Raw genomic sequence first — 142,441 nt, forward strand, 5'->3', positions numbered from 1 at the left:
AGCTGCAGTGGTACACACCTATAATTCCAGTACTTGGAAAGCAGAGACAGGAGGATCACAGGTCCAAGGCCAGCACACAGTAACTTAGCAAGACTTTGTTCCAAAATGAAAACTGTGGGAAGGAGGGCTGGGGTGTAGCAAAACCTCTCCTGGTAAAATGCATAACAGGGCTCAACAATTTTAACCCTAAATAAATGAGTACACACAGGATGTTCATTAGTCCACAGTTATGAAAGAAGGAAAAAAAAGAACATTTTAAAGGTTCATCAACACAGAACTGCTTCAGTAACTATGGAACACTAAATAGCCACTTTTCAGGGTGACCCTTTCACTGACACGGAAAACATTTACATTATAGTAGGTTGCAAAAAAATATTCTTAAAAACACCTTTATAAGTTATATAAACACGTAAACATGTAATTGGGGTTTTTTGGAACTGGGGATTGAACCTAGGGGCTCTACCTCTGAGCTATCCCCCAGCCCTATTTTTTATTCTTTATTTTGAAACAGAGTCTAAGTTGTGAAGGGCCTAAGTAGCTGAAGCTGGATGAGAACCCAGATCCTCCTGTCTCAGCCTCCTAAGTACTGGGATTATAAGCAGGTACCACCACATCCAGCTAATAATTGAATTTTTAAAAGCTTAAAATATAGAGAAATAGAGGAAAGACTGAAATGAAATAGAAAAATGTAGAGAAAAAAGAAGAAAAGTAAATATACCAAAATGTGAAAATGGTTACTTGTAGGTAGTAGGATTTCCGGTAAACTTATTTTCTATGATGAACATGTATTCTTTTATAAGTAAGGAAAACAATAAAAACTGCACCAAAATAAAAATCACTGTCCTAGTCTTAAACCAGTAGTAGAGAGACCAACATCTTGTGTGTGTGTATGTGCGTGTGTGTGCGTGCGTGTGTGTGCATGTGGTATTGTGGTATTAGGGATTGAACCCAGGGGCATTCTACCTCCCAGCTACACTCTCAGCCCTATTTTATTCTTTATTTTGAAACAGGGTCTCACTAAGTTGCACAGGGCCTAAGTGGTTGAAGCTGGCCTTGAGCCTGTGATCCTCCTGTTTCAGCTTCCTGAGTACTGGGATTACAAACCTGCGCCACCTCACCTGGCGAGACCAACATTTTAAGGGACTCAGGAGCAAACTAAGGTGGCAGGTAGGGGCTCAGGAGCCCTGGGCCCTGATTTCAGTCTATTATGCCAACCAAATCTTTTCCCTCTAAAGGGTTAGGCTCTACGAGTGGTTCCCAAACACAGGGTTATCTGTAGGTTTACCCAGGATGCCTATCAGACAGACAGCCAGACAGACAGCCAAATTGCTGGAGCCCTACTCCAGATCTGATGACTCAAAATCTCCAGGGGTTAAGGGTAAAGATACACCTGTACCTTAACAAGTATGCTAGGTGAGTCTGCCTCCTAGATGGGTTTAGGAATCACTGATCTAGAAAACCCAGATATACCCATTATTCTAAAACTCCCCTACTAACATCCTCCCTTTGGCCCGTTCCCAAAAAGTATTGCTCCTCACCCAGCACATCCTGGGGGTTGCTGGGGAACTGCTTGCTGAGCACGGTTTCCAGAGCATAGCTCAGGTCCATACTGTGCCTGGTTATCTCTGCCGGTGTCGCACCTGCCGGGAACATCTGCGTGGGCAGCTCTGAGAAGCGGATCTCTGTCCCGGCTTTGGGCTTCATCTCAGGGAGCCGGGCCAGGCCCTCTTGGTAGCTTTTGCACTCAGTGCCGCAGCGGGGAAGATTCTGCCCCACACGGTCCTTGGTGTGCCTCATAGAGAGGACAGGCAGCACGTCTGAGAAGGCACAGATCTGCCGGCTCTCGGGCTGCAGCTTCTCCACTGTGGCCTCGCTGACGAAGCTGGTGAGTGAGATCCATTTCTTGAGCGTGTCATATGGGTATGGTCCCAGAAACTGGTCCAGCTCTGGAAGATTGGCCCTCATGGCTTCCACTTCGGCCTCTGGGGCGGGGGACAAGTCTACCTCTTCCCGAACCGCATTCCAGCGCAGGACTGTCAGTCCCCGCTGCTGGAGGCTGAGGAAGAACCCTGTGCGAGGGCCAACCTCCCTGGGATTGGCCTTGTCCACAGAGCTGTAGTGAAGGAAATGGATGCCCGGCGGGATCATCTTCACACCCCGGAATTTGGGCCCCACTTCCCAGGAGTTGTAGTCAATACCAAACTCTGTCCCCTTGGGCATATTCAGGATGACCACAGTGGCCCCTTCGAAGAAGAGGTGCTTGGCTAACTCAGGATCCATCTGCATGGTAGCCATGGGGCCAGTGGCGAGCAATCAAAAGGAGAACCCGTCTTCCTTATCTCCAAGAACAGCTGAAAAAGAAAAAAGAGTTCATCAGAACTTGGGGAAGGCTGCTTCCTTTGCTGAGCTGTCTCTATGCACCAAATATTGAATTAGACTCTGGAACAGCTATCTCCTTTAATCCTCATGGCAATCTAGCATCTGTTTTATAGATGAGGAAAAGAGGAGCAGTGAGAAGAGAATTTCTGTGCTTTGAATTAAGGAGCAAGAATACTCACTTTGTAGCTAGAAAGATACCAGGTAAAAACAATATGCTTAAGATCACACAAAGCCCTAATTAAAACCTACATTCTTGGCCAGGTGTGGTGACACATGCCTGAAATTCTAGTACTTGGGAGGCTGAGACAGGAAGCTCACAGATTCGAGGACAGCCTCAGCAAATAGTGAGACTCTCATCAACTTAGCGAGACCTTGTTTCAAAATAAAATAGTAAAATAGGGTTAGGGGTGTACCTCAGAGGTAGAATGCCCCTGAATTCAATCTCCAGCACCACAAAAACAAAACAAAACAAAACTATGTTCTTGGCCCTGCAGGCAATTGGGGCTTGTTTAGGGGGGTGTTTGTTTTGAACCCAGGGGCTTTCTATCACTGGACTACACTTCTAGTTCTTGTTTTAGTTTTTATTTTTGAAACAGGGTCTCACTAAGTTAGCACACAATGGCCCGCACTTCTGATTCTCCTAGCTTAGCCTCCAAAGTACTGAAACTACAGGCCTGCGCCAACATATCCAGCTGGGCTTTTTTTTTTTTTTTTTTTCAGTACTGAGGATGGAACCCAGGGGCATTCTACCTCTGAGCTACACCCAAGCCCTATTTTTTAATTCTCTATTTAGAAACAGACTCTCACTGAGTTGCAAAGGACAGCTGAGGCTGTCTGCAGACCACTATCTTCCAGTGTCAGCCTCCCAAATGCTGGGATTACAAGCGTGCGCCACCGCGCCCGGCTTCCAGCTGGGATATTTTTATTGCCCACTCTTAGGATCTGTTCTCATGAGTCTCTCCCACAACAGAGGATGAGGGTGGTAAAAGCTTGCTTAGTTCATTCTAAACTAAAATTATGTCAAAATCTTCTTAAGCTGTAATTCTGCCTGAAACCTGTCACTGGAGAGAACCAGAAGATTTGGAAGGACGATTAAATCAAGTACGCATCTAATTTCCCATCAGCCTCGACAATTCACAGAAGGTTTGAGGAGTGAAGAGGTTTTTAAATCACAAATCCCCCTTTTAAATTTTTGGTGGTACTAGGATTAAACCCAGGGGCATTCTACCTCCAAATTAACTCCCAGCCCTATTTTATTTTTTGTTTAGAAACAGGGTCTCACATTTCTGAGGCTAGTCTTAAGCCTTTCATCCTCCTGTCTCAGCCTCCCAATTACTGGAATTACAGGCATGTGCCAACACCACACCTGGCTCAGCAGAGTTTTTTCCAGTAAGTAAAGAGAAGAGGAGCCAAGTGTGGTGGCATATGCTTGTAATCCCAGTACTTACAGGTTTGAGGGCAGCCTCAGCTACTTCTTAGTGAAGCCTTCCACAACTTAGTGAGGCTTTGTTTCAAAATAAAGAATAAAAAAATAGGGTTAGCCGGGCGTGGTGGCTCACACTTGTAATCCCTGCGCTTGGGAGGCTGAGACAGGAGGATCGCACAGGTTCAAAGCCAGCCTCAGCTACTTAGTGAGACCCTGTTTCCAAATAAAAAATATAAAACAGGTCTGGGAGTATAGCCCGGAGGTAGAAAGCCTCTGGATTCCACCCCAGTACCACCAAAAAAAAAAAAAAAAAAACAGGGTTAGGGGTGTAGCTCAGAGGTAGAATGCCCCTGGGTTCAATCCCTAGTACCGCAAAACAAAACAAAACAAAACAAAACAAGCCCTGAACTCCAGAGAGTGAAGCAACTTCCCAAATAGCCACAACGAATGGCTTCTCTGGACCATTCATCCAAAATGGATTTAAGTGGGAGGAGGGGCCTAGGATATGTATTTAGGAGAAAACTTAGAACACTTATTTTGCCTACCCTGGAATTTGCCCGAGGACACACTGCTAAAAAAAAAAAAAAAAAAAAAAAAATATCTGTAGGCAGATAGTGCCTCTGTGATTTGTAAGAATGCTTCCAACATGAACTAAACAATCAACTATTTCACCTTCTAGTCCTAAGTCACCTATCTACTCAATTTGCCAAATACCCACTGAATGCCTGCAATATGCTAGGATGTTTGCTGGACCCCAAAATACCCAGGGGAAAGACAATTATTGCACTCCAGACGCTTCTAGTCTAGCCAGAGGGACAAAATTTTACAAACATAAAAACCAACTGCTTGTTTAATTCCATTTGCTCTTGTTTATTTATTTATGTGTGGTACTTGGAACTGAACTCAGAGGCATTACCTCCTAGTTATAGCTCCAGCCTGATTTTGGTTTTTACTTGGAAAGAGGGTCTCGTTAAGTTGCTGAGGCTGGCTTTGAACCTGTGATTCTCTTGTCTCAGCCTCCCAAGTACTGGAATTACAAGTGCATACCACCACATCCAGCTCTTTTTTTTTGAGAGAAAGTCTGGGGATGGAACCCAGAGGCATTTGACCTCCAAGCAACACCCCCTGTCCTAGTTTTATTCTTTAATTTTTAATTAATTAATTAATTTGGGGGTACTGGGGTTCCTGGAAACCCTTCTGCCTCCGGGCTACACTCCCAGACCTATTTTTATATTTTTTAAATTTGGAAACAGGGTCTCTTAAGCCAGCAAGGCTGGTTACGCACCAGCGCGATCCTCCTGTCTCTGCCTCTCAAGCGTGGGGATTACAAGCGTGCGCCACCACACCCGGCTATTCTTTAATTTTTGAAACTGGATCTCACCAATTTGCAGAGGGCCTCACTAAGTAGCTGAGGTTGTCCGCGAACTGCGATCCTCCTGTCTCAGCCTCCTGAATGCTGGGATTACAAGCATGCACCACCATGCCCGGCTTCTAGCTCTCTTTTTATTTTAAACAAATAAAGCAGTGTGGAAAGACCAATTCCTTTTCAAAAAATGTCAGCATAGCCGGGTGTGGTGGTGCACGCTTGTAATCCCAGCTCTTGGGAGGCGGAGATAGAAGGATCGCACAGGTTCGAAGCCAGCCGTGCTGGCTTAAAAGACCCTGTTTCTAAAGATAAAAAAGTATAAAAATAGGTCTGGGAGTGTAGCCCGGAGGTACAAGGGTTTCCAGGAACCCCAGTACCACCAAAAAAAAAAAAAAAAAAAAGTCAGCATATTTATTGTCTTAACCCTCAAACAATAACAAATGTCTCTCATTCTGAATCAACACTTTATTTTTTTCAAATTGTAAGTCACAACCTATAATGGGGAAAGAAATCAATTTAGAAGGTTGTGACCAGCATTACTTTTTTAAAGTGAAAAGGGTAGAATTAAAAAAAATCTCAGAAGACACCACAAGTAGTAAAATCAAGTGTTATACTGAATGTGTTTGGATGCACATAAATGTATTTATACTATAGGTCACAGTCAAAAATATTTGAAGCCAGGCATGGTGGTGTATACCTGTAATCCCAGTACTTAGGAGGCTAAGACAGGAGAATCACAGATTTGAGGCCAGCCAGACTCAACAACTTAAACCCTCAGCAATTTAGTGAGGCCTGTTATTTATTTGTGGTACTGAGGATTGAACCCAGGGGCTTTTTACATCTGAGCTATATCCCCAGCCCTATTTCATTTTTTATTTTGAAACAAGGTCTCACTAAATTGCCAAGAGCCTCATGAGTTGCTGAGGCTAGCTTCAAACCTGCAATCCTCTAGTCTCAGCCTCCTAAGTACTGGGATTATAGCCTGCACTAAGCCCTGCCCTGCTGAAGCCCTGTTTTAATAAAAGTAAACAAGAAATAAAATAGGGCTGGGGGGTGCAGCTTGGAGGTAGAATGCTCCTGAGTTCGTTCCCAGTAGTTCTCCTTCCCCAGAAAAAGTTTAAAAGCTCTTAAGTACTTATATCTTCACCTTCCTAACTGTAATCTGGAACTCATAAAGTATTTAGCATTTGCTAAATGAACAGAAATTCCATTTGCAATAACTGCTCATTGATTAACTATCTTCCCTTGTGGCATCTGTGTACTCCTCCCCCCCCCCACCCCTGTGGTACTAGGGATTGAACCCAGGGGCATTCTACCTCCAAGCTACACCCCAACCATATTTTTTTTTTTTTTTTTTTTTTTTTGCGGGTCTGGGGATGGAACCCAGAGGCATTTGACCTCCGAGCTACACCTCCTGCCCGATTTTTTATTCTTCATTTTGAAACAGGGTCTCACTGAGTTGCAGAGGACCTCACTAAGTAGCTGAGGCTGTCTGTGAACTGCGATCCTCTGGTCTCAGCCTCCCGAATGCTGGGATTACAAGTGTGCGCCACCGCGCCCGGCTCTGTGTACTCCTTCTTGATAACATTTCTTTCATTCTCTTCACTCTATCTCCAGCAACTGGGACACGGTAAAGCACAAAGGACAGGCTGGGACAGGGCTGCTGAATGTGCACATAACCCTTGAGCGCATCAATCTGCTTCACCTACAGCTCTGTGAGTTGCTCACTGTCCTGGAATGCTGGCAGTCACATCTATCCAGTATCTCCACATCTGTCAACTCTCTTCCCTAATTCAAAACATCACCATCCCTCATCCAGAGAGTGCCTGCCCCTCAATCCATTCTCTATTAAACAGCCAGAGTAACCTTTTCAGAATGCCCACCATATTACCAGCATCCACACTTAGCCCAGAGTGGCTTCCCAGGTAGCCCTAGAGAAATCGATATTTATACTATGACCTCCAAAGCCTGCATGGTCTGGCTGGCCCTTGGCAACCCCTCCAACTTTTTTCATATCATGCTCCTTGACAAGTTCTGTTCCAACCCACACTGGCCTCTTTCAGGTCCTCAAATGGGAGAAAACTCTTCCCATCACACTTTGTCAAATCATTTTTCCTGATCCCAGCTCAAAATTCACCTCATTGGTTCGGCTTCCTTCAGGCTGGGGTAAGTCAAGTATCCCATCATAATACTCGATTTACATTTTCATTTTGATCATACGATTGTAATTTTGCATGGTGATTAAGGGCTGTCATTCCAAGAGTCTTGTGTCTTTTTGTAACTCTAGCACACACCAGACGCTTAATAAGCATTTATTTAATAAAAATATCCTTTTTTTTTTTTTTTTTTTTTTTTTTTTACGGTACTGGGGATGGAACCCAGGGGCATTCTACCTCCAAGCTACACCCCAGCCCTATTTTTTATTCTTTATTTTGAATCAGGGTCTCACTGAGTTGCAGGGGGCCTCACTAAGTAGTTGCGGCTGTCCGCGAACCGCGATCCTTCTGTTTCAGACTCCCAAATGCTGGGATTACAAGCATGCGCCACCACGCCCGGCTCATAATATCCATATTGTACACTATAAACAAAGGCTCGTCTCGGGAGAAGACCTTACCTAAGATACGCTGAGTCGGGCAGAATCTGGTCAAGTGCAGGTAAGGTCTCCAGCCCCCGAGCTCTGAAGTTAAGGCGAGAAGTTAGTCCGTGCGCCCCGGGAAGCCTGGAGGCGTTTTCTCAGACAGGCCTTCAGAGGTACCAGCGTCCCACGACCGGCCCCAGACCCAAGAGCGGCAGCCTCGGCCACACGCGCTTAGTTTGCCACGATTCCGAGCCGAGAAAGGGGGCAGCTTGGCCCCACACACAAAACCAGAGTAGGAAAAGGGGTTCGAGCCGCCACACTGACCCGCTCAACTCGCGATCCGGCACCACGGAAACGCACCGGAAGTCCGCCGCTCTTTGGCGTTGGGTGAGCGCTACCGAGAAAGCGATCCCGCGGAACCTTTGGTTGCGCGAGAAACGGTCCGTGCCGTCAGGTTCCGTCCTATCGAACGTTGCTTTTTACAACTGTTAAGATTTTGGGGTTGTTTTGTTTGCTTTGTTTGTTTGCTTGTTTATTTCCTTGCTTGCTTACCGCGGGGGCATTCTACCTCCGAGATACACCCCCAGCTCCACTTTCTTTTTATTTGGAAATAAGGTCTCCCTACGTTGGTGAGTCTCTCTACTCCTCGAGCCTGCTATTCTCCTGACTCAGCCTCTCAAGTACTGGGATTATAGGCGTGTGCCAGCACGCCTGGATAAGTTTTTCGTTTTACCTCCTGAGTTGTGGATAACAACTATCATTAATAGTCCTTTGGTCTCAAGCAGTCATGGTTACTAAAGCACCGTGCATGTTATGGCTATCCAGCACCCAAACAGGTGCTCAGCCAAGTCACTCAGCCCTAAGCAAGAGCCTCAGGAACCCCCACCCCCAGAGAAAACAGTAGCAGCAGCGGAGGAGGAGGAGGAGGAGGAGGAGGAGGAGGAGGAGGAGGAGGAGGAGGAGGAGGAGGGGGAGGAGGAGGAGGCCACTTCAGTTCCTCTGGTTGTGATCACCCAGTGTCTCCCAGGCCTGAGGAAGGGAACCTGCCAGTCTTGCCCTGCACTGCTTCCCTGTAATCCACCACGAAGCCATCTCAGTGCATTATGCATTAATTAATGACAGTATATAATATGTTATTAATAAACAGCCTCTCTTTGTGGGCCTTCCCCTGTGCCAGGTGGTTATCAGTAAGGGACCCACCAAAGAAGCAGGGTCAATGAAAATAGATATTAAGTAATTTATTGCAAGAAATTCACCTATGTGATGTGAGGGCTGGGTGGACAACACCCAAATCTGTAAGGCAAGCCATTGGGATATTGTTTCTAATCTAATGACATTAACCTAATCTAATGTCTAATTTAATGACATTAACCCTGGTAAATAGGAATCTGTATTCCCAATCTGAAAAAGAGAAAGCGGAGGTCCAGAGAAGGGTTACACAGCCAGAAAGTGGCAGAGCGAGGATGCAAACCAGAATCTGACTGGCTCTTTTTGTCCACGTGTGCTTGCTCCTTGGCTCGTCTGTGACATTTCCTCAGTGACAGCTGGACACACCAATCTATCTCAGTCAAAATTCATTTCTTAGAAGAAGGTTGCAGATCAGGTCAGGCCCTGTAGTCATGGTTAATCACCATGAGCTGCTGCAGGATTAACCAGAGGCAGCCTCTGTGATCATGCAGCCTGTACTGTCAGTTCCATTTCCTGCATGAAGAAGCTCAGCTGAGCTCTATGGGCTGGTGTCAGAGCTCCCTGTGCAAGCAGGCTCGCCACCATCTCAGTGACTCCAGGGCACAAGCTGCAGATGATGGCCCAGAATCCCACTTTTAGGTTGCATATCTATACAAACCAGGATTTCTCAGCCTTAGCACTATTGACATTTGGAGCCAGATAGTTCTTTGCTATAGACACCAGGCCTACACAATGTGCTATATTTAGCAGCATCCTAGGGCTCTAACCTCTAGATGTCAGTAGCACTGCTCAGTTGTGACAGCCAAAAATGTCTTCAGACATTGCTACGTGGGGGGAGGGGGATCGTCTTCTTTCCCTCCCCAGTTAAGAAATGCTAATCTAGCTGGGCATGGTGGCATATGCCTATAATCCCAGTACTTGGGAGGCTGAGGCAGGCAGACCACAGGTTTGAAGGTAGTCTCCGCAACTTAGTGAGGCTCTCAGCAATTTTGTAAGGCCCTATTTCCAAGTAAAATAGGGCTCGGGGTGTGTAGCTTGAAGGCAGAATGCCTTTGAGTTGTATCCCCACCACCACAAAAAAAAGGAAGAGAAAAAAAATAAAGAAATGCTGATCCAAATGAACCAGCCCCAATTATTCCTCAAATGCAGAGGCTAGCCCTGTATCTATGTGATACAGAGGCACAGACCCAGGAGGTATAGTACTATTTTCAAACCAGGTCCCATTCCAGAACCTCAGCAGTGACAGATTTTTAAAGGAAACCTACAGGGAAAATTCAGGAAATGACTCATGAGGCTCCGTGCAAGCAGATGCCTTTGACGATGGACAGGGATCTGGAGAAGGGAATTACTTTTTACCACATTGCCTTTTGTATCATTTAACTACCTTTACAAGAAAATAAATAGTATTTAGCACTAGAAATGACAGAAAATGCTCAGGTTACAAGTTTTTAAAAGTATTTAGAATGAGCCGGGCGTGGTGACGCACGCTTGTAATCCCCGCACTTGGGAGGCTGAGACAGGAGGATCGCACAGGTTCGAAGCTAGCCTCGGCTACTGAGTGAGGCTCTCAGCAACTTAGTGAGACTCTGTTTCCAAATAAAATATAAAATAGGTCTGGGAGTATAGCCCTGCGGTAGAAAAGCCCCTGGGTTCCACCCCCAGTACCACCAATAAAGTATTTAGAATGATACATATATCCTGCAACTCTGAAAAATACATATACATGGAAGAAAGAGTCACTTGTCAGATTTGGGGCAGGACAGGAAGGTGGCCTGTGGCGAGTCACTGGATAGAAGAAATGGAAAGTGTGCTGTGTATATGTACCCCAGGCAGTCCAAGGAATGAGTTTAGATTTTACATGGATTACAAGTTTTCACTTTAATGGTTTTACATTTATATTTATGGGGACCTCCTTTCTTTGTCAAGTGACACTAATTTTTCATTTATGGAATAATGTTTCCTTTTTAAATATACTTGTTCCCCCCACCCCATGAGTCAATTTGAAGAAAGTGAGTAACGGGACAGGTGATGGGAGGCTACAGAACACAGACGAAGGCTGTGGGCCAGGCTGAAGTTGCAGGCTGACGTATACATTAACCAGGAGGCTCCCACGGTGGGGCGTGGGGAGACCCCAGCCGAGGTACTCTTCTTTCAGGAAAAGGAGGGACCCTGCTGCTCCTCTACACCTTGCACCCCCCAGCCAGGTCTTGGGGCCCTTGCACTGTTTTGTCTAGAACGGTCTTTTCTATGTTCTCCTCGTGATTAATCCTTCTTTTCATTTGTCTCAAAATCACCTCTTCAGTGAGGCCCTGGCCGACCACCTGTTTGTGTTTTTCTCTGATGCTGAGGACTGATCGAGGGCCGCGCACACGCTAAGCATGCTCCCCACCGCTGAAGCACACGCCGCGCCCTGGCCATCTTGTTTAAAGTGACCTCCTGCCGGGCGTGGTGGCGCACGTTTGTAATCCCCGCGCTTGGGAGGCTGAGACAGGAGGATCGCGCAGGTTCGAAGCCAGCCGCGCACGCTGGCTTAGGAGACCCTGTTTCCAAATAAAAATGTAAAAATAGGTCTGGGAGTGTAGCCCGGAGGTAGAAGGGCTTCCAGGAACCCCAGTACCACACAAAAAATAAATAAAGTGACCTCCTGCCAGGTGTGGTGGCACAAGCCTGTGGATTCCAAGTTCGAGGCCACCCTTACATCAACTTAACGAGACTCTTTCCAAATAAAAAATGAAATAGGGCTGAGGCTGTAGCCAGGAGGTAGAATGCCATTGGGTTCAATCCTTAGCAGCACAAAAATAATTAAAAAATAAGAATAAAAAAATAAAGTGCTCTCCTTCAGTGACGTGCCTTCCCCTCCATGTCAGTCACCCCTAGCTGTCTGGAACTGGTTACCTCTTTTGGTGTCTGTTTCCTCCCAAGCCTGCGAGCTATTGTATGGCAAGGTCTCTGCTTTGTTTGCCATCACAACTGGAGAGCCTAAGCCCAGGCCTGGACCATACTGGGAGCGCCAAACACTTGTCGAATGGAAGTGTTCCACCTTGGGATGGCTCCATTTCAGTTTTAGTTCTTCCCTCAATACCAATTTGTATCGGTGCCAAGATCAGAGAAAAGGAGAGAGGGAGGACAAGGAAATCTGTGGTTCAGCATCAAACACATTTATTTCACTTTTATTGAGTATACAAGAACAGAGAGCACACGCATACAGCACAGAGCACTGAGGTGGGGGGGATGGGGACGAGAGGAGAAGGGGTAAAAAGGAACAGGACAGCATTGCAGTTGGTCGGTAAGGTGCTTTTGAAATTTAAAAAGAAAAAAAGAGGATTTAGAATGACGTTGCTCATGCAATCGCAGACCAGTCTTGGAATGTGCTTGCAGGATTCAAAAACTGAAACAGGTCCTGGCACTTCCTGTACCCTCTAATGGAAAAAAGCCAGAGAAAGCAAGATAAGAGAAAATAAAGATTTGCGTGACAGCGGGGTGGGGGCGACCTGGAGAGCATCTAGTACCTCCTGCTTGTTTTGCAAGTGGAGAAACTGAGGCCCCAAGGGGGAGATGAGACTGCCCTAATGTCAGATGGTGAGTTAGGGGCTGAGCCAGGCTGGCCAACTGGGATTCTGACTGCCCTCCGGGACTTTTCCCACTATGCTACCCGGCCTTCTGGGTGGAGAGGCAGCAGAGAGGATGAGAAGTATAAAACAGAAAGGGGGAAAATAGATTGAAGACAGACAAGACAAACGTCTCTATTCTCTATGGAGAGGAGGCAGGCGGCGCCCTAGAGTTCAGCTTTGCAGACCCCTCCTCTCTGGTGGCCCTGCCTGCCCCGCTGTGGAAGGAAGGTCAGAACGTCCATGGGGCGGGCTCCCCAAGCTCTGGTGGCCACAGCTAAGCCCATTCACTTCATCTCTGCTCCGAAGCCACACACCCAAGGTCTGTAAGCAGGTGCAGAACCCAGGAGAAAATCCTCCCCTTGAGGTGTGCAGGGTATGCTCAGGGTGCCTGGGTCCTGCCAAGACTCAGCCTGAGCCGAGTGTCAGAAAGGATGGAGCCATTTCAGCTCTTGGCCCAAAAGAATGGAAGCTCTCAGGTTGAGAAGGGCAGGAAGACGGTTCTGTGGCTCTTCACCTGCACAGAAAGTGGGCGGATGGCCACTGTGCCGGGGAGGTGACTGGTTCAGCCATCCGAGAGCGTCCCTGCTTCCCACCTACCCACAGCTACTCCAGTTTCTTGCCCTGCTTCAGGTGAGCACCAGCTAAGTTGCTAAGGGGTAGGTCACGGGGGAGCTGAGAAGCGAGCCAAGGGATGCATCTAGGCTGGGTCCAGCGGGGCACACCCCGGAGGACGTCCAGGGGGTGGGGAGAAGAGGGAGATGCTCAGAGGTGGCCAGCCGTGGCTGGGGCATAGGATGACCAAAGGGGCTTTCCAGGTCCCTCCTCTTTCTTTGCGCTTCCTCCTTCAGCCTTAGAACAGTGCCTGGCACAAGTAAGAACTCAATAAATATTTGTTGAATGAATTAATCGACGACTTTCGAAGCAGGACTAGGAGGTGAAATGGGACTGAGAAATTAAAAGTGGGAACATTTCCCTCAGAAAGGGATCTGCCCTGAGCTCAGGGAAGTAGGCTGAGGCAGGTGAGCCTAAGGAAGCCCCCGGGCGCCGAGGGCAATGCCCAGCTCGTCGCAGGCTTCCTCTGAGGACTCCTGTGGCCTCAAGGCAGTTTCTGGGACCTCAAGGGCACAGGTCAGGGCTCAGAAGCTGACTGCTGGGGAGGGTTCCCAAGCCAGGGCCTTACCACCACTCCTCTCCACTGTCCTGGGACAGGTTGAGGCCTTTGGAAACAGTTTGGACTTCTCAGGACCTGTCCTGTGTTCACAGTCTCTTCAGCATGGCTACTTTAGCCCAGAAGAAGAAAATAGAAGGGGAGGAGAAGGCTGTGCTGGCATATTCAGAGAGCCACCATCTTCTCCCTTGGCCAGGGTACCAGCTGCCTTCAGGTACAAAGCACCCACTACAGTGTGGTCAGGGAAGGCAAGACATGGCAGATGATAACAGCAAAACAAAGGAAGCGAGGACTAAAAACCAAGGCAGGCCCCCAGGGAGGTAGGAGGACTGAGCTAGGGGACCTAGCAGCAGAGGCCTGACTCCGGCCCGGGTCTGAGCACAGAGAAGGCCCCGCCTGGCTGCCACTGGGGGAGAAGGCATCTTGGACTAGCAGGTTCGGAACGCTGTGTTGCTTCCTTCTTGCCGAACCCCCACCTCTCCACCAGGGGCCCCCACTCTCCCCACCAATCACCCAATTACAAACACCACACACAGTATATTACTACACTGAACCCATCAGCCCCTACTGGGAGCCAGCCACACCCAGAGTCCAGTCTCCTCAGCTGGGCCAGTTCAGCAAGATCTAGGAACCTTGGGATACATCAATCACAGTCTGATAATTATAATTTTAAAATGTCAGCTTCATACTTACCAGCACTGTTTATTTTAATATTTGTTTCTTGTTATATGTAATATACATAACTTAAAAGCACATCCAGACAAATCTCCTACGAGCTGCACTTTCGTCATAAGAAACCAGAAAACAGTGTCTACTTCCCTTCCCGCGGCTTCATTTTCGGTTCTTGCTTTCTTTCCTCTTCTTTTTCCTGTGTCAGATGAGTCATCTGCAGCGGCCCTCAGCAGGGCCAGGGCACAGAGAGGGCGGGGGCAGGGGAGGGCAGAGGGAGCCGAGGGCCAGACGGAGAGCTGAGGGGGAGGGAGGCGGGAGAAAAGAAGGTGGATTCTGCAGCCCAGTGTCAAGACCTAGAAAGTCATGGTCCAGTGTCCCTCCTCTCCCTTTCCAAGTGGGAGCTTCCTCCCTCCCTCCCTCCCTCCCTCCTTTCCTCCTTTCCTTCCTTCCTTCTTTCCTTTCTTAAAAAATGGTTGACTGTGCGTGTCTTGCTGCTGCGACTTCTCTTGCTTGGCCGCGCGGTCGTTTTCCTTTGCACTTGCGGAAGCAACAGATGCTGGAGAACAGAAGGGGTGCTCACCCGCTAACTGGACTGTGCACATCCAGGGTGGAACGGCACTTCTACAATCATCGTGGTTTGGCTTGCTTTTGTGGTCCGGCAGGGGAGATGGGGAAGCGAGGGATTATGGTTGTCATCATTTTTTTTTTTTTCCTGAAAAATCCCACCAATTACTTGATTTGTCTGCAAAGGAAATGTAGGCTGTTGGAAATGTTTGTTGTTGCTGTCGGCCGACTGCTCCGCCAGCCCCAGCAGCAGTGCAAGGACGCGGTGTTTCCTGTATATATATCTATATCTCTATATATCTATATATATATATATGCTTTTCCCTTCCCAGTCTCTCATCAGTGACAGTACGTTGCAGCTGGGACATCGGTGTTGGTGTCGGAGAATCCAGAATGAAGGCCCCTTCTTGACGGTTCTCTGGCTTGGGTTGGACCAGAGTGCCAGCATCTCTGCACAGAGGTCAGGAGTCCTGGGAGCCGGAGGCCGGGCAGGTGGGGTGCAAAAGGAAGAAGATGAGGGAAATTAGTAACTTTTGTCACCTTGGTTATTTATTTGTTTACTTATTTATTTGGGTGTTGGGGATTGAACCATGCATGTTCTCCCTCCAAGCTATACCCCCAGCTCTATTTTATTTTTTATTCTGAAACAGGGTCTTACTAGGTTGTTGAGGTTGTCCTCAAACCTGTGATCCTCCTGTCTCTGCCTCCCAAGTCCTGGGATTACAGATGTGTACCACCACGCCTGGCTGTCACTCACCTTATTTATTTATTTATTTATTTATTTATTTATTTACGGTACTGGGGATGGAATCCAGGGGCATTCTACCTCTGAGCGACACCCCTAGACCTAATTTTTTACTCTTTTTTTTTTTTTTTTTGGTGGTACTGGGATTCCTGGAAGCCCTTCTACCTCCGGGATACACTCCCACGAGCTACACTCCCAGACCTATTTTTTTTTAACTTTTTTATGTGGAAATAGGGTCTCTTAAGCCAGCAAGGCTGGCTCCGAACCAGCGTGATCCTCCTGTCTCTGCCTCCCAAGCACGGGGATTACAAGCGTGCGCCACCACGCCTGGCTTTACTCTTTATTTTTGAAACAGAGTCTCACTGAGTTGCAAGGGGCCTCACTAAGTAGCTGAGACTGTCCAAGAACCGTGATCCTCCAGTCTCCGCCTCCTGAATGCTAGGATTACAAGCGTGCACCACCATCCCAGGCCTGCCACTCACCTTTAAATACAGACCAAGAAGTTGTTTGAGGTATCCCTTACCATATGCTCACTACTGTGGCCCAGAGAGTGACTTGTCCAAGGCCACACGGCTTGTGCGTGGCAACTGAGAACTGCCCCAACCTGAGCCTGACTCCAGAGTCCACTGTGTTTGCTCATTGTTTCTAGGGAAAGGGTATCTTTTACTTCTGCCTGAAATAGTGTTAAAACAACCTTTAAGCCGGGCGTGGTGGCGCATGCTTGTAATCCCCGCGCTTGGGAGGCAGAGACAGGAGGATCACGCAGGTTCAAAGCCAGCCGCGCGTGCTGGCTTAGGAGGCCCGCTTCCAAATAAAAATGTAAAAAAGAGGTCTGGGAGTGTAGCCCGGAGGTAGAAGGGCTTCCAGGATCCCCAGTACCACCAAAACAACAACAAAAAAACACAAAACAAACAAACAAAAAACAACCTTTAACACTGAGGTCAGCTCACAATCATTCTACGTGTGTGTGTGTGTGTGTGTGTGTGTGTGTGTGTGTGTGTATTCATTACTGAGTTACTGGGGGTTGAACCCAGAGACATTTTATCTCCAAGCTACACCCCAGCTCTATTTTATTTTTATTTTGAAACAGTCTTGCTAAGTTGATGAGAGTCTCACTACTTGTTGAAGCTGTCTTCAAACCTACAATCCTCCTGTCGCAGCCTCCCAAGTGCTGGGATTACAGTGTGCTACCACCACGCCCAGTTTCTTCCTATCTTTCTGTGAAATAGAAACTTCTTCTTATAGTTCTATGAAATATTTAGCCAGGACTACAAATATTCTGTCTTTACTTGGAGTCTAATGGATTCAGTTTCATGCAGCCAATCGACCACATTCCAGCTCCACGATGGTGAGGCAGCCACCTAATGTGTCTGAGTCTCAGTTTCCTCATTTGCTAAATGAATGAGCAGATAACAGTACTATGTCAAGTGCAGAGCCTGGTGCCTGGAGCTGTGCAAACGCTCCAGAAACAACAGCAACTGGCTCTACTATGACGGCCATGGTCATTTGGCTGATAGCTAAACACAGTCTGAGAAGATTAAGTGACCTGCTCGAGGTCACAGAGCTAATAGAGGGCAGGGCTTGAGATTCTAAAGTAGGAGTGTAGAATGACCGAGCTCTTCACTGGGTTCCAAGACGCATCTATCCACTAAGCCTGAGTGTGCCGGAGCACTGGAGGTTGAAAGCAGGGGCATTCAACCTTTGAGCTACACCTCCAACCCTTTATTTTTTGTTTTGAAACAAGTTCTCACTAGGTTGCTTACTAAGGCTGGTCTTAGGCCTGCTATCTTCCTGTCTCAGCCTCCTAGTACTGGGGACTTTTTTTGAAACCCCTTCAGGGAGATTTTTCTGCTTCAGAGAGCTCACCCCAGAATTAGTGGGTGTGACTCTCCTAAGAATCAGGGATGGCTCCTACTTGGCAATAAGTCATGGTAAAAGCATGTGGGTGGAAAAGGCAAAGAAGAAACTTCTGGCTTTCTGGGGCAACATAAACACAGTGACCTTTACAGAATGATCCAGAGGAAAGAGAGATGCATGGTGGTGCGGGGGCAATGGCATCAAAGAAAGAACTGAAGAGGAGGGACTGAGACAGCAGAGGGAGCAGGGAGGCGCTGGGTGGACGCTGCAAAGCGCTGGGGTGGGCCGAGGTGGCGCCAGGGAAGGGAGCTCCAAATAGCCAGAGAACCTGGAAGGCATGGGTGTGCTGGGGAAGGTGAGAGGGACGAGGGAATGGAGAGAAGACATGAAACACAGGGCAGCCGTGCCGGGAAGGGGCACAGCAGAGGAAACCACTGGGTGGGCTTGCTCCGGCTCCTCACTGAGAAAATGAGGAAACTGAGTCCTCAAAGGGAAGAAACTGTGGGCACACCCTGGCCAGTAGCACGGCTACAAAGCCAGGTCCCTGGGTCTCAGTGAGCCACTGTGTACCGGCCTTGAATCTGTGTTCCTCCTCTCTCAGATGTGTATAAAGTGCATAAATTGAAATGTGAATAAGAGCTCGACATCTCGTAACCCACCCAGCTGGAGACACAGTTCTGGCACCCAGGGGTTCCCTGGCAGCTCCTCACTGTAAAGACACAGCCCAGAAGTAACACGATCCTGTCTTTTATCATCACGAGGATCGAAGTTTTTCCTGTTTTTGAACTTCCAATGGAAGTTCAAAAATGGAATGGAATCATACAACACGTACTTTCCGTAACTAGCTTATTTCACTCAGCTCAACACCTGTGAGGTTTTGTTTTAAGATCTGATACAATTCAGTTAAGTTTCCAGAGGGACCAGAGAAATTGCTTCCCATTCTAGGCTGCTAGAAGCCCTGCGTGCACCAACACAATCCCATTCCTACTGACAAGGCATTGATAGCTTACCACAAAACAAGAGAATACAGGGCCCCTAAGAATCTGGCCCTGGGAGGGCTCCGAAGTCAAAGCTTTGCAGTCAAACAATGCAGGTGGGGTGAGGGCTTTTGGTGTCACATCCTCTTAGAAATACCCAGTTAGTTGTGGTAAAGACAGAGTCTTGGGACAGGAACGTGGCACTGGGCTGGTAGGACTTTTTCTGCCTTCCCGTGAGTCATATGTGCCTCCACCTGCCCCCCTCAGCCCCAGTGTCAACCCTCTGCCCCCTTCTCTTACCACTTCTGGGCTCACTCCTCTATGTTTGGGTTAGAAACCCCAAAGAAACCAAGAAAGCAAGGAGAAACCTCTCCCTCTCCCTTTCACCGGAATCTGGGGGAGCAGCCTCTCTCGCCCCATCCAGCTGTGAACCGAGCAGGCGAGGGAAGGGTGAAAATGTGCCAGGGCCCAGCCATGTGGGCTCACAGGTGGGAAGGACCCAAGGATCTTGCTCCTGCCTCCTCCTCCGGTGGCTGCTGCGCCTCAGAGCCATACCTGCGGCTTCTTGTCCCTCTCCTCCGGGGATGGGTCTGTTTCTCTGTATACGACAGCTTTGGTTACCAGCATGTCAGGATGCTGTAGCTTGGCCTCCTTGATGGCCAGTGCCAAGGCCTGGTGGGCGGGAGAGCAAAGCGAGGCACCATAAGATGCTGAGCATGAGACACTGGAGAATACAAGTCCTGAGTGCACAGTTGGGGAAACTGAGGTCCAGGGAGGGGCAGAGTTAAATGGTTAGAGGGAAAGGGTTGCTCTATTTCCCGGCCCGATTTCCCGGCCCCTTCTGGTTCTCATTCGATACCCCTTCCTTGAGAGCTCCTTGTCTAGAAGGGCTAGCAAGAAACGGGTGTTTTCTCTGCCCAGGCAATGCCACTGGTTCCCTACCCCCCATACCTGGTCTTGATCGACGTCTTCATCCCCAGTAATGATGATTCGCTTCTCGATCCTCGTCTCGGAAAACCCTCCCTTCACAGTCTGGAGAGGGGGGAGGAGAAGGGGAAGAGAGGGGGAGGAGGTGAGGCCACTCTTTGGTCTTCTGGGGCAGCAGCAGAGACAGGGGAGCTACCCAAGCACCTCTCAAGGACAGGCGAGAACCAACAGTTCCTTCTCTCCTGGCTTCCTCCACCTCTTCTTTTTCTAGTTTTGCGACTTGAGACTGTAGATACTGCCTGGCGGCCGCCGCTGCCCAACTCCTGAGCTGCCCCATCGGGGTGTTCCAAGCCCAGTGCGGATGCTGCCGCCCTGACGCTGGCCAGCAGTGCCTCAAGGCCCTGGGCTGAGTCTGTACGCGTGTCTCCCGGTTCTGACCTTTCTGGCTGTGCTGATCTTAGGTGTGCAAAGGCCCTGCTCGCCTCGCCAGGCTGCGGGCGCTTCGGGGCCAAGCCTGTGTTTTGTTCGTCCACATCTCCTCCTCCCCAGTGTCTTGCCCACCGACCAGGGCAGCGCTGAATGCAGACTTGTTGGATGGACACATGAATGAAATGTGAATGGCGACGTGGTTCTACCCTAAATGACTTCAAACAGTGCTACAGAGAAGACTGTACAGATGACACTCGTGACCTCCAGGGCCTGGGGCACTTTAAGGGAGGGTGTGGCTGGGAGAAGTCCCAGCTGGAGTCAGGCAGGACCAAGAGGGTCCATCTGCTCTGAGGCATGTGATGTAAAACCTTCCCTTAGAGCTGGCGGAGCAGCTGGCACTGCTCACTGATGCTTTCGTGCAAAGATTCTTTTTGGAAATGTAACAAAAAACTGAGTCCTGCGTGGGAGCAGGCCAGGGCAGGGCAGTAATGTCATCAACTTCTTCAGTGGCTCAGCAGGACCGCAACTCAACCACTTGGGCTCAGCCTGGCTCCTCCAGGCCTTCCTGGGCCCCTCCTGCCTTCCTTCTAGCCATGTGAGTGTGGCTTCTAGCTGGCCTGTCCCCAGCACTCTGTCCTCACAGCCCGCAGGTGATACCCCAGGAACACCTCTCTCCTCTGGCCCTTCTCTCCTCTCCACTCCAACTCCCAGCTGGCCCGGCCCTCACCTGCAGGCCTGAGCTCGTGGCAGGCTCTCTCCTTAACTCTCCTTCCTTTTCCATCTGTTGGCACCTCCTGATGGACCTAGCAGCCTCTCCTTAAGCCTGTTTTCATTGGGTCGCTGGTCAGCTTATGAACCTTTGTAGCTTAATTACCCGGGGACTTGGCTCTCCCGTGGTCAGATCTGTCCTGGTTCCTGTCTGCTGCCCCCAATCCAACCAGCTTCCCAGTTCCATGTGCTAAGTGCTGCCTCCCGTTTCCCACAGAGGCACCTTGCTACACAGCAGCCCCAGACAAGAGGCCAGCGTGAGACTGATGCTCGTGAACCAGTAAGCAAACACCGCAGTTTCTCCTCCATCTTATTTTTCTTTCGTGTGTGTGTGTGTGTGTGTGTGTGTGTGTGTGTGTGTGTGGTACTGGGGATGGAACCCAGGGGCATTCTACCTCTGAGCTACACCCCCAATCCTATTTCTTATTCTTTATTTTGAAACAGGGTCTCACTGAGTTGCGGAGGGCCTCACCTCCTGTAGCTGAGGCTAGCCGTGCATCTGTGATCCTCCTGTCTCAGCCTCCCAAGTACTGGAATTACAAGCACGCACTATCAAGCCTGGCTCTCTCCTCCATCTTTTGCTTTGCTTAGAGCGCCTGCGACTGTCTTCTCCCCCCTCAGGTGTCCTGCCTGGCATCCCAGGACCCTGCTCACACTGCTTCTTCTAGGAAGCTCTTCGCGTTCTCGAGGAGCCTCCTCCTCAGCACCCTCTAAATTCCTCCAGCACTTAAGGTCTATGTACAAGGTGCGCACGCCGTGGTTCCCGGTGACTTTGAAAGAGAGGGTCTCATCCCCCAGTGCGGCTGTCAACACTGAGGACAGGGCCCCGGCCTGGGATGACAGAGTGAGGGCAACGCCCGCAGTCCTCTAGGAACTGGCAGTGCCACGGGCCTCCTGTGTCCACCTTACAGGTTGAGAAGCCGAAGCCAAGCCACAGTAGTGACCTTCCCTCCTGCAGCCGCTGGGCCAGGCGCCTGCTGCTACTCACTTTGGTGACATGGGTGGTGGTGGAGGTGGAGAGGGTTTCCGCAGTGGCGCCGTAGGTGCTGGTGAGAACATCTTTCCCGATGATCTGCAGAATATAACCACCCCCACCCAGGGCATCAGGTCAGGACACCAGGCTCATCAGGGGTGGGCGGGAGAGGGGGCATCCAGGGGCAAGCAGGGGCCCCCTGAAGGTGAGGTTTGGAAACCAAGACCCTCTGAACCATGAAGTACTCAAGAATACTAGAATCCTAGACTCATAAAATTCTCAAACCCCAGAATCTGAGATTCCTAGAGCTTGAGGTTTCTGAGGCTCAGAATCCTAACAACACCTAGACTCTGAGATTCCTAGAATCTTACAAGAATGAACCGAGGGGTCCAAGGTAGAGATGGAGCCTTCCTGGTCCTCCATCCTGTCTCAGCCAGGAGCATGCTCACTCTGGGACGAGAGGCTGAGAAAAACTGACTTAGAGAACCAAAGAGCTGGAAGAGACCTCACAGTGAAAGCCTTGGGGTTGAGGGCGGGGCAGCCAGGCCAGATCCAGGCCCAGAATCCGGGCCTCTGGACCCCGAGGGCACTGCTCTTCCTGGTGGCTAAGGAGGGTGGATGTAGAAGGCTTTACCCCCAGACTGCAGTGCCCTGCTTATGTGACTGGGGAGGGGCGAGGGCGACTGATGAGACTCCAGAGGGCTCCAGGGAGTGCAAGGGCTTCTGAAGATGATGCCGTTTCCTAGCTCTGCACTTAGCAGGGCACCTTCTGGGCCCACGCTGCACTTGCTGCAGGCCACAGGTGGGCCATGCGCAGGCTCTCAGCTCAGTCCCCTAGCCTGAGCTGGCCCTGCCCACTTACCGGAGAAAGAGAACGGATTTCCGTGGCCGCCGTCTGAGGGCCTGGGATCATGGCAGCTGCCCCCTTCCCGGACTTGAGACTGTTTTCCTGGGGAAACAATAGTGCTCAGATGGCCAGGTCTCAGGTGGGCGGCCCCGGACGCCGGAGCGCGTGGCCTCGTGGCCCTCGTGGCCACAGGCTGAGGAGTAACTTAGAAGCAGACCACTGAAGTCTCTCTCACCCATCCCTCCCTCGTTCATTCACACACACACATCTGCATACGTGCTCGCTCCCATTCACTCCTTTAACACACTTGTTCAGTGAACATTTACTGAGTGCCGGTGGTGAGATGCTGTGGTGGGCAAGGCAGCGCACTGCTCTCTGGAAACGCTGCCACAGGAGCGGGGACACTCAGGCTCTTGTCCTGAACCTGCCCTGCTCTAGCCGCGTGCCTCGGGCAGAGCCGCCTCTCCTCACAGGCCTCAGGCATTCACAGAGGCCTCATGGAGCCACCGCGGGGACAGGGCTGTGCAAACCCAAAGCTGTAGATCAACACGAGAGCAGAGGCTGGAAGTTAACATACTTACTGCTTCTGGCGTACTTTGCTACATGCTAGGCGTTATGCACGATCGCACAATAACCGCGGGAAATTGTTTTTAATATTCCTGTTTTGCAGATAAGAAACAGGAGGGTTCGCATCCCCTAGCGAGTGGGTGGTGGAGCAGGAGTTAGCTCCACACCAGGCAGGCCCCAAATCCCATAGGTGCGAGTTCTACACCGCCACTCCGCCCCTCTCTGCCTCGGGACTGGTGCTTGAGCCACTCCTCCTCTCCCAGCTTGGCTCTGACTGAGAGGTCTGCCTGTCATCGCCCCTGGACTCAGCACCCACATCCGGCCGGGCCCCGGCTGTCTCCCACTGTGGCGCTATTTCAAGGCTCATCTTTGCCCAGGGCCCAGGACTGCCCACCCTTCAGCTTCTCTGTGGACTGCATTGGCTCGGTGCCTGCCTGCCTGCCAAGGGACAGGGAAAACAGAAACCCTCCGCCTTCTCCTTGCCTCTCCCACACCTGCCTCTAGCCCGTGGCAGGCACACCATCACAGGGCACCTTCTCAGAGGTGAGGGCAGCCTTCAGACTCACGTTCTCTCCCCGGCTTGGAGGACAGCCACCCGCCCTTCTGGGTGCTGCTGTGACTTGGGCCATTCTGCCACGAAGCCTCTTCTTCCCACTGCTCCCCCTTTCCCAGGGCTCCCCTCTGAAAGCAGAGGCCACTCAATGGGACCCAGATGGTTCAAAACAAAGGTGCCATCTGCTCCTCCTGGCCCCTTGCGTGTCCTCGGCCAGGCCCCTCTCCTGCTGGGCGCGTCCTCTGCCTGGTAAGGCCATCGAGTCGCGCCTCCATCACACTCAGGGCTCTCCTCATGCGCCACCCTCAACCTTCAGGGCTTCCGCTGAGCCCTTTACCTGATGCCCAGCTGTTTCTCAAGCCTGAGACCTTTAAGGCCAATTGTCTCCTAGACTTTATCCCTGGAAGTGCCCACAGGCCCCTCACGCTCATGGGATCTCAAGAGGAACTGGCTGCTTCCTGCACCCTGATGCAAAAAGAGCTCTCTCCTCTCCTGTTCACCCCAGTGGTTCTCACTCCTAACGGGCGTCAACTGGCAGGCTTGTCAAAACCGACCTGGCAGCTGGGCGTGGTGGCGCACGCTTGTAATCCCAGCATTTGGGAGGCTGAGACAGGAGGATCGTGGTTCGTGGACGGCCTCGGCTACTTAGTGAGGCCCTTTGCAACTCAGTGGAACCCTGTTTCAAAATAAAGACTAAAACATCGGGCTGGGGGTATAGCTCGAAGACAGAATGCCCCTGGGTTCCACCTCCAATACTGGGGGGGGGGGGAAGACCCAGAAAAAAAAAAAAAGAGCAGGGTCTGAGAATCTGCCATTCTCATAGATGCTTGGGATCACGCTGAGAGAAGCAGTGTGCCCAGCCCAGCCTTCCTCCTGTTACCTGAACCTTCTACCATGAGCAAATCCTACACTGGCCTGCCTCCAGGCCTCCCCAAGCCCCAGCCCTCCTCTTCGTCCACCTCTTCAGATCGGCCGGGCCCCGCCCCTGCAAACCAGGCCCTGCGATAGCCCTGCTCCCCTGTGTGGCCCTGAGGCCAGACAGTCTCCTCCAGTGCTGGATTCCCAGGACCTGATATGGTGTTTCACACTTCATGGGTGTTCAATATTTATAGGAAGAAATGGGAGAAAAAAGGAGAGGGGAGGGGAGGAGGGAAAGGGGAGGAGGGAGGAAGGAGGGAAGGGATTTTTGCACCAGTCCATGCTCCACACGAGTGGCTAATCTAAAACACAGACACATAATTGATGATGTCATGCTCCTACTTAGAAAACCTGACTCCCCGATGGAGTCTGAACTTCATACACGATGCTGGAGGCCCCTTAGGCTCGGACCCAGCCCTCTGTCCAGCCTCTTCTCTCTGCTCCTCCTGGCCACACGCCCTTCCCCAGGTGCTTGCTGAGTTTCCCCTGCTCTGCCCCTGCCTAGAATGGCTCCTCCCACTAGGTCGCACCTCCAGGGCCTCTCCTGGCAGGGAGCCGTGCTCCTGGTCCTCTAGGCTAGCTGCAGTCCTCTGCCCCATGGGGGCAGGTAAGATTGGGCAGCAGCTCATGGCTACACACTACTCCTGTGCCAGGCATCGCCTTCGGGGCTTTGTGGAGATTACTGTAGTTCATCCTCACATGAACCCATAGGGGAAGTGCCCCTACCCCATTTTATAGAAGTGGAAACTGAGGCTTGGAGAGGTTCAGGTGACTTGCCCGAGGTCATCCAGCCAGGAAGTGAGACAGCTGGGCCCTGTTCACCACTGTGTGCCCCAGACCTACCTCCAGGGCCGCAGTGCATTACAGGAGCTCATGGCCGTGACTGGGCACGGATCCTAGCAGGCAGCGCACTTTCTCCAACTCTAACCCTGTACCAGGCAGGTGGCAGAGACCCATCAATGTTTGGGGAACAAATGAATGGATGGATGGATGGATGAGTAAATGAATGATAGAACTGCCTGCTCACCACAAGGACGAGTCACGTTTAGCCCCACAAGCATCCCCAGGCCCCACGTGAAGGCTGCGGGAAGAGGAGGAACTGTGGCCGGGGACAGTGTACAGGCTGGTAACTAGTTTGGGTTTGTTGATGCTAAAAATCTTTGTTTATTCAAAACCTACCTGCTGAGCAGTCTACATTACTGGAGTTCTCTTCGCATGTGTATGTCAGGGGTTTGGCAAGCAAAAGCATTTAAAACAACTCTCAATAGCTCAAGATATATATTAGGGGGCGCTCCCTTCTGCGGCTGCAGCCCCGCCCCAGCACCAAGCGGCCGATGTTCACAAAGGTTGGGACGTGGAGCAGAGCAGAGCGTGGAGGTTGAAAGTGGGGCTTCTGGTGTGGGAATGCCAGGATTCAACCCGGTACTACCGCTTATTGGTTGTATGACCTTGGGTAAGTCATTTTACCTCTCTGAACTCAAGTTTCCTCATCTTTGAAGGATGTAGAAGAAAAAACATCCACCTCACAGTTTCAGAGTCCACTCAAGAGTTCTCAGCACGTTGCCTGGCACGGTCACCTGTGCTGAATGTTATCTGTTCTACTCATTCCTAAAGATCTGGAGTCTCTTAGGAACCCTCAAAGCAGGCAGGATGGGGGATTATTTCCATTTTACAGATGGGATACCTGAGGCCAAGGACCTTCATTCATGGGTCAGACAGCAAATAGGTAGCAGAACTAAAAGGTCCCTTGAGCAGTGTCCAAAATCCTGCGTCCAGCTCAGGCTCACTGCTGCCATCTACTGCTCACAGCAAGTAAGTAGCCTGAGACAGAAAGCATGAAGCCACCTGGAGGACGGGGAGTACTTCAGGCTCACCTTCAGCCTAGAGGTAAGATTCACAAGCGAATCTGGGGCTGATACCCATGCACACCAAAGATCGACTGGACGGACCATGCTGCCCTGCGTGGCCGAGGTGGTCCAGATGTCTGGGACTCAGGGGATTCCCCCCTCCAACATTATTTAATTGGGAAAGGGGAGGCCTGATGGTAGTCCTGGGGACACTAAGGTACCAGACAGTAAACATTTGCTTATAAGTCTCGAGGCATGCGGGGAGGCAGCTGAGACGCTCTGGAGCAGCGGGCATTGTTTGCTTGTTACTTGGCTGTTTTGCAGGGAGAGGGGCTGGTCAGAGAGGGAGCCTCCTGGGGGCCCCACTTACCATGGTGGTGGATATGGTCTCTGTGGTGATGGAGGGTGTGGTTGCCATGAAGTCCTTCCCCACTGGGGCACTCCCATCAACCTGCAGGCCAGAGGAGCAGTCATTAGAAACGGAGAACTAGCTGCAACATCTGTCACCTGGGTTCCCAGCATTCACAGTGACAAAATGTCAGGCTGTGAGAGTGAGCAGGCACTGGGGTTGGTCCACATGCACCTGCAGGGCCTCCCTCTCAGGCCTCCCTCACAGGCCTCCCTCACAGGCCTCCCTCACAGGCCTCCCTCACAGGCCCCCTCACAGGCCCCCACCACAGGCCTCCCTCACAGGCCTCCATCACAGGCCCCCTCATAGGCCTCCTTCACAGGCCTACATCACAGGCCCCCTCATAGGCCTCCTTCACAGGCCTCCCTCACAGGCCCCCATCACAGGCCTCCCTCACAGGCCTCCCTCACAGGCCTCCATCACAGGCCTCCATCACAGGCCCCCTCACAGGCCTCCCTCATAGGCCTCCTTCACAGGCCCTCTCACAGGCCTCCCTCACAGGCCCTCTCACAGGCCCCCATCACAGGCCTCCCTCACAGGCCTCCATCACAGGCCTAACAAACTTCCATCACAGGCCTCCCTCACAGGCTTCCTCACAGGCCCCCATCACAGGCCTCCCTCACAGGCCTCCCTCACAGGCCCCCACCACAGGCCTCCCTCACAGGCCTCCCTCACAGGCCTCCATCACAGGCCCCCTCACAGGCCTCCCTCACAGGCCTCCCTCACAGGCCTCCCTCACAGGCCTCCATCACAGGCCCCCTCATAGGCCCCCTTCACAGGCCTCCCTCACAGGCCCCCATCACAGGCCTCCCTCACAGGCCCCCACCACAGGCCTCCCTCACAGGCCTCCCTCACAGGCCTCCCTCACAGCCCCCCTCACAGGCCCCCTCACAGGCCCCCTCACAGGCCCCCATCACAGGCCTCCTCACAGCCCCCCTCAAAGGCCCCCTCACAGGCCTCCCTCACAGGCCCCCACCACAGGCCTCCCTCACAGGCCTCCTTCACAGGCCCCCCCTCACAGGCCCCCATCACAGGCCTCCTCACAGCCCCCCCCCCCCCATCACAGGCCTCCTCACAGGTCTCCCTCTTCATTTCAACCATTTTATTTGGCAAAGGAAAAAAGTCTCAATTGGACAAATTCTGTCCAAATTTCAATGCATGTCATCTTTGATCAAGGAATCCACGGGAATTTACTATTTGTGTATGAACTCTGAAAGTTTACCAAAAAAATATGAACAAAGAAGTTAATCACAGCACTACGAAAGACAAAAACCACCACAGGGTCAATTAATGGAAGAGCAAAATAAATTAGGGCTCGATTCCTAAGTGCAACTACAAGTAAACTGGGGCCAGGCCTGGTGGCACACACCAATATTCCCAGTATTTGGGAGGCCAAGACAGGAGGATCACAGGTTCAAGGCCAGTCTTAGCAACTTAGTAAGGCCCTCAGCAACTTGGCAAGATCCTGTTTCAAAACAAATAAATAAACAGGACTGGGGGTGTAGCTTGGAGGCAAAATGCCCCTGAGTTTGGTCCCCAAAAAAGAGCGAGCTGGGTACATATGTCAATGAGAAGTGATCCCCAAAATATATTTTAAGAAAAAAAGGCAAGGTGTAAGAAATAATGATCACTCTTTTGTAAAAATTTTAAGTATATAGAGATATACAGGCACACACCTGTAATCCCAGTACTTGGGAAGCTAAGACTGGAGGATCACAGGTTTGAGGACAGCCTCTGCAATTTAGTGAGTCTCTCAGCAACTTAGTGAGAACCTGTTTCAAAAACAAACTTTGTGGTGGCGCACGCTTGTAATCCCAGCACTTGGGAGGCTGAGACAGGAGGATCACAGTTTGCGGACAGCCTCAGCAACTACTTGGTGAGGTCCTTTGCAACTCAATGAGACCCTGTTTCAAAATAAAGAATAAAAAGTAGGGCTAGGGGGGTAGCTCGGAGGTAGAATGCCTCTGGGTTCAATCCCCAATAACACACACACACACACACACACACACACACACACACACACGCGCCCCTGATTGAGACTGTCCCCAAGCAACCCCTGGGAGAACCCTCTCCAATTCCTTCAAGTACTCTGAATGCCAAGGTCTGAATCCACTAGCCACTGGTCCTGGCAACTCCGGAGGAAGGTAGATCACCCTCACTTAACAGAGAAATTAAGGCTTTACAAAGTGTGCTCTGCCCCACCCCAGAGCTCGGGGAGGGCATTGAGGCTCTAAAGAGCTTAGGATGGAGCTGGGCGTGGTGGCGCAAGCTTGTAATCTCAGGATTCGGGAGGTGGAGAGGAGAGGACCGTGGTTCTCCTGTTGGCAGACAGCCTCAGCTATACTTACCGAGGCCCTTCGCAACTCAGCAAGACTGTTTCAAAAAATAAAGAAGACTAAAAAATAGGGGTAGGGGTGTAGCTCAGAAGTACAATACCCCTGGGTTCCATCTCCAGTACCACGAAAAAAGAGCTTAGAATGGGGGTTCCGGGGAAGCCACGGGGGTGGCGGGAATGTCAGCCAAGGGGCGTGGCTGCAGTAGTGGAGACCAATGTCCAACACCCCAATATCCATGCTCTAACTACAGTGGAAAGTGCAGGCTACCTGGGCGTTGTCCGCAGTGGCGACTCTGCTCTGTAGTGCGGCCTCCGGCTCGATCTTCTTTCTGATGGCCAGGCTGCTAACAGTCATGGTTTCCGCTTTCACGGGCTACAGGGAGACAAAGGGGAACGCTTCATGACTCTCACTCTGCAAGACTCCTGCTCACAGGCACCTGGAGTTCGGGGTAGGCTGTCTCCTGCCCTGTAGCCCCTCTGGAAGGGTACGCAGGTCGGCGCAGAAGAGGCACGGTGTGGTGGCACAGACAAACCCAGGGAGAGCTGGAGCTGCCACCAGCCCGGCAGCCTGCGCCTCGCCCTGTACTACACTCCTGGGAGCGATATGTCTTTCTAGGCCACTGTTAAGGGAATGTTTAGAATTCCATGAGTATTAAATCCCATGCTGGTCCCTATTCTGAGTGTTTTTCTTAAACACAGAGTGCCTGAACCTCAAAGGTCTTTGAGAGCTAAGCCTCCGGCTCCCGCTGCTTCCTCTGAACTGCTCGGAGCAGCAGCCGCACACCTGGAGCAGCAGCCGCACACCTGGAGGGCTCCGGCCCAGCTGGGTGAGGGCTGGAGGGAAGATGCGGAATTCCATTCAGGCTTGGTCAAGTGGTATCATGGCCTCTGGAGATCAGATCCTCTGATTTTTTTTTTTAATGATAAAATAAAATGCTGGGTTTTATATTCAATGTCATGATTCTTAAACCAGAGTCAAAGAAAATAATGGCTGGCCAGACCTGACCTCAGGCCACCAATTTACAATTTTCTCTAGAAGTCTTTAGCAAATTGACCGGTTTCTTCTGAGTCCTGCACCAGGCTGAGTTCGTGGCCCTCCCCCCGCAGTCTTCCTTGTGTGGAGCTGAATGGCGGAGTGGATGCTAGCTTGCCTTCTAGTTGGGAGGACAGGGTGGGTGGGGGTATTACAGATGGCTGTGATCCTGCAATCTAGCCATTCATTCAATTAATCATCTAGGTGCTGAGAATGTGTCGGGCTCAGAGGAGCTGCCACCTGGCAGGAAAGCAGACTGTGAGTCCTGCCCTGGACGATGCTGGAGGGAGGCAATACAGCTTCAGGGGACGGGGTGTGGTGACAGCCACAGTTGTGCCCAGGGCAGCCAGGACAGCCCTGGCTGGGGAACTGACCTCTGAGCTCTGTCCCAGATCATGGTAAGTTTGCAATCTCAGAAAGGGAGACCAACCTTCTACCCAGAGGGTAGAGCGTGGAGTGAGAACCCTGCCATTTTGCTGCCTGGGAGCACAGGGGGGAGGCTAGGCTAGACAAGGTGAGAGGGCAAAGGAATAACACAGAGACGAAGTCCAGAAAGACCCTGTGCGGCTCCGCCGAGGAGAGCCACAAAGCAGAGGCCAGACACAGTCTGTTCCTCCAGGACTGTACATCCTCTTCTTTAGGAGCTCCTACAGCCACCTGAGTCCCTAGGGCCTGATAAGAGACTTAAACCACTGCCCCTTGCCCCAGGAAGTCCAGGCCCTGGGCCCCGGGCTTGGATCAGAAAAAAACATTCATGTTTCAGACCAGGCCACAGGACCCCAGAGAGCCCACAGACAGATGCTCTCTGCAGGTGCCATGCAACACAGGCAGGGAGAGGAGGAGTTGAGGAAGACCAGGCTACCTGCCATCACTTGACCTCAGCAAGCGATGGGGTCACAGGGTTAAAACACCAAGGGACGCGTGTTAGGGGAAAACCGACACAGCAGACATGCGGGCACAGAACCATGCTGGTCTGAAGAGGGGTGTTCATGCAACGGAGGCAGAGCTCAGGCCGCGCCGGCTGCTCTGTCTTCTCCCGCGTGGCCCGGGCCCTCGCAGCATGCAGTGCCTGGGTGGGCCCCAGTCTTGACGAAGCTCCACTGTACCTCAAACTGGGGCATGTCTGGAGTGGAGCAAGCCCCTCGATCCGGGCTGTCCTCGAGGCCCCCAGACTCATCATCCTGCCCCTTGAGATCCCGGGAGAACACCAGGCCCTCGGTTTCAGAGTCGCTCTTATCTCGGTCGAGCTCAGGCAGGCTGCGGGAGAAGTCTTCGAAGGCGCTGCCATGGTAGTCGCCAATAACCGTGAAGTCCACCTCAGCCTCCAGGCTGGACGTGGAGCTGACTGTGATGCTGGAGCACTTTCTCTCTATGGCCAGGTGGTTGTCCTTCAAGAACACAGCGTCCCTCTCCTGGTCCTGGTCCTCATCTCCCGTGTCACTCTCTGGGGCCCGGGGACGTGGCGGCTTGACTTTCTCCTCCGATCCCTCCCTCAGCCCTGCTCGCTATGGCCAGATAAAAATCAGAGGAATGGGATTTGGGGTGGGGAGAGAGAGAGAGAGAGAGAGAGAGAGAGAGATGGAGATGGTGAATGTCAGAAGAAATCCTGTGCCAATGTCCCGAATGGAAGAACAGATCAGGAAATGAAAAAGAGCCCCAGGAAAGGTTCCTAGAAATCATAATATGCTTAAAAAAACAGAATCTCCTGGAGGTATGGATGCTCCTTCACAAGTTCTTACACTGCTGGCAGAAGCAAGTACAAAGCGGACACCCTGCCAGGGAGTCCTGGACAGGGGCCCCCGTCCGAGGCTGGATCCGGGAGCCTATCAGAAGCAGCACTGCGAAGGCAGGGATGGAAGCCCAGACCCCAGGCCCATCCGTGCAGGTGGCGGCAAGAAACAGACTAGGGAGGGAGGCCAGGGATTCAGGGAAACCTGGGAGAGGAGGCACCGCGGCTGGAGCCAAGAGCTTGAGGAACAGAGGAAGCCAGCGTGGCTTGTCAATTCCACTGAATCTCCGTGGGCGGGGGCAGCACGGACCAGAGGGAGGAGTCATGGGGCCAAGCCCTCTGGGCACGGCTTCCTGGGGGCTGGGTGCTGCCCCAGGTCCACCCTGAGCTCCAGGAGGGGCCCTCAGTGTAATTGACAGCAGCAGGCCAAGGAAATGCCGAGGGGACCAGCAACTCTGTCCGCGTACATACCTCTCAACTAGCCTGTCAGGGATTAAACAACACACACACATTTTTGGCTGGTTGGTGTCCTTCTTTTTAACAAGACCAATCTAACACCCACAGAATTTTTTTTTTTAAACACTTGACTTCATGTTCTGGAGATTCAGGGTGCTTAGAGATTCGCTCGCTAAACGGGCCTCCATTTAGCCAGTTTCTGGAAGGTCGAGAGGTATGAGGAATAGGTTCTAGACAAGCCGGAGTCGAGCAGCCACGGTAGGAATCTAAGGAGCGAGGCATTCTGGCCAGGTGGAGATGACCGGGTCATCGGGGCACAGAGGGACTGCAGAGACCTGAGGGACCGAGGGGCTGGCGAGTCTCAGGCGCATCCCCTTCCCAGGGGCATTTGCTGCTAAACCGGCGAAGCGCTTCTCTTCCCTGGCCGCATCTCCGGATTTGTTCTGGATTAGAGAAGACAGTTAGTCTTAAGAAGGCAGAAAGGAACTTGAGAGGGAACTGGCGTGGAGGATGGAAACCTCTGTCAGCTTCCACCAGGCAGGCGGCCAGGGACGGGGAGGAATGAAGAGATCACTGGAGAAGCCAAGCAAGGCAGGTAGGAAGAGCGGGAGGGAGAAGCGAGGCAAAGCGAGGATGTGATTTGCTGGTGGTGGCGGCACCTTCTCCACGGGGATCGTGTGACCTTCCGGGCGCAGGTCACACCAAGAGCTGAGGGTCTCTGCGGCCAGGTTAACATGGGCCGAGCAGGCGATCCCATCCTTCAGCCTGGGCTACTCTCAGGCCCACTTAGGGGAAAGACCTCGTGGGGAATGGAGAAGCAGCGCTGGGTTGCAGTAATGGCGAGGGGCCACTGAGACATGCTTCTACAGAGCTACCAGCATGCGGTCGGCCCCTCGGTGGGGGACGCAGTGGGGGTAGGGCTCACGTGGCCAGTTACTCCAGGAGCCTCCTCCAGCGTGGTTTCGCAGCCTGAATCGGGGGACACGAGCTCTAGTTCGGTGCGTCTTTCCTGGTGGGGTGCAGTAGAAATGCCCTCCACGATGTGTCTGGTGGCCAGAGGCCTCACTGAGGAGTGTGTGACTGTGGGGCTGGTGAGGTCCCCCGGGGGCTGGAGCTGGACGAAGCCTAGGTCTAAAAGCTTATTCTGCTGCTGTTCTACCTGTCCCGGGGAGGCCTCTGAAGACGACTCGTTTGGAAGGGCCTTCGTCTCGCTCTGACTGGCTCGGCGAGCCTCAGCTCCGTGGGTCTCAAATATCCGAATTTTGTTGGCCACTGAGGCCTTGCTAATATCTTCCAGGGAACCCTCTTGTCCCCCAGTCTGGAAAGAGGCCATTTCCTTTTGCTTCTCCCAAGGGAATGCCAACCCTGGGGACATATCCCCCTCAGCTTCTTCGGGGACAGCTCTGGGCTTCCTGCTGGTGACCGGGGGTGCTCTGCGCTCACTTCCGGTGTCAAGGGGCACAATCAGCCGGACTTGGTCCTTGGGCTCCGGGCTCGCTTTAGGACGATGGGTGTGTTTGAGAAATACAGGGAACTGATCTCCAAAGAGATCCTTGAGCTCCGAAGGCTCCTGCGACCCCTGAGGGCCTGGGCTCACAGAAGCTTCCTCCAGAGGCTCAAAGTGAGCAGGGGAGGCTGGCCGCGGGGAGATCACCTCCACGTGAAGAAATGCCGAGGCCTCGAGGTCTCCCGCCTCAGTCTCTCCATTCAGGGTATGAACTGCTTCCCTCTCTTTGGGCAGGAAATTGCCTCTGTCTGGTCTGGCTGGCTTCCTGACATGAGGAGGGATGGTCCGCAGAAGGGCACTGGCCTGGGGGTCAAGGAGCATACCCCCTCCTCTGCTGAGAGCGTGGCCTCTCGATCCTGGGGGACTGCTTTCAGCCTTTCCCATCAAATCTCCACTTGCATGGGCTTCTTCCTTTTTGGCTGTCCAGTCCTCAGCAAGCATCTGTCCTGGAGAAGGTCGTTGCAGGCCATCCTGTGCTCCTTGGTTCCTGGGGTGCCAGGCCCCTTCCTCTGAGGCACTCCACTGCTCTGCAGGCCCCAGCCTAGCCTCGCCCCTGGGCGGGGCACCCAGGTGCTCCTCTGACTCCTCCAGGGGCAGGGGGAGGACTTGGTCTTCCGAGTCTCTTTCTCTGTAGTTTGGGTAGAAGCTCCTCTCTGCGTAGGAGGTATCCGTCTCATCGCTCGAGTCAGCTCTGGCTTCGGTGTGAGCAGGGTCCAGCAGAAACGACTGGAGTCCTCCCTTGTCAGAGTCCGGGGAGAGGACGTCCACCTCTGCTGGCCTGGCCCCTGCAGCCGTGAGCCTTCCGCAAGTCTGGAGTTCCCGTAGCCCCTTCCTCAGCTCTGCCTGACCCTCCAGCCGACCATCTGAGCTGCGGCGGTTCCCAAGGGGTACCTCGCTGGTGCCCACCCTGAGCTCAGAGCCTTCGAGGAGCATGTCTGTGGATGTGCCCCCCAGGCCTCCCCTTCCCCAGGGGCCTTCCTCCCACACCGACTCAAAGTCCTCCGGACTCGCGATCATCCTCCCTCGCTGCCGCGTGCTCGCTCTTCCGGCCCCCACCATTTCTTCTGTGGCCACTTCAACTTTGAACTTGTCCACCAGAATGTCTACCTTGGAGAGTCTGCCATCAGTGAGGATACTGGTAAGGCCTGCCTCACTTTCTTCCTGCTGTATGGCGGCCACTCTTAGGAGACTGAGATCTTCTGGCCTAGTGTACTCTCTTTCTATAAATACCCAATGCTCCGAACCCTGTGTTTCAATTGGAGCAAGAAGAGTTAACATGAAATAGCAGGCATCGAAAGAGCAGGTCACCTCTCCCTCTGAAAGAAGGGACCCATCTACTACCAAAAGGTTCCACACTGAGACCGCACATCCCAAGTCTGTCTGGGAAGAGAAGGATGCCAGGGCCGGTCCCTGTCCTCAGGGCTCTTCTTCACATTAAGGCACCCAATGGATTACTAACCGAGCCTCCTCAACCGCTGCCTCCAACTTGGTAAAATGGGATGGGATCTCACGCCCTCCCCAGGCTAACGACAGAAAAAGGGAGCTCCATGGACGGCCAGGACCCTCCCTCTTCCTCATCTAATAAGACAATTGCCACTTTGGGAGGAATAAAGTACTTACACCACAAGGAATCTTTGAACGTTAGAGCTGAAAGGACTCTTTAGACATTGTTCATTCTAATCTCCTCCTTGTGTTAATGGGGAAACTGAGGCCTCAAGAAGGTCACTGATTTGGCCAAGGCCATATTTGTTGATGGAAGGAACAGGAAAAGAATGCCTGGCTTTTGACGCCTGAGGGCTTTGCTGACCTACCAGAACCTGGGGTCAGCATGCCGACAGTGACCCACTGTCAAGCCAGGGGGAGCACTGAATTGGGCTCCATGAACCGCGGCCTGAAACCTGACCTTCCTACGAGCGCTTCTGGGATGGAAACAGGATGCCAGCCAAGATACCAAGTGGCCAGGTTAGTGCTGATCAAAGCAACAGCTTAAACAGCTTGAACACTGTGGGGTTCAATCCAGAAAAGACAAACACCAAGGCCCATCCTTGGGAAATCCTAACAATATGTTAGAACATACCACAGAAGGAAAAGACATACATACCCAAGCATCACAATGAGGCAAAAGTGTCAAACTGTCTACACAATGGTCCTCTACTCCACCTCCCAGAGCTCTTCAAACAGTGCTTAGGGGGAATGGCTCTGGGAAGCCAGTTCAGCCCCTCACAAGCAAGAAGCAGCCCTCCAACGGCGGGTCTGTGGTCTCCGGGCTGCTCAGCACCACTGCCCCACCTGGTCCCAGGAGCTCAGGGCTATATTTTAGGCCTCGCCCTTTAGAGAAGGAAGAGGTCCAGGATGAAAGACCCTCTAGAACCACGGCAGACAGACAGGCCTAGCACCCGGTCTGACTCCAAGCTCTGTGATCCTTTCCACCCTATCATGACCGCCTCCGAGGTGAGGCGGAGCAAGCCTGCTTTGGCAACAGGAGAGGGAAGAAACTGAGTGGAACTCCTGAGGCTCATGGGTGTTCAGGGGGAGGGAGGTGTTCAACCCCGAGGGCGGCCTGAGGAGGCCACAGAGCAGATCAACGGCTGCCAGATGGCAGGAGGAGGCCCGCAGGCCACTGATTCAGAAGGGCAGACTTTTTTGAGGGTACTGGGGGTTGAACCCAGAAGCAGTCTACCTCCAAGTTATACCCCCAGCCTCACTTTATTTCTTATTTGGAAACAAGGTCACACTAGGTTGCTGAGAACCTCTTTAAGTTGCCAAGGTTGTCCTCAAACCTGTGATCCTCCTGTCTCAGCATTCAAAGTACTGGGATTACCAGCAAGTGCCACCATGCTCAACTAGAAGGGCAGATTTTAAATCAATACAGAGAATACTTCCTAATTGATGACAGAAGGCAGAATGGGCTGCAGTCGGGGGCTGTGAGAGCCCCTCTGTGGAGAAGGCTGATGGACAGCTAGCAGGATGCTGGTGAAAGGTTTGTGTTGGGGGCTCCACCCCTAGCACAGAAGCTTGTCCTTGGTTCTAAAAGCATCTCTGGGCTCTAGGGCAGCACTGTCTCTAACCCTGGGATGCCGTTAATTCCTGTCCCATTTCCCTCAAAATAGAGTGCTGGTAGTTTTAGTTTTATTTTTCCATGGAGGAAAAGTTCTTGGAGGACTGGGGTCTATGTTCTACCACATCTGTGGTTTATTCATGTCTTTCCTATGGTTGTAGCACATTTATACCTACTACAAAAATTTCCTCTGAGAAAAGAGAAAGGTCTCTCCCTCCACACACATGCCAGCAGAGGAGAGGCAGAGACTAGAAGGAAGTTTTCCTACCTGATCAGTACCCTCCAACCCCACAGTCTGAGATCCCAGCAGAGAGGAAGGATGTGGCCCTTGCCTCCAGGGCCTGGATTCCACCTGCAGCATCCATGCAGGGCCACAGTAAGTTCTAAGAACCCGCGCCCTGCGCTGTCTTGGCCCAGAGCAGTGCTCGCTTAGACCACCTGCCTGAGCCATACTGCTACAAGCTACTTCTAGAAGAGAGATGTCCACTTTGTCTTTCTGGAGACTCAACCCAAGCCCCAGAGGAGTTTGGAGAGCTGGCAGCAAGGGATGGACAGAATGCCAGGTCCTGACTAGCCACTGCTAGTACTTATCCAGGCTTCCAAACAGAGACGAGCCATTAGGGATGCTGAAGGCATCTGGGGGCCATGATCCCTAATCCCAAGCTTAGAAGGTCCCTGCCTAACTAGGGAAGAGGATGTCAGGTCTCCTCGAGCTAGAGGCGATTCGGCTGTCCCGTCTTCCCAGGCTGGATGAGGGAGGGGCTGGCCCTTTATGTATCTCTGAGGTGGAGAGACTTGTTGGTCATAGCGGGGACAGCGAGAGCCACCCACAGTTCCCCTCCTCGTGGACGAGTCTATTCCATTTTCCCTCGGCCCAGAAAAAGGTTTTCTAAAAACTCTAGATGGGGGTTTGGGGTGGGCTGAGGCCCCAGGAGGAAAGGGCATGGGAGGGGAGACAGTAACCTCAGGCGATGCTGCGAGGCTTTTCTGAGTGAACACTTCCAAGCCTGCTGCTGTTCCAGGTACCAAGTCCTGCTGAGAGGTGTCCTGGGTCCTCTGGGACTGCAGGGGAGGCCCAGGGCCAGAGGAAAGGGAGAGAGGGAGGAAGGAAAGGAGAAACGAAGAAGGAGGAGAGAGAGAGAGGGAGAGGGGGAGAGAGAGAGGAAGGGAGGGAGGGAGGGAGGGAGGGAGGGAGAGAGAGAGAGAGAGAGAGAGAGAGAGAGAGAGAGAGAGAGAGAGAGAAGAGAAGAGAAGAGACACACATACACAAGTCCATAAAAAGCCCAGCTTTGTAAGCCCCTCGCCCTTAGGATCGTTGATTTGGTGAGGGAGGAGCCACTCTACGGGGTGGGGAGGGGGGACATCCCTTCTAAGCCACTTAAGGGAGGGAGGCCCCGGGCACCTGCCAGGCAGCACCGGCCTACCCCAGTGGGCTGCCTGCTACCATTCTGGTTCCAGGTGTGCCCTGGCACCACTGGCTTAGACTGCGGTTTGGTCTTGCAGTTGGGGTCACAGTTCCCTTTAAAAACCTATCTTTGAGCCGGGCGTGGTGGCGCACGCTTGTAATCCCCGCGCTTGGGAGGCAGAGACAGGAGGATCGCACAGGTTCGAAGCCAGCCGCGTGCGCTGGCTTAGGAGACCCTGTTTCCAAATTTTAAAAAAAATGTAAAAATAGGTCTGGGAGTGTAGCCCGGAGGTAGAAGGGCTTCCAGGAACCCCCGTACCACCAAAATAAATAAATAAATAAATAAATAAATAAATAAATAAATAAATATAAATAAAAACCTATCTTTGAAACTAAAACCTGAGTCTGCTAAATGACAGTAGTTCAAGTTTCTACTGCTCTCTCCAGGGCCTTAGCTGGGGCCCCCAAAGCTCTGAGGAAGCAAGTGGGAGTTCTGGATGATACACCCTTTAGGAACCACACAGAGCCCATATTTGGGCTGGGATTCTGGGCCATCAGACAATGGCCCCATGACCGTCCAGCGTGTCCCAGCTGATAACGTAGTTTCATCTTCACTATTTCAGTTGACCTTGCCAACGACCTTTCTGGGGAGTGGCAGTTTTGGTCCCCTTCAGATGTCTAGGCAATAAAGCTCAGAGAGGTGACTTCACCTACCCAAGGACCCAGCCAAGTCCTTGTCTGTGGCTCCTCCTCATCTCCAAATCTTCAAGGGCCCCTAAATATCAAGGGGCCTATAAATCAGTTCCAAGTGGTCTACCGCTCTACAGCGGGCTCCAGGGACATAATTCTTTCCAGCCGTGGAGACTACACTTTTGGGCTAAGGAGATTGTGGTGGAGCTGACTGACCTTCAAGACTCATCTCTAACAGTTCCAGCTATCCCCAGCAGGTGGGGCACACCCCCAAGCCAGCCTGCTCTTGACAGCTTGATGCTCCTGACTCAGCTCCTCAGTGCTCACCCTTCCTTTCCCAGGCGCAGTCTGACCCTGTGGGTAGGCACTACATCCCACCTCACCTCCAGCCAGGCCAGGGCCTAGCCCACCTTAGGACCAATTAGAGGCCACTGTGGCCAAGTCTTTCTCTAAGGCAGGAGGTGGGATGGAGGAGTGCTTGCTATTTACTGGGTCACTAAACCACCCCCAATTCCCACTCCAGGGTCTTGGTGTTGCCAGGGACTACAGAAGCCCACAGTAGATGCAGGGGTTTGCCCTCTTTCTAGAGCAGCAGCCTTAAAGGCCCCCAAAGCAGCCTTAATTCTGTGAATGGGCAGCCAGGGAATCTCGGTAGCTCTCTCTGAGCTGATGCCCCACTAGGCAAGGCCCTCTGATCTGTAGCAGGCTCGGGCCATGGCTAGTACAGATTCAATCAAATGCTCTGCAAATTGGATCATGGCAGCAGCGGTACAAACACAACTGACTCAGCACCCAGTCTTTACAAGGTCTGGTCTTACTCCAGAGCCGCTGTGATTTAATGGTGAATACAATGACCTGGGACATCAAAGAAGTGGCTCCGGCCCCTCTTCTCTCAGCTCTGATACCGAACAGACCTCCTTCCTGGGTCTCAGTGCCCGTATCTGTAAAGGAAGGACCTTGGACCAAGCGGGTTGCAAGACCCTCCCAACTTTGACCTGAAGTCAACCTTCTGCAGGAAAAAGTTCCAGGACTCTTAGAAAGAAGCTCTAAGTAGCTCACATTGCGCACCAAGGTGCTGCGCCGGCCCCTCCCTGCACCTCAGCTTATTTGAGCCTCACAGTATCCCTAGGACTATCTCTACCTAACAGAGCTTCAGAGAGGTTAAGTAACCAGCCCAGAGCCATCCCGCTAGCACACGGAATTCAATCACAGGCACCGTGACACTAGACCATAACTGGGTTTGAACAGTTGCTTTAGAGAGAAAATACCTACGTGTAAACTGGAGTAAATATTGCCAAGATTTAACAAGTGCTAAAAATAATAGCTGGGAATTATAAATACAGGAATTCGCCAATCCTATCTTTATCTCTTTCAATTGAGAAAACACCCCACACTTTCTATTCTGAGAAGGCAGAGCACCATGTGTCTTCTTCTTCTTCTTCCTTTTTTTTTTTTTTTTTTCCTTCAGTACTGGGCATTGAACCTCGGGTCTTGCACATGCCAGGCAATCACTCTACCACTGAGCTAGTCTTTTTTGTTATTTTGAGACAGCGTCTTACAAAGTTTCCCAGGCTGGCCTTGAACTGTGATCCTCCTGCCTCAGCCTCCCAAGCATCCGGCTTACAAACATGTCCCATCACACCCAGGGATGAGGGGTCCTTTTCCGAAGCCTCAGGAACAGGTCTACTTCGTGTCATGGAACCATTCCTCTTTAGTGGACTCTGAGGCTCCTTCCAGGAGGGACCACACCCCCAGTGTGTTTTCACAATAGGTACAAAAGAGTATGGTTGCTAGATAGTTCTCTCAAAGTTTAGTGTGCAACAGAATTACCAAGGACACTTGTTTAAAATGCAGGTTCTGAAGCCAGGCATGGTGGCGCATGCCTATAATCCCAGTACTTAGGAAGCTGAGACAGGAAGATCACAGGTTAGAGGACAGCGTCAGCAAGCAGGCTCTCATCAACCTAGCGAGACCCTGTTTCAAAAATAAAATTGGGCCAGGCGTGGTGGTGCACACTTGTAATCCCCGCGCTTGGGAGGCAGAGACAAGAGGATCGCGCAGGTTCGAAGCCAGCTACACTGGTTTAAGAGACCCCGTTTCCAAAAATAAAAAGAATAGGTCTGGGAGTATAGTCCAGAGATAAGAGGGCTTCCAGGAACCCCAGTGCCACTAAATAAATAAATAAATAAATAAATAAATAAATAAATAAATAAATAAAATTGGGCTGGGAGTGTAGTTCAAAGATAGAATGCCTCTGGGTTCAATCCCCAGTACCACAAAAATAAAATAAAATAAAATAAAATAAAATGATGGTTCCAGGCCTCTACTGCTGAATGTCTGATTCTGTGTGACCAAGGTGGGGCTCTGGAACCTGCATTTCTAACACACATTCTTTTCTATTATACTTTGGCTGGTGGAAGAGGTGCACACCATGCTACTAGGAGTCTTTGGAGTTTTTATGCTTCGCGGTGGTCTCTGCAACCCGAGCTTCCAAGATCAAGTGCCTTTGTCCCCCTCAGCCTAACCCGTCACCCCACCCTCATCCATTAAGTAGTAGCAGCCCCCTCACTGCCTCTTTTCTCAGGGTCCCCGTTGAGGACTCCAGGGTGGGACCTACCTCGCTGGCCTTCTCGGGAGTGCCCTTGGGGGAAGGGGAGGCGGGGGAGGAGGGCAGCCTGCGCTCCCGCTCCCAGTCTCGGTCCCGGTGGATCAGCTTGCTGTTGGGCTCCTTCAGGGTCCTCTTGAGCTCATTGATGCTGGCCTGGTGCTTCAGCAGGACATCCTCTGGCTTGTCCAAGAACTAGGGATGGGTGGAGAGGGCAGCAGTATTAGGGGAAAACGCTGCCAGGGGGAGATGCAGGGTTCAGAGATGACGACAGCAGTCGCCATCACCACCCTCCACCAGCCATGTGATTGCACCAGCGCCTCCCCCTCACAACAGTGAGGAGCCCGAGTGCCCAGAGCCAAACAGGGCAAGGACCATCAGCCCCAACGGGGGACTGACTGAAGCACGGGCACTTGTGATGACAAACAGGAGGTTGTCAGGCCCCCTTCTCTTCTCTCTGCCTGGCACCCTGGCCTCTGAACACCCAGCTCAAACCACGTCCCTCAGGCCTGGTGCTGTGAGCCCAGAAGACACACTGGCTCACACTGGGCCACTCTGGCTCACTGGCAGGCTTCCCGGGTCCCTCCTGGACCCTGCTTCCTACCTCTGGCTAACTGGTCTACTGTACCTCGTAGGATGTCCAGTCTTGGTCCCTCCAAGCCAAACCCATGCAGCTGCTCAGAGCCTGGGAAGGCCTAGTGAGCAGATATGTCAAAAGCCAGGGCCACCCAGAAACATGGGTGCTGCTCCCTCCCTTGGGAGCAGGAGCCAGGAAAGGACTGTGCAGCCTTCTCTGCTGTGAGCCACTGCCTTCCCCCGCCACCCAGGATCGTTCCAGTGCCTCTGGGTGCTCTTTTACCAAGAGCAGGTGGAGTGAGCTAAGGCCAGATAGACAGGATGCTGAGGGGTGTTCCAGTAGACCAGAGGACAGGAAGATGAGGGGCTCCCGACACTGGGCTCAAGAATGGAGCCAGGTATAGCCGGAGTCATGGGCAGTCCCCATTAGACCACCAAGTCCGAGCTCCTGCCAATGCGGTATGACAGAGAAATCTGCCCAGGTCCAGCGAGAAGCCACCACAGTGACCTTCTGAGCCGTTATCTGCCTGCTCCTGGGGCAGAGCAGTGGGCTGGCAGCCCAAGTTCCTTATCTGAAGTCTGTTTGAAGACCCACAGTAAGTGTATTAAGGGCAGGAAAGGGACAGTCTCAGCTTATTAGTCTTATCAGGTGGTTCTAAGAGAACAGTCTGGAAGATGAGCTCATTTCAGACAAAGCTAGAATCTTCTCCAAGGCTCATCTCTGGCATCCAAGGACCCACTAAGCTTCCTAAGGAAGCACACTGATCCCACTGAGCTTCCCTCCAGACACCTGCCTATACCTCCAGCCTCCCTCCTCCCTCCTCCCTCCTCCCTCCTCAGCTGAGCTGCCCACAGGGCAGTGTCTACTTAAGAAGTCAGACCTGATAGAGTTTGCACAGCGGGTGACCTTGGGCTGCAAGTCTGTGGGTCCCAACCTAAGATGATTCCAAACTGGCCTGCTGGCTCTGGGCATGTCTGTTCCCAGAGGCTACAGGGAAGTGGGAACCTTGGGCCCTTGAGAGTCAAGGGCCTTGGGTGAAGCTAGTCTGAACGCCTTGTTGGGCAGATGGGAGACTCGGGCCTGAGGGAACTTTCCTAAGACCCCTCACAGTGGCAGAACTGAGTTAGAACCCAGACCTCAGACTCTGAGGCGAGGCCACCTGAGCTACGCCAGCCGCTGGCCCTTTCCCCTGGTGGCCCGCCCCTGCACTTAAGGTTCTAATGAAGACTTGGAGACAGAAGAAACGCAACAAACAAAAAAAGGAAGAGAAAAGGAAAGGAGGGATGTGATGGAGCTGGTGCAGTAGTATCCTGCTGGAACGGAGGAGAAAGCCTGAGCAGACGCAGAAGTGCTCCACGGACTCCTCCCTCCCAGCTCCCCCCAACATCTGGTTGCCAAGAGATACAAAAAGCAGCTTTGGTAGACAACACAGATGAGATGGAGGCGTGACCAAACAGTGCTGTGGGGATGATGAGTCTAAGGAGGGAGTGGAGAAGGGCCGATGGGTGCAGGGGGCTGCTGGCAGGTGACACGCACACCTGATCCCAGGTGGTGCGGAGAGACAGGCGATGGAGCCGGAGAGGCTGGCAGGGCGGAGGAGTGAGGCAGGGATGGCGGCTGGGGCGGAGTGTGGGCTTCATGGGGGCAGAGAGCGAGGGTGATGGGGAGGCGATGACAGAGGACGGTGGGACTGACGGGAGGAAGCCGAAGCGAGATGGAGCGGGAAGAGGCGCCAGGGTAGACTGGGGTGGTGACAAACGAGCCAGAGATCTGAATGGCTGGCGAGGAGGGACGGGTTCCATGCAGTACCTCCTGCTTGTGCCTCGGCGTGGTTTCCTGCTCCGGCTAGCGGGACGTGGCAGGAGGGAAAGGAACCAGCAGTCAGTAGAGAAACAGCTTGGAGAAACTGCGACCGGCCTGGTCCAGCGGGAGGCCCAGGGCACTCACACCGGCCAGGGAAGCGGCTGGCCACAGTAGGGCGGCGAGGCAGCTTCTGGTGGGAAGCAGGGTGCTGCTGGCCCAGAAGGCAAGGAAGGGCCAAAGGACTGGCTGAGCCGCGGCCAGCAGGCGGGGCTGGTGTGTCTGGGGCCTCGTGATTCTTGCTGTAGTGGGTGTGCGTTCGGGGCCTGTGCTCACACAGCAGAGCTGCATGATGGGAAAAGGCTGCTCAGCAACTCCACCGAGAGGAGGCCGTGCCTGGCCTGTGTGCCTGTTTATGTGAATGTGCTGCCTGGGCATCCGTGTGCAAACCTAAGGGTGAGGGGCGTACATGTCTGAGAGCGAATGTACACGAGGCTGAGCTCGTGCACTCCCACACAGGTGTGTACGCATGTGGGCGTGTGTGCACGAACTGAGTGTGGGTGGGGCAGTAGGAAGGAGACACACCTGTGCGAACCCCATGAGGCTGGTGGTGGTGACACCTGACCTTGCTCAGGGGAGGCAAGGGGCAATGCAGGGACAGAGGAGAGTTAAAAGAGCAGATGAGGAGTGCGTGGAGGAGATCTGAGTGCCCCAGGGCAGAGCACGCCCCCAGGGAAGCTGTGCAAAGGGAGGGGAGAGCACAGGGCAGACGGCATGGGCACCTGCCCCCCAGGCTGCCAGTCCAGGCAAGGCCCTTTCCACACTGTACCCACAGCAAGGGTGCCCTGGCTGGGGACACATCTAGACCTTGGATCAGTTTCCTGGTCCCCAGGACAGAGGGCGCAGAAAAGCCAGGCTCCTACCTTCAGCTCCTTGATCTTGGTGGGGGTCCTGACCTCTCCTTCCTCGGCCTCTGAGCGCCGTCCCCCCGACTCTGCATCTTCCTCATGTTTGTCACCGTCAGGCCCTGCATCGTGGTTCTCACTGACTGAGGCTGGGCGGGAGAACTCCGCTAAAGTGGGCAGAGATGGCCGGGCAACCAGGTAAGACGTCTCCTCATGCGTGGACAGGAAGCCAGCCACCTGCTGCTCAACCCGCCTTCGGGGCAACTTCCACACCTCCACCCCATCGCCACCAGGTCACACAGCGGGCGAGTCACAGAGCTGCCCTGTCCAAGGCCCCTCCCACTTTCCTACAGCACTGGAGCCTGACTTCAGCCTGACTTCAAATCTCAAATCCACCTCTTCTTGGTTGTGTGACCCGGAGGGAGTTACACAATCTCTCTGGGTTTGGATTTCCATCCTCCTACTTCAGAGAGCTGGGGTCAGAAACAAACAGTCTAATGTGTGCGGGCATTTAGGAGAGCGGCTACCCCAGAGCGGGCCTCCCGCTGATGCTGGCCCATTGTGGCCGTCTTTCTCACGGTCATTGTCGCAGATCATTAGGCTCAGGCTTGCGTTGCCAGGCTCAAAGTTTATCATTAGGTGGCAATACACAGACATTGTGAGACTAGCTTTTACTGGTGAAAGCGAAAGTCCTAAAGATCACAAATGATTCGCCTTCTTCGTAAATTAGTGAGAATTCAAGGGAAGCCACGTAGTAGTATCTCTCTCACTCACTGGCATTCTAAGACACTTCTCTGAGTAGGAATGGGATGGGATCATAGGTTTCCTACCAGGCACTGGGTAGGACCTTATTATACCCATGGATTGAGTCTTGGTGAAAAAGATCTGGAAAACACTGAATTAAAATAGCCAGAGCTATTAAAATAGCTGAGATGACTATCTTTGGAGTTGGCCTAGATTAAAAGGACAGAGTAACTATCCTTCTTATTCATATATATACGCTTTGCAAAGTGCTGTTTTTTGCACACTACTTCATTTGGTTTGCACAATACTCTGCATTGATGACTAGCATGGGATTACTATCTCCATTTTACAAAGGACAAATGAAACCCTCAGGTGGGGGGAAGGTACCAATCGTGGCCTTTCAGTGGGTCAGGACAAGAACCTAGACTTCCTGGCTTTTTGTCCAGACTTCTGTTCTTCTCTGATGAGAGTCACCAGCTCTGGGATAACTTCTGCTGCTCCCCCACCAAATCTAGGCTTCCTTTAACCCCTGGCATATCAATGGAAACTGTGGGGGATGACACGGATCCTCCTTTCTTTTGCATAAATCACAGCACACCACTCTCCTGGCAGGATGCCAGTCTATGCACTGCTGAGCTTCTTGGGCAGGGGGCCCAGAAAACCATCTGGCGGAACCTGAAATGCCACAAGGTCATGACTCAGAGAATTCATGGGAAGTCCCAAGAGCAGCAGTGTCACAAAGCTGCCCAGGCCCCGTGGTGCTGTTGGGCTGCCATGCCTGGTGCCAGTGAACCTGTGAATGACAATCACAGCTCTTCCTGCAGAGCCTGACGTGTCCACGCCCCTACTCCCTTCTGAAGTCCATTCTTCACCTGCCTCCAATTTGGGCCATACCTCCATCAAGGCTGCGAGACATGGTGTACCGTTTGCTGGAAGAACGCTCAAAGAAGGGCGCGGGCCGGTCAATAAGGGCGCTGGCCTGGCGGGTCTGTGCCTGGGTCCTCCCACTATACCGGAACTTGGAGCCCATTACCAGGAAGCCCTTCGGTGGGGGCTCAGGGGACACCAGCCTGCAATGGAGGGACAGAGGTGAGGAAAGAGGGTGAGTCCTGCATCACCAGGCTAAAGGTTGGACCACAGCAGGCCTTTTACTCCACTGCCTCACAACTATGACACCTCACAGTAGCTTAGGAAAGGGAAGACTTGGTGGAAGGGGATGCTTTCCTGTAGTCCCCACTAACGCCTCCTCCTGCTCCCCCCACATGGCCCCTGGTTGCCTTGGGCCAGGGTCAGCTCACCGGAAGAACGTGTGATGCTCGATGCAGACCTTCCACAGTCTCTTGGCTGACCGGTGGTTTGGGAGCTTAAAGCCAATTGTGCTCTCGAACTGCTCATACTGGAAAACCAAGAAGGGCAGGTGAGCGGCAGAGCCTGGGCCACTCTCACCACCAGTCCAGCCTTTCTGAACCTCTTCTCAGGCATGTGTGACTTTTGGCCTGTTCATCTGTCTTATCAAAATGTGGATTGAGTCCTTCCTTTAGGACAAGTCCAGTGCTAAACATCACAGACTAAGACAGACTAACATGGAGACTAAGACAGAAGATGTTAGGGGTGTAAGTCTCAGATGATGAAAAGTAAACAAGGAAGAGGACCAGAGGGAGGAAGGGAAAAGGGAAGAGCAAGGGAAGGACTGGGGAATGAAACTGACAAACCGTATGTGCAGATGCAAATATGTGACAGTAACTCCCGCTATCGTGTATGATCATAACGCACCAATTGAAAAAAGAAAAAGATGAAAATGAGGTATTTGCAGTTACTGATAAAGGGCTATGAGGGGAATGAGGGGAGAGGTGCTCTGTGAGGGCACAGCTGGGCAGGCTGCAGGCAGACTGTCCTCCAGCCAGCTTTGAGCTGAGGTCTGAAAGATAGGGCTGGGCTACAGCTTAGATCTTATACCTCCTAAAGGTCCATGTGTTAAAGGTTTAGTCCCCAGCATGGCGCTCTTAGAAAGTAGCAGAAAATTTTAAGAAATGAGGCCTCATGGGAGGTTGTAGGTTACTGGGGCATGCCCTTGAAGGAGATTGCGGACAGTGATGTCTTCCTGTTTTTCTTCATATCTGGGTCACAAGGTTAACAATTTGCTCCCTCAGCGGCCCCTGCCATGACACGCTGCTGCCTTGACACGGGCCCGAAGCAGTACAGCTAATCAGACATGGGTAGTGGTTAGATACAGAATGTCCCTGGAAGAACTCAGGTGTTATGTTCAGAGTTGATATAACTGTGTCATGGAGGCTGTGATCTCATCAGTGGATAAATCCGCTGTAATGGCAACCTAGACAGGTGGGTGTGGCTGGGATAGGTCCCGGTGTGAGGCCCTGGGGACTGTGCATGTGTCTTTGAATTCCCTTGCTGACTCTCTTGCTCCTGGCCTCCATGATGAAAGAGCAAAGGACTTGCTCTCTTCCCTTCTCTGCCTCCTGCTGCCATGGCTCTGAGCGCCACATGGACTACATCTCTAAAATCTCCAGATCTGTGAGCAAATACATCTTTCTTCCCCTAAGTTATGTGGTCAGTTGCTACTGGATTACAGCAGTAAGAATGCTGACTGAAATACACGGACCCAAACTTCCAAACCCATGAGCCAAAACAAACCTTTCCTTTTCATTGGTTGATTAGCTCACGTATTTTGTTACCATAACAGAAAGCAAACACAGGAAGGAAGCAGCCATGTGAGAAGAGGGAGAAGAGACCTGCAGGTAGAGGGAACATCACATGCAAAGGGTAGGAAGAGACTTGACTTTACAAGGGCTGAAAAGGCCAGAGGGGCTAAGGCTTCATTCATGGGTGTGGGGTGCAGTGGCAAGAAAGAGGTGGGAGAGGAAACCAGCCATGGGAGTTGTACCTTCCATTGCCTTAGAACTAAAGAGAGTTCCTGAAAGGTTCAGGCAAGGAGTGTGCGGCTGGCAGGATCCAATTCAAGGGATTTTTTTTTTTTTTTTTTTTTTTTTTTTTTGCAGTACTGAGGATGGAACCCAGGGGCATTCTACCTCCAAGCTACATTCCCAGCCCTATTTTTTATTCTTTATTTCGAAACAGGGTCTCACTGAGTTGCAAAGGGCCTCACTAAGTAGCTGAGGCTGGCTTTGAACCTGTGCGATCCTCCTGTCTCAGCCTCCCAAATGCTGGGATTACAAGCGTGCACCACCACGCCCGGCTTTCAAGGGATTTTTTTTTTTTTTTTTTTTTTTTTTTTTGGTGGTACTGGGGGTGGAACCCAGAGGCTTTCTACCTCTGGACTATACTCTCAGACCTATTTTGTATTTTATTTGGAAACAGGGTCTCACTAAGTTGCTGAGAGCCTCACTAAGTAGCTGAGGCCGGCTTCGAACCTGTGCAATCCTCCTGTCTCAGCCTCCCAAGTGCGGGGATTACAAGTGTGCACCACCACGCCTGGCTCTACGGATTTTTAAGATCTTGTTAGCAGCCATGAGGAAAATGGCCTGGAACACCAATACAGACAAGGAGACCAGTGAGAAGGACCATGCAGAGTCCTAGGTGAGAGACAGCATCCATTGGCAGCTGATGCAGTTGAGAAGGAGGAGTGGCGGGTGGGTCACAGTTACTCTGGCCAAAGAAACAAATGTCTTCTGATGGGTGAAGGAAAGGGGTGTGGACACGTGTGTGTGTGTGTGTGTGTGTGTGTGTGTGTGTGAGACACTTGTGTGTACCTCCATATGTGTACCTGATGAGGTACTGCATGTGGGCAAACATTTGTACATAAACACATACGCATCTGTGTGTATAACACAAACACATGTGGTTGTCTTACTTATGCTCTTGTGTGTGTTTTCTGGCCCACACCCAAGGTATGAGGTCTAGGTAGGAAGCCACAGAAGAGGACCTCTCTGTCTTCCATGAACCCCAGCACCCTATCTATGTATCCTGGATGGGAAAAACCAGGCCAGCTGCTCAGGTACGCTGCACTCGGTCAGTCCCAGTGAGGAGCACGGGCTCCTTGGGCAGGCTCACCTCCCCTGGCCGGATCTTGATATAGAAGTTACTCCTCTTGTAGGAGATCTTGAGAATCTTGGGCCAGGCAAAGCGGTTGATTCTCAACCGGTCCCGGTAGATGAGCAGGCCATTGGCACAGACGCCTAACATGATATCGATGCCTTCAGAGTCCTGCATGAGAATGGGAGGCCTGGTCCACACCTGGGCCAGCTTGCCGCTCGCTCCCAACCCTCCCAGAGCTCTGCTTGTGATGAATTCCCAGGAGCAGGGCAACAGCCACTATCCAGAGTCCCCGCAACCACCCTCCACATAGTCTCCCAGCCAGTCACTCATTCGTCTAGCCAGGGGCTGGCCATTCACCTGTCCTGTCATCCCCTCTAGCCATCAATCATTCATTCAGCATTCACATACATACTGAATGCCAGCCAGGTGCAATGTAAGAGGGATACGAACATAAACCACCTCTTTCACTCATATGCTCCCAACTGAGTAGTGACACAAACAGGGTTATAAGAAAATGTAGTACAATGAGAAAATTATAAAGTTTAGGGGAAGTAAAAGGTCATGAACTTTGAGGAAGGAGAGATAAAAGATTCCAAACTAGAGATGACATGGGGTCTGGGGCATTGAGCCCTCTGGAGGGGTGACAGTTCCCAGGAGACACCAGTGATGTGAGGGACACTGGGGCCCAAGGGTACCTTGGCATGGTGCAGGTCGACTCCATACATGGAAAGCTTCTTGGCATTCTCAAGGAAATGGATCTCTGCTTCTCCTGGAGTCATGCCCCTGCGGGAAAAAGTCATCACGGGCTGCGGAAAGGCCCGGGCCAGGTCCTACTGGCCGAAGGTGGCCGCCGCAGGAACCCAGGCTTCTAGGATCACGGGGAAGGGGGCTGAGTCTCATCTGAGTCTTTCCCCTCTGCTCAGGGCAGGGTGGTGAGCCCCAGCCCCACTTCAGTCCAGCCAAACCCATCTTCTATACAACTCAGGTCCAGTCTTGGTTCCTTCAGAAAGCAGACATAGCCCGGGTCAGAAGTTGGGATTTTTGCCTTATTTGCCACTGAGTTAACCATGAGCTACAATCTTGCACCTCTATGACTTTGCTGAAGACATCATTCATTATAATCACCAAGGGCTCCTAAATTATTACCTACATAAGATAGCTCTCAGAGTTTTCTATCACAAGTCACTTTATCTCCTCCCAAGGAACAAGTACACATTCTCCTTTCTGAAAAGAAGAGTTACATAATTAATCGAGATTCTTCTTTGCTTGGCTGTCAGGAGACTCAGATTACATTTTATACTTAGTTATGGCAACATTTATCAAATGCATGTGCTGGTTACTGACCCAAGCACTTTATATGTATTAACTCACTGCATCTGCATGCAGTCTATACGGCAGGTGCCACTGTTGTTTCCATCTTACAGACAAGGAAGCTGCCCAGAGAGACTGAATAACTTGCTCAAGGACACATTGCGAGTAGGCAACAGAGTCATTAACTCCAGCTCCAGAGTGTGTGCTCCTAACCACGCCATGGCATCTGTCTCTTTGTCCTCCAACTCTCCGGTTCCTCTGCCCTGTCGACCTCTGAGCCGCTGGATGTGAGATGTCAATGTTAAGTCCCAACAACCGTGGTGACAGCCATAGATTTCTCCGGCCTACATGGATCTGAATGTCCTTCTCTGAACTATTACGGCTCTTGCAAATCCCCAAGGCACCTTGCTGTCTAGGACAGGGATGGATGACAGAGAGATGGCAGGCTGGCCCCCTATTCCTGTGCTCGAGTGGCCACAGCTAAGGAGTCATATTCCACTCAACACAACACCAGCCGTCAGTACTAACCAAGGGGGCTGGTGTGTGGTCCCTGGGAAGTAGCATTTGCTCTCCGTGGTCTAACATTCATCACAGCCCAGCAGGCTCTTCCCGTACTTCATCCTCTCCACATCTGGCCCTCGCCCTCCTCTGCAGATGTAACCCTCCTGTTCTTTCCACCCTCCACAGTGGTGAGATAAGATCACCATGGCCCTTCCCACAGGCCCTTCCACATTGGGTTTCCATAACAACCTTGAACTTGGAACCCAAGCACTTCTAGACTAATAGGACCTGGATTCATTTAGAACCAGGAGTCGCCCAGGGTGTGGTATCCCCTGCAAAGTAGGCATTTGGAAATGACATGGGGGCATTTAGGTTGTTACAATAACTGAGGGGTCTTAATAACCCAGAGGCACTTAATGCCTGGAACCCGAGGGAGCCTTAACATCCTGCACAATGAAATCTCCTACCCGAACACTGATAGCTAAGAAACACTGACTGACAAAGCCCATGCATTTACAGGTGGAAAATGGGACTTACGGAGGTTAAATAACCAGCCTGCAATCATGTTTCTGGTTAATTATCTCCAAACTCCCAGAGCAAGGTGGTTTCTATGCACAAACTACTCAAACCCCCAGTTCAGAGAGCAGCCCTAATGGCCAACATGCAGTGTGTCTCTCACACGGGCACGTGGCCCTCCCAACACGCCTACAGGGTAGGTTTACTCGCTCCACACTGAACAGACGGGCATGCCGCGGCACAGGAGGGCAGAATGATGCCAAGATCCCTTGGTTAGAAAGCTGGAGCCAGATGGCGGACCCAAGCAGGCTGGCTTCCGAGTCTACACTTTTGAACTTTATGCCAAGATCTAGACATCAGGACATTTACCCAGAGGCACACAGTAGTTAACATGTCCTCAATAATAATCCTAAAAGTTATTACTATCTTCAGGTGACAGTTAAACTGATTCTCAGAGGCTAAAGCCAGGGAATTATCACACCCATAGAGGAGCCTAAGAAGCTGAGGCCCCAAGACATCACTCAAGGTCACATAGCTAGTCATCGTCATTCTAGCGGGATAGCGATGATCTGCTCCTCAGGCCAGGCCAGAGCCAATGGGCACAGGTACAGTAGAGCATCCAGGGGCCTGGGACCCTCGGGCCTGCAGCCAGCGGGTCCTCTCACCTGTATGTCTTGTGCAGCTCCATGATCCTCTCCTCCAGCTCCCGGGTCTGGTTAGGGGCGAAGCGCAGCTCACTGACATAGTTGCTCACGTGCTCCTCGGCATCATAGTCACCCAGCTCTGCCTGCACGGCGTAGGAGCCCAGCAAAGCGTGCGTGACAAAGGAGCAGGGCAGCCGGCCCGTGATGATGTCCGCCCGCAGCTGGAGGCACAGGTAGTACCTGGAGGAGAGAGGGCGTGAAGGGGGCCTGCACCTTCAGTCCCCAGCAGACAGACTCGGCTCAGTGGAGAAGGATGCCCCTAGACACTGGCGCAAAATGGCTTGGTAACTGAGTATGTCCTATGACTTTCAAACCACCTTCAGCATTTTAGCTCATTTCTAAATTTGAGGGATCATTTTTCTCTAATTTTTTTTCCCCTGTGGTGCTGAGGGTTGAACCCAGGGGCATTCTGCCTCTGAGCTACACCCCAGCCCTATTTATTTTATATTTGGAAACAGGGTTTCACTAAATTACAGAATGCCTAAGTTACTGAGGCTAGCTGGAAATCTGTGATCCTCCTGTTTCAGCCTCCCAAGTACTAGGATTACAGGTGTGTGCCACCACGTCCAACTCATTTTTCTACAATGAAGGCATTTGTAATTTTGATTATTTTTGGTGGTACTGGGGTTCCTGGAAGCCTTTCTCCCTCCAGGCTACACTCCCAGACCTTTTTTTATTTGTTTGGAAACAGGGTCTCTTAAGCCAGTGAGGCTGACTACGAACCTGCGTGATCCTCCTGTCTCCGCCTCCCAAGCGCGGGGATTACAAGCGTGCGCCACCACACCCGGCGTATTTTTGATTAATTTTTAAGCTCAACAGGACTACTTTGTTGATTTGGCCTTTAAAAAATGTCACATGGTTGGGTGCAGTGGTGCACGCCTATAATTTTAGCAACTCAGAGACTGAAGCAGGAGGATTACAAGTTTGAGGTCAACCTGGGCAATTTAGTAAGAACCTGTCTCAAACAAAAAAATAGCTGAGATTGGAAGTGGTGGCCCACACTTGTAATCCCAGCATTCGGGAGGCTGAGACAGGAGGATCGCAGGTTCGCAGCCAGCCTCAGCTACTTAGTGAGGCCCTCTGCAACTTAGTGAGACCCTGTTTCAAAGTAAATTATAAAAAATAGAGGCTGGGTGTGGTGGTGCACACTTGTAACCCCAGCATTCAGGAGGTGTAGACTGGGGGATCACGTTCACAGATATCCGCAGCTATTTAGGGAAGCACTTTGCAACTCAGTGAGACTCTGTTTCAAAAATTTTTTTTTAAAAAGGACTAAAAAATAGGGCTGGGGATATAGCTCAGAGGTGCAATGCCCCTGGGTTCCATCTCCATTACTGGAAAAAAAAAAAAGAATAAAAATAGGGCTGGGGGTGTAACTCAGAGGTAGAGTGCCCTGAGTTCAACCCCTAGTACTGCAAAAAAGAAAAAAATAAAAAGAGAGAAAGAAAAGAAAAAATAGCTGAGCATGGTGGTGCACACCTGTAATCCCAGTACTGAGGAGGCTGAAACAGGACAGTTTCGGGTTCAAAGCCAGTCTCAACAAATTAGTGAGGCTCTCAGCAACTTAACAAAACCTCATCTCCAAATAAAAAATAAAATAGGGATGAGGCTATAGCTTGGAGGTATAGCTTGGGTTCAATTCCCAGCACCAAAGAAATAAAAAAATAATAATATAAAAAGGGCTGGGGATATAACTCAATGGTAGAGAAACCTTGGGTTCAATCCTCTCTCTCTCTCTCTCTTTCTCTCTCTCTCTCTCTACACACACACACACACACACACACACACACACACACACACACACACTACTATGTAGTATTTTTTGTGTTTGTGGTACTGGGGATTGAACCCAGGGGCATTCTACCCTCGAGCTACACCCCATCCCTATTTTTTATTCTTTATTTTGAAACAGGGTTTCGCTAAGTTGCAGACAGCTAAGTAGCTGAAGCTGGCCACGAACCTGCAATCCTCCTGCCTCAGCCCCCCAAGTACTGAGATTATAAGGCATGTGCCACCACGCCCGACTACCAGGTAGTTTTAATCATACAATTAATACATTCTTATATGGAAAAATGTAAACTTTAGAAGTGACTCCTGAATCTTCTCTTCATGACCTTTTTAGCTCCCAATGCCCTCCCAAGGTCACCTCGTTACTCATGTGGTCCTCTAGACATTTCTCCTCCGTGGACACAGAAATGGGTATGGTTTGGATCGATGGGCGTTTTGAAGGAGTAATGGTATCGATGGTGTATCTGACTCTGTATCTTGCTCACCAGGCCCAAAGCTGTCTTGAGCTGCCCCCTGTGAACATGTGACTCGTTCATTTCAAGCTCTGCACCGAGCTCCCCAGCCCAGATGGGCCAACTTGCCGGTGCTTTCCCAAACTTTTTATTTTGCCCCCTGCTCTGAGTGAATTGTCTAAAATACAAATTGGTTTAAAGAAACATTTCCAACCACCAGGCCATAATTTTTTTATAACTTGTATGCACACTTGGATGGCTTTACAATATTTAGAACCATTTAGCCGAGCATGGTGGCGCACGCTTGTAATCCCCGCGCTTGGGAGGCACAGACAGGAGGATCGCACAGGTTCGTAGTCAGCCTCGCTGGCTTAAGAGACCCTGTTTTAAAATAAATAAAAAATATAAAATAGGTCTGGGAGGGTAGCCCGGAGGTAGAAGGGCTTCCAGGAACCCCACTACCACCAAAAAAAAAAAAAAAAAAAAAAAAAAAAACCCATTTAAAAACATTTTATCATTGCTTTTCAGTTATTGTATATATATATTTTAAAAAGTTCCAGTTCGTTTTCAGCCACATTTGCTCTGTATTTTACCTTATTTTTCAATTGTGTATTTATTTAAGTGGCTTCTGCTTAGTACAATTTTTAGTGCTCTGTGATATTTCACAGTCAGAACTGCAGCCTTGGCAAAAAGTCCCCGCAGCCTCAGCATGTGCCGGGCCAAGGCGGAGGCTCGGGACCAGCAGCACCTCCAGCATCAAGGCGTCAAGTACTGGCGGGCCTGGGGCATTTTGTTCAAAAGTCTAAAAATTCAGAAACCATGCCAAACGCTCAGACCAATCTTTCATCAAAATCAATTTGTCATTTTGACCAGTGTATTTTGGGCCTAACTATTTTTGACTTGATCAGCTGCTCCTGCCACCCGCCTTCCTGGGGCCATCTGTGCTGGGCAGGGCTGACTTCCCTCCTGGTGTCCCTGGAAGCTGAGGCCTGGAGTCTGGCACCAAGAGCAGAGGCACAGGTGGGCAAGCCCGAGGGGTGAGGGCTGATCTAAAGCTCCAGAGTTCAGAGCCCGCTGCTGCCACCTAGGCCCCAAGCTGAACCCAGGGCCTGCCGTGGAACTAAGGAGGCCAAGGCCTGCATCTGACTTCTTCCAGCAACATCTGGTTTTATCTCCCAAGGTCAGAGTCAGCATCCAGACTTTCTATTGCTTGACAAACAGGCAGAAAGCAGGCATTAAGAAGCAACCCAGCCCGGAGTGGTGGTGCACACCTGAGACAGGAGGATCGCACATTCATGGCCGGCCTCAGCAACTCAGTGAGGAGGTCCTCTGCAACTTAGTGAGATCGGTTTAAAAAAAAAAAAAAAGTGGCTGAGGGTATAGCTCAGAGGTAGAACAACCCTGAGTTCTATCTCCAGCACCATAAAAATAAAAAAGAAGGGGCATCATGAGAGAAAAGGAGGCTTGGCGGACTTTCCTCTCTCGCAGAAAAATTGTAAGCCTCATGGTATTGTTGAGGCAGAGGGTCCACCTTGTTGAGAGCCCACCCGCCACAGGGGTGACACAGCCCCATGAGACCCCAAAGTGAGGCCATCTCTTTGGATAGGGCTTAGATAAAAAGCGGGGCCTCTCCCTGCTCTGGTTTCCTGAGGCAGGAGAAGCCCACGGAAGCCCCCAACCTGAAGGATGCTTCACACTCCCTTCTTTGTGTGTGTGGTACTGGGGATAGAACTCAGGGGCATTCTACCCTGAGCTGCACCCCCAGCCCTATTTTATTCTTTTATTTGGAAACAGGGTCTCACTAAGTTGCTGAGGGTGGCCTTGAACACAGGATCCGCCTGTCTCGTCCTCTCAATTACTGGGATTACAAGTGTGTGCCACCACACCCAGCTCTTGCACTCCCTTCTAATCTTCAAGCTACCTCTGCACTGACCCTGAGGCACAACAAGAAAGCACACATGATCCAGGTCTCCCTAGCAGCCCGCTGGCCTCCGTGGTAGTCACACACCTGAGAATCCCATGCCTGACCTGTACACAGAGCGACACGCAGGCTCCAGCTCTCATGTGCAAAGCACGCACTCTACTCCCACCTTCTCCCCGTACTGCAAACCCGTGTCCACCAGCACCTCGGTCCTCATGTGTGTTGGGTTTGTTCCACCCAGAGATGACCCACACCATGTTTTTTAAAAGTTGGCATTAAGCCGGCCGTGATGGCGCACGCTTGTAATCCCAGTACTTGGGAGGCTGAGACAGGAGGATCGCAGGTTTGTGACCAGCCTCAGCAACTTTGTGAAGCCCTCTGCAACTCAGTGAGGCCCTGTTTTAAAAAAAATTAAAAATAGGGTAAGGGTTATAGCTCAGAGGTAGAATGCTCCTGGGTTCAAACCCCAGCAACACACACACACACACACACACACACACACACACACACACATTTACATTGGTTTCCAACATTTAAAACCTGTAGTTTTCACTCTCAAATCTCTAGCTTTGGTTCAAAAAATTGGGCCCAATTCCCATAGAATAGTTCAATAGCTGAATAGCAACTATTTTTTTTATTTGTTTGTGGTCCTGCAATTGAACCCAGGGGCATTCTGCCTCTGAGCTACACATCTAGCCTTATTTTACTTTTTATTTTGAAACAGGGTCTCACTAATTTGTGGAGGGACTTACTAAGTTGCTGAGGCTAGCTACAAACCTGCGACCCTCCTGCCTCAGCCTTCCAAGCACTAGGATTAATAGCTGCTGAGCCAGCAGACCCAGCTTAGCAACTCTTTTCGATGGTGTCTGACCTCCTCAATTCACAGCAGGCCCCAAAGACCCGTGACATCTCCTCCTCTGAGATCAGGGGTAGCTGCCGCTGCCCCTGCACTTGCACCCCTACTAATTTTCTTCCTCCCTCTTTTTAAATTTTGAGATGCGTATCACTAAGTCGCAGAGGCTGGCTTCCCGCTTGTGATCTTCGCGCCTTAGTCTCCTGAGCAGCTGGGATGCGGTGTGTACCTGGGATGTGGGTGTGTACCTGGGATGCGGTGTGTACCTGGGATGCGGGTGTGCGCCTGGCATGCGGGTGTGCGCCTGGCATGCGGTGTGTGCCTGGCATGCGGGTGTGCACCTGGGATGCGGTGTGCACCTGGGATGCGGATGTGTACCTGGGATGCGGGTGTGTACCTGGGATGCAGGGTGTACCTGGGATGCGGTGTGTACCTGGGATGCGGGTGTGCACCTGGCATGCGGGTGTGCACCTGGGATGCGGGTGTGTACCTGGGATGAGGGTGTGCACCTGGGATGCGGTGTGTACCTGGGATGTGGGTGTGTACCAGGGATGAGGGTGTGTACCTGGGATGCGGTATGTACCTGGGATGTGGGTGTGTACCTGGGATGTGGTGTGTACCTGGGATGTGGGTGTGTACCTGGGATGAGGGTGTGCATCTGGGATGAGGGTGTGCATCTGGGATCCAGGTGTGCACCAGGGATGCGGTATGTACCTGGGATGCGGGTGTGCACCTGGGATGCGTGTTGCACCACCACACCTGGTTTGTGTCCTGTTTCTCACACTGCTTCCTTCACCAATGGCCTGGCCTCCGCGGGCGTCTCCATTTGCAAGCACCATCCTAGCCAGCCCCGTATCTCCCAGGCCAGGTACCACCCCTCCTTCCACAGAGCACACGCGGTCTCGCCCCACGCCCCTCACCTTGTGATGTCTTCTGTCAGCTGGGCCGGGTCAGGAGGGTAGAACTTGACTGTGAAGGCAAAATTCCAGGGGCTGCCTGAGAGGAGAGGACGGAGAGAGCTGGGTGAGGCTCCTCACTCTGGGGCTGAGACGCGCCCGCCTCTGGGCACTTGTTCAAAGCCTCCTCCCATCTCTAGTCTCAGGATGCTCTAATTTGGGAACCTGGAGCGTTATTCGCAATTGACGGAGAGAAAAGGTGAGGCCCAGGTTAAGGGACTTGTGACTAGCAGTTGGCGGGAAGGTAGAAAGAAAGAGAAGGAATGCTGTGCGCCGGGCACACACTGAACTGTTTTATGAGCACTGCTTCACTAGCCCTCTCCGTGACCTCCTGACTCACTTCTCTAATTAGCCCCTTTTCACAGATGAGGACACTGAGGCCCAGGTGTTGAGGAGGCCAGCTTGGCACACAGGGATGGGAATGTAATCTTTACAATCACCCAGAGGCAGAGAGAGAGAGAGAGAGAGAGAGAGAGAGATTAGAAGATGAAACCCAGGGACCTTCTACCTCCAAGTCAGAACCCCAGGCCTTTTTTTTATTTTGGGGTTTTTGTGTTTGTTTTTGTGGTATTGGAGATGAAACCCAATAGCCTACTACCACTTGGCTACATCCCTAGCCCTATTTTTTATTTTTTATTAGAAAACAGGGTCTGAAGTCAGGCGTGATGGCACACACTTGTAATCCCAGCATTTGGGAGGCTGGGACTGAAATAAAGAATAAAAAATAGGGCAGGGGGTGTAGCTCAAGGGTCAAATGCCCCTGGTTTCCATCCCTAGACCCAGAAAATAAAATAATATAAAATAAAATAAAATAGGGTCTGAGCTGGGCGTGGTGGTGCACGCTTGTAATCCCAGCATTCGGGAGGCTGAGACCAAAGGATCACGGTTCGCAGACAGCCTCAGCTACTTAGTGAGGCCCTCCGCAACTTAGACCCTGTTTCAAAATAAAGAATAAAAAAGAGGACGGGAGTATAGATTGTAGGTAGAATGCCCCTGGGTTTCATCCCCAGACCTGAAAGAAAAAAAAAAGAAAGAAAAGAAAGAAAGTAAGAAAGAAAAAAAAAAAGACAGGGTCTCACTAAGTTGCTGAGAGCCTAAATTGATGAGGATTCTCCTATCTCAGCCTCCCAAGTACTGGGATTATAGGCGTGTGCCTCCACACATAGCTATTAAAAAAAAAAAAAAGCAGAGTCTGGGTTGCTGAGACTGGCCCCAAACCTGCGATCTTCCTCTCACACCTTCCCAAGTATTGGGATTATAGGCATGTGCCTCCACGCCTGGTAATTTTATTAATTAATTAATTTATTTATTTATATTTGAAACAGAGTGTAAGTTACTGAGAGCCTAAGTTGCTGAGACTGGCCCAAAACCCACGGTCCTCCTGTCTCAGCCTCGCAAATTCTGGGATTACAGGCTTGTGCCACCACACCTGGCTGAGTTTCCTTGTTATAGATGAAGATTCAAGAGTGTAAGCCACTCTCCTGGTGGGTGGCAATAACAGATGTCCACGCTCTGGACATCTAAGGCCACAATCCAAGCTCCTGACCACAAGGACTCCTTGGAAAAAGCAGCCTGTAGAGGACACAGTCCCCATCTCAGGAACTATAGAAGCAGTTAATAACATAACACCACCACCCAGCACGGGCCAGGAGTGCTGTGTGCAGGCACCGCTGTAGGGCGCCCGTACATCACTTCTTCTTGAGTTATTTAACTGTTCTGTGCCTCAGTTGTCTTACTTTTTTTTGTTTTTTTTTTTTTTGTACTGGGAATTGAACCCAGGAGTATCTACCTCTGAGCTATACTCTCAGCCCTTTTTAAAATGTATTTATTTATTTTGTTTTGAAACGGGGTCTTGCTAGGTTGCTGAGAATTTCATTCTGTTAGCAACCCTCCTATCTCAGCCTCTCGTGTACTGGGATTACAGATGTGCACCACCATGCCCGGCTTTCACCTTGCCTGTAAGTGGTAACAGAGCTAGGCTTCAAATCCAGGCACGTGGCCCGTATCTGTGCAGCTGCCTCGGGGCACCTCCTCTGTGCTGGGCTGTCATGCACTTGTCATTTCCCTGCCACACCCTCCTCAAGGACTAATTTATTTGCCAGGAGAGGCCGGGGCCAGAGGACCTGCCACAGGTACCCAGTTGATGGTACTGAGGCATGGGAGGAGATGTACCCAACTGTGAAACCCAGGACACGCAGCCACCTCCAGAAAGCTGAGAGATTGTCACAGACAACAGAAAGAAGATAAACAGTTGCTCCCCTGCAGCTCAAGGGACAAGACTAGGGTGAGTGGCTGGGAGCATGGGGGCGGGGCAGGCTGGGGCTGTCTTGGAGGAGGCTGGCCTACTCCCCAAGGGGATGGCTCGAGGCACCACAGGAGCGAGGTCTGTGCCTGGGCGGCGCTGGCAGGGGCTGTGGACATGCTCTGGGAGAGATGCAAGGCCTGCTGGTGTGACCCGGCACATCTTTTCCAAGCTTCTGGTCCTTACTGAACACCGCACACTTGGCTGCCTGTGTGTGTCCCGATTCCTTCAGGCATGAGGGCCAGGCCTCCCAGTGGGCTGGGGCTGCTAGTGGACAGCCTGGCGCCCCGGCCGAGGCCCGTCACCCCTGGAGGAGCACGTTCTGCCCGTGTGTCTGCCTCTTTGTCTCCAACTGACGGGAACCTACAGGAAGAATTCCTCAAGCCCCCTTCCTGGACCCAGCTGCCTGCTGTCATGGCAACAGGCTTGTCTCTAGCTTTCCAGCCAGGGGACCAGGGAGTCCAGGAGAGACCAACCACAGCCAGGGGAGGGGCGCCAGGTGGAGGCATCTCTGCATCCTGGCCCCAGGCCCTACAATCGCAGGATCCTTGCTGAGGCCACCAACCTCCTCCTTCTGCCATTTGAAAGTTGCCCCATGCCTCCCAACACGCCTTTTCTCTTTGGGCCAGAAAGGACAGGCTGTCAGCCTGCTCATCTGCCTTCACTCCAGGCCTGAATAAAGCCCAGGGAAGGACGGAAAGCCAGGCTTGAGACACTCAGCCAATCCCGGCTCTGTGACCTTGCAGAAGTAAGTGCCTCTCTCTGGGCCTCTAAGGGAAGGGGGTTGGCTACTGGATTCTGCACTGGCCCTGGCAGGAGGGTGGCCACTGTGTGCCCTTGTCCTGGGCGGCTCTGTAGGTGCCTCCTAGGGCTGAAGTCCCGAGTGCATTGCGATCCTCTGCCCGCTTGCTGTTGACTGTGCAGTCACTCCTCTTCTCTGGGCCTCAGACTCATCATTTATGAAACAGTGTGATCGCCCCAGCCTGCCTTCCACCGGAGCAAAGGCACCCGCAGATCCAGAAGCTCCTTTTAAAGTCAGAGGGAGCCAAGCACCCGGGCCACCCGCCCTCCCACCACATCCCCAACCACAGCAAACCACTCACTCCGGATCTGCTTCTTGATTTCCTTGGAGGGGTCCAGCCAGTTCTGAAAGAGAAGACAGAGCTGCGTAGAGGGGAGATGGAGGAGGGCGCCCGATGGGGCTGGGAGAGAGGGAGCTCCTCGAGCTGCCAGTGGGGAATGCCCTCCCTGGCTGAGCTGTCTGGGCCCCTTTCCTTGGGACTGGGGGAGGAAGGGAACGAGGCCTGGATTCCCCAGGGTTCCTCCAAGCAACTCACACAGCCATGCTGCGCCTCTCCCTTTTTTGGTGAAGAAAGGACAGTGGGTAGAGGTGGAGACAGAACTGACTGCAAAGGCTGATCCTTGGGGACATGCAAGCAGAAGATGCCTACTGAAGACCTGCTAGGACTGGACGCCCAAGGGGAGAGGCCCACTGCACAGGGCCCAGCCCAGTACCTTCTGACTGTCAGCATCGCAGAAGGTCAGGCCAAAGTAGTCCTTCTCCAGGAGGTTGAGGTGCTCGCAGACCAGGTCGAACAGCACCTGGCCCCGGCCGTGCTTCTGAAGGGAAAAGCAGAGGGGCCATGAGGCTGGCGAGCACCTTCGGGCAGGGTTGGGAGCTGCCCTGGACTCTACTAGGACAACTAGAAAGCCCCCAAGAGCTTTCCTGCAGCTGCACGGGACCTTGGCGCCACCACCGCCTGGCTGCTAAGTCCCGTGGGATCCTGGGGTGACAGTGCCCAGCTCCCCCAAGCCTCCTTCCAAGCCCTGCTGGGGCCTCTCTCCACCACGGACTTGAGAAGAATGGAAGTGGGGTTGTGGGAGTGACTGATTCTCCTTCCTATACAGCAGTCGAGAAGAATAAATAACCAAAGTCCTAAGCTTTGGTGGGAAAAAGAGAAGAGCCCCTTAAAAATGAGAGGCCTGGGCATGGGAAAAGAGGAGGGCCTGGGACGTGGGTCAGACTTGCACCAAGTCGCCACGATCAGGGCAGCCCGGCCTCTCCAGCTAGTGCGGGCACGAACTCAGCCTCCACTGGAAGGACCACAGCCAGAGCCCCTCGCCCCCCACTCCCATGCATCAGGGCTAGGACCACACTGACCACTGTCTGGCCCAAGGATTCAGCGTGATGAAGCCCGGGACCAGAGAGGTGCCCCAAACCCACAGGTGTGGGGGTGAACACCAGTCACGGGATCCAGGGCAGGGCATGTGAGGCAGTCACCACCACCCAGAGAGGCAGGGACTCCGGAGAGAGAATGAGGTCTCTGCAGGGTCTGGCTAGGTCCCCCAGGGACTGGGACTGGGCCTGGCAAGGTCATTCCTGAGCCTGGAAGAGTCCATCTGAGCGAGTGGGCCTGGGCTGAGCCGAATGCTCCCTGCGCTTCTGGGGCAGGCCGAAGCAGCACCTGGGGCCGCCGGCCAGGAGAGGAGGGGTAGGGGGCTCTCTACTCGGCCAGGAACAGGGAAGGTGTTCACCCTGAAATACTTCAGAAGAAATACACACAAAGGCAAAAGAGCACCAAAGCTGCAGAGAAGAGGGTTCAGAAGAAAGCCGCGCCCTTTAAAGGGAGGCGGCACCCATGGATCTCATGGTAAGATCGTCCTGTTCCCAACTATCCGGTGCTTATGGAGCTGAGCCCCTAAGGAAGAGGGGTGAGTGAGAGCTCAGAACAGGGGTAAGGCCGGGCCTGTACAGGATGGCAGGATGGGAGCCATGAAATGTGGGGCCAGAGGGCTGGAGAGAAGGCATGCCACTGCTGTGGGGCAGAGCCACGCCACGGGCCTTCTACACGGACAAGAGCATCCTTCCAACGGGCCGCCTCCCTACACCTGGGCAACACATTTACCACGGAACCCTCAGGTAACTAGTCTGTCCTAGGGACTAGGGCTAATTCCCCAAACAGGGGCATTCATGAGGAAGGAAGGGCCTCTCTCTCTACCCACTTACAAAAAAAAAGAAAAAGCCTGATGTGGTGGTGCGCATTTGTAATCCTAGTACTTGGGAGGCCAACATAGGAGGATCACAGGTTCAAGGCCAGACTCAGCAACTTAGTGAGACCCTATTTCAAAATAAAATAAAATAAAAGGCCAGGGGTGTAGCTCGGAGGCACAATATAGCTCAGAAGTAGAATACTCCTGGGTTCAATCCCCAGTACCACCATTAAAAAAAAAAATTCTATTTTAAATGTTGGTCTCTCAGGAGGAATGCAGGTTTGCGGCCAGCCTCAGCTACTTTCACCCTCTGCATCTTAGTGAGACCCTGTTTCATAATAAAGAATGAGAAGTAGGGTCAGGGTGCAGCTCAGAGGTAGACTGCCCCGGGTTCCATCCCAAGTACCAAGAAGAAAAAAAGAGTTGGTCTCTGCTGAGTGAGCCAGAAGAGCCCAGCTTCTAGGCCGACTGGGCCGCAGATCAGCCCTTAGCTGGTGTGATCCTGGCCAAGGTACAGCCACCCTGAGGAGCCCTTCCTGGTGCCAGCCTTGTGCCGTGTCTAATTTTGTTCACAATTGTAACAGCCCTTTCTGGGCACTGGCGACACCATCTGTACAAAGGAGGGCCGGGCCAGATCATCTCTCTGGACACCGCCACCGCTCCAGGCCGCCTCTGGCCGGGCCAGCTGAGCACACACTGGCGCAGAGGCCAGCCGGCCAGGGACGGGCAGGCCGGCCAGGACGCCGCGTTCCCTACCTCCACCTCACACTCGTACTCAGAGGCATCGAGCAGAGTGACCCGGCAGATGGCACTCTTGTACTTCTTGGCAATCTTCTGGGGCGACTTCTGGGCCTTGCTGGGCGTGGTGCGCTCTGACAGGCCGTCGGCCTCACAGTGGTCCTTCTCCTCCATGTCTAGATTCTGGGGACCCAACCAAAGGAAGAGTTTGGTCAGTCAGTGAGCTTGAAACCACAGCCTTCCGCACAACTGAGAAGCAACTAAGGGGTACCTGGGGCAGAAACAGACCCCAGGATAAGAGAGTCACTTCCCTCTGAAGTCCACAGGGGACCGGGGGCCATGGCTGATGTTTACAAAAAAGAGAGCTCAAGTTTCCATGTGCAAGGAGGGTCTGCGTCTTCCCCGCAGGCCGCTGCTGACATGGGCGCCATTTGCAGGCAGCAGCATTCCACAAAGCTGGGCTGGTGGCAGAGCTGCCCTGGCTTCCAGAAGAAAGCATGAGTTATGAGGGCATCCCTCTGGCCTCCTCCTTTCCACCTGTCACTCAGCCCAGCACGAGGCGGGAGCTGTGGGCAGAGGGAAGGGCCAGAGCCCTGTCCTGGCCCCTCGGGGACCCTGGCCCTCTCTGGGCCTACTGTGAACGAAGGGAGGTGTGACGTGGCGGCCTGGATGATTCTGAAGTCCCTCTAGCTTTGGCGTGATAAATTTAGCTCCAGGGTCACACTGGACCTGCCAAGCTAGAAGGAAAAGGCTCAAAGGTAGAAGATAAAGTAGAAAGAACCCACTTTTTGACATCAGATCCAAGTGTGACATCTGCCTGTCACTCTACGGCAGCGTGGCTTTGGGTAACTCACTTCACCCCGCTGAGCCGCAACTTCTCCAAGTGTAAACGAGGAAATGAGCTGCTACTCTCTGAGGTTTGGGAGAATTCAATACAAATCCACCACAGTGCCCCCAGCAGCGCTGAGCACGACACAGGTCACAAACAAATCTTAGTTTCCTTCTCTCTTCTGTGATGAGAAGATGCTGGGGCCCTAAGAATGGCCCCGAGGACCAAGGCAACGGGGCACTCACCGGTTCAGCGGGCCGAGCGTCCTGCAGCGGAGGCTGCTTCTCATTGGAGTTGGCCTCCGCGTGGCCGTGGCCCGTGGGGGTCACAGGGGTGGTCACAGCGGCGGCCTCAGGCTGCTGCGGGGCCTCCTCCTGAGCCTTCTTCACCTCAGAGTCAGGGCCCGTCTCTGTTGTCATGGTGACCAGCACGCCTGCATTGGCATGGAGGAGAACATGTGACGGGAGGGGACAGGAACCGCACGCAGAGAGACAGATGGAGACAAATGGACGGCGCGCGGAGCAGGGGGAGGGGAGACGTGACAGTGGGGTCAGTGGCAGCAGCTCGAGGTCGTAGGCCCGCTCCCACTCGGAGTCCACGGGCTGTCAGGGGTCCCAGTCTCCTGGGCCAAACCTGAAATCTGAGCCCTTTCTAGGGCTAATGAGGGTCTCTCCAGGGAGTCCCACTCTGCCAGGAGCACCTCGGGCAGTCAGTGGCCAGCCCGAGGGAGGAACCTGCCAAATGCTGGCAGCTGGTGCCACGGTCCCTGGCACACAGTAGCCCCTCAGTAAATGCTAGACGTGCTCATCTCAAGCAAGAGGGCCCTGGGATCCAGGCTGTGGGGACTGAATTTAGAAAAGCCTCTTCGGGCCCAAACTGCAAGCATTCCTATGCACACCCCCAGCCTCACAGAGACCGTGAGGATGGGTCCACAGGGATAACAGGCAGGTACCTGTAGGAGAGAAAAGGAAGGGAGGGAGGGAGGGAGGGAGGGAGGGAGGGAGGGAGGGAGGGAAAGCACTGTCCTGCCTGGATAAAAGACAGGAATGGGGCACAGGCCTCAGCTGGCCACACATGTGGTCGCCACGTCATCTCCCTGGGACTCATCTGCAAAGTGAGGGACTTGGGATAATGATCTGTGCACAGGCTATTCTTAACACCTTTCCCTTGCAGCACTAAATGAGGAGATTACAAAGATAATCAAGGACCCACCACCTAGAAATTCTGTTGGAATTAGCCAAATGAAGAGAGAAAGAGGGAAAAATACGACATGGCCCCATTTACACATATATGTATTAGCAGTACTGAGATGGAACCCAGGAGGAGTCTATCTCCGAGCTACACCCCCAGTCCTATTTTTTATTCTTTATTTTGAAACAGGGTCTCACTGAATTGCAAAGGGCCTCACTAAGTAGCTAAGGCTGTTCGCAAACTGAGATCCTCCTGTCTCAGCCTCCCAAATGCTGGGATTACAAGTGTGCACCACCACACCTGGCTTTATATATGTATTTTTAAAAATCCAGCTGGGCATAGTGGCACACACCTGTAATCCCACTACTTGGGAGGCTGAGACAGGAGGATTACAGGTTTGAGACCAGCCTTGGCAATTTAGTGAGACTTTCAGTAACCTAGAAAAATCCTATTTCAAAATAAAAATAATAATAATAAAAGGGCTGGGGGTGTAGCTCAGAGGTAGAATGCCCCTGGGTTCACTCCCCAGTATCACAAAATAAAATAACTACAACAACATATTATTGTGTTTTACACACTTAGTAAAAGACCTGCAAAAACACTCAGCATGCTGTTGAAGCGGGTTCAGTGGGAGAGTGAGAGCAGTCCATGGGAGTGAGTGGGCTGGGAGAGGCTGCTCCATTCTCCACTTCATATACTTTGGAGCTGCTTTTATCTTTAAATAGATGGATGAATAGATAGACCAGCAAACAAGTATTAACCCATAAGTTTTGTTGTAAGGGCAAAAGCACCCATTCTTGACCATAATCTGGATATTTGTGTGTCATAATCTGGATGTGTGTGTGTGTGTGTGTGTGTGTGTGTGTGTGTGTGTGTGTAAGAGAGAGACAGACAGACAGACAGACAGACAGACAGACAGACACATACACACACACTAGGGATTGAGCTCAGGGACATTCTACCTCTGAGCTACCCCCCACCATCCTATATTGTTTTATTTTATTTTGAAACAGGGTCTCGCTATGTTGAAGAGAACTGAGGCTGATGACTACTTGCTGAGGCTGTCTTCGAACCTGCAAGCCTCCTGTCTCAGCCTCCCAAATACAAGGATTACAAGCGTGTGCCGTCACATCTAGCATAATCAGTGAATCATAAAAGAAAAAGTTTGAAGCTAAAACCAGGGAAACAGAGAAATGGGCAGGACCTCACCCCTGAGTCTAGACCCTTCCTCTAAAACCATCATATTACTGTACTCAAGAAAGATCCAGATTAGACCTGGCAGACTCCACCCCCCATGCACCAGGGGAGGCCTCTGATGACCAGACAGACACTGGACTCACCCTGAGCTGCCCACACACTCCAGGAGCCTTGCCCCACACTTTGTTTTTTTCCTTGTGGTGCTGGGGATTGAACCCGGGTCCTCGCACATGCTAGGCAATTGCTCTACCGCTGAGCCACATTCCTGGCCCATCTTTTTTATTTGTGTTTCTCTCTACATTCCAGTGTGCACTTGCCTCGCCCACAGCAAAGGGCACTGGACAGAAAGTCTGAGACCTCGAGGGCTCCGCTCAGCCACACAAGAGCTGCAGCGCCCCAGAGTCATAGGATCCTCAGCCCCAAGGGAGCAGGTCATCAGCAAAAGCAAAACACAGCTGTGCTGTTGCTGGTGCGCTGTTAAGAAACCCGATGAGGAGGAAGGGAAGGCCTTGGTCCACTGCCTCAGCCACCCAGAGAGGCCTTCCCCAGGCCTCAGGCCGGGCCTTAGGGGTGCAACTTCAAACCACGGTTACATACAAGGCTCTGTCAGGCACCAAGAGCTGCTCTGGGGGAGCTCGCAATCTAGGAAGGGCCCCGCGGAGACCTGTCTGCTGTGATCTTTCCTGGGCCTGTGCTCGAGGATACTGTTCATTGCCTTAGCTAAGGCCTGGGGACAGGAACTCTCAAAACAAATGCCTACTTAATTTGACTCTAAAAATAAAAAGGATCCACGGAGCTGGGGTATGGTGGCACACACCTGTAATTCCAGTACTTGGGAGGCTGAGTCATGAGGATGACAAGTTCGAGGCCAGCCTCAGCAACTTGGCAAGGCCTTTAGCAACTTAGTAAGATCCTGTTTCCAAATAAAAAAGTAAAATAGGGCTGGGGGTGTAGCTCGGAGGTAGAATGCCCCCGGGTTCCACGCCCAGTACCTCCCCACACACACACAAAAGGAGCCACAGAATAACGTGTATGTTTTCTGCTGTGAGACGCAGAATCCACAGGACCTTCGTGCCAGACAGGCAGAGCACATCCATCCTCCCCCTGCTGGCCTCGGTCTAGCTTCAGCTCAGACTCTCCCGCCCCCCCCCCAACCCCAGCTTGAGTCTTCTTGAAAATAGTCAAGGAAACACATCTTAAAATACCCAGGTCTTCCCTGTGAGGGTCTCCAGTGCAGCCTGCTGGCAGCCAGCGCCGCAGATAAGAGGAGCCGGACGCCGGTTGAGACAATTAACTCTAGTCTTCTTTTACAGGGAAGACCCAGAGCGAGGGGCTTGAGTGACACTCGTTTGCTCAGACAGGGCTCCTCTGATTCCTCCGCCCGCTCTCCTTCTACCCAGACACTGACTCCCCAGACACTAACTCTGGGCCATTTTCTCTCTGCACCTGGCTGCCTCAAGCAAACCTCACAGAATCTCCCAGAAGAAGGCGGTGCTTGGACCCAGGCCGATCCAAGAGGTGCGGGAGGCCCGCCAAAGCCCCGGGCCAGGGCGCGTGGAGGGGAGATGGCACGGCCTCTCGGATAAGGAGAGAAAAGAGGATGCGGAGAATCATGGAGAACGCTTGAGTGACAAAGCACAGGCCACGGCGGTTTGTACAGATGGGCCTGTTTTAATTAATACACACACGGATCCAGATGGTGCCCAATTGATGATGATTCAACTTACATTTTCCAACTTTATGATGTGTGCATACACCCATTCTGTTTTTAACTTTCGGTATAGTATTCAATAATCACATGAGACATGCAACACTTTATTATAATAAGTAGGCTTTCTGTTGGATGATTTTGTCCAAACGTAGAGTAACGGTTCTGAGTCCATTTAAGGCTGAGTTAGGCTAAGCGATGGTGTTCAGTGGGTTAGGTGATTATCTTTGTATGTTTCTGGTACTGCAGGGCATCATACCTTCAAGCTTCAACCCCTTTTAATATTTTGTTATTTTGAAACAAGGTCTCACTAGGTTGCTAAGGAACTTGCTAAATGGCTGAGGCTAGACTCGAACCTGTGATCCTCCTGCCTCATCCTCCTGAGTTGCTCGGATGAGAGGCGTGCGCCACTGTATCCAGCTTAAATACATGTGTGTGTAGAACTGGAGACTGAACCCAGGAGCATTCTACCTCTGAGCTATGCCTCCAGCCCTATTTTATTCTTTATTTTGAAACAGGGTCTCACTAAGTTGCTGAGAGCCTCACTAAGTAGCTGAGGCTGGCTTCGAACCTGCACGATCCTCCTGTCTCAGCCTCCCAAGTGCGGGGATTACAAGCGTGCGCCACCACGCCTGTCTTTGAGGCTGGCTTTCAACCTGCGATCCTCCTGTTTCAGCCTTCCAAGAATTGGGATTACAAGTGTGTGGCCACCACACCCAGCTTTAAGTGAAAAAAAAAATTGTGTGTGTGTTGTACTGGGGATTGAACCCAGGAGCATTCTACCTCTGAGCTACATCCCCAGCCCTATATTTTATTCTCTATTTGGAAACAAGGTTTCACTAAATCGTGGAGGCCCTCACTAAGTAGCTGAGGCTGGCCATGAACCTGTGATGGATCCTCCTGTCTCAATCTCTGAAATTACAAGGGTGCGCCATCACGCCCTGGTTTTAGATGTCTTTTTTTTTTTAATTTTTTGCAGTACTAGGGATGGAGCCCCCAGCCCTGTTTTTTATTCTTTATTTTGAAACAGGGTCTCACTGAGTTCCAAAGGGCCTCACTAAGTAGCTAAGGCTGGCTGCAAACTGCAATCCTCCTGTCTCAGCCTCCCAAGTACTGGGATTACAAGCATGAGCCACCACACTTGGCTTATTTAAATGCATTTTAAAATATTTATTTGTTTGTCTGTTTGTTTGTTTGTTTGTTTTGGTGGTACTGGGGTTCCTGAAAACCCTTCTACCTCTGGGCTACACTCTCAGACCTACTTTTTATATTTTTATTTGGAAACAGGGTCTCTTAAGTCAGCGCGGCTGGCTTCGAACCTGCACGATCCTCCTGTCTCTGCCTCCCAAGCGCGGGGATTACAAGCGTGAGCCCACCACGCCCAGCTTTAAATGCATTTTTGAGTCACAATATTTTCATGAACTTGTTGGGATATAACCTCATGGAAAGTCAAGAGTATCTATGCAGAAAGTGTAAAAATGTATTAGCTATGATTATTTCTGGGTAGCTTAAACATAGATTGCTATTCTTTCTATTCAACCACAGTTATTGATTTTTCAACTATACTTGGAGATTCCATATATTTTGTTTTGTTTTGGATACTAGAGATTGAACCCAGGAACATTCTACTTCTGAGCCATAATCCTAATTCCTTTTTTTAATTTTGCGGGTCTAGGGATGAAACCCAGGAGCATTAGACCTCCACGCTACACCCCTTGCCCTATTTTTTTATTCTTTATTTTGAAACAGGGTCTCACTGAGTTACAAAGGGCCTCACTAAGTAGCTGAGGCTGTCCGCAAACCGCGATCCTCCGGTCTCAGCCTCCCAAATGTTGGGATTACAAGTGTGCGCCAGCACACCTGGCTCATAATCCTAATTCTTTAAAACAATTTTTTTTTTTGGAAACAGGGTCTCATTAAGTTGCTGAGGTACTAAATTGCTGGGGCTGGCTTCAAGCCTAAGATACCCCTGCCTCATCCCCCCCAAGTGCTGGGATTGCAGGCATGTGCTGCTGTGGTCAGCAACATGTATTTTCTTTTCTTTTTTTTTTTTTCTTTTCATTTTTGTGGTACTAGGGATTGAACCCAGGGGAATTCTACCTCTGAGTTACACCCCCAACTCTATTTTTTATTCTTTATTTTGAAATAGGGTCTCACTAAGTAGCTGAGGCTGGCCATGAACCTGTGATCGATCCTCCTGTCTCAGCCTCCCAAGTATTGGGATTACACGCATGCGCCGCTGCACCCAGCTTACTTTTTTTTCTTTTGATATGGGGTCTCACTATGTTGCTCAGGCTGGCTCTGATCACTTGGGCTCAAGCAATCCTCCTGCCTCACCTAGGACAAGTATAGCTGGAACTACAGGCACACACCACCACACCTGCCTCCTTAAATGATTATTTTAAAAATCAGAAGTTAAAAAATTAATTTTGTGTGTGTATAGTATTGGGGATTGAACACAGGGTGTTCTACCTCTAAGCCATACCCCACCCTATTTTGTTATTTTTTAAATTTTGGAACAGGGTCTTACTAAGTTGTTGAGGGTCTCACTAAACTGCTAAGGCTGGCCTTGACCCTGTGACCCTCCTGTCTCATTCTCCCCAGTACTGAGATTACAGGTGTGTGCCACCATGCCCGGCTCGAGAAAATAAACTTTTCTGATGAACATGAATGCTAAGGATAAGAAGGAAGTAAATGAAGTTTGTTTAAACTTTATTTTTGTTTATTAATTAAAAAGAAAACCGCCATTATTATTTTAAAACCCATGATGAAATATTTGACAAGTCCAAGGACAACAGCATGGTTCTCTCACTGGGCCACAGAGAAGGAGCCAAGAACCCAGCCTTGGCTTCTGGCACAGCCGGCCACGTGGGCACGATTCGCCCAGGCCCGGGTCAGCCCAGGCTGATGGGACCCGCTGGGAGGCTGGGCCAGGCTGTGAGGGGACCCTGGGGAAGCAGAGCGCGCTCCAGGAGGATGACAATGTCCAGGAGATGGCTGGATGTGGGTTAGAAATGCCCGTGTGTGTTTCAGCCTCTCACAAGACCCGGGACCTGATGGTCCAGAATGGGGCCTGCAGTTCCCAAAGAATCGGGCTCCCAAGCTAGGAGGCGGCAGTGGCGTTGGGGTGTTCAGGCAGGAGGACATGTGGGCCGAGTCACCACGTGGCAAGGGCCCGGAGACGGCACGGGGCAGGGAACCGGAGGAGACCTTGACATCCTGACATGTGGAGGAGCCTATAAACGGGAGCTCAAGATGGCCTGGCAGGAGGGAGGTGGGATGGGAGGGAAGAGCCACGTGGAGAGCGCAGCCTTTGTGAGTCAAAGCCGCCAGAGGAGGCTGGGACTCCCACCACTGCGCAGCTCCGTGGGCCAGGCCCAGGTCTGAGGCTTACAGTCATTCGTGGACCTCACAGAGCACAGCGGGGCACAGAGCCCTGATGCTCAGTGGTCAGGAACGCAGGCTTCGGAGCCAGGCACAGGGAGACCCAGAGTCCAGTTCCAACACTTGCTTACACTGTGGCCTTGGGCAAGCTAAGTGACTTCACTTCTCTGAGCTTCAACTGCTTTGTCTATAAAACAACTATACAGCTCCCTCCAGGTAGTGATGGAAAGCCAGGGAAATAACACAGAGCACTTAGCATGGTGTGCACCCAATAAAACAATACTGAGCGGTGGTCTATAACTACGAGCAGGAATGGGAAGCCGCAGAGGCCCGTCCAGGATGGAGGTGGAGGCAGAGGCCGGCGGATCCAGACTGATGACAACGGCATACCAGCAGCTGAGTGTTTGGGATTAGAAAACAGAAAGGTCAGCCAGGAAAACGAATGCTGACGCGTGCCCACGCCAGCCCGTCTGTGCAGAGGGGCCCAGTGCGGTCGGGGAAGCTTGCCTGGTCTGGGCTCGGGCTGCGAGCATCTGAGGCTCTGGAACACTGCAGCCACTAGGGCACTAGGCAGCCTCCGCCCGCCGTGGCTCTCCATCCGGGTGGCCTGCAGGAAGAGGGCGTCCCAGCCCAGCGGAGGCAGCGTCTACTCAGCCTGGCAATTGTACCACCTCTTAAAAAGGAATCACCTCAGCCGGGCGTGGTGGCGCACGCTTGTAATCCCCGCGCTTGGGAGGCAGAGACAGGAGGATTGCGCAGGTTCAAAGCCAGCTGTGTGCGCTTGGCTTAGGAGACCCTGTTTCTAAATAAAAATGTAAAAATAGGTCTGGGAGTGTAGCCCAGAGGTAGAAGGGCTTCCAGGAACCCCAGTACCACCAAAACTTAATTAATTAATTAATTAATTAATTAAAAAGGAATCGCCTGGCAGTTGGTTAGCCTTCTCCGCAGGGTTAACACGAGTAAGCATCACTGAGTTCAGTAACACAGATCTGTTCTTCCCTGTCTCCCGACTACTGCCCACGTCCAGCCAATTCGCTGACACCAGTATGGCTGCCCTAGCCTGCTCTGTGGTCTTCTTGTGGTCCCTCAGGCTTATTCTCTATTGAGCAGTCATAAGGATCTTTACAAAATTCCGGTTGGACACCCTCTTTAAAACCTCCAATGGTAGCCAGGCATGGAGGCATATGACTTTAACCCCTATACTTGGGAGGCTGAGATAGGAGGGTCGCGGGTTAAAGGCCAGCCACTGCAACTTAGTGAGACCTTGCTTCAAAACAAAAAATAAAATGGACTGGGGGTATAACTCAGAGGTAAAAAGCCTCTAGGTTCAATCTCTAGTAGCACTAAGTAAATAAATAAAATGGTAACATGGAAGGCTGAGACACAAGGATTGCAGGTTTGAAACTAGCCTCAGTAACTTAGTGAGACTCTATTTCCAATTAAAAAATAAAATAGGAGCCGGGCGTGGTGGCGCACGCTTGTAATCCCCGCGCTTGGGAGGCAGAAACAGGAGGATCGCGCAGGTTCGAAGCCAGCCCTGCGCGCTGGCTTAGGAGACCCTGTTTCCAAATAAAAATGTAAAAATAGGTCTGGGAGTGTAGCCCGGAGGTACAAGGGCTTCCAGGAACCCCAGTACCACCAAAAAAAAATAAAAATAAAAAAAATAAAATAGGAGCTAGGTGTGGTGGTGCACACTTGTGATCCCAGTAATTAGGAAGCTGAGACAGGAGGATCACAGGTTCACAGCCAACTACTCAGTGAGGCCTTCTGCAACTTAGAGAGCCTGTTTCAAAATAAAGAATAAAAAACCAAGCTGGAGGAGTAGCTCAGAGGCCAAATGCCCCTGGGTTCCATCCCAGTACTGAAAATAAAAAAAATAAGACTGGGGGTGTAGCTCAGAGATAGAATACCTCTGGGTTCAATCTCCAGCACCAAAACAAAAACAAAAAAAAAAAAAAAAAAAAGGAGAAGAGAAGAGAAGGGGGGAGAGAGAGAAAAAGAAGAAAGCCTCCAATGGTTTTCCACCAAAACAAAACAATTACTTGTCAAGCTACAGGCCTCTAGGCAGGGCCCTTGCCCATCTTTCCAGCATCAGCGCTGACCACTGGTAGTCACCGCCTGTCCCTTGACCACACCAGCATCACTGTGAGCCAGTCACCCTGGCTTTCTGTCTGTTCTTTAACGGTACCAGGCTTGGTCTGACTGGGGCTTGCCCTGTGATGCCCCTCTGCATGAACAGTGCACTCACCCTCTCAGCACAACAGCTCTGACTCCAGCTCACTTCAAGTGGGTGTGCCCCGACCACCCTGTTTTGTTTTGTTTTTGTACTTACAGCATGCTAAGTTAAGTTGTTGCTTTGGTTTTGTCTTTGTTTTGCCATTTTAAAGTTTTACAGTTTTGAGGTACGTATATGGTGCTAGGGATGGAAACCAGGGGCATTCTACCTCCAGACTACACCCCAGCCCTATTTTATTGTTTATTTGGAAGCAGGGTCTCACCAAGTTGCTGTGGCTTCCAACCTGCAATCCTCCTGTCTCAGCCTCCCAAGTATGAGGATTGCAGGTATGTGTCACCACAGCTGGCTTTCAGGGGTATCAATGACACTCGTGATATTGTTTAACAATCACTACTATCCATTTCAAAAAAAAATTTTTTTTTTGGCAGTACTGGGGATTGAACCCAGGGGGCATTCTACCTCTGAGCTACACCCCTAGCCCTATTTTTTATTCTTGAAACAGGGTCTCACTGAGTTGTGGAGGGCCTCACTAAGTAGCTACGGCTGGCCATGAACCTGTGTTCCTCCTGTCTTGGCCTCCCAAGTACTGGAATTACAAGCATGAGCTACCACCCCTGGCTTCATTTTCAAAAATTTTCATCACCCCAAGCTGAAATTTTGTATGCATTAAGCAAGTGTGCTGAGTTTGTTTTCATGGTGATTGCCACAAACAGAATTTATATTTATTGACTGATTCGCTTATCCATTTCCCTTCCTGCTCTAGAATATAAACTCCATAAAGATTTCTGTTTCATCTCCCCTTAGCCCCAGGGCTTTGGGAAGTCCCTGATAAATAAAAACAAATGAAGGCCGAGCGTGGCCGAGCGTGAGACAGGAGGATCGCGCAGGTTCAAAGCCAGCCTCGCTGGCTTAAGAGACCCTGTTTCCAAATTTAAAAATATAAAAATAGGTCTGGAAGTGTAACCCAGAGGTAGAAGGGTTTCCAGGAACCCCAATACCACCAAATAAGTAAATAAATAAAGGTAGCATTCAGCTGGGATGGTGGCACACGCCTGCAGTTTCAGCTACTGGGAGGCTGAGACAAGAGGATCGCTTGAGTCCGGGAATCTGAGACCAGCCTGGGCCACATAGTGAGATCTCATCTCAAAACAAAAAAAAAAAATTACTAGTCCACAAAGTTAACATTTATAGAGTTTGCTACTTTCCAGGCCTTGATCTAAGTATTTTACATAAATTAACTCCTTTAATCTTCACAGTAGCCTATAATAAGTTCTCTGATTATCTCCATTGTACAGAAGAAGGATCTGAAGCATAGGAGCTAAGTGGCCTTCCCAGGATCACGCAGCTCATACTGACAGTGCTGCCCTTCCCGGCTGTGTCGAGCAGGCCGCACTCACTTTGGGGGCCTTTGAGGACCCCGCCAGCCAGCCTGCCAGCCTAGTGATTTCTTGGACTTTATACATCTGATTATGCCATCCAAACTCCTGATATCATCCTCCTTATTTTACTGATAAGAAGACACAGGCTCAAAGAAACAAACACACCTTCCCAAGGTCCTAAGGCTGTGCCAGGCTCTCCAACTCCAGTCCTTCCCACTGGGCCTCCGGGGGCTCAGTGAGTGCCGGTTCCCCCCAGGAGTGGAGCTGGCCAAGGAAGGACTTCCTGACACTGAAAGGCCAGCACTCTGGGAAGAGCTGAACTCAGGGCCACTGCTTCCTGTTTCCACACCACCCCTTTCTGCTCGCATGCCTGGGCCAGGCGCTTCCTCTTTCTGAGTATGTTTCCAAATTTGTCAAAGAAAGAGGGGAGCCCGTCCTCCACGTCAGAGTAATGCCATGGAGAGCTAGGGGATAGGACACAGAACAGGCGGGCCCGGTGGCGCACGCCTATACTCCCAGTACCCGGGAGGCTGAGACGGGGGATCACAGGTTCACAGGCAGCCTCTGCAGCTTAGTGAGACCCTGTTTCAAAACAAAAAAATAAATAGAGCTGAGGGCTTTGCACACACACACACACAGCAGCAGGGCGGCCCGAGGGCACGCACACACCACGTGCGTCCGTGGTCATGAGCACGCCCTATACAGAGAGGCCGTCTCTTCTACATCTTTGACCCTCATGACACCAAAGGCTTTAGCCCAGATTTCATTGGGAATTCTGAAGCAGGTGCAGAAAAGGAGGAAGAGAGAGAAGAGGAAGAGAGAGAGAAGTGGGCAAAGTACAGGAGGCATCAAACCCCTAAAAAATGCTGACAGAAGAAACTCTGGTTTCAATGTTTCCCCTAAGTACAGTTACCAAGACAACTTTCTCTATTGCCCAGCCCCCGCAACAGTCCCTCCCTCCCATCCGTGTGCTGCTTGAAGAAGCGGGAGGCCGGCCCACTGGACGCCTCGGGACGCCTGCCCGCTGCTCCTGGCAGAGGGCAGAAGGAGAGGTGTCTGGGCACATCTTCCTCAGCGCCCCTCGCTGAGCCCCTCTGTGACAGCGCCTCGCCCCAGCCGTCAGGGCGCCTGGCTAACACTGTCCCCTCCACAGCACCTGAGCGCCTGCGTGCGTGTAAGGATGCATTCAGGCCGGGGGCTGAGAGCGCTGTGTGTGAGAGACCCTGGGGGGTGCCTTAATACCCCTGGGGGCTCCCTCAAACCCGCTCACACGCGTCTCCTCCACTGAAGCATCTGAGTCGGACTCGGACGCCAGAGTCTGCCGACCGCCCCCTGCCACTAAGTGAGTGAACCGGGAGGGCGCCTGGAAGAGCGGCGTGGTCTACGTGGCTTGAGATGACAAGGGGGAGGCCTTCAGCCTCTCCACCTTCCTATGCGTCAGGTTTCCGTTAGGAAAACTATGAGGATAACTTTACATACCTCACAGGCTTCTGTGAAAATGGAATCGAATCGTGTCCATAAAACACTTAACAAACACACTTTGGCTAGAGAGCGTTCAAGAGAAATCAGATATTCTCATCCCATTGCAAAGTCCAAAGACTAACAGGCAGTTGCATTTTCTCAGAAAAGGAAATACAGAATTACTTCTTATTCTGCTTTTTTTTTTTTTTTGTCATCTTCCTCCTTTTCCTTTTCCAATTTTTTTCTTTTTCTTTTTTTTGTACTGGGGGTTTAACCCAAGGGTGTTCTACCTATGAGCTACATCCCCAGCCCTTTTTATTTTTATATTGATTTATTTATTTTGGTGATGGGAATTGAACCCAGGAGCATTTTACTTCTGGGCTACACCCCCAGCCCTATTTTATTTTTTATTTAAAACAAAGTCTTGCTAGGTTGCTGAGAGTCTTGCTACGCTGCTGAGGCTGCTCTTGAACCTGCGATCCTCCTGTCTCAGCCTCCCAACTACTGGGATTACAGGTGTGTGCCACCACATTCAGCTCTTTTCCCATTTTTTTCTACTATGAATATGTTTTAAGATTCATAGAAAAAAATAATTTAAAGAAAAAAACTAAGCATTCCTATTAAGGCTTATTCTTCTCTCAATAGCTGTAGTTATTACTTCCCTCAGAAGTTTCCCCAGTATAAATTTTTTCCCCCCCTTTGGTACTGGGTATTGAACCCAGGGACATTCTACCTTCAAGCAATATCCCCAGCCCTTTTTATTTATTTATTTTGGTGGTACTAAGGGTAGGAACCCAGAGGCTTTCTACCTCTGGGCTATACTCCCAGAACCAATTTTATATTTTTATTTGGAAACAGGGTCTCACTAAGTTGCTGAGAGCCTCACTAAGTAGCTGAGGCTGGCTTTGAACCTGTGTGATCTTCCTGTCTCAGCCTCCCAAGCACGGGGATTACAAGTGTGCGCCACCACGCCCGGCTAAATTTTTTTCCTTTTGAAACAGGGTCTTGCTAAGTTGCCGAGGCCCCTGCAATCCCCCGTCTTAGCCTCCTAAATACTGGGATTACAGGCACATGACCCTGAGCCTGGCTAGAACACGCTCTTCCTCAAATGGCCCAGGAGGGTGCAGGCTGAGCCTCCTCCCATTCAGGCCCAAAGTATCTAAGAGGGAGCTGAGCCCGCAGTCACCCTTATGATGGGCGATCGGGTCTGGACGGGCACTAGAAAGATAGCAATTTGTCAGAGGCCGGTGGAACCTCTGGCACCGCATTAAATAAGATCAAGCAATGCGAAAAGGCCGCCGCCAGTCAGCACTGGCTTCCTGCCCAAAAGTTTCACATGCTACAGCGGAGCCACAGACTGAGGTGCGGTTGTGGGCCGGGGACCACGTGACAGCTCAGATCTGCAGAGTAACAACATCAGAGAGAGGAGAACTGCCCTCCGCCCGGCCCATGCTGACAACAGAGCGGGCGAGCAGCAGCTCCCTTTGGCTGGGCATGCCCTGAGAGCCCGCAGCGTGGGGACTGCCTTGGGGTTTTATCTAGTTTGAACAGCGCAAGGGCCACAGGGGGTAGGGAGTGCTTATTCCCCAGGCCAGTTTTGCTGGTCAAGGTCACGCAGCCAGTCAGCTTGAGGATGGCCAGGACAGGGACCCAAGTCTGCTGGCTCCTAGCCCCGTGCTCCTCCCCTCGATCCTGCTACAACCCACAACCTCCAACTTGCTGTACGCCATGTAACCAAAGCTACCGTTGCTCTGGATGTAGAAATCGTAACAGCAGCATCAATCCCTCCCACACGCGGGTGCTTTACAATCCAAGGGATCCTTTCTAATCATCATTTTACTTAGACCTCACCAGTCGGCAGTTAGGGGAACAGGCTTTGAAGCCAGAGCTAGAATCCTGACCCCACAGGCTCAGTGACCTTGGGCAGGCTGCGTCCCCTCTCTGAGAACCAGTGTGGTCAGGTAAAATGAGAATAATACCTTCAAAGGCACATCACGAGAATGAATGAGAGCGCACACAAAGCCCGCTCTGGCACGCCACTTGCCATATAGCAGGTACTCAGCAGGTGGCAGCGATGGCTCTGATGGTAAGACACCGCTGCCCAACAGACTGGCAGACAGGTCCAGAAGAGCAAAGAACTTGTCCAAGGACACTCAGGGCAGGAGCGGCAGCAAGACGCGGGAGGCGGCTTAGCGCATCCTAAGAGAATTTGAAGTTGTCTTTTTTTTCTTTTTGCGGTAATAAGGCTTGAACCCAGGGGCATTCTACCTCCAGGCTACATCTCCGGCCCTATTTTTTAATTTTGAAATAGGGTCTAAGTTTCAGAGGGCTTCACTAAGTAGCAGAGGCTACTTAGTGGATTTTCAGGCGCAAACCTGAAAACCTACTGTCTCAGCCTCTCAAGTACTGGGATTACAAGCACGCGCCACCATGCCTGGTGAGAATCTGAAATTTTCACAGGCGAGCACCATGCAGAGGAAGAAGAGGAATGGGTCTCCCTGGGACATCCCTTGAGGGTGACTGGGACAGGGTCTCCTCCAAGCAGGCCAGCCTCTGCTGGGACAGGAGGCGAGGAGGGGGCAGGAGGAGGGAGGAGCAAATCTTCAAGGGCAACTGTCTCACAGTTTCTGACTTTGTCTCTCACTTGATTTTCATTAGTTGTTTAAATGCTATGATAGTTCACTGTGGGTATTATTTATTGATTGATACTGCAGGTTGAACCCAGAGGCATTCTGCCTCTGAACCACACTCCCAACCCTTTTTAATTTTTTTTTTTTTTTTACTTTGAAACAGGGTCTCACTAAGTTGCTGAGGATGGCCTTGAACCTGTGATCCTCCCGACTCAGTCTCCAAAGTACTGGGATTATAGGCATGTGCCACTAAGTCTGGTTTATCGTTATTTAGAATAGACTAAAATTGGGAGCAACTTTAAATGTTCATCCACAGGAGACTGGCCCAGTTAGGATTTTTCCATTAAAAATTAATTATAGCTGGGTGCAGTGGCGAATGCCTGTTATTTCAATTATTCAGAAGGCTGAGGCAGAAGGATCACAAGTTGGAGCAACTTAGCGAGACCCTGTCTCAAAATAAAATAAAAGCAGCTGGGGATGCGGCGGCGCGGTAGAGTACTTGCCTGATCACGCACCGGGGCCTGTGCTGTAGCTCCAGTACCACTGGGAAAAATTACAAACCTACTATGATTTGGGATGTTTGTCTGCTTTTGTTTTGTTTCATTGGCAGTGCTAGGGATGGAACCCAGGTAGTCTTTATGAAACCCTAAAAGTAGGTACATGGACTATCCATGTTACGGATGGGGAAACTGAGGCTTGAAGAGACTGACTTGCCAAAAGCCTCATGGACAGAAACAAGACTCAAACCCTGGTCCGTGTGCATCCTGAGTCTTCGCTGGGGCCTCTCCATTCTGTTCCCCTCACTGATACAGATGGCCCCAACTTGGGATGGCTCAACTTTCGATTGACTTTTTGATGATGCAAAAATGGCTTATACCTTCTTCAGTAGAAACCACACGGAGGGCTGGCCACAGGCCAGGGGGCGTGTCTGAGGACGCAGGGCAGCAACAGCGCGCACCGAGCCGCCTCTTGATCCCGAGGTGGGCGAGCCGTGAGCGACAGCGCGCCTGTGGTGTTGCTAGGCGAGGCTGCTCGGCAGGTTAGCATTTGCGACTTTAGGATATTTTCAAATATTGATGGTTATCAGGACACAGCTCCACTGTAAGTGGAGAAACCTCTGTACTGAGTAGTGAGTGAGAAGAATGTGTCAAGGCAGGCTGGCAGGAATATGGCAGCAGCCGGGAGTGGTGTCGCACGCTTGTCATCCCAGCGCTTGGGAGGCTGAGACCAGAGGACCGTGCAGGTTCAAAGCCAGCCTCAGCTACTTAGTGAGGCTCTCAGCAACTTAATGAGACCCTGTTTCAAAATAAATAAAATATAAAAATACGTTGGGGGTGTAACCCGGAGGTAGAGGCCCCTTAGTTCTATCCACAAGACCACACACACACAAAAAAAAGAATATGGCAGGAATTAGGTCTTATAACTTGTATGAATTTTGTGTGTGGAGGGGGGTACTGGGGATTGAACCCAGGGCATTCTACCTCTGAGCCACACCCTCAGGCCTGTTTTATTTTTTTTATTTTGAAACAGGGTCTCACTAAGTTGTGGAGGCCCTCGCTAAGTTGCTGAGGCTGGCTTTGAACCTCCTGTCTCAGCCTCCCAAATACTGGGATTACAGGTGTGCGCCACCATGCCTGGCTCATTTATATGATCTTGAACAAGCCACTTCCCTTCTGCTTGGTTCACTCAATCATGCTTACGTGGGGACAAGCATGTGCAGATCACTGAGCAACACACGTGTGTCAGCACACTGAATAAAACGCGAAGCCCGCCCTCGGGAGACGGGAGGCTAGCCTCAACCCCCCCACAGGCAAGAAGGCTCTGGCCCCACCCCGCCCCTTACCCGGCAATCACAGCGAGACAAAGGAAGAAGAGTGCTCTGCCCGCGCTCCCTGTTCTGAGGATCCCCGCGTCTCTTCACCACCGCGTATTATTTTATCCCGTGGATGTTCCCAAACGTTCTCAATCATCTTCCTATTGTCGGACATTTAGTCCCAATTTGCTGCTATTATGGAAAAGCTCTGATGGGAATTTATCCAAAGGAAATTCAAAAGAAAAAAAAAACCCAGATGTTCCATGAAGACCACTAACCTTCCGAATGACTGAAGAGAGGCCAAGCCTCACACTCAATTCCCGACCCCATGGCCCTCTCCGCTCCCACCTGCCCCCCCCCCCGCATCCGGGCAGGCCAGTGCCACTAGAGGGGCATCTCAGTGCAGCTCCACCTTCCCCCTGCCCAGCCCTCGGGTTCCCAGGATGAGGCTTCTCTAGGTCCCAGCTCATCCCCTCCTGGGGGTCATATGGTCACCAAAGGGACCTTTACAAAACACTTCTGTCATGTTCCTCTGCAGACCCGAATCCTGCAAAGGTCCCCGGAGCCTACAGGCTCACATTAAGCCGAAACACCTCAGCTTGACATTTAAGAGAGACGGAAGGGGGAGAGGAGTAATGTTTGCAGAGCTCTTGACTTGCCAGCACTGTGCGAGGGGCTTTATGTAACAGCCACAATGCACCCTGTGATAGGTGTGCTCACCCGTACCCTACAGATGAGGAAACTGAGGCTGAGGGCAGCTAAGGGACGTGCCCGAGGCCACAGGACTGGTGCCCGGCGGGGCTGTGAGCAGAGCTGAATGCGGTGGGTCCCAGCGCTTGCCTGCTCCTCCCGCGCTTTCTGCCCCACACACCACACCGCCAGCTCTCCTTTAAAGGCACCCCTATTTCCTTCCCGGCTGGCGTGGGCCACGGAGCACCCTTTCCCCTGCAACTATCGAAATCCGACGTGGCCACTAGTGTCCATCCCAAAGGCCCCAACTTCCTGAAGGTCCCCTGAGCACCAGACAGGAATCCACACTGAGCAGACGCGATAGCGTGTCCCTTAAACTCCGCCCTGTTGTGTCCATGTCCCCCCTCCCCCCAGCTAGACTGTGAGGCCTTTGAGCAGTGGGCTGCATCTAATTAGGTAACTGTTTCATACTGATCCAACCTGAGTCTGACCTTTGAGAGGACACAGCTGCCCGGCATGGCCGCCAGGAAGGCGGCTCTGACCCACCTGCCTCCCCCACCATCTAGCGCGTGACCTTGAGCGGCTGTCCTTCCTCCCTCAGCCTCAGCTCCTTCCACCCATGAAATGGGAAGACGAGCACCTCACGGGGTTTCGTGAGGACTATGTAAGTTGTACACGTACGCCCTTAAAATAGTGCCTGCCGCATAGTAAGTGCTCAATAAATGGGAGCTGTCACTATTCTTATCCGCAGCCTCCACCCACAGGAAAGCGGCGCCGTGCCCCGTCCGCCCAGGCGCAAGTCCCTGCCCACAGGGCCTCCTCGCCACCGTCCTGGCCGGGGCCCGGCATTGCCACCCATGAGGTTTCTGCTCTTTGGAGCCCTTCCAAATGTGGCAGGGGCAAGTGGTAAGGTCAATGCGTCTGCCCTGGCAGCCAATGGCAGCAGGTGGCCTGAAGCCTCCCCCTTCTAGGGGATCCCGGCCAGGAAGCAGAAGGCCCAGACAGACCCCTCTCCGTCCCTACCCCTTAGGACATCAGTAATATTCATAGAGCCATCCCTGCCTCACCGGACCTAACATACAGAGCTTTCTACCTGGCCCACCAGTCAACCGCCCAGCCCCGCTAGACACCAGGATGGTATTCCCTGACAACTGCAAAGGGAAGGGCTCTACCCAGCTGTGCAACTTCAGGCAATTAGCATAACCTCTCTAAGCCTGAGTTTCTCATCTGTAAAAGGTAGCTAAGAATAGTACCTATCCGACCAGATTGCTGTGAGAGACTGCTCATCACAGCCCATAGCATGCGTGAATGCCATCATTCTGGTTGTGCAATTGTTGGGATAACTCCAGGTAGAGATTATTATCCCTTTTAATAAATGGGACAGAGAAGCCCAGAAAGGCCCACAGGGATGTCCAGACTGGAGCTAACAGAGGTGCTTGCCTTCTCAGACGACCTGGTCAAGATATCCTCTCGGCTGCCCCTGGAGGCCCATACCCAGCACGACCCTGGGTACCCAGCGTCCTCCCAGTCCAGAGGACCAAGAGGTTCCAGAGCCACGAGCTGCTCCTCCTCGCAGCGCTGGCCCATCCCCTGGGAGGCCGAGGTAAGGCCAGTCCTAAGGGGTGGCCTCAGGACACCACACGGGACAGCCGCAGCCACAGGAGGCAGGCTGTGAGCTAGAGACCTGCGTGCGTTCATACCAGCTCTCCCCTCAGCCGCTGTGTGACCTTGGACAAGTCACTCTTCCTCTCTGAGTCTCCACTCACCTCCCAGTATCTACCCAGTGAGGACGACTGGACCCAGTGCTATGCTCCTGTGGGGTTCTTTAGAAGGAATCCTTCATGATTTCCCAGAGCTGAGTCCAGGGGACACATGGCCCAAGAAGGGTTTTTAATAGGAACAGTTCCATCCCGCCTGCCCCAGTGATCCCCTCCAGGACTGCTTTGAGTGCCCCTGGTATTCCAGGGACTGTGCACAGTACCCACAAGTGCTGTGCATAGGTTTCTGGGTAGGCATGACCTCAAGCTGGTCAGCAGAGGCCAGCTCCATCCCTGTACAGGGCTGGCAGAGCCTGGCTGGGCCAGAGCGGCTCAGACAGGAGGCTGGCACAGGCTGCCTCTGCTGCAGGCTCCATCTGGAGGCACGGGCAGACAGCGGGCACACGGTACCTCCATTCTCCACAGCCTTGCCTAGGATACAAGCTCCCGAGGGCACCGTCTCGGTGCCCAGCTCTCAACCTGGCCCAACTGCCACTGATTCTGGAAGACTCCCAATGCTAGGGGGAGGGAGAAACTAGCCCCCACAAGCCCAGAGAGGTACTAAGCCCGGCCCCTTACCCACCCACCTTGGGGTGCAGAGGAGGTGACATGTGGGTCTATAAGTGACGGTAGAAAGTCATGGCAGTGCCCTCTCCCCTCAGCAAGTCTCAGGGCTCTGGGGGGAGCGAAAGCCACACAGCACGGAGCTGAGGGAGGCCAGCGTCCCCGGGACTCCTTCCTAGTCCTGTCCAGCCCTTCAGAGTCCCCTGGACCCCTCTGACCCATAGAGCTCTGCCAGTCAGCAGCCTCAGCACCCAATAAATACCCAGATGTCAGTCGTCACATGCACCCATGCCTGTCCCCAGACCCTCCAGATACACCGGGGACACAGAGGTCTTCTCCCAACCAGGACGAAGGAAGCACAGTCTGTGCTTCCTAGGGAAGGAGGCACAGTCTGTCACCACGGGGCAGGCTGAGAGCGGCTCCCAGCATCCGACCTCCAGCCACGACAGCCAGCCTGACTGCAGCATCTCAGCCCGGACCAGAAAGCCAGCGAGCCCTGGGCCTCGGGGGAGGCGCAGGAGTGGCTTCCAGAACAGAGTAGGCCGGCCGTGGGAGCCCAGCACCCGGCAACCGCGCACCCGCCAGTGGGCCTCGGCCAGCCCACCTCTCTGGGGGCCTCGGGGAGGCTGCAGGGGGTAAGGACGGCCAGAACCTCCCCGGCACTGGCCGGGGGGCCAACAGCCCGCAAACTCAGTTCCGGGTCTCCCGCACCCCTCCGCCCGGCGGGGGGCTGGGCCTGACGTGGCGCGCCGCCCGGACCCCGGCCCGCGCCCCGTGCCTACCTGGGCCTGGGGGTCCGCATCTCGGGCGGCGGGCGAGCGGCCCCTCGGCTCCGGGGCCCGCAGGCGCGGGGCGGGGCGGGCTCTGCGGAGCAGCCTGCTCGCGGCACCCCCGCCCGCTGATGGATGCCGACTGCAGCGGCGGCGGCGGCGTGCGCCGGGGGCTGGGCAGCGAGCCCACAGCCCCGGGCCCGGCGCCCGACGCGCGGCCCGCCCCGCCGGCCTCCGCGCCCAGCCCAGGGGCGGCCCTGCCTCCCCCGCCGCCCTGCGCGCCGCCGCCAGCTCCTCCGGCGCCCGCCACCGCGGCGGGGCTGCCGGGCTGCCGACCTGGGCGGGGGGCGCGGAGGGGGCGTCCGCCTGACTCAGCCGGGGTGACTCAGCCCAGCCCACCCGCCGCTGCCCTCACCTCCCCGCCAGGGCGCGGGCCTGCAGCGGCCCTGGGACCCTCGGCGTGCGTGCGTGCGCGTGTGTGCGCGCGTGTGTGTGTGTGTGTGTGTGTGCGCGGGGGGGGGGGTGCCTTAGTCCACACGTGCCCTGGCAACAGTGACCCTAAGTGTTAAGTCAGCACTGGGCCCTAACGGCGCAGGGCCTGTGTACAGCCGTGTCTGCCCTGCTGTGCAGGTCCCCGGGGTGCGCGCAGGCTCCAGGAAGGGGTGGCCGAGTGGCCAAGAGGCTGAGGCAGAGGTCATGGCTCAGAAGCAAGCTGCTCCCTGCAGCAGCACTGTTACAACTCAAACCGGCTGGACGGTGCCGCCCCCTCGGTCCACCGCGCGGCCTCCAATCCCAGAGGGCTCTGGGGGCAGAGAGCCTGTCCAGCCAGCTCTGCCTCGGCGCCCGCACCCTCCGCAAGTGGCTTCCGTGCTCTGGGCTTCAGTTTGCAAACAAGGAAAGAAAGGGCTGCATGTGCCCGTTTGTGGGGAAGGCCTGGGGGAGCGGGGGTCAACCCACAATAGGAGCCCCAAAGATTTCTGGCCACGGGTCCACACTGGCAGCCCCGTGAACCCTAACCAACCTGGGGCACACACATATCTTCTTTTGTTCTTCCAATCATTCCAAAGTACCTACTATGTGTCGGCCACTGTTCTGGGACACCGCACTGCGAATTACAGAGGTCCACAGCTGGGAAGCCACCAGATGTGAGCTGAGCCATCTGGTGCCACACGCTGCTCACCAGCGGGGTGTCCATCTCTGCTCGGCTTGTCCCACACGCCAAGGACAGGTCACTTCCTCCCCCCCATGGTGGCTGCTCCGAGAGGTTGTGCCTCTCCGTGCACTCCTTAGAGAGCCCAGGGGAGCAACTGAGTCCCTCGGCCCCACCCCCAACAAATACCCCACTATTTCCTTCCTTCCTTCCTTCCTTCCTTCCTTCCTTCCTTCCTTCCTTTTTCTAAGGGCCTTCTCCCCTCAAAGATAAGCACAACAAAGTCCTTCACCAGATGCCCCAAGCCATGACTTCCACTCCGGCTGGGCAAGGCCAAGGAAGGCAGCTCTTCCCCGCGAGAGGACGCTCCCTCCAGACAGGAGGGAGGCCCAGCAGTCAGCCCAGGCCAGGCGGATCTCCTTTTCCTCTGGGGTCTCCAAATTCAGCCCCCCAGGGAGCCCCACACAGCCCCTCGGGAGGGGGGCTGTGTGAGTTCAGGCCACATGTGTCCATTGAAATGAAGGGAAGAGCCGGGCGTGGTGGCGCACGCTTGTAATCCCTGCGCTTGGGAGGCGGAGACAGGAGGATCACGCAGGTTCGAAGCCTGCCTTGCTGGCTTAAGAGACCCTGTTTCCAAATAAAAACATTAAAAAAAAAAATAGGTAAATGTAGCCGGGAGGTAGAAGGGCTTCCAGGAACCCCAATACAAAAAAAAAAAAAAAAAAAAAATCTAGGAGTTATACCAGTCGAACTTCCTGAGCTGTCGCTTCCAAGTTCTGCTCAGCCTCCTCCTGCCCCAGCCTCGGGCTCTGGGCCCTGTGTGCAGGAGGCTCTGGGCTGTACAGCCAAGGCTCCCCCACCCTCCTACTCAGTGGCCTGACCCTCCCCCCTTCCCCAGGCAAGGGCCCCTCTCCTCCCCGGGGGCAGGCCCATTCCCACTCTCCTCAGACACTCAGAGGCTCTCACTTTCCCAGGAGAACCTACACTACACTCCAGGACCAGGCAGGATGTTCCCAGACTCGCTTCTGGATGTATACCCAGAGGGCCCCATTCACTTCCTGTCAGTGGGACCACACCAAATATTGGGCTTCTTCCACGATTATTATTATTTCTATTTCTGTTATCGCTATTATTTTCTTTCTATTATTAGCACTTCCCAGCTTGCAAAGCACTCTCATTTGTGATCCTCACAGCAGCATTAGTCCCACACCCCAGTTTACAGGGAGACTGAGGCGCAGCGGTGAGCGCCTTGGCCAAGATCACACGGGCCCAGCAGCGTGCGCTCTCTGAACCAGACGCTTCCCACTTTACCTGACAACAACACTTCCCCGAGAAATGATGCACGGGGTGGGGTGGGAGTGGGGTCCGGGACTCTCTGAAGAACACTTGATCCCTACAGGTCTCAGCTGAAATCACTACTCCAGCCAGATGTGCAATTCCAGTGATGTAGGAGGCTGAGACAGGATAATCACAGGTTCGAGGCCAGCCAGGACAACTTAGCAAGATCATGTCAAAATAAAAAGGCCGTAGTTTGGCCAGAGGGCACCTCTGGGTTCCATCCCCAGTGCCGAAAAAAGAAAAAGGAATCACTACCCCCAGATACCTGCTGTCCTTCCCTAGGCAGGGCAACTGGGGCACGGGGACAGGACTCAACCCAAGATGGTAGCCCATGAAAAGCCTCCATGGGAAAATGCCAGGGCTCCAGGTGCAGGGAGAGGAGCCACGCCTAAGAAGGGCGCTTCAGTTCTTAGGTGTGAATTCTGCGTCCGGCCTGTGTTACTTGGGCAAGTTATTGGCCTCTCTGAGCCCCTTTTCTCACCTACAGATTGGAAGAAACGCTGTGGCGATGGGAGGTCAGCAAGTGCTGACAGACAAGAAAGGGCAGGACCCCTGGCCCTTCTGTGCTCTTGCCTAGGAGGTAGGAGGAATTCTTTCCTCTTAAATTTTAACCTGATGAGAGACCTCGTAGGTGCAAAAGTCCAGAAAATGAGAAAACAATTCTCTCCAGTGGCTGGGAGGTAACATGCAGGACCCCCCGAGGTCACTGGGGGGCTCAACCCTTCAGGCAGGGTGGTCTCCGTGACCTTTCAAGGGCAGAAACTGAGGGCTGCCAAGGTCACCGGAGAAGAGTCAGCAGTCTCAGCTCTGGGGGTCTTGGCTGGGGGCTGTAAGAGGTGCTCCCAGCACAAGGACTCAAGCACTCAGGCTTGCATTCAGCAAGCACTGACCTCATGGAGCTGAGCCCTGGGCACAGGGGAAGTAGGCACTGGAGACTTCTCTTGCATTCACAGTCAACCCAGTGGGGAGAATGGCAATAACCCAGAGGGTATTGTAACATTGATCTTGTCCTCTGAGCACCTCCTCTGTGCCTGGTAGGAGACACACATCCATTCGTTTAATCCTGAAAACAATTCTCTGGCACTGAAATTGCTAATCCCTTATGCAGCTGAAGTAACTGAGACTCAGAGAGGTTAAGGACTTGCTGGTGTTCCCCCAGCTCGCGGTGTGGGCCCGGGGTGTGACTGTCAGGGTAGCCTGGGGCCACACCCTGACTCCAACTTTACAAACTTTTCCCTGCCTTTATGGCTGTGCTAGTCAATTGTGGTGGCTAAGAACGTGGCTTGTGCAGACTGCAATATGCTAAAAATGTAAAATATACACTGGATATAAATGATTTAGTGCCAAAATGAAAAAGAATGTAATAGCTGGGCATGGTGGCACACACTTTTAATTTCAGTTCTTGGGAGGCTGAGATGGGAGGATTCCAGGTTCGCAGCCAACCTCAGCTACTTAGAGAGTCATTCTGCAACTTAAAGAGACCCTGTTTCAAAATAAAAAATAAAAAAATAGGGCTGGGGGTGTAGCTCAGAGGTAGAACACCCCTGGGTTATTGAACATATTGAATTAAATATATCATTTAGAATAACTTCATCTGTTTCATTTTGCATGTGGGGTGTGTGTGTGTGTGTGTGTGTGTGTGTGTGTGTGTGTGTGTAAGTGGGCTGAGAGGATGGTACTGGGGATTGAACCAGAAGTGTTCTATCACTGAGCTTTTCTTTCCTTCTTCCTTTCTCTCTTTCTCTCTTTCTTTCTTTCTTTCTTTCTTTCTTTCTTTCTTTCTTTCTTTCTTTCTTTCTTTCTTCTTCAGTACTGGGGATGGAACCCAGAGGCATTCGACCTCCGAGCCACATCCCCAGCCCTAGTTTTTAGTCTTTTTATGTTTGAAACAGAGTCTCGCTGAGTTGCGAAGGGCCTCGTTAAGTAGCTAAGGCTGTCCACGATCTCCGCCTCCCAAATGCTGGGATTACAAGCGTGCGCCACCAGGCCTGGCCTTATTTTTATTTTCTGACACAAGGTCTTAACTAAGTTACAGGATTGCAGGCCTCTAACCTGCAATCCTCCTATCCAGCCTCCCTAGTTCTCCCAAGGCGATGCTCCACCACGCCAAGCTTCACTTTGCTTTTGAGATGGGATCTTGCTGTTACCCAGGCTGGTCTGGAATTCCTGGTATTAAGGGAACTTCCCACCTCAGCTTCCTAAGTGCTGGGGTTTTAGGCATGGGCCGCCACACCTAGTGGCTACTAGAAATTTTAAATTGCATGTGTGCCTCACATTATATTTCTTTGGGTCCGCACAGATTTAGATACTCTGAGGTCCTTACCCAACCATGGGCATCAGAAAAGACGGGGTGGGGGGGACCCCTAAGCCAAGCTGGGTTAAAGAAGAGGTCTTGGGGGAAAGGGTATTCCAGGGCAAGAGAGCTGTGGGGCATTGGCTCCATCTCCAGAGGGCAGCAGAGCCTGGGTGGGCTGAGAGCTGGGCCAGAGGGCGGAAGCTTCCAGAGCCAAGTCCACAGGCCTGGGAAGTCCTGCCTGGCAAAGCTCTCCTCGCTGACTGCTGGCACTGTCTGGAAGGCACTGCAGGGTGGCTGTATCTGGTGGAGGGAACAGGCAGGGTGGGCAGGAGGCAGCGCCCACCTAGCAGGGACCTTCCCCCTCGGCTCCTGGAGCCCCCCGAGGGCTGCACCTCCTCCAGAACCTTCCAGCCTAGATGTGGGAACCCCACATCCTGCCTGCAGTCCTCTTCTGGTGTGGAAGGTAACAACGCCCCCAAGCGCACCACCCCAGAGCACAGAGCGCCTTCCATGCCTACTGTAGATGGGCGGGGCGGAGGCGGGAACATCCACAGTACAGGAGCTCCCGCCTGGAGCCAGCCTCAGTTCCCCTCCGTACAATGGGGATAATATTAGCACCGCCTCTTAGCGTTGCTAGGAGATGACAAGAGAGCCCACAGAGGTGCTGCAAAGCCTGGCGCTTCCTTCTCCACCCCAGGAGAGCCCCCAGGTGCCCCCTCCCATCCTCAAGGTCACCTCCCCTGGGAAACCCAAGCACATCCAGCTCCGCACCCCCACCTCCGTCGTGCTCTGCCCAGCCTGTCTCTCCTCTGCGTGCTCTACTCTCAGCTCATCCTCCTGCCTCCTGAATCTGAGGCTCAGTTGTCAGGAGGCTCTGACTCTAACAAGACTGCCATTCTCAGAGGCCGCCGCATTCCTCAGTCCCCGCAGCAGGGCGCCTCCCGCAGCCCACTCCAGCGGCGTGGACAGTCCACTGACCTCTGGCCCAAGGCCGTGCTGGTCTCCACGGGCAGACCACCACAGGGCACGTCTCTGCTTTCCAGCAGAAGAGCCTGGCAGCTGCCTGCTCCCCCTAGATTGACAATTCTGACACTCTGGCCTGGCTCTCAAGATACCTGCCAGCCTGGTCTCAGGCTCCTGGGGGCTCTCACACCCCACTAGAGCACCTGGGCTGCTCGACTCCTCCCCTCGCTGTCACAGAAGCTCTTTCCCAGAGGGCTCCCTTCCCAGGCTTACTCTTCCCGGGGCACCCTCCAGGAAGCCTTCCCCATGCCTGGTTAGTGTGACAACCCCTCTGGCTAGAAATAACCTGTTGGCCCCTCCCCTCCCCCAGCACTCTGCCCTCCAGCCCTGGCTGTAGTACACTCCCTAAGGGGCCTTAACCTCGCACTGCCCTATCAACTTCAGGGAAAGGGCTACCTGCATCCTTGACCCTCGAGGGCCCAGCTCACAATATGTGCACAGTGTGTGTCCTCCGCCACCTTCACTCCCACAGCTAGAGGCCAGGGAGCCAGTGGGCAGCCGGAGTCCCAGCATGAATCCTGCCATTCAGACAGATTTCACCTTGATACCTTTCCTAAAGGGGTTCTTGAACCTCCAGCTGCCCTGGGGAATCGGCCGTCCCCCTAGGAGATCTGGGAACCATATTCCCGGGGCCTGAACAGGAAAACTCTGGCCACGTTCCCACTGGGCAAAGACATCCACCCGACCTGCCGTGGGGAGCCCGAGGTGTCAGCTCGGATTCTTTGCAGTCAGAAAAGATCTCGGAGAGCATCGCACAGAGACTGGGAGCAAGAGGAGCCGTGTGTGTGGCTGTGGTCCTGGGTACCAGAAGGGGCTGCAGCCTCGCCGTCAATCAGCAACACTGCAGAGCACTACGGTCCTCACGTGCTGGCACTGTGCACTGTGCCTCGCAATCTGTCTACATTTCCCGTGTTCCATCTCCTATTTCCTTGTAAGACAGAAATCATAGACCCACCTTGATCTCACAGGGAGGGAATCTGAAGTCACTAGCCTGAAGTCGCACTGCTCATAGGCAGGGGACCCAGGATTCAGCCTGAGGCATAGAGGCTCACTAGCCTGTGTGTGTCCCTCACTAACCCCACACACGTTCCACTTAACACAATTTCTTGTGGAGACACTGCCATGTTTTAGTTCTTGTCGGGAGATAGGTACACAAGTATATGTAAACTGATGACCTATGCATTTTTCTGCATTTATGGTATAACTTCAATTTTAAAAGTTTATTTTTAAAAATGTTTTTGTCAGCCAGGCACAGTGGTACCCATCTGTGCTCCTAGTACTTGGATGGCTGAGGCAGGAGGATGGCAAGTTTAAGGCCAGCTTCAGCGACTTAGTGAGACCCTGTTTCGAAATAAGAAAAAGAGCTGGAAGGTGTAGCTTGAAGTACAATGCCCCTAGGCTCAATCCCCAGTACCACACACACAAAAAAAGAAAAGAAAAAGAAAAAGAAAAGAAAAAGAAAAAAAATCAAAGATTTTGTCCCAGAAATGAATATACGCTAGAGATTTTCTGAGTGTAAAATATTCATCATTAGAGTCTGAAGCAAGCTAGGTGTTTCTTATTTTCAACCATCGTTGCTTTTCAAACAGGGACTAATCCGAAGCCCTCCTAACCCTCAAGCTGGGCTCAGACAAATTCTGCTGCTGCCGGTGGCTGTCACTCAGATCACGAACATGTGCTTGCATCCACGTTCCTGGGCCAGGTGCCACCAGCCAACACTCTACTCCAGAAGCTGGCGCTGTTCTGCAGTCTTTGCAACCTTCTCCTCATCCATCCATCTGCAGGGACCAGACGGCCAAACCAGCCGCTGCACCACCGGTTAATCCCCAACTTCGTGAGGAAGCCAGGCAGCGATGTCTGAACGTTCCCATCTCTTCGCACCAGGCCAGGCTGGGCAGAGAAGCTGACTGTGTGTAAACACAGCCTTCTGCTTAGGCAGCTCCTGTGGACGCCCCCAGCCAATGGGGCCCTCTGTGGCTTTTCTCTTCCTGCCCAAAATAACCATTGGCTTCAGTGGTTCTCTGGGCATGGATGAGACTGTCGCGGAGCCTGTGAGCAGCTTGGGGACAGGATATTCATATTATCATCTCTGCATCCTCAGTGCACGAGTCACAGGTCTGTGGTATAAATCAAGCTCCTCTGTGTGGTGCCTGGGGTCACCCACGATAGAAAGCAGAAACTTGCTGTAGGAAACACAGTCTCGTCTTCCAAAAGCCACAGTTCAGTAAAAGAAATGAAATACTGCCGGGCGTGGTGGCGCACGCTTGTCATCCCAGCATTTGGGAGGCCGAGACCGGAGGATCAAGGTTCCCAGACAGCCTCAGCTACCTAGTGAGGCCCTTTGCAACTCAGTGAGACCCTGTTTCAAAAATAAAGAATAGAAAATAGGGCTGGGGGTAGAGCTTTAAGGTAGAATGCCCCTGGGTTCCAACCCCAGTACTGCAAAAAATAAATAAGTAAATAAAAATAAAATATTGAGACCAGCCAACTTACAACATAAGACAGGGAACACTAACAGTTTCAAGGAAAAGATGGAATGTCTGGAGGATGGGGATGAGATTAGAGGGAGGTCTGTTAAAAGCTTTCAAGGAAGAGGAGGCATTTGGATGGAGCACGCAGGGCGGGGCGGAAACACAATCTAGGCTGAGAAGTTGCATGAAACAAGTCCCAGTGGTTGGAAGGGCCAGGGGAGGGTCAGGAGGCTGCGAACCGCACCTGCTACACTGAGAGTTGAGGCCGGAGCTGGGAAAGGCGGACGGGTCCAAGGAGAGCCTCGAATGCCATACCAATCACTTCTGTGCTGTGACACTCAACCAATTAGCCACACGTGACTATTTAAAGTTTAAAGAAACAGAAGCTGGCTGTGGTGACACATGTCAGTAACCCTAGAACTTGGGCGGCTGAGACAGGAGGATCGCAGGTTTGAGGCAAGCCTCAAGAATTTAGTGAGGCCCTCAGCAACTTAGTGAAACCCTGTTTCCAAGTTAAAAAAAAAAAAAAAAAAAAAAGAGGGCTGAGGGTGCAGTTTGGAGGTAGACTGCTTCTGGCCACAAACCCTAGCACCACATACACATGCACAAAATGGAATAAAATGTAAAATTCCTAGCTACAAAAAAAAATAAAAAAAAATTGTAGTCACATGTGGTTAGTGATTGGCATATTGGACCGTGCAAATTTAGAACATTCCATTGTTACACATAGTTCTCCTGGTCGGCAGTGGAAGATGATGGCAGAGAGTCCAGAGGACTTGGGGCAGAGGCATGGCACGATGAGAGCTGGGCTTGAGGAAGACCGAGTGGTCCCCGGTTAACCGTAGGTGGCGGGAGAAAAGGAAGATTCCAGAACCAGAGTGAGACATTACAACGATCCAGGTGAGATTAAAAAAAAAAAAAAACTTCTTTTCCTTCCGCTCATCTCTGATTATTGGTAAGCAAAGGAATAATTCTCAAAGTATAATCCCTGGCCCAGCAACATCACCTGGGAGCCCTCTTTTTTTTTGGGGGGGGGGATTTACTGGGAATTGAGCCCAGGGACAGTCTACTACTGAGCTACTCCCCAGTTCTTTCTAGAATTTTATTTTTATTTTAGGAGTATTGAGGGGCTGAACCCAAGGGTGTTCTACTACTAAGCTACACCTCAATCTTTTATTTCTTATTTTGAAACAGGATATTATTAAGTTACTGTATGCTGGCCTCAAACCTGCAATCCACTTTTCTCAGCCTCCCAAGTATGGAATTACCTGGGAACTCTGTAGTGTCCAGATCCTCAGGCTGCGCCTAGAGACCTAGTGAGCCAGGACCTGGGGGGCCGGCACAGCGACCGGAGCTTCCGCAGGGCCGTGTTCCAATGCGCGCCCAGGTTTGGGATCTACAGTGCAGAGGCTCGGAGTCCACAACTGACTGTCCTCAGGAGTCAGAGTCCTGGCTTCATAGTCAGGCTCAGCCACCTCCTAGATATGTCTACTCTCCTCGTGCTTTAGGGCTAAGTCACAAGTCATAGAAGAGTGCTGGACTTGGAGTAAATGTCCAACGAATGTCACCTATCACTTTTAGTCCTCCTTTCATCTCAACTCCCTTAATTCCTTCCACATCCAACGGGGCAGCATCCAGCTGTTAGCCATGATCTCTGCCTGCTCATCATATGGCTCTCCCACTGCGTTTATTCTTCTCCGGAAGTTCCTCTCCCAGAAGGCAGAGGGCCTTCCTACGTGAAGGGAAGAAAGTCACAGCACCCAAAGAGGTGGATTTAACCGTCGTGAACTGAGCTTTCTCTAAGGGAGCGCATCTCTGCGATGCCCACCAGTGTCCTCTGCGAGTCCACCAGGGAATGGGAAGGTCGGAAGACCATGCTCAGCGGCCACTGCACAGACCCCCGACCCTGACCCGTCCAGCCCTAACCAGCCACGAGGGCATGGCAAAGGGCGCTGTGCTCTGAGGAAGATGCCGTCTGGGTGTCAGGGCTGGGCATCAAGAAACCTAGACTGCAGGGAGGCCATGGGGGAGCAGGCTTATAATCCCAGTACTTGGGAGGCTGAGATAGAAGGATTGCAGGTTGGAGGACAGCCTCAGCAAGTGCTGAGACTCTTGTCAACCTACAAGACCCTGCTTCATATTGAAACAAACAAACAAACATAGGGCTGGGGTGTAGCTCAGAGGTCGAATGCCCCTGGGTTCAGTCCAAGAAGAAGAGGGAGGAGAAGGAGAAGAAGAAACCTAGATTGTGGCCATGGTCTCAGATCTTGGGCAGTCGTTTTCCTCTGGATTTGGTTTTCTCACCTATACCATGAGCAGGTTGGACTAACATAGTTTTTAAGCTTCCATGGATCACAATTTCTTTTGAAAATGTAATGCAAACTGCAGAACTTCTCCCAGGAAAAGTACACTGTGGGCATGTACACAGACACACATTATGTGCACGTACACACACACTTCCCACCCTTATTATAATTAATTATAATTATAATTCAGACATCAAGAAACTTCATGAGACCCTCCCATAGACCACCTTCTGGGTCTAAGGACACTTGATTAAGAAACTTGAACTAGGAGCTAGGCATGGTGGCACATGTCTGTAATCCCAGTACTTGGGAGGCTGAGACAAGAAGATTGTAAATTCAAGGCAAGCCTCAGCAATTCTGTGAGACCCTCAATGATTTATTGAGACCCTATTGCAAGATAAAAAGATAAAATAAAAAGGGCTGGGGCTTCAGCTTAGAGGTAGAATGCCCCTGAGTTCAACCTCTGGAACCAGAAAAGAAAAGATGACACGACAAGAAACTTTGGATTGGGTCTATAATCATCCATGATAACCCGGGCGTGGTGGCGCACGCTTGTGATCCCAGCATTCGGGAGGCTGAGACCGGAGGATCGCAGTCCGCCGACAGCCTCAGCTCCTTAGTGAGGCCCTCCGCAACTTAGCGAGACCCTGTTTCAAAATAAAGAAAAAATAGGGGGTATAGCTCGGGGATCGAATGCCCCTGGGTTCCATCCCCAGACCCACACACACAAAAATCTATGGTAAGAAGTCAGCTGTATTTTATATGTTGTGTCTAATTTAAAGGAACCCTACATTAAAGACTGCACCCAAAGTAACGAGCCTTGAGATGGGCTTTAGTGGACACAACTGTTGACCGGCCGGTTGCCATGCTTCTCTCCAGGCCAGTCCCGTGTCATATTGCCGGGCGCCCTCCTGCTCCCCAGGCCCCCACCCGGCTCAGCAGCGAGTGAGCACGTGGACCTGAGACACCCCGCCCCCACCGGTGTCTGCTGCCTCCTAGGAGTAGACAGATTGTCCCCGGCTAGGAGAGAACAGAGGGGGGGAGCCTGGTCTGCCTCTGGTGCCCCCACCCCAAATGAATAAAGGAAGCCAATGAATAAAGAGGTGCCCCGTGCTACCCACCCTCTACACACACACACACACATCCTCCCTTCAGTAACCACAGCCAGAGGACGGTCCCTCCAGGCACCTGGCGGTACAGCCCCTGGGAACAGACACGAGTTATTTTTAGGGGCCTAGTGACGGCACAGGAGTGAGAGCCGATCGCGGCCAGAGCCCCCACGGCCCCACCCATGCCGATGAGTCCCTGCCCACCCGTGAATGGGCCGTCTGTCAGCGTGGCCAGGAAGGACCGCCAACCTCCAGGATGAACGTCTTGGATCGGGGACCACACTGATGGCACCAGGCTGAGCCCAGGGCCACACTGGCTGCCCTGACCGGTCCAGGCGGGCCCCTCAACGCGCCCCCCCAGGCATCCAGGGGTGCTTTAGAGAGGCTGTTGATGCTCTTCCCCCTCTGTGCACCCCAACACCTTTGCAGTCTGTTTATTAAGGAATGATCACCCAGGATATTGAACAGACTGGTACACTGGCAACACAGCTATCAACTACTTTCATCTTCCTGAGGGCACGTTGAAAAGTACAAGACAGCAGGTTCGAAGTCAGCCTCAGCAACTTAGTGAGGCCCTCCTCAATTTAGCGAGACCCTGCTACAAACTAAAAAGTAAAATAGGGATGGAGGTGTAGCTCAGAGCTAGAATGTCCCTGGGTTCAATCCCCAGTACAGAGGAAGAGAGAGAGAAAGGAGAGAGGGAGGGAAGGAGGGAGGAAAGAAAGAAGAAAAATACTTGACCTGAGAGAGACCTCTAGCAAGACCCTGTTTCAAAATAATAAACAAAATAGCGCTAGATGTATAACTCGGGGCTAGAATGCCTCTGTGTGCAATCTCCAGTACCAATACATAAATACAAAAGAAAAGAAAAGAAAGCCGGGCATGGTGGCACACACTTGTAATCCCAGCATTTGGGAGGCTGAGACGGGAAGATCGTGGCTCGAGGACAGCCTCAGCTACTTAATGAGGCCCTTTGTCACTCAGTGAGACCCTGTTTCAAAATAAAGAATAAAAATAGGACTGGGGGTATAGCTTGGAGGTAGAATGCCCCTCAGTTCTATACCCAGTACTGCCAAAAAAAAAAAAGAAAAAAGAAAAAAGAAAAGGAAGAAGAAAAGGAAAAAGAAAAAAAGAAAAAGAAAAGACAGGAGACAGAAAATAGTAGTACGAAACATATCCAATTTCTATTAAGTATGCATAAGAAAAAGCAAACTGAAAGAAGACATTTTTAAATTGTTACCATAGATTGTTTTATGATAGTGGAATTATTTTTTCATGCTTGTTTGAGTTTTGCTTTGTTGCTTATTTTCCAGTGTATGTGCGTGAACATATATTATTAATATAAGAATAACAAGAAAGGCCCTTTCCTGCTTCTCACTCAAGCTTTCGGCCTGAACCAGCAGAAACCCTTCCTGAAGCTGCGCTAGGCTAGGGGCTCCTGCCTTTCCACCATGGCGGCCCCCGTGGACCCCCTCGGCTCCGTCTCTGGCTTTGAGCTTTGCTGCCCTTCTTAGTGATCCCTGGAAGTTTCACTAATTGGGGACGCATCCGGCAGATCCCACAGTCCTCTGACACAGGCCCCCACAGCGGAAGCCACTCCAGGGCTCCCTGTCTCTGAGTCTACCCCAGAGAGTGTCCAATTCCCTCATTTTACAGTAAGGGAAAAATTACTATAATAAAGATCAGAGTGTAGTGGTCCCTCACATTTACACTTTCCTTTTCATTTATTTATTTTTTTATTTTGTGGTACTAGGGATTGAATGAATCCAAGGGTATTCTATCCTTGAGATACACCCCAATCCTTTCTTTACAAAAAAAAATTTTGTTGTTTTGAAACGATCTCACTACTTGCCGAGGCTGGCTGCAAGCCTGCAACCCTCCTGTCTCAGCCTCCCAAGTACTGGGATTACAGGCGTGTGCCACCATGCCCGGCTTGATCTTTCTTTTTATAGAGCACTTTCTTATACACAGTTCGCCTAGCCCTTACAATGGCTCTGACCCAATCTAAGATGAAGAACTGAAGCCCAGTAAGTTTAGGAGCAAACACTTGCTGAAGGTCACTGTGAGCCACAATTCAAATGCAGGTCTGATTCCAACATATAAGGAGTTAAATGGGAGAGATGAACAGGTTATCCTGAGCACACTGGTCTCTGCGGGGGCCACAAGCTCCAGGGCCCCTCCCTGCCCCTTCCTCTCTTCCCAGCCCCAGTGGCTCCCAGTGGCAGCACCCCCACCCTGCCCGAGCCCCACAAAAGCCCATCTGGGGCCACGTGCCCTGCATCTCCACACCAGCCCATCACTCCTCCCAGTCTGGCAATGGGTCCTGCTGCCTCCTTGGGTCTCCTAGCAACGAGCCATCCTGCAGCGCCACTCTCTCCGCCTCTGGGCTCTTTCAGCTCTGGCCTATCTCACCAAGAGAGGGGACAGCTGGCCGGCTCCTCTCAAGGAGGTGATGGCACCCACATGTGGGAGGAGGGCAGGCAAGAAGATGGGGTCAACCTGCATGGCCTCCACTTGGGGCTACTGGCTTCTGCTGCACTGACAATTTATTGAGCTTCTGGATATCTGCTGACTGAGACAAAGAAAGAAAAAAGCCAAAATCTGGGGCATGAATTATAATAGATTCCAATTTATTTTTCTATTTTTTAAATATATGGATTCTTCCCACCAGAATACCTAAAATTTAGCCAGGTGCAGGCTTGTAATCCCAGTAACTTGGGAGGCTGAGACAGGAGGATCACAGGCTCAAAACCAACCTCCGCAACTTAGTGAGGCACTTAGAAACTTAGCGAGACCCTGTTTCAAAATAAAAAATAATAGAGCCGAGCGTGGTGGCGCACGCTTGTAATCCCCACGCTTGGGAGGTGGATACAGGAGGATCGCACAGGTTCAAAGCCAGCCTTAGCTGGCTTAAGAGATCCTGTTTCCAAATAAAATATAAAATAGGTCTGGGAGTGTAGCCCGGAGGTAGAAGGCCCCTGGGTTCCATCCCCAGTACCACCAAAAAAATAATAATAAATAATAATAATAATAATAATAATAATAGGTCTGGGGATGTAGCCCAGAGGTAGGACGCCCCCGGGTTCCATCCCTCATGCCCCATATACAAAAAAGAGAAAATACCAACTGTTCAAAATAACTATAAAAACATCAACAGCAAAGATTGTGTTGATTCTTGCTCACAACCACCCCTGAGAAGTAGACACTATTATCCCCATTTTACAGATAATAAAACTAACACCCAACTTGCCTAAAGACACTTAGCTAATAAAGGCTTTAACAAGTGTGTCCAACCCCAACATGTATGCTTGGACCAGTGCATCTCTAAGAAACCATCTGGTTCGGTTTCTTCCTGCACACGTGGGGAAACTGAGAGCCCGAGAGGGGAGGGACGCGCAGCCAGCGTGTGTTGATCTGCTGAGCAGCTACCGGGTGTGAAGCACTGAGGCGGGCTGTGAGTGAGGAAGAGTCGGGTCTTTCACATCGCTGAATTCATTATATGGTCTTTTCTACCTTTCTACATATTTGACATGTTCATAATAAACAGATATAAAAAAAGAAGACAGAAAGGTGGCTGGTGAGCATGCAAATTTTAAGTATGACTTGAATTAATAAAACCACCCATATTTGGGGATTTTTTTTCTGATAGTTTTGTTTTTGCAGTACTAGGGATTGAACCCAGGACCTCATAAATGCTAGGCTATACCAATGAGCTACACACCCCCAACTCCCCCCTTTTTTTTTGGTCGTATTAGGGGTGGAACCAGGGTATTCTACCTCCGAGCTGCACCCCCAGCCCTATTTTTTATTCTTTATTTTGAAACAGGGTCTCACTGAGTTGCAAAGAGCCTAAGTAGCTGAGACTGTCCGTGAACCACGATCCTCCGGTCTCAGCCTCCCAAACGCTGGGATTACAAGCGTGCGCCACCGCGCCCGGCTCCCCCATCCCTTATTACTGTTTGAGACAGGGTCTCACTGAGTTACCAAGGCTGTCCTCAAATGTGCAACCCTCCCGCCTCAGCCTCCAGAGTTTCTTGTATTACAGGAACGCACCACCATGCCTGGCAGCTTTGACAAGTGTGTGTGTGAGTGTGTGAGCGTGTGTGTGCGCGTGTGTGTGCGTGTGTGTGTGTGTGTTACTAGAGATAGAACCCAGGGGTGTTCTACCTCTAAACTACACCCCTAACCCTTTTTTATATTTTGTTTTGAAATGTATCTCACTAAGATACCACACACTGGCCTTGAACCTGCAATTCTCTGATCTCAGCCTCACAAAAGCTGGGATTGTAGACATGCACCACCATGCCTGGCTCACTTTGGTTAGGAAAAGGCAAGTGTTCTGGAACCTACTTGGTAGCCTCTTTCTCCATCTTGAGAGACAGACAGACAGATAGACAGACACAGAGAAAAGAGAGAGAGGAAGGGAGGGAGAAAGGGAGGGAAAGTGTGTGTGTGTGTGTGTGTGTGTGTGTGTGTGTGTGTGTGTGTGTGTGTGTGTGTTTTACTGGGGATTGAACCCAGGGCCATTCTACCTCCAAGCTATACCCCTAGCCCTTTTTATTTTTTGTTTTGAAACAGGGTCGTGCTAGGTTCTCAAGAGTCTTGCTAAACTGCTGAGATTAGCCTGGAACCTGCGATTCTCCTGTCTCAGCATCCCGAGTACTAAAATTATAGGCATGTGCCACCATGCCTGGCTCTACAGAATGTTCTCTAGAAAATTCTGTCGTTGCCAGGAAATCAGTGAGTTAGGGGAACTTGCCTCCTGGGTCCCCCAGTCTGGCGGGGTGCTCCGCCCTCCCACACTGCCTCCTTGGCGGGTGCAGTGTCTCTGCCCCCAAGGAGGTGATCCTCTGGGGCTGGGTCTCAGAGGATCCACATGAGGCAGGATGAGACTCCATCGGCCACTGGGCGAGAGGCAGCTACAGATACAGAGGACTCTGATTGGAGCACAAATCAGGCCTCCCTCTGCAGGTGTCCAGCTCACTACAACTTCCTGGCACTCAGAGGGCCTTTATAGTTACCAGAGGGCAGGATCACAGACAAGCAGGAGGGATGTGGAGATGTGAGCCAGGGCGAGAAACACAGACAGAAAACTGTAGGGACGGGTGGAGACAGAGGCCACTGGGAGGCAGCACCTCACGCCAGTTAAAAGCGGGCCCTTGGCAGCAGGGCTGCGCTCCCCCTGCTCCAGGGCTTCCTGGCTGACACTGAGCAAATAACCACCTTCTCCGAACCTTCATTTTCTCTCCTGCTAATTGGGCCTAGTTCTACCTACCACATACAGTGGCTCCAGGGACAGAATGGGGCCATATATACCATGTGCTTAACCTACTTCCCAGCACTTGATGAGCACACAATAAATAGTGGCTTTTAAAAAATGCTAATCATGAGCCGGGCGTGGTGGCGCACACTTGTAATCCCCGTGCTTGGGAGGCTGAGACAGGAGGATCGCACGGGTTCGAAGCCAGTCTCAGCTACTTAGTGAGGCTCTCAGCAATTTAGTGAGACCCTGTTTCCAAATAAAATATTTTTAAAATAGGTCTGGGAGTGTAGCCTGGAGGTAGAATGCCACTGGGTTCCACCCCCAGTATCACACACACACAAAAAAAGTATAAAATAGGTCCGGGAGTATAGCCCAGAGGTAGAAAAGCCCCTGGGTTCCACCCCCAGTACCACAAAAAAAAGTCTATTGATAGCAAAATGTAGTACACACACACACACACACACACACACACACACACACACACTGGAATATCATTCAGCCTTAGAAAGAAATGAGATTCGGATACATGCGACAACAGGAACAAACCTTGAGAACCCATCCACAAAAAAGACAAATGCTGTATGATTCCACGTATACAGGTATCCAGCCATATTCACAGACACAGAAGGTAGCCTGGAGCTGGTCATGGTATGGGGGAGGGGGAAGGAGGAGTTGTTGTTTAGTGGATATAGTTTCAGTTTTCCAAGACAAAAAACTCTGGAGATGGGTGGTAGTGATAGTTGCACAATGAGAACAGACTTTAATACTGCTGAACTGTACACTTAAAAATCAGCAAGCAGCAGGGCGTGGTGGCACGTGCTATGATCCCAGTACTTGGGAGACTGAGAGAGGAGGGTCATAGGTTCTAAGCTAGCCTCAGCAACTTAGCAAGATCCTGTTTCAAAATTTAAGATAGCCAGCCAGACGTAGTGGCGCACACTTGTAATCCCAGCATTCGAGAGGCTGAAACAGGAGGATTGCGGTTTGCAGACAGCCTCAGCTACTTAGTGAGGCCCTTTTCAACTCAGTGAGATCTTGTTTCAAAATAAAGAATAAAAACACAGGGCTTGGAGTATAGATCAGAGGTAGAATGCCACTGGGTTCCATCCCCAGTACCACACACACACAAAAAAAAAAAAAAAAATTTAGGAAAGCCAGACATGGTGGCACATACTTGGGAGGCTGAGACAGGAGGATCACAGGTTCTTGACCAGCCTCAGCTATTTAGTGAGGCCCTCCGCATCTTAGTGACAGCCTGTTTCAAAATAAAGAATAAAAAATAGGGCTAGGGTCATAGCTCAGAGGTAAAATGCCCCTAGGTTCAATCCCCAGTACCACAATAAATAAAGAAAGAAAATAAATAAATAATCCTGGTGTGGTGGCACACGCTTGTAATCCCAGCATTTGTGAGGCTAAAACAGGAGGATCGTGGTTTGCGGACAGCCTCAGCTACTTAGTAAAGCCCTTTGCAACTCAGTGAGACCCTTTTTCAAAATAAAGAATAAATAATAGGGCTGGGAGTGTAGCTCAGAGGTAAAATGCTCCCGGGTTCCATCCCCAGACCCGCAAAAAAAAAAAAAAAAAAAAAAAAAAACTTCATATTTAAAGTGCTAAACAGAAAAATGAACAAGAGAATAAAAGAAAACAGATAAAGCCAGAGAAATAGAATTGAATAAGAGTATGTTGACAAGGTGATCCAAGGGGCCTGGGTTACAGCCCTAGCTCCATCACTCCCTGGAGTCAGCTTATCAGTTGCCACTACTGTTTTTTTGTTGTGTTTTGTTTTATTTTTTGTGATACTGGGGGTAGAACCCAGGGGCTTTCTACCTCTGGGCTATACTCCCAGACATATTTTATACTTTATTTGGAAACAGCGTCTCACTAAGTTGCTGACAGCCTCACTCAGTAGCTGAGGCTGGCTTCGAACCTGTGCGATCCTCCTGTCTCATCCTCCCAAGTGATGGGATTACAAGTGTGCGCCACCACGCCCGGCTGCTACTACTGTTTTCTCTTCTATAAGGCCTGCCTCTGCTAGTTATTGAGTATAGAATGAGAAAAATATAAATAAATGAGATTGCTATAAAGTATATACCAATAAGTGATATCTAGTATTATTACTGGTATCTTTTCTCTGTGTGTGGGAATGGGGACTGAACCAATGGGCATTCTACCTCCAAACTATACCCCCAGCCCCCCCACACACACCTTTTTTTTTTAGGTACTGGGGATGGAACCCAGGGAATTCTACCTCCAAGCTACACCCCAGTCCTATTTTTTTATTATTATTTATTTTGAAAGAAGATCTCACTGAGTTGCAAAGGGCCCAAGCAGCTGAGGCTGTCCTCCAACCACAATTCTCCTGTCTCAGCCTCTCAAATGCTGGGATTATAAGCACCCACCACCGTGCCCGGCTCCCCCAGTCCCCTTTTAATTTTTATTTGGAAATGGGTCTCACTAAGTTGCTAAGGCTGGATTCAATACTGCAGTCCTCCTGTCTCAGACTCCCAAGTACTAAGATTACAGGTATACGCCACCATGCCCAGGTGTGTGTGTGTGTGTGTGTGTGTGTGTGTGTGTGTGTGTGTATAGCGTGTATATATAGAGAGAACTGGGCATGGTGGCGCACGCTTGTAATCCCTGCACTTGGGAGGTGGAGACAGGAGGATCGTGCAGGTTTGAAGCTAGCCTTGCTGGCTTAAGAGACCCTGTTTCCAAATAAAAAAGTATAAAAATAGGTCTGGGAGTGTAGCCCGGAGGTAGAAGGGTTTCCAGGAACCCCAGTATCACCAAAAAAATATATATATATATGCATATGTATATATATCTGTATGTATATATATATATATATATATATTTAGACATAGACACATGCATGCATGCATACATACATACAGTATGTATGTGTTACTGGAGATTGAACCTAGGGGCATTTTACCTCTAAAATGGGAGCTATGCCCCCAGCCCTATTTTATTTTTTGTTTTGAAACAGGGTTTAAGTTGTAGAGGTCCTTAGTAAGTAGCTGAGGCTACCCGCAAACCTGCGATCTTCCTGTCTCTGCCTCTCAACTACTGGGATTACAGGCGTCCGCCACCACACCTAACTTACTATTATCGTTAACACTGTGTCTGTTGTATGTTGCTGTGCACACGCGTACTAAGCACACTACCACTGAGCCCACAGGCTGTGCTCTTAGCGGGTCGCAAGAAGGAACGTGGGTCTCAAAGCCTTAGCGCCCTCAGTTGCCCCCATGGAGTCGTGGCGAGTTACAGGTGGCAAGGACCCCATTTTACAGGCCACATTCGCTGCAGGGATGCGTTCCCGGGCTTGGAGCAGGCGGTAAGAACTGTGGGAGCACTTTTTGACCCCTGAAAGAACAGGCCTCTTGACCCTGCTGACATGAGCGGGAACACGAGCTCTATGCTCCAGGAAGGCGTTGTGCATAGATTTGAGGGGAGCCAAGAGGCTCCTCCAGGCCCCAAACACCAAAACGCGGCCGGTCTCAGCCAGAATTGGGCCCGTGGCCGGCCAGGCCTGAAGCAAGCCAGAGCTCGGTGTGTCCGACCCCGTCAGCTGCAGCAGCCAGAGTGGCGCTGTGGGCACCGCTCGGGGCCCTCTCACCAGCTACATAATAAAGTAATTACGGGATTAGGGATTAAATTAGTCACTTGTGTAATTATTTTCCTTAGAACAAGAGCAGAGAGGGCCTTTTTAAAGAGTGGCTCCTTGGCCCTCCGAGAGTATTCACGCAGTCACAGATGAGTGTATGTTCGTGCACGTGTGCGCACACGCGCGCACACAGCAGCGATGGTGCCAGGGAGCAAGCTCAGGGCTTCGAGCTGCGGTGCCTCACCTTGGGTCCCCGCATACCCGTCCTGACCCCGAAGGCCAGGGTGACATTCCCCAAAGCCTGCCTCCCGGAACACTTTTGCCACGGCCTCAGAGGAGCACTGTGTCCTCTCGGGACGCTCGTCCTGGAGAACCTAGTAGAACAATCTCTTTTGTTCCTCCCAGGCAAAGCACGTTAAACATGGGTCCTGAGCCCTCCCTCCAGCTTGGCAGTTGGTGGTGGATTCCAGCAGGCCCTGGGCTGCGCTGACCCAGAGGTCCCCCTGGTATTGGCTGCCATGGTACCAGAAGAATGCCCCCTCAAAGATGTCCTCATCCTGGCATTTGCGAATGTTACCTTGATGGCAAAAGGGACTTTCCACATGTGAGCAGATGACGGATTTTGAGCTGAAGAGCTCATCTTGGATTACGCAGGTAGTGCAGCTGTGTACAGGAGGGAGGGCGGCCTTCGTAGAGAGCCACGAGCCAGGCCCGGGGGGGGATCATGAGGCCAGAGAAGGGAAGGTGCGGGTTCTTTCCTGCCAGCCTTGATTTTTGCCCCAGAAAAGTAGACTTTTAGATTTCTGAAATTCCAGAACTCTAAGATAATATTTTGGGGTTTGTTTTGTTTTGTTTGTGGCACTGGGGATCCTGGAAACCCTTCTACCTCCGGGCTATACTCCCAGACCTATTTTATATTTTTATTTGGAAACATGGTCTCTTAAACCAGCAAGGCAGGCTTCGAACCTGCGCGATCTTCCTGTCTCCGCCTCCCAAGCGCAGGGATTCCAAGTGTGAGCCACCGCGCCCGGCGTAATATTTTGGGGTTTTTTGTTTTTTGTTTTTTTCGGATCTGGGGACGGAACCCAGGGGCATTCGACCCCTGAGCTACACTCCCTGCCTAATTTTTTTTTTTTTTTTTTTTTGAAATGGGGTCTCACTGAGTTGCAGAGAGCCTCACTAAGTAGCTGAGGCTGTCCACGAATCGCGATCCTCCGGTCTCAGCCTCCCAAATGCTGGGATTACAAGCGTGCGCCACCACGCCCGGCTAGTATTTTGGTTTTTTTGAGCCACTAAGTATGTGGTCACTTGTTAGGGCAGCCTCCTAAGGAGGGATCCCTGGAGCCACTTCCCCTCCAGGTTGAGGCCCTCAGTGAAACTCTCCTACAACAACCAGCTGGGGAGACTCACTAGGGCCAATGGCCCGTCAGTGCACCTCTGCGAAATGGCCTGGGGGCCCAAGCACCTAACCCACAGAGCCAGGAGAAGGCTCTGGAGGAGAGAGGGCGACCCAACTGTATAACCCCACTCGTGGCCTCGGCCCCGCCAACATATCCTTCAGCCTAGCACATCCACCACACAGCCAAGCCGGGGAGCCCAGTGTCAGGGAAAGAAGCCCCTGAGAGTCGGGAGGCCTAGCTCTGACTGGGGGTCACACCCTGCCTGTCCTCTGTCATCGTGGCTCCAGTGTCTATGGAGGGCTTGGGTCAAAGGCCAGGTCAAGGCCTACATGGATAGAGAGCCACAGAAAGACCCTTGAGGCGACGCAGCGTGGGTAAGGGGCCTGGTGTGAACCAGGGCGGCCCCACATCCCCCCCCTTGCCTCCCCTAGAGTGAACGAGGGCCCACAGAGCAGGGTGGGGAACCGCCCCCGCCCCACTCACAAAGACCCAGCTCTTAAGAGGCTGTGGGAAGTCAGAGCAGTTCCTGCCCATCCTGCCGGTGCTGGGGTTTAAGTGCCCCAGTGGTCTGGCAGGTTTACCGAGTACCTCCTGTACGGTATTCACAGCCGCTGACCCAAATTCCCTCCCTGGGCGCCGCCCTGAGAGACCAAGAGCTCAAAGAGGCGTTGATGCGCCGTCCACTGCAGCAACTTCAAAAGCAAACACCTGGAGACACCGTGAAAGTCCGTAGGCAGGAAATGGCGTGAGTCCACCTGGGATGCTCCGCGGAGACCCAGCAGGCGGCTCCCCAGACATCCGTGAGTGGGACGCGGCCGGCGGCTGTGCACCAAGGGCAGAGCAAGCCGGAAGGCGAGGCACCAAACTCCGGATACTCGGGAGTCGCTGTTTTATTCTTACTTTATTTTTTTGTCGTTGTGTATGTTTCTGGGAACTGAACCCAGGAGCATTCTACCTCTGAGTTACACCTCAGCCCCCTCCCCATCTTTTTGAAACAGGGTCTCTCTGAGTTGCTGAAGGTCTTGCTAAGTTGCCCAGGCTGGCCTCAAACCTGTGATCCTCCTGTCTCAGCCTCCCAAGTATTAGGATTACAGGCATGGGCCACCTTACCAAGCTAGGGATAATGGAATCATTTTTTTCTCCTCCTGTTCTCCAAAATCTGTGTCTTATGTTATTACTTTTGTAATGAAAGAAAAGTATTAAAAAACAACAATAGCAGCTGCAGAGGGGCCCTGCGGGACTCACGCTGAGCAGTGAAGGAGAGAGGAAGAGGTGCGGGAGAGCGGAGAGAGAGGTACGGGAGAAGCCAGGGACAGCCGAAAGGCTGCAGGTTCTGCAGGCCAAGCAAAGGGCCTGGTGTGGCCGGAGCCTGGTGCGCCTTGCCTGCCCCACCACCCCTGCTCTCCGTGCAAACCAGGCTCCAAGAAGAATCCAATGCTTGACCTTCCCCACCAGGGAATCTGACAGAGCACCCCACCACGACCATTGTCCCCAGGAGTGGCATCTACAAGGTAAACCAGGCCCAGGAGAATCAGGAAGTGCCAAGCCCAGCCCAGCCCAGGCAAATGAGCGGGCCTCCTGTGGCCTGCATGGGGCTCTGCTGGTCATGATTGGTGTTTCCGTGGGGACCCACCTACGCCCTCTAATGCGCACACAGTCGTACACACATCCAAGTGGTGCCCACTCACTTCCTGGCCCACCCGCCGCCTGTGGAGACATGTCCCTTAGCTTCTGGATCTCTGGGATGTCAGCTGCAAGCCCGGCAGCCGCTCCCTGACACTCACCCAGCCCGCCCCGGCCCGCCTTCTCCCTCTCCTGAGAACCTGCTCCCTTTCCTCCTACTCCTGCCCACCGCATCCCAGCCCACAGGCAGACCCGCCCAGGAGGTGAGGACCCCAGCAGGCCCAGTCGGCCCTCAGTGTCCCTCTGCTTCCCACCACGCCTGTGCTGGACAGGGGCCAAGCGTGGGCTGCGGCAGGGCCCAGAGGTGGAGGGAGGCTGGTCACAGGGCTCAGCACTGCGCCCAGCACTGAAGGCCAATGACCCAAGAAGCCGCCTCTGACCCGCAATCAAATGAGTCGTAAGAAGGGGAGCTGAGTCACTCCCGGGTTCCCCGTCACCACCCATTCTAGGAACCGATGCTGCTGCGCCCTGCGCTGCGCCCACAGCCCAGATGCACAACGGGTGGGTCGCGTCCTCCAGGTCAGCCCCGGGCAATGAGCTCGGCTGCCGAGCGAGGCCAGCACCAATTAGGCTGCCCCTTTACTGGCAATGAGCTCAGTGTCATTACTTTGCTCCATTTTCAGCGCATCTGAAAAATCCTCATCGGAGGCCCCTGGAGAATCTTAAAAGTGTTATTCAAACATTAGCGCTGACACAGGCCTCCCCCACTCCGGCATCATCTGCCCAAGGCAACGCTTTTCTCTCCCTGCTTTTTGGCACTGACGGGAATGAGCAGAATCTAAGGACAGGCGTGTGGCACCAGGGTCCCGCCCGCCCGAGGAGCCGAGGACCTCTCCTCCGCGCCGACTCGCCCCACGTCCTTGAATTTTACAGGAGACACACCAGGGGAGGGGACTTGGGCCTCCTGTGCGGGAGGCCTGTCATCTTGTCACTCTTGGTGACAGCCCCACGAGGTGGCATTATTATTCCTATTATAGATGTGGAAACTGCAGTTGAGTTACCCTCAAGGTCACCTAGCCAACAAGGGGCCGAGTTAGGCCAGGACCCGGCCCTCAGAGCTCCAGGCCTCCTGCTTGCCGCCCGCCAGAAACGGAGCCCCTCACTCGCTGCTCCTCCCCTCACTCGCTGCTCCTTGCTGCTTACCCTGAGCAGCGTCCAGGTGGAGGAAGGAGGACACGAGGGGCTGCGGCACTTGAGGCTTCCTAGGCTGTGGCCTGCCTAGGAGAGACGGCAAAACAGTGCTAAGGGCTGGCTGTAGCTCCTGTTCTCACCTGCTCCTTAGAAGGGAACCCACAAGACAGATTATGGTCAGAGTCTGGCTACGGAAGGTCAAAGGGGAGAGGATCGGCCTCCGCAGTCAGGGAAGTCAGATTAGAAAACTAGAGCTTAGCCTGGTGATTCGATTTGTTTATTTGTTTGTTTGTTTGTTTAGTGCTGGGGACTGAAGTCAGGAATAGTCTACCTCCAAGTACACCCCCCAGACCTATTTTATTTTTTATTTGGAAACAGGTTCTCACCAAGTTGCCAAGACTGCTTTGAACCTGAGAACCTCCTGTCTCAGCCTCCCAAGTACTGGGATTACAGGTGCATGCCGCCACGCCTTGCTCAATGATCTCATTTTTACAGAAAGGGAAACTGAGGCCCAGGAAGGAGAAAGGACCTGCCCGTGGCCAGGAGTGGGTCTACGGCTGTGTCAGGATTAGAATGCAGGTCTCCCAGCTCTCAGATTAGCTTTCCTGGGCCCAGAAGAGCGCAGGGCTGGAGAGGTGCTGTCTGAGATAAATGTGTGAGCGCATAAACAAGGGATTGGCCGTGGGGCACAGGCACCCACGCCGCCGTGCTTCCATGGGGACCCCAGCCTCACTCTGCTCTCACCCATGGGAGGTGTAGGCAGAGGGAGGCCCTTCATTCACCAAAGCTCAAGCTCTGCCGAGCCAATCAGGGCCCCGGGAAGGAGGCAGAAACTTTGGTTCCCTTGGCAACTCAGACAAAGGCATCTTCTCAGCACCGCCAGCAGCTGGATAGAAATGCAGACTCGATTCCACCCACCAGACAGGGCTGGCCGCTCCTCTTCTCAGAAGGACGGGATACACCGGTCCTTTTGGCTGTAGCTCCCAATCTCTATCAGGCCTCTGGCCCATCTCAGATGTGGAGGGGGGGGGGGGCTTGAGTTGGAGCCCAGGTCAGTGGTGGGACCTTCTCCAGTCACCTGGGGCCACTGCCACCAGCTTGTGCCTAGAGATGGGCCAGAGGATGGTGCAGATGTTCGTCAGTGCGTCACCCCAGGCCCCCTGCCGATGCGTGCCAGCTAGAAGTGAGGCAGCCAGGCTGAGGCCTGGCTCCGGCATCCAAGCACACCTGCATCTGAGCAAGTTCTCTCCCCTTCTCCTGGGGCCACCACAACCTCAGGTTCCCAGACCATACTCATCAAACAAATAACGGGAGAGGGAATGGCAGGAGCCTTATACCACTTTTTAAAAGTTGCCTAAGCCATCTATGGTGGCTCATATCTGTAATCCCAGTACTTGGGAGGCTGAGACAGGAAGGTCACAAGTTTGAGGCCAGCCTCCGAAACTTAGTGAGACCCTGTCCTAAAATAACAAATAATAAAGGGCCGAGGGTGTAGCTGGAGGCAGAATGTCTCAAAACAACAACAACAACAACAAGAATGTTGCCTAGCCCTGTCCAGAGACTTGCAACACAAAGCACTCCACTGGCTGGACAGCCTCTTTTTCCACACTTAGAAGAAAATGGGGGGAAGAACGGATGGACTCTGAAAAACAGTTTTCAAATAGAGTCCTTGGCTTTGTACTTACAGGCCAAGCTGTCACTGCTCCCCTCCCAAGTCTCTTGGGAGGTTTGCAGTGTCCCTGTAGAGGGACAGGGCCAAGACGAGGAGTCAATCACTCAGAGATTTGGGGGGAATTTTTCACACCACAAGTCAGAACAAAAAGAAACATTTCTCAGGAAACTCCTCATTCCTAGAAAGGCCAAACTGTTGACATCAAAATGCACAAGCAGAGCTGGGCGTGGTGGCTCAGGCTTGTAATCCCAGTACTTGGGAGGCTGAGGCAGGAGGATCGCAGGTTCACAGCCAGCCTCAGCTACTTAGTGAGGCCCTCCACAACTCGCTACTTAGTGAGGCCCTGTTTCAAAATAAAGAATAAAAATAGGGCTGGGGGTGTAGCTCAGAGGTAGAATGCCCCAGCACCACAAAAAATAAAATAAAATAAAATAAAGGAAGGAAGGAAGGAGAAGAGGAAGGAAGGAAGGAGAGGAGGAAGGAAGGAGAGGAGGAAGGAAGGAGATGCACAAGCTGGTCCTTCTATCAGCTCTAAAACCCCTTGGGCCACCCTGAGCCCCGCAGCCCCCAGGCCGGGTCCCTTTCCTCCCATCTCTCACTCTCTGACCTGGCTCTTCTCCACTTTCTGAGTTTAGCCGGCCGCTTCTCACGGGCCACGCCATCAGCCACAGGCCTGGCCTTGCCCCCCAAGCCATCCTGCCACTGCTGGAGACCGGGTCGCATCCTTCCCGACCCGTCTCAGCTCCTAGCGCGGTGCACGCGTGCTGCAGGACCTGGCCTGGCCTGCCACTCCACTGTCCCTCCTGCCACACCCCCAGGCCCAGCAACCCGGGGCCACGCCAGAGCACCCTCCGCGGGAGCCTCCGCACTTCCTTCCTTGGTCTTTACCTAGAACGCTCTTCCTGCATTGCCATTGCTCCGTAAGAGACCACAGCTTCAGCCTGCCTTTGCTCAGTATTGAGGCCGTGTGGCTTCCCTGCTAAGCCCTGCCCGCACACTCTCCCTAACCCTCATCAAGAGCCTGTGAGGAGCCGGGGGTGGTGGCCCAGGGCTGTGATCCCAACACTTGGAAGCCGAGACAGGAGGATCGCAGGTTCATGGCCAGCCTCTGCAATACAGTGAGGCCCTCTGCAACCTTCATGAGATTCTGTTTCAAAATAAAAAAAATTTAAAGAGCAGGGCGTGGTGATGCACGCTTGTAATCCCAGTACTTGGGAGGCTGAGGCAGGAGGATCGCAGGTTCACAGCCAGCCTCAACTAGTTGATGAGGTCCTCTGCAACTTAGTGAGGCCGTTTCAAAATAAAGGGGTACAGCTCAGAGGTTGAATGCCCCTGGGTTCCATCCCCAGTACCAAAAAATAAAAAATAAAAAATAAAAATAAAGTAGGGTTGAGGGTATAGTTCAGAGGTAGAATGCCCCTGGGCTCAATCCCCAGTACCACAAAAAATAAAATAAATAAATAAATAATATAGTAGGGCTGGGAGCATAGCTCAGGGGTAAAATGTCCCTAGGTTCAATCCCCAGTATCCCCCCCCACCCCACACACACACACAAAGACCTGGTGAAGCGGCAGGATAGCAGCCTGCCCACAGATGAAGAAAGAATAAAAAACACGAACAAAGCTGGTCGATGTCACATGGTTGATAAGCAAATGCAAATCCAAGCATCAGAGTCTTAGGTCACCCCACCCTCTGCCCCCAGGAGGAGTACGGGGCCATATGGAATCAGAAAGCATGGCGGCTCCCAAGTGAGCCCTCGCCTGGGCCAGGGGACAGCCTGCCTCGGAGGCATCCTCGCAGGGTGCCCGGCCCTCCTCTCTGGGTTCATCCCCGCCGGCACTCACCAGTCCAGCAGGTCCCTCTGCGCATTCTAAGTGGCTGAGCCCACAGCTTGGAAGTAGAGCTTAATGGCCCAGCGAAGATTTCTAGCCTGTCCTTCAGAAAGTCTAAGCACTTTAGAGCCTCGGGGACATCCAGGGGCCGCACCAATTCTTCATTTCAGCCTTAATTGCCCCCCACAGCCCATCCCTCCATGGAGTGCGAGGCGAGTAAGCGGGTCCCTGCTCACCACGGCTTCATTCCCCTAACAGCTGCCGTTACTGAGCTCACTCAGAGCCGTGGCCCCGCCAGACGCCCACCCGGGACTCTCCCCTCCTCACAGCTCATCCACTCACTCACCCACCAGACACTCCGTGCGCACCTACTGTGTGTCCTGCAACGTGGGATCAAGAAGGAACATAGCCATTTTTTTTGGGGGGGGGTCTGGGGATGGAACCCAGGGGCCTTCCACCTCCGAGCTACACCCCCCTGCCCCACTAAGTTGCAGAGGGCCTCACTAAGTAGCTGAGGCTGTCCGCAAACCATGATCTCCGGCCTCAGCCTCCCGAATGCTGGGATTACAAGCGCGCGCCACCACGCCCAGCGTTTGAACATGGAATTTTTTTTTACCAAAAAGAAAAAAGAATACAAGATAACACACTGTGATGAACACTGGGAGGGAATCAAGAGGTGGAGGCTGAAAGCAGTGTGGGAAGCCCGGCGTGGTGGTGCAGTACTTGGGAGACTGAGACGGGAGGAATGCAGATTCAAGGCCAGCCTCCGCAATTTAACAAGACCTTGTTTCCAAATAAAAAATAAAATCAGTTCATGGAGGGGAGTGGTCTCACAGGTAGAATGTCCACTAGTTCATCCCCAGTACCACCAAGGAAAGAAAGAGAGGGAAGGAAGGAAGGAAGGGAGGGAGGAGAGAGAGAGACAGAGAGGGGGGAGGGAGGAAACTGTGTGGACGGGGCAGGGTGTCTAATTAAACTTAAAGGACAGGAAAGAGCCAGTGTAGCTGGGTGTGGTGGCACCTGCTTATCGTTCCAGTACTGGGAAGGCTGAGACAGAAGGGTCACAGATTCAAGGCCAGTCTTAGCAGCTTAGCAAGGCCCCAGAAACTTAGTGAGACCTTGTTTTAAAGGGGAGAGCCTGAGGGTAAAGCTTGGAGGTAGAATGCCTCCGAGTTCCAGTACCCCCCACACACATACCCAAAGAACCAATGCTGTTAAGTACCAGAGAAAGAATCCCAAGCAGGGGAACAGCACATGTCAAGGTCCTGAGGTGGGAAAGAACTTGTTAACTGAACCAGAGCCTAGAGAGAGCCGGCTAGAGGGGCAGCAGGGCCCAGTTTACTCACAGCCCTAGAAATGATGGCGACAAGCTTAGATTTTTTTCTGAGGACAAAAAGACACCAAGTGACATGGTTAGATTTGTGTTTGATAAAGATGGCTCTGGCTGCCACCTGGGGAGGAGATTTGATAACACAGATCAGGTATGTAATGTCTGCAAAGCACCCAGCTGAGTGCTGGCACCTAGCAGGTGCTCAGTAAACCCTCGTCCCCATGTCTTTGTCCTCTATGCCCTCCCCTCATCCCAGGCTGGAAATGTCCTCTTTGACTCATACATTGTCAGATCTTAAATTTTCTTTTTTCTTTCTTTTCTTTTCTTTCTGTGTGTGTATGGGGGATATTGGGGACTTAACCCGAGGGCACTCTACCCTTGCATTACATCCCCAGACTCATTTATTTATTTTGAAACACTTTCAGTAAGTTACCAAGGGCTGGCCTTGAACCTGCGATTCTCCTGTCTCAGTCTTCCAAGTACTGGGATTACAGGCGTGCACCACCATGTAGCCCAGGAGTAGAGCACTTGCCTAGCATGTGCAAGGCCCGAGTTCAATCCTCAGCAACACACACACACACACACACACACACACACACACACTTTAAGAACTTGGGTTTTCGGAGGACATGCGCTCTGTATCATCTCTGTCAGACAGAGAAGCTGGTCTCTGCTGTCCAACAGAAGATGCCTTTCCCTGTGTCACATGGAGGGCTGCAGCAGTGGTGGAATTTTCCTGCTTCCCCTGAACTGGACCCTGGATTGGTCCCAGTACCCGGGAGGGAGGCTGAGAAGGTCAGGAAGAGGAGGAGGCCGCAAGGGGCTGCTTCCCACTGTCTACCCTGCCCCCACCACGGAGATGCTCAGAAAACCTGGCTCTCAGTGAATTAGGAGCTTGGGATAGTGGGGCAGCGTATGGACCTAGAGAAATCCCCTCCAGGTTGCTCCAGGTCCTGCTCGAGTCTGATAAGGGCAGCCACGCCACGGGAAGAAGACGTTTCCCAAGCACACTGGATACTCACTGGAGTGTCAGTGGATGCTCTCAGCAACCCCAGCAAACAAGTGAGGGGTGTGGCCCTCATTTTCCCCATCTAGAACCTGAGGCCATCGACATTCCATGACCTGTCTAGGAACGGAGAGAAAATGGCAGAGTTCTAATTAAAATAATAGGGTGTGAGCCAGCCACGGTGATGCATGCTTGTAATCCCAGTACCGGGAGGCCGAGACAAGAGGATCACAGGTTTGCAGCCAACCTCAGCAACTTAGCAAGACCCTGTTTCAAGATAAAAATAAGATAGTGCTGGGGGTGGAGCTCAGAAGTAGAGCATCCCTGGGTTCAATCCTCAGTGTCACAAAATAAATTAAAAAAATAAATAATAGACTATGGCTGAGGATAATTAAGCACAAAGCCCCGCCGTACAGATGAAGTTTCTGCGATCCGCGAAGGGAGCGGGCCGTGACCAGCGGCGGGCATGGCTTCTGCTTCCCAGCCCCCGGCGGCCCCCTCCGCAGGGTGGAGAAGGCACTGAGGCGAGGCTGGGGCTGGGGACGGCCGAGGGCAGGACGCTCTGCCTCCTCAGGCCGCCCTGGCAGGGCTCACAGGTGGCCAAACCTGCCTGACCAGTCCCCGTGCCAGGGCCCAGCCCAACACCCAGAGCAGCAGGGTGTGGTTAAGGCGGTGACTCCAAGAGCCGGGGCAGGGGCACAGAGGCCAGCTGGCACTGCCTGAGGCAGGATGGAGCGCACAGCTGAGCCACGGCGAGCGGGGCACAGCAGGCCTCACCAGGCCTCTGTCCCTGTTGGTGCGCAAGGGCCTTTCCTCCACTCCCCCCCTTGGACAAAACCTGTCAGCTACTGGTGTCACTTAGGCAAAGGATCCATAATAAAATAGGCCTGGGGGTGCAGCTCAGAAGTAGAATGTCCCTGAATTCCATCCCCAGTAGCACACACACACAAAAAAAGGATATTCTTCTCTGCTGACCTCAGCACTAGGATGAAGTCCCCAATCCTCCCCTCTGCCCTGGGCTTCGTCCACCTGAGCAGACCAGGCCCAGAAACTGCACAGGACGCGCTTGGGAGGGGTCAGGAGCTCAGGGACCCAGGCCCAGCTCAGAGACCTGGGGAAGCCTGCCCTCCTTGGGCCTGTTTCCCGCAGCAGCCTGGGGCAACACTGTAGTTTCAAGGGGCCTTGAAGGTCTGCTCTCACCATCTCCTTCCCCCAGCACCAGCCAGAGGGAGCATAAAAGGTCGCCCCACCTGTGTAGGGGCGGGTGCTGGGCGGGCCTGGCACTGTGTCATGGCTGTCTCGCTGGAAACCGTTCCCTTGGCTCTAGTGCCAGCTGGAGACGCCAGAATATGGGGCTGGGGGGGGGGGGCTGATGAACCCATCTGACGTCTTCCTAGTGCTCAGGCCTCAGCTGAGAAGCTACCTCCAAGGCCTGCGGGACCCAGGAGCCAATGTCTAGACAGGGAAGTTTCTTGACGTCAGCCCAGGCTCCTGCCAACCTGTGACACACGGACAGGCAAGTGCCCACAAATGTCAGACACTGGCTCGGATCTCAGCTAATCCCCTCCTTTGGCAGAGGAGGGAAAGGAGGGCCAGAGAGGTACAGAGATCAATGTAAGGTCACAAAGCAAGGCCAAGGCAGAGGCAGGACCCAGCCACGCCTGAGCCCCAACCCAGGGCTCCCAGCACATGCTACCTCCCCAGCGGAGGCACTTTTTCTAATTTCAAAATCCTGCATCCCACCGAGGAGCCGCAGCCGCCCTCCTCAGCGTGCACTCCCACCACGCGGTTCTGATGGGATGTTCCCTCGGTCCCTCAGGGCTACTACAACAAACCAACCGTATGCTCAGTGGCTCATAAGCAACAGGAGTTTGTTCCTCACATTTCTGCAGGCTGGAAAGCCCAGGAGCACGCAGCCGGCAGACTCAGTGCCTGGTGGGAGTGCGCTTTCTGGCTCACAGAGCGCTTTCTAGTGTGTCCTCACCTGAGAGACGGGAGCGGGCTGGCTTCCTGGGGTTTCTTTTCTAAGGCCACTCATGCCATTCAGGAAGGAGACTATGAACTCATCGCTTCCCAAGGCCCCACCTCCTAAGGCCGTCAGGGGGGCGAGGGCTTCTACACAGGATCCAGGGGAAACAAGCTGAGCACATGTTCAGCTGCCCCGCTGGTCCCAGCACGCATGCCCAGTATGTGGTTGACACTCCAGGCTAAATTGTGGACTGAATGGAGGCTCGGGAGAGGAATAACTGGAGATGGAATCCTTCTCCAGGCCCAAGCACTTGGGGTAGAGGGTGAGAGAGTGGGAAACTGATAAGGACGTTTCTTTGTCTGCTTGTTTTTGCAGTTCTGGGAATGGAACCCAGGGGACTTCCTACCTCTGGGCTATACTCCCAGACCTATTTTATACTTTATTTGGAAACAGGGTCTCACTAAGTTGCTGAGAGTCTCACTAAGTAGCTGAGGCTGGCTTCGAACCTGCGTGATCCTCCTGTCTCAGCCTCCCAAGTGCGGGGATGACAAGCGTGCGCCACCATGCCCGGCCAGAAGCAAGGACATTTGAACCCGACTGTCTGGGGCTGTCTGGGTATCAAACAGGCAGGAACACTGCTGGCCCAGAGCTTCAGAAATCCTGCTCCCATAGGAGCCGGGCGTGGTGGCGCACGCTTGTAATCCCCGCGCTTGGGAGGCTGAGACAGGAGGATCACGCAGGTTCGAAGCCAGCCTCAGCTTAGTGAGGCTCTCAGCAACTCACGGAGACCCTGTTTCCAAATAAAATAAAATAGGTCTGGGAGTATAGCCCAGAGGTAGAAAGCCTCTAGGTTCCACCCCAGTACCACCAAAAGAAAAAAGAAAAAAAAAAGAAATCCTGGGCCCAAAGGTGAGGGTTGGGTTGCCCCCAACTGTACTCTACATACAGACCTCAAGGCCGACATGGTTTCTGTGATTTTCAAGGCCATGGAGCCTCTGAAATTCAGAGTAGGAATCAGGGTAACATCATCCCCAGTTTCCTGTCATAGCTGCCAGACCACAGGACGACCCTCAGCCCTCGGGCTAGGAGTTGAGCTCCCAGAGCAGGAAGACCTGAGCTGGAATTGTGGACGAGCCTCTTGGCACCCTTAAGGCTCATGGCCACGTGTGTAAAGTGGAGGTGGAGCTGCCTCCCTGCTTCCCGTAAGGAGTGTGGTGAGGGCACACGCATGTGGGTGAGAACGTGCTTTGTAAGCTGCAAAGTGCCAAACAGATGTAAGAGATTACTAACAACAGTGGTATTGCTATCACTGCCTAGCTGGCCCCCGCGGCCTCCTGATATCTACATGCCAATCATCACCATCCTGTTCCCAACACAGTATTATTATGCACCAACTCTGTGTGAGGCACTGCACACAGTTGGCGCATAATAATGTTGTCTGCATTCTCTTATCTGGGCTCCCTAACCTCTAAAGTAAGTACCATTATCGTCTCCATTTTACAGATAATAAAGCCAAGGCGCAAGCATCGCACCTGAGTCCGCAGCAGCGTGGGTGACAGAATCAGCCTGCCTGTCTCAGCTGGATGGAGCTTGGCTCTTTGCAGCTGTACTACTCTGCCCGGCAAGCAGCATGTTACCTTGTTGAAGCGACTCCCCACTTGCCAAAGCCTGACCTGCCCTGAGGCAGCGTGGCCACCTCACCGGCTCTTGCGGAGTGACCATCGAGGTGGACAGGACCGGCTGGTTTCGTTGCTCCTACTTCAAGAATGAGAAAACTGAGCCCCCAGGAAAACTCAACTCACGCATCACAGGAAAGGAGGAATACCAAGGACTGTAGAGAACAGATCCAGAAGGGGAAGCTGAGGCAGAGAGGGACCTGCCCGGGCCATCCATGCACCTTCCCTATGGCCTTCTCCATGCCTGGTTCTTGGAACCCTGCGAAGCCTCATAAACTGCTACCCAGCTTATGAGGCTAAGCCCACTCCATGGCGGGCTTCCCCCTGGCATCCGGGACTGGCTTCAGCCGGCAACTGAAGACTTTTCTAGGCTGTCTTAGTCTCCCCATGTGCCAAGTGAGACATCCAACCTTGGACAAGTTCTACAGGCCAACATCACTTCCGAGAGAGAGCCCAGGAGGCCAGCCTGGGTGCCCCCACTCCTCACCACCTCCAGCGCCCAACAGACCTAGGGATGGAGTCGCCGACACTGGACTTCCAGGGCAAGACCACCTGGGGTTCTGTCCTGAGCCACTTCTCAAGCCCCTCTATCGCTGGCCAGGAGTTTATTCCATGTCCCAGTTCCAAGGCACCCTGGGCTAAGCATGCTAGGAGCCTCCGGGATAGGAACCATCACTGCGTCTGTCAACAGAGGAGAACTCAAGGCTGGGTCGGGATGGGGCGGATCCTGCACAGCTGGTGAGTGGCAGGGACCTGAGCCAACCCTCTGTATCCTTGGCTTCCCCCTGGTGCCTGCAGAATCACACTCTGCTCCAACACAGGGTCCACCTCCAATCTGTCTCCTCGAAGCAGCCTGCTCTGACTCCCTCCCCCAGGACCAGCCTGCCTCTCTCTTCTCTGATCAGGAGAAGGTTTGAGTTTTTGCTCCTTGGTAATACTTCAGTCTGTACGACTCTCTGTCAGCTGCTTGGGGGAATCTTTGTGGCCCGGCTGGACCGGGTGTTGTTTCCCGTTGGTTAAGGGCCCAGCAGAGCCTCTAGTTTTGAATCCATCTCCACCAGTGTTTAGGCAAATTAGCAGATCATTGTGTGTACCATTTCCTCATCTGCCAAGTGCAGACAGGGTGAGGATTAAATGAAATTGAAACAGACGTAAATCACAACCACACATGGCATAGAGTAGGGGCTTAATAAATGGTCATCAGTTTTAATGATTATTAGCTCTTAATAATGTTACTGGCAGCTTTTATCTGTGGTGAGCCTGAGGCCAGGACAGCACTGTCAGGGGCTGACTCAGAGCGAGGAGGGCCTCTTGGGGAGGCAGGACAGCCCAGGTAACCAGCTGTAACCAGCGTTGAGGGTACAGAAGAGGAGGTCAGGGGGGAGGGCGGGGCTGAAGAATGGCTGAGATGGGCTTGCCCTGATTGATCGACTGATCGCAGGCCACGGGCAAGATCTCATAGTTCCTCCCCTGCTTAAAACCCACGGTTCACTTCCTGCACCCCCACCCCTGCCTCAAGACAAGTTCTCACTTTGTTGCCAGGCTGGGCCCAAGCAGTCCTCCCATGTCAGCCTCCTGAAAACCCCAGGTAGGGCTGCGTGTGCACAGGAACCCAAGGGATGGAACTACAGCCAAACCAGCTTCAAAGACCTTCTATTTTATTCTTTATTTGTATTTATTTATTTGTGTGTGTGTGTGTGTGTGTGTGTGTGTGTGTGTGTGTGTGTGTGTGTTAGTAGAGATTGAAACCAGGGGCATTCAATGAGTTCTACACCCAACCCTATTTTATTTTTTATTTTGAAAAAGTTGTGGAGAACCTCACTAAGCAGCTGAGGCTGGCTGCGAACCTGTGATCCTGCTGTCTCAGCTCCCCAAGGACTACTAGGATTGCAGGCATGCGCCACCATGCCTGGCTCAAAGACCTTATGAATCAAAGCTGGCCCACTGACACTCTTCCCTGCCTACTTTGCCCATTCTTTTTTTCTTCTTCCTGAAGATTGAACCCATGGACACTCTACCACCAAGTTACAGCCCTAAGACCCTTTTATTTTTTTGTCTTTGAAACAGTATCTCACTAGGTTCCTGAGGGTCTTGCTAAGTTGCTGGAGTTGGCCTCGAGCCTGCAATCCTTTTATCTCAGCCTCCCAAGTACTGGGATTGCAGGACAGGCCACCACATCAGCTCACGTGCCCATCCTTCTGGCCATGTTTCAGATCCTCCCAGGCCTGGTCAGGGGATCTGTGGACACCCACAGATCCTAAGTGAACCTCCCAGCACCAATCACACGGTCATGTCAATTTTGGTTCTTGGTCTGAGTCTTTAGAGTACTGAAGGACAGAGAGAGCTGGTCGAGTATGGATAATTGGCCCCCCTCGGCCTCCACCAGGTAGCCCGAGTGTAGGAGAGTGCTCAGACAAGGCTGACTTAGTGAACCAAGGGTTGGATGATATGGCATAAAACCTATCCTGACCCCATAAAACTCGAATTCAGTTGCCCTGGATGAGCCATTTAATGTATCCAGACCTCTATTTATCTGTCAAATGGGGACCATTATTCTTGCCATACCCCGTTAAGGCTGCTGTGAGGATCACACACATGTGCTTTTCTTGCGGGGGGAGTGAATCCAGAGGCATCCTACCTTCAAGCTACACACACTCCCATCCCTGTTTTATTTTTTTATTTGGAAACAGAGTCCCTCTAGGTTGCTGAGAGCTGGCTTCAAACCTGCGATCCTCCTGTCTCAGCTTCTCAAGTACTGGGAAGACAGGTGTGTGCAGCAGGCCAGGTTCCAGATGTGCTTTATATAATATAATACTTATTTATGCATTTATTCAACAAATATCTGTTAAGCATCTACTATGTGTGGGATATGCTCTAATATGATTCCAGTTTGGGTTTTTGTTTTATTTTCTTTTTGTGGTACTGGGGATTGAATCTAGGAGCATTCTACCTCCAAGGTACACCTTCCAGCACAATTTTTTATTTTTTTATTTTTTGTGGTACTAGGAATCGAACCCAGGGGCACTCTGCCTCCGAGATACACCCCCAGCCCTATTTTTTTTTATTTTGAAACAGGGTCTCACTATGTTGTAGAGGGCCTCATTAAGTAGCTCAGGCTGGCCACGAACCTGTGATCTTCCTGTCTCAGCTTCCCAAGCACTGGGATTTAGAAGTGTGCGCCACCACACCTGGCTCCAATTTTATCTTCAAAGCAGGGTCTTTCTTGCTAGGTTGCTGAAAGTCTCACTTTGCTGAGGCTGTCCTTTAGCGATCCTCCTGTCTCAGCCTCCCAAGTACTAGGATTATAAGCGTGTACCACCACATCTGGCTTCCAGATTGTTAGTTTTCTTGCTTGTTTTTATGTTGAGATGTCATTCATGCCATAAAATTCACCACTGTACTATTCAGTGGGCATCAATGTCGGCCCCGGGCAATAGGGAGAAAGGTCAGGATCCCTGGACACTCGGTGGTTTCTATTTTCTCACTCTGTTCTCCCACGTGTTAGCTGTGCCACCTCAGAGAATGCACCTAAGTCTGCAAAATGGGTTAATTACACCTTGTCTACCTTTCCTCTGAGGATAATGGGGAAATCAGAAAGAAATGAACTGCAAAAACCTTCCTAGGCCAGGCATGATGATGCACACGTGTGATTCCAATAGTAAATCTGAGACCAGCTTGAGAAATGTAGTGATACTCTGTCTAAAAAAAAAAAAAAAAAAAAAAATTCTCAGCTGGGCGTGGTGGCGCACGCTTGTAATCCCAGCTCTGGAGGCTGAGACCAGAGGATCACGGTTCGTGGACAGCCTCAGCTACTTAGTGAGGCCCTTTACAACTTAGTGAGACCCTATTTCAAAATTAAGAATAAAAAATAGGGCAGGGGGTCTAGCCTGGAGGTTGAATGCCCCTGGGTTCCATCCCCAGATCTGCAAAGAAAAAAAAAATCTAACTGGGGCTGGGGTGGGCAAGGATACACACTTGCATGTGTGAGACTCTGAATTAAATCCCCAGTCACACTGTGTGTGTGTGTGTGTGTGTGTGTGTGTGTGTGTGTGTGTTACTAGGGATTTAACCCAGGGACATTTTTTATTTTTGAAACAGGATCTCACCAAGTTGCAGAGGGAGGGCCTAAGTAGCTGAGATTGGCTGCGAACCTTTGATCCTCCTGTCTCAGCTTCTCAAGTACTGGTATTACAAGTGTGTGCCACCATGCCCCGCAAGAGACCCTGTCTTAAAATAAAAATATAATAGGGCTGGAGGCACCAGTACTTGGGAGGCTGAGACAGGAGGATCGCAGGTTCGAAGCCAGTCTCAGCAGCTTATTGAGGCTCTCAGCAACTTAGTGAGACCCTGTTTCCAAATAAAATATAAAATAGATCTAGAGGTGTAGCACAGAGATAGAAGGCCCCTGGGTTCCATCCCCAGTACCACAAAAAAATAAAATAAAATAAACAGGATCTCACTGAGTTGTGGATGGTCTCACTAAGTTGCCGAGGCTGGCCGCAAACCTGCGATCCTCTTATCTCAGCCTCCCAGGTACTACGATTACAAGCGTGCGCCACCACGCCTGGCTGTAAGGGACTTGGAGTGAGCCAGGTGTGAGGGCCATAGGGCTGAAGAGCTCCAGTGAGAGGATTCCTTCCTCTGCCACTTTTTCCTGCATGGAAATGCTAGAAACCCTCCAAGAGAAATCACGGAAGTCCAAGGATCCCAAGGATCCCAGGGCCGAGGAGGCGCAGAGGACTGCTGATAGCCAAGGCTTATCTGGGCAACACTCCTGAGACCTGGCCGCACGCTGGGCAGGCGGCCTGCTGCTGCGTGGGGGTGAGCCCGGGAGCAGTCGGGAGAGCTGGACTCCGAGGAGGGAGTGTGGGCCAGGGCACGGAATGCAAGGTTTCCTCTGGGAGACAGTGACACAGCCACCTTCCACGTGACAACTGTACTTGTGTCATATCCCTCAACTAAACCTCAGCTTCCACATCTATAAAATGGGGTGATAAAGCCCCTGTGCATCCAGCTCAGTAAATATGACTGCCATTCTTCCATCTTTTGAAAGGAAGCAGGCTCCCAGGCCTAACAGCATATTCTCCCGCCCCTGATTTTCCACCTGGGTTGTGTGGAGAAAAACCCAAAGGCACTTCGGGGACGGAGCCCTGTCTCTAGGGGCATTATCCACCTTCCTGCACGGTGATGAGTTGGGGAAGGGCCCCCACAGATGAGAAGGCCTGGGGAGCCCTGTCTCCACTGAGGTTGCTGCTGGGACTCTGCACTGCGTGGAGGAAGGATGGACCCTTGGGGAGAGGACCAAAGGGAAGCAATTTTCCCTCCACCCCCAGGAGGGAGGAGGGAATGATGCTTGTGATGCCCTGGCCCTGGCCCTGGCCCAGCATCCAGCTGGGGCCTGCCCGCCTCACATCTGAGCAGGGAAGGAAGCGACTGAACGCCTGACATCAGCTGGAGAAGATCGACCCGCCACACCTTCGAGTGGACCGGTCTGGAAAGAAGAGCCCCTGGGAAAGCCCCTCTGCATCACACTTTCAAATCCCAGCCTCCTCCACTCTCCGACCTCGCTCCTCTGAACGCCCCCTGCGCTCTGCCCGACCCTCTCCAGGGCACTTCCACTCTGGCTGCATCGCCGGCACACCTGCACTTACACCCCCGGGGGCACAGGTGAAGAGTTTCTGGCACGGGCTCTGCAGCCAGGCAGCTGTGAACTTAAACACCAGCTTTATAGTTTCTTAGCTGCATGACCCTGGGTCAGGCGTTTGCTCTCTGAGCCTCAGTTTCCTCTGGAAAATGAGACTGATAATAGTATCTCCTCTGTGGAATAGTTGTTTGCAATTAAAAGAGATCATGTAAGCCGGGCATGGTGACGCTGGTGCGCGCACCTGTAATCCCAGTGCTTGCGAGGCTGAGACAGGAGGATCGCAGGTTTGAAGATAGCCTCAGCAAGTAGTGAGACTCTCATCAACCTAGCAAGACCCTGTTCCAAAATAAAAATAAAGCCGGGCGTGGTGGCGCACGCTTGTAATCCCCGCGCTTGGGAGGCAGAGACAGGAGGATTGCGCAGGTTCGAAGCCAGCCGCGCGCGCTGGCTTAGGAGACCCTGTTTCCAAATAAAAATGTAAAAATAGGTCTGGGAGTGTAGCCCGGAGGTAGAAGGGCTTCCAGGAACCCCAGTACCACCAATAAATAAATAAATAAATAAATAAATAAATAAACAAATAAAAATAAATAAAAATAAAAATAAAAAACAGTCTGGGAGTGTAGCTCAGAGGTAGAATGTCCCTGAGTTCAATCTTCAGTGCCACGAAAAATAAAAAATAAAAGAGATAACGTAGCTAGGTGTGGTTCCCAAATACTGTAATCCCAGTACTTGGAGGCTGAGACAAGAGGATGGAGGCCAACCACAGCAACTTAGCGAGACCCTTAGCAATTTAGTGAGACCCTGTTTCAAAATAAAAAATAAAGCTGGGCGTGGTGGCGCACACTTGTCATCCCAGTAATTGGGAGGCTGAGACAGGAAGATCACGCAGGTTCGAAGCCAGCCTCAGCTACTTAGTGAAGCTCTCAGCAACTTAGTGAGACCCTATTTCCAAATAAAATATAAAATAGGTCTGGGAGTATAGCCTGGAGGTAGAAAGCCCCTGGGTTCCATCCCAGTACCATTAAATAAATCAATTTATTTAAATTTACTTGTTTTAATTAATTAATTAATTAAAAATAAAATAATAAATAAAAATGACTAGGGGTGCAGCTCAGAGTTAGAATGCCCCTGTGTTCAATCCCCAGTGCCCCCACAAGAATGAGAGAAGAGGATGTGTTCAGCACCCCGCTCTGAACACAGAGAGAGCTCAGTAATGTGGTTTTGGTCATGGTGACCTTTAAGGCATATTTATAGATGGTTTTCTTCTCATCTGACACACCTAGCACAGATGGCTGGCTGGCTGGATGAGTCTGGAAGCATTCCTGTGTTCAGCATAGGAAGTCAGTTCCAGCAGGTGCAGGGTGTACCCCACCTGGTGCTCCTGCAGGTCGCGAGCTGTGTGTCATGGAGCGGCAGGCAAGCAGATGCAAGATGGCCGCTGACCTACGAGCAGACAGATGTGGCGGCCGGCATGTGCACTCGGAAGCCAGGCGGCTTGGGCACGAATCCCAGCTCCTTCTCTTATTCCATGCGTGAACTGAACGTAGTTGTGCCTCAGTTTCCATGCTATAAAATGGGGGCTTGTGGTGACACACACCTGTAATCCCAGTACAGGGATTGTGAGGCTGAGACAAGAGGACTGCAGACGTGAGGCCAGCCTTAGCAACTTAGTGAGACTCTGCTTCAAAATAAAATAGGGCTGGGGCTGCGGCTCAGAGATAGAACGCCCTGGGTTCAACTCCCAGTACCAAAAAAAAAAAAAAGAGTAATAATAGTACCTGCCCAGAGGACTGTCAGGAGGGCTGAGATAACACACGCAACACAAGAACACGGGTAGCCCGCAGAGGGTAACTCAATAAGCCCTGGCTATGGCTATATGCTGGGGTCTGCATTCCCATTCCTAAAGGGAGTTACAGACTCCTGCAGGCCTACGAGCTGTTCACTCCCATAACCAGGATCCGCTAACATGGGGAGTGTGCTGGCCTGGTCTGCCCTCCTCTAGCTACACAGACGGGCACTGAGCAGGCCAGGCCACTCGAAATGGCCTCTCCTCACAGCAACGAGGATGGAAGCACGCAGAGTCCTTCCCTTGGACTGCCAGGTAGAGGAGATCAGGCACATTCCGGGCAAATAGAAAGAAAGTCCCTTCTTTCTATTTGCACAGCTGACCCGATGCGGTGGACAGCTTAACAGGGAGAGATAAGCGGTAATGGAAGAGAGGGGACGTTGACCTGACTCCTTGTCCTTCAACCCTATGAACTACCCCAGGACAACCAAGATTCGTGCTGGCCGGGAGCAAGACCAGGTAGAAACCAGTATTATAAATGCCATAAACTGCGAGTCTGGTGTGATGGCACACACCTGTGATCCCAATACCCGGGAGGCTGAGACAGGAAGGCCAGCCTCAGCCCCCGAACGAGAGGCCCTGAGCGACTTAGCAAGACCCTGTTTCAAAATAAAATAAAAATAACAATGGCAGGGGACGTCGCTCAGAGGTAGAATGCCACTGGATTCAATCCCCAGTACCGAAATAAAAGACGTGAATAAACAGCCCTGTGCTTCCGGGCACAATTCCCATCACATGGGCTGCAAAAGGCCGTTCACAAAGCCAGGTCTCAAGAAGCAGCCCGACCTAGGAGTCTCAACACTGCCCCCAGGAGCCCTGGGAGTCTGCAGAGGAACCTGGAAAAACACCTACAGAGCAAAGGCAGCAGTTAGGCAGGACTCTGGGAAAGCCTTCCCCAGCTCGGCCACACGAGCTCTGCTGGAAACGCTTAACACAGCCAGGCACCAAGGCGCACGCCTGTAATCCCAGTACCTGGGAGGCTGACGCGGGAGAACTGCCGGGTCAGGGCCAGCCTCAGCAACTTAGAGAGGCATTCCTTCTGTGACGTAGCAAGAGCCTGTGTAGCTTGCAAGTAGAATGCCCCATTCAATCCCCAGGCCACAAAGATAAATAGATAAGTAAATAAATAAAGCAAGCTTATATACGCTGCGGTTGTGGTCCCCCAAAGATTTGGAAAATGCTATTCTAACCGGCACGCATAAAAACACTAGGAAGTAGCCAGGGTCACCGGGCACAGTGGCACACCTGCATAATCCAAGCCATGAGGAGGCTGGGGTAGGAGGATCACAAGTTTGAGGCCAGCTCAGAAACTTAGTGAGACCCTGACTAAAAATAAAAAGTTAAAATTAAAAAAAAAAAAAAGGCTGGGGATGTAGCTTGGTCACAGAGCGCCCCGTTGAACCCCCAGTCCCATTAAAGAAAAAGAAAAGCAGTAGTAGCCAGGGATGACGTAGTCATCCAGTCTACAGAAAGGAAAACTGAGGCCCAGAAAGGGGAAGCCATGAGGCCAAGGCCCCAGCGCAAGCCTCTGAATGTGGGGCTCCCACACCAGGCTGCTGTGGAGAGGCATTCCCTCTCACGTTTCCGGTCTCCTTCAGCAAACCCATGGATACCTTCAGCATTCCTGGATGCTCTCCTTTCTTGGCTCTGAGCACTACAAAGTTGCTGGCCTCTGAGCCTGGCTCGTTGGAGGGCCTCAGGAAGCTTGGGGAAGGCGTGGAATAACAGCACGAGCTACCTCCACTTCCCTGGACCCCCCACGCACTTACTCTGAGTCCCCTACTCCCCTACATTTGCCAAAATGTCAGGCGATGGCTGGACAGGCCTCCTCCTGGGAACTCCTAATCCACCTCCCGCCCCTGCTGTGCCGCGCTGTGGACAGAGGATTCCTTGTTCCTGAGCTTCCTGCCCAGGGATCTCAGTGGGGCAATGGCTGGCAGGAAGGAGCCAAATCCCTCCTCGCAACTGGAGCTAAAGCCAGCCCTGTCCCCGCTGCTCAGCAAGACCTGCCACTAATACCTGCCCCAGCTTGGCTCAGACCTACCCCATCTCCCCACACACACGAACGCACGCAGGGGAACAATCCCCAGGGTCCCGTACATCTACCCAAAACAATCCAGAGAGTTCTAGAATAATAACATCGCATTCCTGGCAGCCATGCTTTAAAAATAACCGCACAATGACATTTGTACGTTACTTTGTGATTTCTCAATCAATACAATTTCACTGGCCTCACCCTGCTAGGGCCACACCTCTGAACTACAAAAGGGTTTTGACATGCCCTGAACCAATGGTTTTCAAAGTGCCTTACCCAAAGCCAAGGAAGGATCTGGGACATTGTCTGGGAGCTGCTGGGGTCTGAGGAATTAGCCAGAATCCCCGACCCTCCAGGCATGGTAGTAACGCCTAGAATCCCAGCTACCCTGGAGGCTGAGACAGGAAAATTGCAAACTTGAGGTCAGCCTTGACCACTTAGAAAGACCCTGTCTCAAAATTTAAAAAAACAGATAAGGTGTAGCTCAGTGGTAGAATGCCCCTGGGTTCAATATGCAAAACTACTAACCAATCAATCGATCGATAAAATAATACTGTTTTCAAGTATTTGGCAATGTCTGCCACAAAAGGGAAGCTTAATAAATAGTAATTGGTCTTTTCATTTCTTACTCAAAATCCTGCCAAAACATCTTTTTTTTTTGGTGGTACTAGGGGGTGGAAATATATATATATATATATATATATATATATATATATATATATATATACTTTTTTTTTTTTGGAAACAGGGTCTCACTAAGTTGCTTAAAGCCTTCACTAAGTAGCTGAGGCTGGCTTCGAACCTGCGTGATCCTCCTGACTCAGCCTCCCAAGCGCGGGGATTACAAGCATGCGCCACCATGCCTGGCTTCTGCCAAAACATCTTTAATAAAAATAAAAAATTTTTAAAAATTTAAAAAAAGGAGTCCGCAGTCCTACCTCAAATTCAATGGGGACAACAACTCCTTTAACTAACTTACACACTGAAATTCTTTGGGATTCATTTAAAAGGGAATTTCCCTATAGGAAAGTTTAAAAAAAAATACTCATTTAGTCTGGCCCTATTTCCCCCTGCCCCTACCCAGAAAAGGTATGTGTGACCCTGAGGCCAACTGGAAGAAAGGTCATCACACAGTGGCAAAACCAGAACGGGACTCCCCTCTCCAGAGTCTCAGCTACACCTGGGAGTGGTTAAGCAGAAGAAAGCGAGGGCCGCAGGGCCTGCGGATCCGGCTCCCAGCCCAGCGCCATTCATCACCGAGCTTGGCGTGGATAAGCAGCACAGGAAACCATGTCAACTCAGGGTCTTTAATGAATATGGATTTGAAGCCCATCCTCAAAATAAGCCCAACCCGGGAGAGCACTCTGGGCTGCCCATTTTTTTGACCCCACCAGAAACCTTGGCCTAGACCAACCCTCACACCTATAGCAAAACAGATCAACACGCGCGCTCGCGGTCCTGCGAGGCCTCTTGGCGGGGCCTCTGAACACTCACCCTCCTGGGTGCGCCGCTCCCTGGGGAAGACGTCCGCCGCCAGGCACCTGGAAGGATGAGACAGCGTTAGCTCCTCAGAGCAGCCCTGGAGCCAGCGCATGCTGGCAACTGAGAGCTGGCACCGGCTCCGGGGAAACCTGCAGTAAGTTGCAGAACCTGCTGAACAGAATGGCCGGCCGGCCGGCCGAGAGGCTGAACCCAGCAAGCAGGGAGGTGAGGGATCGGAAGCCTCAGAGGCCCACGGGGGCCGGATGCGGGGAGTCTCGGGGGCCAAGGTGAAGACGAGCACTGGGAAACCACTCACTCATGGGGTGGAGGAGGGACTCGAAAGGGACGCATGTGGCTATGGGTGAGGTGGTCATGGAGGAGAAAAAGTGGACAGACTCAAGAGACATTTTAAGATGGCATCCGCAGACATCGGTGTGTGCTGGGTACAGGCGGATGAGGGGGACCAGGAGCCTCTATGTACAGGCCTTCCTTCCATGTCAGTCCAATGGCCCCCAATACCCGGAAAATGCAGACCTGTTGCTACCTCAGCCTGATCATCCTGCCTCGGTCTCCCCATCTGTGAAATAAATATGATTGAACGCAGCTGGGCTTGGTGGCGCACGCTTTTAATCCCAGTACTTGGGAGGCTGAGAGAGGTGCATCACAGATTTGCTGCCAGTCTCAGCAACTAGTGAGACCCTCTGCAACTTAGTGATGCCCTGTTTCAAAATAAAAAATAAAATAGAACTGGAGGTGTAGCTCAGAGGTAGAATGCCCCTGGGTTCAATCCACAGAACCACAGTAAATAAGTAAATATATACATACATACATACATACATACATACATACATACATACAATATGGTTGTACTCGGTGATCACTCAATATCTGTGTCTGTGTGTGTGTGTGTGTGTGTGTGTGTGTGTGTGTTACTGGGGATTAAACCTGGAACATTCTACCTCTGAGCTGCACCTCCAGCCCCCCCCCCCGCCTTTTTAGTGTTTTTGTTATGAAACAGGGTCTGGCTAGGTTCCCGGGAGCCTTGCTATGTTGCTGAGGCTGTCCTTGAATCTGCAATCCTCCTGTCTCAGCCTCCCAGGCACTGAGATCCCAGGCGTGTGCCACCACACCCGGCTCCCTCCGGATCTTTTCTGCACTAGTGCTCTGTTCTAGATAATTCGCTCACAGGGTGTTTAAGTCACTTTGTCATCTTCTTTGAGCCCCAACCACAGGGAAGCCTCAGATGCTCGGGACTCCACCACTCAGGAGAGCCAGCCTGCAGGTGGGACTGGTGTTTCCACTTCACATGGAACATGAGAATCAGGCGAACAGGAAGAACGCCCAGTGGTTTATGAGCTTGGACTCTGGAGGCACGCATGCCTGGCGTGAATTCTGGCTCGCCCACTCTTTGGCTATGTGGCCTGGGCAAGTCATTCCCTTCCCTGTCTGCAAAGCAGGAGTAACGGCGTCAACTCCGGGGCCCAGGGCACCCTCTCACAGATGCGGACCACGACCCAGAAACTGACGTGACTCACTGAAGACCACCCAGTGAGCGAGCAGCAGAGCCCAGCCCCGCTGCTGGGCTATGGGTGTGTGTGTGTGTGTGTGTGTGTGTGTGTGTGTGTGTGTGTGTGTTTTACCAGGGACTGAACCCAGAGTCGCTACCCTACGTTGCTGCCTTGCTAAAGATGCGGAGGCTAATCTGGAACCTGTCATCCTCCCAACTTAGCCTCCCAAATACTTGGATTACAAGTGTGCGCCACAAGGCCCAACTTGGGTTCTTAGCTATGTTGTGCATATGCTCTTTTTTTAATTGGTGCATTGTAGTCATACATCTTAAAGGGATAAAAGACTTGTGGAGACATTCATGCACACCTCACCCAAATTCATACGCTATTTTTGGTTCCTGATTTTTGGATGGAAAGTTGAGGTTAAAAAGTTACATATGAGCCGGGCGTGGTGGCGCACGCCTGCGATCCCCGCGCTTGGGAGGCGGAGACAGGAGGATCGCGCAGGTTCGAAGCCAGCCGTGCTGGCATAAGAGACCCTGTTTCAAAAATATAAAATAGGTCTGGGAGTGTAGCCCAGAGGTAGAAGGGCTTCCAGGAACCCCAGTACCACCAAAAAAAAAGAGTTACATATGGCTGGTGTGGTGGCGCATGCCTGTAATCCCAGGGCTTGGGAAGCTGAGACAGAAGGATCACAGGTATGAAGCCAGCCTCAGCAACTTAGTGAGACCTGTTTCCAAACAAATAAAAAACAAAATAGGGCTGGGGGTGTAGCTCAGAGATAGCCCCTGGATTCAATCCCCAGTACCAAAAAAAAAAGAAAAAAAGTTACATATGACCTGCCCAAGGTCACAGAAAGAATTAAAGGCTGGCAAGGGACTTGAACCCGGCCTCCTTGGTGAAAAAGCCTCGGGCCTCCCTGTGGCTGTCCAGAGTACGGAGAAACTTCAGATTTCAAACCCTCTGAACCTGGGAAAGGGAAAATGTAAATCAGGGCCATGGTGTGTGTGTGTGTGTGTGTGTGTGTGTGTGTATGATTTCAGGGTCTTGCAGGGCTGTGTGTTGTGTGTGTGTTCTCAGATTTCAGGGCCCTGCGGGGCTGTGTGTGTAGTGTATGTGTATACATGTACCTTGAGAGGAAAACAGAAGTTCCTAGTGAAACAAACGCCCCTTTCTCGGAAGCCCTCGAGGACGGGGCAGGAGAGGTGGGGGCTAACAAGCGGGGCCACCATCCTGCCAGGGCTGAGCCGAGGACCAGATCTAAGCAAACAGAAGCCACTCTGGTTCGGCCAGTCTAGCTATGTGCCCTGTGGCCTCCTCTGTCTGTCTCCCCCGCTCCTCTCCCTCCCCGCTGCCCTCCTCTCTATCTCTTAGCTCCACGTGAGATGGCTGTAGTAAGTGGGGTTGAGATTCCAGCCAATCACAGGAGACCCCTGCGCTCACGGGGTGGCCTCTTAGCACCTGCTAAGAGTCAGGCAGCCTGCGCTCACCACCTAGCCGTACAGCAGCGTGACAGGCCTCAGCCCCTCATCTGTAAAATGGACACTCATCTCTGCCTGATCACCGGCAGGAGGGAAGTGCCACGGGGTTGCCCAAAGGCAAGCAACCCCGAGGCATCATACAGAGCACTCCCGTGCCCAGCCCAAACCCCACGCGCAAGCTCCTACTTCTCCTCTCCCTCTGGTCCGCATGCCATCCAAACATGTGGCTTATCAAATCCATGCCAACGGATGCCGCAGAGACAGCAACAGGAAGCGGCTGGCACAGTGGTCACCGCACGAATACGGGACTGCCCCAGGAGCCGCCCTGTGCGACCTGCTCCCTCGAGATTTCTCAGGGAATCGCCTCTGCTACCCTCAGTCCCCACTGACAGATGACTGACCAAGGTTCAGCTAAGGGACGCGGCCAAGCAACAGCGCAAGTAAGCGGCCGGCCAAGGTGAGAAGCCGAAGCTGGCTTAGGCTGGGGGCTCTGGGGTCACCCAAGTCAGTGGACAGGGCCAGCAGTGGGTGGGGAATACCTGGCCTGCTCTGCCCCCCAAGCCTCCTCAATAGCTAGCCTTCATGAACAGTCGTGTATTATCATCCAAATGTGTCCAACTCAACTCTGGCTACAACAGCATTTTTCCAATATAAACATAACATGAGGCCTAGTGGAATATTTTATTTCCTGCAAAATAAAGTCCTAGCTATTTGGAGGCTGTGCTAGGAGGACTGCTTGAATGCAGGCGTTAGAGACTGGCTAAGCAGCACACACACAGGAAGAAATATAATGCCAGCCACAGAGGAAATTTTAAAAAGCCGTGTGTGTGTGTGTGTGTGTGTGTGTGTGTGTGTGTGTGTGTTTGAGTGTGTATGAGTGTGTGTGTGTGTTGCTGGGATTGAACCCAGGGATAGTCTACCTCCAAGCCACACCCCAGTCCTATTTTTTGGCAGTACTGGGGATGGAGCCAAGGGGCGTTCTACCTCCGAGCTATACCCCCAGCCCTATATTTTACTCTTTATTTTGAAACAGGGTCTTATTGAGCTGCAGAGGGCCTCACTAAGTAGCTGAGGCTGTCTGCAAATCAAGATCCTCCTTTCTCAGCCTCCCAAATGCTGGGATTATAAGCATACACCACCACACCAGGCTTCTATTTTAATTTTATTTGGAAACAGGGTCTTGCCAAATTGCTAAGGGCCTCACTAAGTTGCTGAAGATAGCTTCAAACCTGTAATCCTAGCTGGGTGTGGTGGCGCACGTTTGTAATCCTAGTACTTGGGAGGCTGAGACAGGAGGATCACGCAGGTTCGAAGCCAGCCTCAGCTACTTAGTGAGGCTCTTAGCAACTTAGTAAGACCTTATTTCCATAAAATATAAAATAGGACTGGAAGTATAGCCCAGCGGTAGAAAGCCCCTGGATTCCATCCCCAGTACTACCAAAGACAAAGACAAAATAAACCACCTGTCTCCTGTCTCAGCCTCCCAAGTACTGGGATTACAGGTCTGCCAGAAGCCACATTTTTTTTTTTTTTTTTTTTGCAGTACTGGGGATGGAACCTAGGGGGCCATTCTACCTCCAAGCTACACCCCCAACCCTATTTTTTATTCTTTATTTTGAAACAGGGTCTCAGTGAGTTGCAAAGGGCCTCACTAAGTAGTAACTGAGGCTGGCTGTGAACTGCGAGCCTCCTGTCTCAGCCTCCCAAATGCTGGGATTACAAGTATGCGCCACTACGCCAGGCTCAGAAGCCACATTTTAAAAAGAAAAAGGGAATGTGTGAAATTAATTTATGTTTTTGCAGTACTGGGTAGTGAAACCCAGGACTTTGTTTATCCTAGACAAATACCTACCACTAAGATACATGCCCAGTCCTGAAATTAACTTTTTTTGTACTGGAGATTGAACTCAGTACCTGCTAGCTATGCTCCTGGAACCTGCAAATCTCCTGTCTCAGCCTCCCAAATCCTGGGATTACAGGTGTGAGCCACCGGGCCTTGCTGAAATTATTTATTTGTTTATTTATTGCAGTACTAGAGATTGAACCCCAGGAGCATTCGACCTATAGACTACACCCCCAGCCCTATTTTTTATTCTTTATTTTGAAACAGGGTCTCTCTAAATTGCAGAGGGCCTTACTAAGTAACTGAGGCTGGCCGCGAACCTGTGATCCTCCTGTCTCAGCCTCCCAAATACTGGGATTACAAACATGCACCACCACACCTGGTGAAACTAATTTTAATAATATATTTAACCCCATTTGTTAATTTCAGCATGTAATAAATGTAAAAAATACTATTTATATATCTTGCATTCTGTTTTCCATACTAAGCCTTCCAAGTCCAGTGTGTATTTTATACTTAACAACACATCTTGATGTAGATGTCAAATTTCCATCAGATACTTATTCTCTTAGCCTTTACAACTGAAAAGGTATACTCACGATCTGAGTTCCCAAACATTTGTAACAGTCTGTCCATAACTGAATGAAGTCTTGCTTTTAAATTATTAATTAATTAAAATCAAATAAAATTAAATATTAAATAAGATTTAAAGTCCAGCTCCTCAGGGGCTCTGGTCATGTTTCAAGTGCTCAGTAATCACAGGTGACCAATGGCTCCCGTAGGGGCCAGCGGCAGCTCTCCAGTCAAGTGCTCAGGGCCCGCTGGTGGCCCTCCTGCTCTAACCCAGGGCTGAGCCTCAGAGGCAAAGTGGCACTGGAATAGAATAGTTTCTGCTCAGTTAACCACCCCCTGTGGAGCGTAATATTAATATCAGCCTCTGGTGCCTATTATACTCACAATGGTGACAAAGGAATCCGCGTACTCCTCCTTCAGAGGATGCACTGCGGCTCAGAGGTGGGCACCTGCCGGAGGTCACACTGACCTGGAAGCCTGAGCTCTGTCCCTAAAGCTTAGCAGGGCCCTGCCCTGCCTGGGCTTTGGAGAAAGAAAGGAGCCTTTGCTCTGTTCTCAGGGAAACCCTTCCCTACCCCAGGTCTAGTGGCAGAGAATGGCCCAAGACAGGAAAACCGGTGACAAAGGCACCGGGCTGCTCTGGGCAGGCGCCCAGAGGCTCAGACCACCCTCGTTCCCCTCACCTCCGCGGGAGGCAAAGCGGCTGCCTGCTCTCTGGGTGGGTCCCCAGGGCCAGGTGCTTGGCCCTCCCCCAAGAGCGCTCAGGCGGAGGCCCTTGGACTAGGGCCAGGGCCCATACTAACCTCCCAGGATCATCTCGGCTGGAGGCAGGGACGGGATCCAAGTGGCAGCCCGCCCCCTGGAGAGGAGCGGGCTCCGGAGACAGCCCCAGTGTGGGGAAAAGGTGGCAGGTACGGCCGAAAGCCCCGAGTGGCTCCGCCCTCCGCTCCCTCCCTCCAGCCCAGCAGGGTAGAACTCGCCAGCTATTAGGTTTAACAATTAACTCTGATTGGTTTTCAGTTCTGCAGGAGGTAGTTCCAGCAAGAAGTCCCCTCTGGAGGACTACTTGGGAAGGATCAGAGGCTGAGAAGGGCGAGGGGTGGCTAGGAGCCCCAGCTCCTCCCAGCCCCTCCTGCCGTGTGGACTGCGCTCTGTGCCCAGGGGTGGCGGCATACGGCATACGTTCCTGCGGCTGGGGGCAGTGCCTGCCACAGTGGTGCTCAATAAGTATTTTTAATCAGCAAATAAGGGGCGACGGCAGACTAGAATAAAACAGGCCAGCTATAGGGGCGGCCTGGCAGAGGATGGAGGGACAAAAGGTGGCTTGCCTGGGCTGGGGATTTCTTGACCTCTTTGACCCCTGGACCTCACAAAAACTGGAACAGCAGCCGTGCAGGACATGGCAGGGACATGGCTTTGGAGTCCCCGGCCCTGGCTGCTGCTCCTCATTCCTCTTCCCAGCGAGGCCCTTGGGAGGCCTGGTTTCTCTCCAGTCAGAAGTGACCCTGCTCCTGCGCAGGGCGGGCAGGGGCCACAGTGCTAGGGGCCTGTGGTGTTCTAGCAGTCGTGCCTCGGGCTGCCTGGCAACAGCCTCCTTTTCTCAGGCCACCCCCTGGCTTCCCCACATCCCAATGTTCCCCTGGCTCCCACCAATGTGGCCCTTTCTGCAGCTCCAGAAGGAAAGCCTAGCTTCCTTCTGATGATGGCTCCTGGCCACTTGCATCCCACTCACTGGGATCACAGACGCCCTGCAACACACGGCCCCAGTGTGCCCGGGGCTTGTCATTCACAGCCACCCTCTTTCCCCAGCCCCAACACAGCCTCATTCCACAGCCCACCGTGAGCTCCTGGGGCGGATCCCTCCCTGCCACCTTCTCACCGCATAAGGTGGCAGGAGGGGTTAAGAAATCATTTCTTCTGCCGGGACGACTCTGATCCGACATTTCTGGGATCCTTTTGCACTTTAGCTCCAGGCAGATCAGGGTTCCAATCCTGACCTGGACCAGGTGCACAGGCAGCGCTGCAGAGTGGCAGAACAGAAGGCCAACCCAAGCCAGGCTCAGCTCGGGCACAGGCCCGCTCCTCGGCCTCCCCTGGTTGCCCACTCCGTCATGCAGTCTCACTTTCCTGCCCCCGTCCAGCCTTCTGACTCTTCCTTTCAGAGATGGCATTGTGAGCCATCGCTGCGCCGATTCTTGGCATAGCCAAGCTTGGCGCCCCCTCCCCCTGTGGTGCTGACCCCAAGTCCCTCCTTCCACGTTCAGACTAGGAGCCCTCCCAGCCTCCGCTCTGCTCTCTCCACACACAGGCCACGCCCTGCCCCTGGCTCCAGCTCAGTGCCACCTCTGCACGCCATGTCGCTCACCCTCAACTCACTCCTTGTGCAAGAGCCTCGTCCCTAGCACCTTGACCTCCACACTTGACCTCCAGACCCCAGAGACCTCAGGACTCCCAGAGCAATATTTCCTCTCTCACCCTGGCCCCCAGCACATACTCAGAAAATAGTAGGCAGTGGCTGAAGCAACCAGGGTAATAATCATTAACTAAAACATGGTGAATTAGGCCAGGAGTGGTGGCGCACGCTTGTAATCCCTGTGCTTGGGAGGCGGAGACAGGAGGATCGCGCTGGTTCAAAGCCAGCCTTGCTGGCTTAAGAGACCCTGTTTCCAAATAAAAATATAAAAAATAGGTGTCTGGGAATGTAGCCTGGAGGTAGAAGGGTTTCCAGAAACCCCAGTACCACCAAAAAAAAAAAAAAAAAAAAAAAAAAAAAAAGAGGAATTATAATTATTTATTGGCCATTTCTTCTTTTTTTTTTATAATAGGAATTGAACCCAGGGCTGTTCTACCTCCAAGCTATATCCCCAGCCCTTTATATTTTTTATTTGGAAAAAGGTCTCACTAGATTGCTGAGGCTGGCCTCCAAACTTCCATCCTCCTGTCTCAGTCTCCCATGTACTCGGACTACAGGTGCACCACCACGCCTGGCTGCCCACTTGTTCTTTACAATGTGCTCTGAGCATTGCAGAGCATTTCAGTTAATTCTCCCAACCCCCCTCCATAGACTTGTCATCCCTACTCCCTTCCTTCCTTCCTTTCTTTTTGGTACTAGGGATTGAATCCAGTTGTATTCTGCTTCTGAACTACACTTCCAGCCCTATTTTATGTTTCTGGGGTTGTTTTTTTTGTGGGGGGTTTTTTGTTGTTTTTTGTTTTGTTTTGTTTTTTCAGAACTAGGAGCTGAACCCCAGAGGCATTCGGCCTCCAAGCTACACCCCAGCCCTATTTTTTATTCTTTATTTTGAAACAGGATCTCACTAAGTTGCAGAGGGCCTAAGTAGCTGAAACTGGCTACAAATCTGTGATCCTCTTGTCTCTGCCTCCCAAGTACTGGAATTACAAACATGTGCCACCACGCCCAGCTCCTATTTTATGGTTTTTTGTTGTTGTTGTTTTGTGGTACTAGGGATTGAACCCAGGGGCATTCTACCTCTGAGCTACACCCCCAGCCCTATTTTTTATTTTTTATTTTGAAATAGAGTCTCACTAAGTTGTGGAGGGCCTCACTAAGTAGCTGAGGCTGGTTGCAAGCCGCGATCCTCCTGTCTCAGCCTCCCAAGTACTGGGATTACAAGCATGTGCCACCACACCCAGCCATTTTATGTCTTATTTTGAAACATGGTCTCACTAAGTCATGGTGCCTAAGTTGTTGAGGTTCTCCTCAATTACAAGCATGTTCCACTACGCCTGACTTACCATCTATCTATCTATCTATCTATCTATCTATCTATCTTTTTATTTATTTGAATTACTGGGGATTGAACCCAAAGGCATTCTATCTCTAAATTATGCCCCCAGCCCGATTCTATTTCTCATTTGGAAACAGGATCTCACTAAGTGGCTGAGGGTCCCTGCAATCCTCCATCTCAGCCTCCCAAGTACTGGGATTATTAGGCTGCACCACCACGCAGGCCAGCCCCTTTATTTTAAAGCTGAGGGCTCAGCCTGGTGGTGCACACCTATCATCCTAGCACTTGGGGAGGCTGAAACAGGAGGATCGGAGGCCAGTAAACTGCAACAATTTAGCAAGACCCTAGCCAGGCGTGGTGGTGTTGCAAGCTTGTAATCCCAGCACAACTCAGTGAGACCCTGTTTCAAATATAAAGAATAAAAAATAGGGCTAGGAGTGTAGTTCAGAAGTAGAATGCCCCTGGGTTCCATCCCCAATACCATAAATAATAACACTAATAATTAATAATGATAATAATAATAAAGCTGAGAAAATCAAGGCTCAGAGAGAAGTGAGTTGCCCAAGGTCACATGGCCAGGAAATGGCTGCATCAAAACGCAATTTAAATTTTTAGCCACTGCCCTACTTGGTCTCTCTCCAACACACAAACAGAGGAGGAGACAGGTGAGGAGTTGTGGCTTGCCGGTGACGCGGGCCACAAGGACTCCAACAAGACCAGCACAGCCCAAGGCTGGAGGCAGAGTCTGCTAATAAAACGCCATAAGCCCAGCCTGACATGGTGGGTGGTGCACACCTGTAATCCCAGTATTTAAGAGGCTAAGACAGGAGGATCCCAGGTGTGAGGCCTGCCTCAGCAACGCAGCAAGACCCTGTTTCAAAATGAAAAATAAAAATGGCTAGAGTTGTAGTTCAGAGGTAGAATGCCCCTGGATTCAATGCTAGGTAAACACACACACACACACACACACACACACACACACACACTTTTATAAGCCTGATTAAGCACCTGCTCTATGAACAGCCTGTGCTAGGGGCTGAGGCAAAGAATGACAACCCAGTGCTCATAACCAGCCTAGTGAGGCCAGCCACTCCCCAATCAAGCTAAGGCTAAGAGGAGCTTGTCCCCAGACAGGAACAGATAAGGCACACGGGGTGCAGAGGAGGTAACGCTGGCCCCATTGTGCGGGTGGGGGAGGGCGCCCAGGGCTCTGTGGGACTGAGGCTGGCGGCGGGCTGAGCCTTGAAAAGGCAGACAGGATTTTGACAGGGACTGGAGAAGGGTGGGGTGGCATTCCAGGCAGGGAGGAACGGAAGGATCAATCAAGGGCAAACACACGGGCAAGCGCAGGGCGTGTCCCAGGAGACTCTGGAAAGGCACTCTCCCAGCCCTCACGGGCACCCGCCCAGGTGTCCGGCCCCAAAGAGGCCACCTTGAGCTTCCCCAGATCCATGGGCGCTCAGTGCACTTGTGGCGAGTGGACAGGGAAAGGGCGAGAAGGCCTGGGCATATGATTTGAGAAGGAGCCAGAACCCAAGCTCTGTCCAGAACCTCAGGAGATGGAGATGCTCCGGGGGCAGCCCCAGCAGACCCGGGTAATGCTAGCGCAGCAGCAAGGGGAGGCGCCATGAACAAGGGCGGGGCGGCAGGAGACTGGCTTCCGGCACCCCAGATCTAAGCTGCCCGGAGGGGGGGGGGCGTCTTGGTATTATTCTGCTCAACCCCACTTTACAGGTGGGAAAACTCAGA

General features: G+C 52.1%; 2 protein-coding genes across 2 annotated transcripts in view; both read right to left on the reverse strand.

Moving 5' to 3' along the window:
- Positions 1-2,298, reverse strand: part of AAR2 (AAR2 splicing factor) — a gene marked incomplete at its 3' end in the record, with an annotated part of 19,211 nt that extends 16,913 nt beyond the window's left edge. The window contains exon 1 of the mRNA XM_080716602.1: positions 1,539-2,298. Coding sequence (XP_080572728.1) covers positions 1,539-2,295 — 757 coding nt within the window. The 5' untranslated portion in view covers positions 2,296-2,298. The remainder of the gene's footprint in view (positions 1-1,538) is intronic.
- A 5,779-nt stretch (positions 2,299-8,077) lies between these two features.
- Positions 8,078-65,908, reverse strand: EPB41L1 (erythrocyte membrane protein band 4.1 like 1; the record flags this gene model as incomplete). Its single annotated transcript, XM_080716519.1, has 23 exons — positions 8,078-8,143; positions 19,087-19,203; positions 19,483-19,563; positions 21,644-21,727; positions 22,491-22,577; positions 26,731-26,811; positions 29,373-29,477; positions 31,244-31,642; positions 32,658-32,765; positions 33,248-35,074; positions 41,600-41,782; positions 43,974-44,009; positions 44,888-45,036; positions 46,508-46,683; positions 46,912-47,009; positions 49,643-49,795; positions 50,323-50,410; positions 52,621-52,839; positions 58,594-58,669; positions 62,035-62,077; positions 62,447-62,551; positions 64,679-64,843; positions 65,735-65,908. 23 exons carry the CDS (start codon positions 65,906-65,908, stop codon positions 8,078-8,080), a joined length of 4,620 nt encoding a protein of 1,539 aa, XP_080572645.1.
- Between the last annotated feature and the right edge of the window lie 76,533 nt (positions 65,909-142,441).

The sequence above is a fragment of the Muscardinus avellanarius genome, assembly GCF_963383645.1.
Source record: "Muscardinus avellanarius genome assembly, chromosome: 19".
Classification (NCBI taxonomy): Eukaryota; Metazoa; Chordata; class Mammalia; order Rodentia; family Gliridae; genus Muscardinus; species Muscardinus avellanarius.